Here is a 126,163-nt window from a genome sequence, read left to right as displayed (position 1 = left end):
TCTTACACACATGTAGTACTACTTACACACATGTAGTACTCTTACACACATGTAGTACTAATTACACACATGTAGTACTACTTACACACATGTAGTACTCTTACACACATGTAGTACTCTTACACAGATGTAGTATTACTTACACACATGTAGTACTACTTAGACACATGTAGTACTCTTACACACATGTTGTACTCTTACACACATGTAGTACTCTTACACACATGTAGTACTCTTACACACATGTAGTACTCTTACACACATGTTGTACTCTTACACACATGTAGTACTCTTACACACATGTAGTACTACTCACACACATGTAGTACTACTTACACACATGTAGTACTACTTACACACATGTTGTACTCTTACACACATGTAGTACTCTTACACACATGTAGTACTACTCACACACATGTAGTACTACTTACACACATGTAGTACTACTTACACACATGTAGTACTCTTACACACATGTAGTACTACTTACACACATGTAGTACTCTTACACACATGTAGTACTACTTACACACATGTAGTACTCTTACACACATGTAGTACTCTTACACAGATGTAGTATTACTTACACACATGTAGTACTCTTACACACATGTTGTACACTTACACACATGTAGTACTCTTACACACATGTAGTACTCTTACACACATGTAGTACTCTTACACACATGTTGTACTCTTACACACATGTAGTACTCTTACACACATGTAGTACTACTCACACACATGTAGTACTACTTACACACATGTAGTACTACTTACACACATGTTGTACTCTTACACACATGTAGTACTCTTACACACATGTAGTACTACTCACACACATGTAGTACTACTTACACACATGTAGTACTACTTACACACATGTAGTACTCTTACACACATGTAGTACTACTTACACACATGTAGTACTCTTACACACATGTAGTACTACTTACACACATGTAGTACTCTTACACACATGTAGTACTACTTACACACATGTAGTACTCTTACACACATGTAGTACTCTTACACACATGTAGTACTACTTACACACATGTAGTACTACTTACACACATGTAGTACTCTTACACACATGTTGTACTCTTACACACATGTAGTACTCTTACACACATATAGTACTACTTACACACATGTAGTACTCTTACACACATGTAGTACTACTTACACACATGTAGTACTCTTACACACATGTAGTACTCTTACACACATGTTGTACTCTTACACACATGTAGTACTACTTACACACATGTAGAACTCTTACACACATGTAGTACTACCTACACACATGTAGTACTCTTACACACATGTAGTACTCTTACACACATGTAGTACTACTTACACACATGTAGTACTACTTACACACATGTAGTACTCTTACACACATGTAGTAATCTTACACACATGTAGTACTCTTACACACATGTAGTACTCTTACACACATGTAGTACTCTTACACACATGTTGTACTCTTACACACATGTAGTACTCTTACACACATGTAGTACTCTTACACACATGTAGTACTACTTACACACATGTAGTACTCATACACACATGTAGTACTCTTACACACATGTAGTACTCTTACACACATGTAGTACTCTTACACACATGTAGTACTACTTACACACATGTAGTACTCTTACACACATGTAGTACTCTTACACACATGTAGTACTACTTACACACATGTAGTACTCTTACACACATGTAGTACTACTTACACACATGTAGTACTCTTACACACATGTAGTACTCTTACACACATGTAGTACTACTTACACACATGTAGTACTCTTACACACATGTAGTACTCTTACACACATGTAGTACTACTTACACACATGTAGTACTACTTACACACATGTAGTACTCTTACACACATGTTGTACTCTTACACACATGTAGTACTCTTACACACATATAGTACTACTTACACACATGTAGTACTCTTACACACATGTTGTACTCTTACACACATGTAGTACTCTTACACACATGTAGTACTACTCACACACATGTAGTACTACTTACACACATGTAGTACTCTTACACACATGTAGTACTCTTACACACATGTTGTACTCTTACACACATGTAGTACTCTTACACACATGTAGTACTACTCACACACATGTAGTACTACTTACACACATGTAGTACTACTTACACACATGTTGTACTCTTACACACATGTAGTACTACTTACACACATGTAGTACTCTTACACACATGTAGTACTCTTACACACATGTAGTACTACTTACACACATGTAGTACTACTTACACACATGTAGTACTCTTACACACATGTTGTACTCTTACACACATGTAGTACTCTTACACACATGTAGTACTACTTACACACATGTAGTACTCTTACACACATGTAGTACTACTTACACACATGTAGTACTCTTACACAAATGTAGTACTACTTACACACATGTAGTACTCTTACACACATGTAGTACTAATTACACACATGTAGTACTACTTACACACATGTAGTACTCTTACACACATGTTGTACTCTTACACACATGTAGTACTCTTACACACATGTAGTACTACTTACACACATGTAGTACTCTTACACACATGTAGTACTCTTACACACATGTTGTACTCTTACACACATGTAGTACTCTTACACACATGTAGTACTACTCACACACATGTAGTACTACTTACACACATGTAGTACTCTTACACACATGTAGTACTCTTACACACATGTTGTACTCTTACACACATGTAGTACTCTTACACACATGTAGTACTACTCACACACATGTAGTACTACTTACATACATGTAGTACTACTTACACACATGTTGTACTCTTACACACATGTAGTACTCTTACACACATGTAGTACTACTCACACACATGTAGTACTACTTACACACATGTAGTACTACTTACACACATGTAGTACTCTTACACACATGTAGTACTACTTACACACATGTAGTACTCTTACACACATGTAGTACTCTTACACACATGTAGTACTACTTACACACATGTAGTACTACTTACACACATGTAGTACTCTTACACACATGTTGTACTCTTACACACATGTAGTACTCTTACACACATGTAGTACTACTTACACACATGTAGTACTACTTACACACATGTAGTACTCTTACACACATGTAGTACTCTTACACACATGTTGTACTCTTACACACATGTAGTACTACTTACACACATGTAGTACTCTTACACACATGTAGTACTACTTACACACATGTAGTACTCTTACACACATGTAGTACTCTTACACACATGTAGTACTCTTACACACATGTTGTACTCTTACACACATGTAGTACTCTTACACACATGTAGTACTACTCACACACATGTAGTACTACTTACACACATGTAGTACTACTTACACACATGTTGTACTCTTACACACATGTAGTACTCTTACACACATGTAGTACTACTCACACACATGTAGTACTACTTACACACATGTAGTACTACTTACACACATGTAGTACTCTTACACACATGTAGTACTACTTACACACATGTAGTACTCTTACACACATGTAGTACTACTTACACACATGTAGTACTCTTACACACATGTAGTACTACTTACACACATGTAGTACTCTTACACACATGTAGTACTCTTACACACATGTAGTACTACTTACACACATGTAGTACTACTTACACACATGTAGTACTCTTACACACATGTTGTACTCTTACACACATGTAGTACTCTTACACACATATAGTACTACTTACACACATGTAGTACTCTTACACACATGTAGTACTACTTACACACATGTAGTACTCTTACACACATGTAGTACTCTTACACACATGTTGTACTCTTACACACATGTAGTACTACTTACACACATGTAGAACTCTTACACACATGTAGTACTACCTACACACATGTAGTACTCTTACACACATGTAGTACTCTTACACACATGTAGTACTACTTACACACATGTAGTACTACTTACACACATGTAGTACTCTTACACACATGTAGTAATCTTACACACATGTAGTACTCTTACACACATGTAGTACTCTTACACACATGTAGTACTCTTACACACATGTTGTACTCTTACACACATGTAGTACTCTTACACACATGTAGTACTCTTACACACATGTAGTACTACTTACACACATGTAGTACTCATACACACATGTAGTACTCTTACACACATGTAGTACTCTTACACACATGTAGTACTCTTACACACATGTAGTACTACTTACACACATGTAGTACTCTTACACACATGTAGTACTCTTACACACATGTAGTACTACTTACACACATGTAGTACTCTTACACACATGTAGTACTACTTACACACATGTAGTACTCTTACACACATGTAGTACTCTTACACACATGTAGTACTACTTACACACATGTAGTACTCTTACACACATGTAGTACTCTTACACACATGTAGTACTACTTACACACATGTAGTACTACTTACACACATGTAGTACTCTTACACACATGTTGTACTCTTACACACATGTAGTACTCTTACACACATATAGTACTACTTACACACATGTAGTACTCTTACACACATGTTGTACTCTTACACACATGTAGTACTCTTACACACATGTAGTACTACTCACACACATGTAGTACTACTTACACACATGTAGTACTCTTACACACATGTAGTACTCTTACACACATGTTGTACTCTTACACACATGTAGTACTCTTACACACATGTAGTACTACTCACACACATGTAGTACTACTTACACACATGTAGTACTACTTACACACATGTTGTACTCTTACACACATGTAGTACTACTTACACACATGTAGTACTCTTACACACATGTAGTACTCTTACACACATGTAGTACTACTTACACACATGTAGTACTACTTACACACATGTAGTACTCTTACACACATGTTGTACTCTTACACACATGTAGTACTCTTACACACATGTAGTACTACTTACACACATGTAGTACTCTTACACACATGTAGTACTACTTACACACATGTAGTACTCTTACACAAATGTAGTACTACTTACACACATGTAGTACTCTTACACACATGTAGTACTAATTACACACATGTAGTACTACTTACACACATGTAGTACTCTTACACACATGTTGTACTCTTACACACATGTAGTACTCTTACACACATGTAGTACTACTTACACACATGTAGTACTCTTACACACATGTAGTACTCTTACACACATGTTGTACTCTTACACACATGTAGTACTCTTACACACATGTAGTACTACTCACACACATGTAGTACTACTTACACACATGTAGTACTCTTACACACATGTAGTACTCTTACACACATGTTGTACTCTTACACACATGTAGTACTCTTACACACATGTAGTACTACTCACACACATGTAGTACTACTTACACACATGTAGTACTACTTACACACATGTTGTACTCTTACACACATGTAGTACTCTTACACACATGTAGTACTACTCACACACATGTAGTACTACTTACACACATGTAGTACTACTTACACACATGTAGTACTCTTACACACATGTAGTACTACTTACACACATGTAGTACTCTTACACACATGTAGTACTCTTACACACATGTAGTACTACTTACACACATGTAGTACTACTTACACACATGTAGTACTCTTACACACATGTTGTACTCTTACACACATGTAGTACTCTTACACACATGTAGTACTACTTACACACATGTAGTACTACTTACACACATGTAGTACTCTTACACACATGTAGTACTCTTACACACATGTTGTACTCTTACACACATGTAGTACTACTTACACACATGTAGTACTCTTACACACATGTAGTACTACTTACACACATGTAGTACTCTTACACACATGTAGTACTCTTACACACATGTAGTACTCTTACACACATGTAGTACTACTTACACACATGTAGTACTACTTACACACATGTAGTACTCTTACACACATGTAGTACTCTTACACACATGTAGTACTACTTACACACATGTAGTACTCTTACATAAATGTTGTACTCTTACACACATGTAGTACTACTTACACACATGTAGTACTCTTACACACATGTAGTACTCTTACACACATGTAGTACTACTTACACACATGTAGTACTACTTACACACATGTAGTACTCTTACACACATGTTGTACTCTTACACACATGTAGTACTACTTACACACATGTAGTACTCTTACACACATGTAGTACTACTTACACACATGTAGTACTCTTACACACATGTAGTACTCTTACACACATGTAGTACTCTTACACACATGTAGTACTACTTACACACATGCAGTACTACTTACACACATGTAGTACTCTTACACACATGTAGTACTCTTACACACATGTAGTACTCTTACACACATGTAGTACTACTTACACATATGTAGTACTCTTACATAAATGTTGTACTCTTACACACATGTAGTACTACTTACACACATGTAGTACTCTTACACACATGTAGTACTCTTACACACATGTAGTACTACTTACACACATGTAGTACTACTTACACACATGTAGTACTACTTACACACATGTAGTACTACTTACACACATGTAGTACTCTTACACACATGTAGTACTCTTACACACATGTAGTACTACTTACACACATGTAGTACTACTTACACACATGTAGTACTCTTACACACATGTAGTACTACTTACACACATGTAGTACTCTTACACACATGTAGTACTACTTACACACATGTAGTACTAATTACACACATGTAGTACTACTTACACACATGTAGTACTACTTACACACATGTAGTACTCTTACACACATGTTGTACTCTTACACACATGTAGTACTACTTACACACATGTAGTACTCTTACACACATGTAGTACTACTTACACACATGTAGTACTACTTACACACATGTAGTACTCTTACACACATGTAGTACTACTTACACACATGTAGTACTACTTACACACATGTAGTACTACTTACACACATGTAGTACTCTTACACACATGTAGTACTCTTACAAACATGTAGTACTACTTACACACATGTAGTACTACTTACACACATGTAGTACTACTTACACACATGTAGTACTACTTACACACATGTAGTACTCTTACACACATGTTGTACTCTTACACACATGTAGTACTCTTACAAACATGTAGTACTACTTACACACATGTAGTACTACTTACACACATGTAGTACTCTTACACACATGTAGTACTCTTACACACGTTGTACTCTTACACACATGTAGTACTACTTACACACATGTAGTACTCTTACACACATGTAGTACTACTTACACACATGTAGTACTCTTACACACATGTAGTACTCTTACACACATGTAGTACTCTTACACACATGTAGTACTACTTACTTACATGTAGTACTCTTACACACATGTAGTACTACTTACACACATGTAGTACTCTTACACACATGTAGTACTCTTACACACATGTAGTACTCTTACACACATGTAGTACTACTTACACACATGTAGTACTCTTACACACATGTAGTACTCTTACACACATGTTGTACTCTTACACACATGTAGTACTCTTACACACATGTAGTACTACTTACACACATGTAGTACTCATACACACATGTAGTACTCTTACACACATGTTGTACTCTTACACATGTAGTACTCTTACACACATGTAGTACTACTTACACACATGTAGTACTCTTACACACATGTAGTACTCTTTCACACATGTTTTACTCTTACACACATGTAGTACTCTTACACACATGTAGTACTACTTACACACATGTAGTACTCTTACACACATGTAGTACTACTTACACACATGTAGTACTCTTACACACATGTAGTACTACTTACACACATGTAGTACTCTTACACACATGTAGTACTAATTACACACATGTAGTACTACTTACACACATGTAGTACTCTTACACACATGTAGTACTCTTACACAGATATAGTATTACTTACACACATGTAGTACTACTTAGACACATGTAGTACTCTTACACACATGTTGTACTCTTACACACATGTAGTACTCTTACACACATGTAGTACTCTTACACACATGTAGTACTCTTACACACATGTTGTACTCTTACACACATGTAGTACTCTTACACACATGTAGTACTACTCACACACATGTAGTACTACTTACACACATGTAGTACTACTTACACACATGTTGTACTCTTACACACATGTAGTACTCTTACACACATGTAGTACTACTCACACACATGTAGTACTACTTACACACATGTAGTACTACTTACACACATGTAGTACTCTTACACACATGTAGTACTACTTACACACATGTAGTACTCTTACACACATGTAGTACTACTTACACACATGTAGTACTCTTACACACATGTAGTACTCTTACACAGATGTAGTATTACTTACACACATGTAGTACTCTTACACACATGTTGTACTCTTACACACATGTAGTACTCTTACACACATGTAGTACTCTTACACACATGTAGTACTCTTACACACATGTTGTACTCTTACACACATGTAGTACTCTTACACACATGTAGTACTACTCACACACATGTAGTACTACTTACACACATGTAGTACTACTTACACACATGTTGTACTCTTACACACATGTAGTACTCTTACACACATGTAGTACTACTCACACACATGTAGTACTACTTACACACATGTAGTACTACTTACACACATGTAGTACTCTTACACACATGTAGTACTACTTACACACATGTAGTACTCTTACACACATGTAGTACTACTTACACACATGTAGTACTCTTACACACATGTAGTACTACTTACACACATGTAGTACTCTTACACACATGTAGTACTCTTACACACATGTAGTACTACTTACACACATGTAGTACTACTTACACACATGTAGTACTCTTACACACATGTTGTACTCTTACACACATGTAGTACTCTTACACACATATAGTACTACTTACACACATGTAGTACTCTTACACACATGTAGTACTACTTACACACATGTAGTACTCTTACACACATGTAGTACTCTTACACACATGTTGTACTCTTACACACATGTAGTACTACTTACACACATGTAGAACTCTTACACACATGTAGTACTACCTACACACATGTAGTACTCTTACACACATGTAGTACTCTTACACACATGTAGTACTACTTACACACATGTAGTACTACTTACACACATGTAGTACTCTTACACACATGTAGTAATCTTACACACATGTAGTACTCTTACACACATGTAGTACTCTTACACACATGTAGTACTCTTACACACATGTTGTACTCTTACACACATGTAGTACTCTTACACACATGTAGTACTCTTACACACATGTAGTACTACTTACACACATGTAGTACTCATACACACATGTAGTACTCTTACACACATGTAGTACTCTTACACACATGTAGTACTCTTACACACATGTAGTACTACTTACACACATGTAGTACTCTTACACACATGTAGTACTATTACACACATGTAGTACTACTTACACACATGTAGTACTCTTACACACATGTAGTACTACTTACACACATGTAGTACTCTTACACACATGTAGTACTCTTACGCACATGTAGTACTCTTACACACATGTAGTACTACTTACACACATGTAGTACTCTTACACACATGTAGTACTCTTACACACATGTAGTACTACTTACACACATGTAGTACTCTTACACACATGTAGTACTACTTACACACATGTAGTACTCTTACACACATGTAGTACTCTTACACACATGTAGTACTCTTACACAAGAACAGTGGCTTCAGCCATTGCATATCATCTAGTTATTATTGGCCTTTAAACACGCTCCTGAGTACTTTTGCCTTGGCATCTCATGTTATAGAGCTAAGTATCTACAGAAGCACACATCACTTTATATCGAGGAGGCTTGGCCCAATCAGGAATTGTGCTAGAGCAACAGCTAGTGTTCCTCTGATATGCTACTCAAAGCTAGATTGGGAGATCAAATCTGAACTTGACTGGCCCCCAACGGCGTTCGCTGCGATCTGTCGGTTGCGTAATAGAAAATAACAAACAATGATTGAAAACAAAAAAAACACAAGGTTTAAACTTCCAGTTGATTTTATAAATAAGTATTAAAATGTAACAGGGGGACTGGCAGCCAGGGGAGGTGGTCCCTCTGTTCAATCCCTAAAAGCATGGAAAAGTTGCCTGCTGTCCTATAAGCAGGCTCTGCGTAAGGCCCAAACCAGATATTATTCAAATCTAATAGAAGTCAACAAAAGTAACACTAAATTCCTTTTCAGCACTGTAGCTAGGCTAACAAACTGTCACAGTGCAGTAGAGCCCTCAATCCCAGCTACACTTAGCTCTGATGATTTCCTCCTATTTTTTAATAATAAAATAAAAACAATCAGAGATAAATTAGATGAAATTACCCCCGCTATTAGCCCTGAACTAGCCCAAGCTGTAAATCTAACGTCCCATATAAATCCACCTGTAAACCTAGAAAGGTTCACAGCTGTTGATCAAGCAGAGATAACTTCAGCCATCATGTCCTCTAAAAGCTCAACTTGTGTCCTAGACCCCATTCCAAGCTCCTCAAAGACATTCTCCCCCTAATTATAGACCCTATTCTTAATATAATAAATACTTCACTCGAAAGTGGCTATGTTCCACAGTCCTTCAAACATGCAGTCATTAAACCTCTTCTGAAAAAGCCTAATCTAGATCCCGACCTATTGGTAAACTACAGACCTATTTCAAATCTTCCCTTCGTCTCTAAAATCCTTGAAAAAGTTGTAGTAAAACAGCTTTGTCGCCACCTGCAGGACAATAACTTATTTGAAGTTTTCCAGTCAGGGTTCAGAGCCCACCACAGCACTGAAACTGCACTAGTTAAAGTCACAAATGATTTGTTATTAGCCGCTGACGATGGACTGGTCTCAATCCTGGTTCTGTTGGACCTCAGCGCAGCGTTTGACACCATCGACCACAACATTCTACTGCAGAGGTTAGAATGTGATGTAGGTGTTGGAGGAACAGCCCTCAGCTGGTTTAAATCCTATCTATCTGATAGGTTCCAATTTGTTAATGTAAACCAGAGCTCCTCACCAAGCTCTAAAGTAATTTACGGTGTGCCACAGGGTTCGGTACTCGGTCCAATTCTGTTTACTCTTTATATGCTACCATTAGGCAACATTATCAGGTCACATGGCATTAACTTCCACTGCTATGCAGATGACACTCAGCTGTATTTATCAATGAAACCTGATCAGAGCGATCAAGTAGACAGACTTAGTACTTGTGTGAAGGAGATAAAAACCTGGATGACACTAAACTACCTGCTTCTTAACCCTGAAAAAACCGAGGTCATTGTGCTTGGCCCTAAGCATCTACGAGACGCTCTATCTGAGCAGATAGTCACACTGGACAATGTCAGTGTAGCCTCCAGTTCTACTGTAAGAAACCTTGGAGTCTTATTTGACCAGGAGCTCTCATTTAAAGCTCATATAAATCAAGCTTGTAAAACAGCCTATTTCCATTTGCGCAACATCGCCAAAATCAGAAGAATCCTGCCTAAAAGTGATGCCGAAAAACTTATCCATGCATTTGTAACGACTAGATTAGACTACTGTAACTCCCTGCTTGCAGCGTGTCCTAAAAGCTCCATAAAAAGCTTTCAACTGGTTCAAAATGCAGCAGCAAGATTACTAACAGGAACAAAAAGAAGAGAGCACATTACGCCGGTGCTGAAGTCTCTTCACTGGCTCCCCGTCGAGTCTAGAATCAAATTCAAAATTCTACTCTTGACCTACAAAGCCATAAATGACATGGCCCCATCCTACCTCAAAGATGCTATAGAACCATATCATCCAAACAGAGCTCTTCGCTCTCAGAATGCCGGCCTTCTGGTGGTCCCAAGAGTCTCTAAAAGTACTGTAGGAGGTAGAGCGTTTAGCTACCAAGCTCCTGTGTTATGGAATCAGCTCCCGACCCATGTTAAATATGCTGACACAGTCTCTTCATTTAAGTCCAGGCTTAAAACGTTCCTCTTCGAAATCGCTTATGGTCAGACTAGTTAGGAACAGAAAGATAAACCCACAGCTTCAGCTACGCTGCCCTAGGAGTAACTGTGCTGGGGGAAGTATGACAGCTTGAGCACTATCCTCTTCTTCTGACTACTTATGCTATCAAACAATATTTATTTTTTGATTCCACTTGCAAACTGTTCACCGCCTTCTTTTCTTTCTCTCACTCCTGAGGACCTGTGGACCCAGATGCCCCTCCCCTGGTGAAGTGGTCCCTGCCCTGTGTGGACGGTCCCTCATCTGCCTGAAGAGTGGCTCCAGTTCGCCTCAGTCGGTCCCTCATCTGCCTGAAGAGTGGGTCCAGCTCGACTCAGACGGTCCCTCTTCTGCCTGAAGAGTGGGTCCAGCTCGACTCAGACGGTCCCTCTTCTGCCTGAAGAGTGGGTCCGGCTCGACTCAGACGGTCCCTCTTCTGCCTGAAGAGTGGGTCCAGCTCCAGTCTCCTTGTGTCCGTCTGTCCGTCTGTGAGAGTCGGATCTCTCCTTCACTGGAACTCCTCCAGGTTTCTACGCTTTTTTCCCAAAGAGGTTTTTTTGTAGTTTTTCCTGGCCGAGAAGGAGAGTCTAAGGACAGAGGACCCTGGGACATCGTCCCTCGCCACCACAGACATTGTCTGACTTCATCGCCACCACAGACATTGTTGATTCATTTCTCCCTGTGGCCCTCAGAGGCAACTGTTGTTGTGAATTGAATGAAATTGATTTGATTTGATGAAGAAGAGGGATGTGAGGGTGTGTTTCAACTACAGAGGGATCACACTCCTCAGCCTCCCATAAGGTCTAGTCCAAGGTCCTGGAGGAGAATCCGACCGATAGTGGAACCTCGGATTCAGGAGGACAGAGCGGTTTAGGTCCTGATCGTAGAACACTGGACCAGCTCTAGACCCTCCATCGGGTGCTCCAGGGTTCATGGGAGTTTGCCCATCCAGTCCACATGTGCTTTGTGGATCTGGAGAAAGCTTTCGACCGTGTCCCTCAGGGTGTCCTTTGGGATCCGGGGCCCTTTGCTCAGGGCTGTCCGGTCCCTGTAAGACCGGAGCAGGAGGCAGTAAGTCAGACCTTTTCATAGGTCATCTGTTCCGATGGGAACCCCTCGGGACCCCCTCCAAGAAGCTGGTGGAAGTGTCTGAGGTGAGGGAACTTATCATATAAAACTCCCGCTCCTGATGACCAGTCCAGGCCTTGTGCTGATGTAAGCACGCTGCTGTAATGAACGTGGTTTGAGGCAGAAATGCTCAGATCCAGTCTGATGAGGATTTATGGATTATGGGTTTTTCAACCTGGAAAGTCTGGGAAATTTGAGGGAAAAAACGTTTTTTGTGAGGCTCAGATGGACAGGATTTACCAAAGATTAAGACTGAAGAGTGAATGGGAGTTAACGAAGCAAATATTTAAAACATGGTTTAAAGCTGGAAAAAAGTATCATGTGTGAATGTTCGAAGGCTTCATTACACTGCTCCTACTTCCTACACGGCTTTGTGGCTGAGTCATGATTCTTTAGTTTGCTTTTGGTAACAGTCCTCCAGTTTAACTCTGTTCTCATGCCCTGTACAGACGTGAACTCCATCCCAAACGTGCACGTGCACCGCATCCGCCCTGCAGACCGCCAATCACAGGTAACAGGACTTCATTCAAAGAAACCTCACCCTTTCAATCTGTGATTGCCTTACATGACACATCATTATCATTCATTCATTCATTTGTGATAATAATGGCATTTAATGGACATTTTCATGTCATGGCATTTTCATATACAGAAGGAGATCTGTGTGTTCTCAATATACAGCATAAAGACAAATGACATAAACACGACCCTCTGTGTCCTTACACAAGGTAAACGTGTTCAAATCAAATATCATTTAGCTTTTACAAATAACAATTGTACTGCTACTGTTTTTAATGTCGGACAAGTTGTTGATAATGTCATTGGGTGTTTTGGTTGGATCTGAAGAGTTATCCAATCAGAAAGCAGAATGAGCCTCACATCATTTGTGTTGAGCGTTTAAACAGAGCTGCAAACTCAGAGTGTAACTAACCAGACATTTCCCAACGCGTAATCCAATGTGCTCAACATTCTGAGAATATTATTGCCATTGTACATTTCTAATACTATTTTTGGCCTGTAAGTATAATGTTCCCTCTAATTCTTTGTGTCTGAGCAAACACACAAACTCCCCGAGCGGGTGTGGAGGCTGGATCGATGCTCGCTTGGGGCCTCGGGTGTAGCCAAAGGATTCAAGCTGACAAAGCTCTGCAACTTTTCAAGTTAGTTTATTACAGAGAAGGCAGTGTCAAATACAGGACAGCAGAAAACAGCGCCCGGATCCGCTGATGATCAGGAAGACGAACCCCGTCTCTGGGCGTACCTCGCCTTATATACTGAAACCGCACAAAGACCCATAAATAATCACTTTTGACAGCTATGAGCTCACACATGTACATTTTAACCAATAAGAGATCAGATGTAAAGAATATCCATATTTGGGTAGGATGAGGGGAGAAGTTACAGAAATGAGATCATACGTTTACACAGATGTATATGGAGCAAGGCCTCGCAGCCGATGGAGACATCTCCCATTCGGTAGTTAATCAGATGTGGGCCCCTTACATTCCGTGGAATAGACATTTTGGTAGAAACACACATATTCCTAAAAGCCAGCCTCAGAATGAGGCCTAACCTTGCATGGACCTTGTTTTAATACACTTCACGGGCCCTTGGACCCCTGTGCCCACATCAGACGTGTGCACTGTGGCCACGCCCACATCACATCCAAGTTTCACGCTTTGTTAAAAGAATCAAATTACAGCAGTAATTTCTGCTCCATTATTTTGAATGAAGTGATTTAATCCACTTACAATGGAAAAAGACAAAACTCTTGTTCTTGACCTGTGTAGAATGTCAATGCCATTGGAAGTATAAATATTTATTTTAATAATTGGCACCCATCGTAACTCTTTTAAGTATTATATCAGTTATTAGTGAGATTAGCTCCATGGTAACGCTCAAAGGCTTGAAACATTGAAAAAGTCACTTTCCTTAGAGCGACCCCATGAGCACTAACAGTATCCTCCGGCCCGTGCCTCAGTGCGCTGCCGTCCTTTCTCAGGGGCCCCCAGGTCAGCGTCAGCACTGTTTGGGGGGCTCAGTCAGTGGTGGACCCCCGCTGTAGAGCAAGCGTGCAGTGACCAGGAGCAGTCTGGGGGCTTTACACCCGCCCCTGCACTGCTATTGATTATAAATTCATTATTTCAAGCACAAAATGGCAAAACTCTGCCTAAAGGTGACAAGTTTGAGCCCTGTTAAACCTCTGCGTCCTCGCAAATTTATTCAATTGGAAGGAACAGATATAAAATAAATGTATTTAAATGATGTGAAATACATTTGAGTAAAACTATGTTTTGTCTTTTTCAGCCTGGATCTGTTAACAACATGGAACCAGCCTATGCCAGCTTAAGTTTAGAAACCAGAGACAGCAACTACGACGCACTTGACCCAGCAACTGTTTAGACACCAAAAGACTTTATTTACATGTTTATTGACCAAAAATATATATATTAGCATTGATTGACAGGATCAAAACATTTCCATTGATACACTGATAAATTAAAGTTCTATATAATAATATCATGTTTTCACATTTTTTGAAGATTGGATGTAACAAGAACAAAAATAATTGGGAGCTCTTCTGACCAGTGCTGTGTGGTCAGACTGGAGATTGTATTAGACAGTTGTAGATGTCGGGACACCAGTGTGTGTTCTGAACGGACATCATATCATAACGATCAGATATCCAGATCAAATTCAAATATTCAACTTCTCCGTCCTTGTCTGCTGTGTCACCAGTATTAATATGTTGTTGTCTTTTGGACAAAACGACAACATTTGAACTATTTTGTACCGGTCTGACCGAGACATCTAGAGTCAATGTTCAGGGGTTTCACCTCATTCATGTGTCCCACTGTCCACAGAGTCGATTTAAAGGAATAAAAGGGGATTTTTGGCAACCAATCTGAGTCTCATTTCCTCATGGCGTGGACAGCTGAGTAGTTCTCCCACATGTCAATCATTTCCTGCATCCTACTGCACACCTGCATCCTCGTTCCCAGCATCGCAGCACGTTTCCCTGGCTGCGCATGCGTGGTTGATATGCCAGTGTGTGTTTAGAGAAGCTAGCAGTGAGTTCCTTCACTGTACGGAACAAAAACAGAGAAAGACTGTGTTCGAGCTCAGAAGAGAAGGAAATCTGCGGAGACGAGAGCTGCGATGCGATCTGTCGCTCTGATGTGCAGCAGCCGTGGGGGGTCAGAGTGCGTGTGCACATTTGTATAAAAGGGTCTAACTGTCGCTTGAGTTCTCAAATCGGTGAAAAATCCTCTATTATTCCTTCAAAGTACTATCATATTTCCTCGTGTTGTGGATAAATCATTTGTCCTGCCACGTGTCAATCATAAAACGCACCTACCGCTCACCTGCAGCCGCGTCAGGCTCGTCCCCACGTTTCCGCGTGCCTAAGCGCATGGATCTATCATAATATAGTTCCCTCAGTGTACGGGGCAAAATGAAAACGGAGAAAGACAGTTCGAGCTGACGCAGAAGTGGACAGAAATCTACAGGAGACGAGAGATGCGATGCGCTCCGTTGTGCTAATAAACAAACGCACGTGTGTGTTGTATCAGTCCACACGGGGGAGTGGCATGTGCACGGGGGAGTGGCCTGTGCACTTCCACCTGCGTTCTCAAATCGCAGAAAAATCGTCCATACCGCCTTTAAAACGTCCACACATAGAATTATGGCTGAGTTGTAGTTTACACACAAAGAACGTGACATATGCATCACAATTTATATTTTATTATTCTAATGAGTTGTTTTATGTTGCACCCGACAGAAGCAAATTCATAGTTTCTGATTGGTTGCTAAAAACAGACACGCCCACACCGCAGACGTGCTCGTCGTACACTGGTCGTACCACTAGGGGCGCTGTAACCACAGACTCGCTGGGGCCGAGAGAGAGAGAACATTGATTTTGAACCCGATAATATCATAGATAGATGGGTGCACGGTGGCAAAGGCGGTTAGCGCTCTTGCCTCCAAAGAAGGAGATCATGGGATTCCCAGACCAGACCAACATCACATGATCTCTCTGGGTGGAGTCTGCATGTTCTCCCCGTGTTACCGTGGGTTCTCTCCGGGTTCTCCGGCTACTCCCTCCGTCCAATCACATGCAAGTGTGTTTAGGTAAAATTGACTCTAAATTGGCCCTAGTGAATGAATGTGAGCGTGAACTGTCTGTAATGTCTATGTCTCTGTGTTGACCCTGCGACGAGTTGGCCACTGTCCAGGGTGAACCCCGCCTAAGGCCCGAAGTCACTGGGATAGGCTCCAGTCACCCGCGACCCCGAAAGGGAACAAGCGGTAGAAAATGGATGGATGGATGAATATAATAAATCCATGTTTTGAACCCACAATCGAACGAAGTTCTGCCTCATTTCCGGTCTCACTGTCTCTTTAAGACCGAGGAAATCAAAACAGGAAGTGCAAGAATGACGGGGGTCTCCTTCCGCGCCTCTTCACGCACAACACACTTGCGGCTCCGCGCGTGATGGACGCGTCCGCCCGCTGAGGCGCACCGCGGCTCCCCCGGGCCTCCTCGGACCATGCTGCAGCTGAACGACACCGCGGAGCCCCTGAGTCCCGGCGCCGCGGTGCTCCACCCCGCGGACCCGTACGAGGGGGTGGAGGTGGCCTTCACGCCGCCCCCCGAGGCCCGCGCCGCCGCCTCCGTGGCCTGCTGCCCGCCGCTGCAGACGCTCAAGCCCTTCCACATCCACAACCCCACCATGCAGGCCAAAGTCAAGGACTACTTTGTGTTCAGGGTGAGTAACGCGGGGAGTAACGCGGGGAGTAACGCGGGCGTCTGCTGTGTCACTGTGTTTGCGTGCACGACTGTCACGATGATTAGTTTAATCCATAATCGTGGGTAATCGGGTCATAATTCAATCTTAAAAAATGATAAATGTGACAGTTTTAGAAGCAGAATTAAAGGAGACGTGTCGTCCTTTTGAACTTGAACTATAACATGCATAACTATAACAAGTAGAACATTATTTTACATTGTTCAGTGTAAACAGCAATATTGATCCAAAACGGATCAGTAGTAGAAACAGATCCATTGACTTCCTGTTCAGATTGACAAGCCCCGCCTCTTCATATTCATGTTTTACCGTAACAAACAGCAGACTGTTATTTACATGTTTGAAAAGTGCCTACGTGACAATTTAGAGCTCTACATTTGTCACTCGGTGTCTTAATTTTGCATCACAACTAAGTGCAGGGATGTGGGCGGGGCAAGGGGGTAGGTGAAAACAGACATTTTCTGAGCACTTTATCCTTTTTGCAGGACAAACCAGATTAACTCAAACATATAGAATCTATCAAAATACAACTTTGAGTAGATTCATCTTGAGGCAAAGTGAAAAGCTCAGTCAAGTTGATTTTTGATACGTCCCCTTTAAAGTGCCTATGCCAGTTTTTACGATTATATTGTTTTGACTTAATTTGGTGTATTTATACCTATTGTACATATAAATTATAGTTTTACACCAATGGAGCAGGCATTTGTGCAGGAAATGTAGAAAAATCTGTAGAAAATGACAGGAAGTGACATCACACCAGGGACACTCATTCCAAAGTTAATGCAGAATTTACACAAAGAAACAACTTTTCTGACTCGCTAAACATGAATTCAACAAAATAAAATCGCTCTCATATTTTTTTATTAGTGTAAAAAAAAAAAAACATTGGATGAGGGAAGTGAAATGACAAAACTAAAAAAATGTGCTATTCTTTAATAACATTTTATATTTTTTAGCCACATTCAAAACATATTTATCTTAACTGCATAGGGTTAGGGTTAATGATTGGTCCGACCTGTAGGGGGCACTTCAAGTCTTTAATACTCAAAAATTAGACCGAAATGTAAATGCGTTTATATCTGTCTGATGTCATTAAACTGTCACAAAATTGAGAAATCGTTTTTTTTTCTCACAATAATCGTAACACAATCATTTGACATCTCTATTTTCATATCGATAATGCACTTTATTAGTAATTATCCCGTATCTAAATGCCTTCAGTCGCCGTATTCAACGCTGCATTCAAATATTCAGCTCTGGTCACATCTGATGCGAGTACCGTATTTCCCGGACTATAAGTCGCACCTTTTTTCATAGTTTTGGCCGGGGTGCGACTTGTATTTATATAATAATACTCCAGAGCGACTTATATGTGATATTATTTGTTATTTTCACACTTCATTTCATTCCCCAGTGCAACTTATATATGTTTTTTCTTCTCTATTATGCATTTTTTGGCTGGTGCGACTTATAGTCCGGAAATACAGTATCTAGATTTCTTTCTTTTCTCTCCGCTCGGTGGCGCTCTGTGACAGGGCCGGGGGCTTGACGACTTGTTGCTCTCTCAGCCAGGAACCATCGAGCAGGCGGTGAGCGACATCCGGACGGTGGCGCTGCCCTCGGAGGACGGGGAGGTGCTGAGCGTGTGGCTGCTGGCCGAGTGAGTCCGCCCAACAAACGCGCTCTTGACTCAAAGTGACGCACGGGAGCGCTTCACCGCCGCCGAGCGATGGAGGACATAAAAGCGATGGATGAAAGACGCTCGCACAGTTCTCGCTTCTGTCAGGTCCAGGGTTGGTTATCGGAGCGCAAATGGCTCTTGAAAACGTTCCCGGCTGATCCAACATGTGGCAGACGGAGCTTATTAGGCCCGAGCGCCACAAGCTGGCGAGAGGCCTATTAGTCCCGTAAGGCCGTGCAAAGCACGGCTGCGAAAGTGCGCACATAGTGCACACGAAATTGTGCGCGAAGCGCTCGCCCACTTCCAAACACTCACTAACGCACTCCTTCACTCACGCACGCCCCATGCATACTAATTAGTAGTAGGAAAATGGAACATTACCATTGTAAACGGGCGAAGCCCGTGCAAAAGTGCGCACTAAACGAGCACTTTACATTGAGATGACGACCACTTCGCGGTCGTCATCCCCATATAAAGCACTCATTTACGCTAAGTAGCTCACGAATACGTTCCTCATCTCTTGCATGTTCCGTGCATATAAGCATGTAATGCAAGAATCATGAAATTTGGCGCAGAGGTAGATGGTGACAAGAGAAGTAAAAAATGTTATTGCGGCAACGCCGTCCACCCAACCAAATGTCGGCCATATTGCTTCAAAAATGGCTAAACATGACTTCGGAGTTTTTCCAAACGTCGTACTTTTACGAACTCCTCCCAGGGCGTTGGCCCTAAAAAGCTGAAATTTGGTGAAAATGCTACTGAGGAGTGGGACATCAAAAGCTATCCAAATTACATTGACCCTCTCACGGTCTCTGTGCGGCGAAGCCGCAAACTGTATCTAGAATTTCAGAAATCTCCCAAATTTAACATTTCTGCCGTTTGTGCAGATAAAGTCTGAATTGCGTCAAATTAGAATCAGTTGTTAAACTCTTTGCCCTAAACCTACTTGAAGTGAAATTAATTAATTTGGCGCCACAGCGCCCCCTACAGATTTTATATGGAGGTTAAATGTTTAGTTTTGCGAAATTATATGAAATTTGACACAAAACAAAATTTTGGCCCCATCAAAAAAGTCAATGAGACTCATGTCATAATTGTTATGGCGTTGCCGTAACGATGACCGAAACCTTTCATGTTATTCCAATGGGGAAATCGCCAGAACATGTTTACACTTTAGACTTTCACAAACTCCTCCCAGGGCGTTAGACATATTAACCTGAAATTTGGAGAGACTCATCTTCAGGACCATCAAAAGTTATCCACATTTTTATTCAAAGAGTCACGGTGTCTGTGCGGCAAAGCCGCACATTTTGCCAAGAATTCAAAATAAAATAGCTTTTTGATGTAAAACAAAGGGGAGAAGATGTGACAGCGTCACAGATTCAGCAGTAGGCGTAATAAAAGGACAATTGGGGCGCGTTAGCGCCCCCTCCTCTTGCGGCGTGGAGGCGGTGTGGCGAGGGCCGATCATTGCCGCTTGCGGCTATATTTTGCTTTTATTACTATTGGGCACCAAAAAGAAGGGAGCACAGGCCAAATGCGGCCCTCAGACCGATTGTTTGTGGGCCCTCGTGCTTCCTGCTAAGTTGGCCCAAACAACAAAAGTAGTAGTTTATTGTAACATAGGAAAAAATCAAGCATTTTGAAGTTTTACCAAGCTAATATTAATGTTCCAAGTCTTATTAAAGGTGTGGAGGCATCGCAACTATGTCAAAAGGAACATTTCAATTGGTTCACTTCATTGTCGGGTTGTCTGTGGCTCCATGTAAGTTTCAAAATAGTGCCCTCGGTGAAAAGAAGTTTGGGACACCGCTGAACAAAGCCATTGATAACCTTGCCCCCCATTCAAGGTCAACATGCAGACTGTGGGGGTCCCGGAGGTGATCATGGAAATCACAGTGTTTGTCTCGAAAGGCGACAGTGAAAAACAGATTGGACAATGTACAAAAGAATTAACCCTCCTGTCCTTAGACCCTCCTGTCCTCAGACCCTCCTGTCCTCAGACCCTCCTGTCCTCAGACCCTCCTGTCCTCAGACCCTCCTGTCCTCAGACCCTCCTGTCCTCAGACCCTCCTTCTCGGCCAGGAAAAACTACAAAAAGTATAAACCTGGAGGAGTTCCACAGTGAAGGAGAGATCTGACTCCCTCAGACGGACGCGAGATAGACAGTGGAGCTGGAGCCACTCAGGAGGAGAACCAGTTCCTCAGGAGGAGAACCAGTTCCTCAGGAGGAGAACCAGTTCCTCAGGAGGAGAACCAGTTCTTCAGGAGGAGAACCAGTTCTTCAGGAGGAGAACCAGTTCCTCAGGAGGAGAACCAGTTCCTCAGGAGGAGAACCAGTTCCTCAGGAGGAGAACCAGTTCTTCAGGAGGAGAACCAGTTCCTCAGGAGGAGAACCAGTTCCTCAGGAGGAGAACCAGTTCCTCAGGAGGAGAACCAGTTCTTCAGGAGGAGAACCAGTTCCTCAGGAGGAGAACCAGTTCCTCAGGAGGAGAACCAGTTCCTCAGGAGGAGAACCAGTTCTTCAGGAGGAGAACCAGTTCCTCAGGAGGAGAACCAGTTCCTCAGGAGGAGAACCAGTTCTTCTAGACCAGTCCATAAAACCATATAATCTAAACTGAACTTGTTATTACTGTGTTATTACTGTAGATATCGAGATGCTTCAAATGCATCAAATATTCAACATATCTAAATAAATACTGATTGATACGGCGACTATAGAGTTAGAGTTATAGAGTTAGAGTTATAGAGTTATAGAGTTACAGAGAGCGCCCTGTGTGTCCGGGCGGGGTCATTCTCCCTCAGGTTAATCCTTGAAACACAAAATGCGCTCTGTCACTGGGATAATCCTCCAGTGAGAAACCTCTGAACTGGAGAGGCCCAGGCTGAAGGGTCGGACGCTCCGGGTGGTCAAACCTCCTCGTCGATGCCCGTCCCGGTCTGCACTGCTGGGTCTAGTTAGAACTCTGATTAGAGACACTGCCCCATCTAGTATTCCCAGCTGTGACTCCAAAGCGGGGTCCACAAACATGACCCCCACACAATCTAATTCCTCTGAGGTTCGGATGCCAACCGCGCAGACGTTCCCGCCGTGATCGTGTCCGTTCTTGATCCGCAGGGTCGACCACTGGAACAACGACAAAGAGAGACTGGTTCTCATCACCGACCGGTAATGAATGGCACTTCTGAAACACTTCTTCTGTGCGTTTATTTTGGTAATTAATAACTTGTTTTCTGGTATTGCCAGGTCTCTTCTGGTCTGCAAATACGACTTCATCAACCTGTTGTGTCAGCAGGTCATCCGCATCTCCCTGAACGCAGTGGACACCGTCTCCGTCGGGGACTTTGAATTCCCACCCAAATCTCTGAGCAAGTACGTCATTTCACCTTTTGGGGGTTTAGGGTTGGTTTCCGTGGAGATGCTGTCGCTTTCCTTTCCCCGGAACGGTCGACAGTCCATCTCGCTTTTACAAGACGATGAGGGCAAAGTTACATAGTGCACCCTTTATTTATTAGAATGCTTTTATTTTTGGTCCTTTTTTAGATTTTTTGATTGCAAATGTAAAACGGGGAACAATTAATAGTAATAAATCATAATAAAGGTTCTTGGTCTTGGATTTTATCAAATAACACGTATACTCCGGAGCAACTTATAGTCCAAAAAATACGGTATTTAAAAGTTGATATTTTACTCATACTTTTAGTCTATTTACGTAATACAAAGTGATTTAAAGAGCGATAAAACCCACTTCTATTAGAATTCATTAACAGTAAGTGTCTGTGGAGCTGTTTCGTTAAACCTCGACTCGTGGAAAGTCGTCTCTAAACTGCGATATGGAACAATTGGACGCCGCGGTGTTCCGGGCGTCGCCCCGTCCCCAACGCTAACACGGGGTTTGTCGCCGGCAGGAGGGACGGGTACGGCGTGCGCGTGCAGTGGGACATGCGACCTCGGGCCTCCTTCTTAAACCGCTGGAACCCCTGGTCCACGGACGTGCCGTACGCCACCTTCACGGAGCACCCCATGGCCCGCGCCGACGAGAAGGTGTCCTCGCTCTGTCAGGTAAGAACCGCTTCCTTCAGATGTTCAGACGATACAGGAAGCGAGAAGGTCCAGTGGTCCAGAGTTATAGACCCTGTTGTAAAGCTCTGTCCTCAGAATGCTGCAGATTCCTGGACGGGAGGCAAAATCGTAACCGGCGACGTCATCATTCGGTTAATCGTGCTTATTATATCGCAATGTAACCAAAAGAATCAATAAGTAATAATGTTGCAATATAACTAAATGAATCGGTAAATAATAATGATGTGATTGCTTGTGAAAAATGCTACTTTACAATATAATAAATGCGAATAATATCTCTTTATTTCACTTTCATTTAAAGCGTTCTTGGTATAACTGTCTGTGTCGGGCCAAATGTGTATTATTTTCCACAAATGCTGTAATTTAAAATACAAAGCTGTTTAGTCACATATTTACACTAAAAATTTGATTAAAATCTCTGGCAAAACAGAATAAAGTGTGAGTCTGTCTCTCATAAGAATGTTCCAATAAGAATGTACTACTGTATATGAAAGAGCTTCTATACGTAGTACTGTGTAGAGTGTTACTACAACTACTACAACTACTACCACTAACTAACTGTTCTTATTCCACTGTTTGATTCAAAGTGCGGGAAACGTTTGGTGACTCATAAAAAGAAACAATAAGATAAACATGTATGATATATTGTTGCAATCTGGCCTCTTGCCACTAGATGTCAGCGTAACACAAATATACAGTGTTTACGCTTGGGATGATTTGATCAAACTCTGTCAAACTCTTTCCATGTCTTTGTGCGAGTGGAACATAATATCAGTGGGATTCGGTAGGACTTATGAGGACTATTTATTTATACATATTTTAAAATGTTTTCTTTATTTTTTGTTCACGACCAGGTAAAGCAGACGACTATTTCTTTTGTACATTTAGAGTTTTTACCAAAATAAAGGTGGAAATATGACGCTCAAATCCTTGACCTGGTGTGACTTTCTCTTTATTTTTTAAATCTATTTGTCCTAAAACCATAACTTTAAATATACATTTCCTCTTGCCACGTCCAGTCTATACTTTTGTTTTGTCTTTGTTTTATTTTTATGTATGTATCATTCTTGATTTTTTTTTATGTTCTGTGTTTTTCTTTAATAGAATAAATAAATATGGCGACTGAAGGCTGTTCGAGCAAATAAATGTATTATTATTATTTAACAAAAGTGTATTATTGATGAAAATCTGAGTAGTAATAATGCGTCTGTTTATGTTATCAATGGTCTTTAGTCACGTGACGTCCAGATTATGATGAACTAAATACAATTATCATTATATTTCTGTTGATTATGATCATTTAGCCCTAATATGCACCGTGTTTAATATTGACATAAATTATATTATTATTATTTCAACATGTAATATAAAAGTCACATTCTACATTATTTATCAGAGACAATAAACTTAATCTACCAAATGAAGAACTTTAGAATTTATTTTCATTTGATTATAGATATATAATTATAGATTAGACGGGCTGCACTTCACTTTTTCATGTCTTAAAGAGGAATGAGTTTTCCTCCAGGTTCAGCGCCGATAAACTGCAAAAACCATCAGCTCTTAGTGTGAAAATGAGACCTCAGTGTGCTGTCTGCTTTTGATTATAGAGCCTTTTACTCTTCGTGAAGCAGGAAGCGCGACGTTAGGGTGCTAATACAGGAAGAGCACCGTTAGCGTGCTAATACAGGAAGAGCACCGTTAGCGTGCTAATACAGGAAGCGCACCGTTAGCGTGCTAATATGTGTCCGCTTCTCTGAAAGGTTAGGAGTTTTGGTTTGGTAAATGTTGACACAATTTTGGTCAATTTTTCCTCATTTTTAAGATGTAAAAATCCGGTTCAGCCCCTTTAAAAACACATGACTGTTTTTGAAAAAGAGATGATTTCTGGAGGGCTCACTCACACATGATGATTATTATTATTATGATCATTATGATGATTTATTATGAACATTATGATTATTATGAATATTGTTATATGATGATTATTATTGTTTGATGATGATGATTTTGATTTCTTTCTCAGTTGGATAATTTCCGCGGGCAGCTGATCCAGGCGGTGAAGCGGGCGCACAAGGAGAACCCGATCCCCGGCCGGGCCAACGGGGTCCTGATCCTGGAGCGCCCGCTGCTCATCGAGACCTACGTGGGCCTTGTGTCCTTCATCAACAACGAGGCCAAGCTGGGCTACTCCATGACCCGCGGCAAGATCGGCTTCTAGACACGGTTACCACGGTTACTCGACTGGTAACCTGAACGTAACCCGATTCAGAGGTTCTGTTCGGGTCAAGTTCTTGTGACAATTCTAAACTAATAGCTACGTTATTTAACTCAATTTAAGGTGTTCATTTTCAGATTGCATTGACTAAAATCTCTGCTCTACAATGTTTATTATCATATCGTGCAGATGGGCCGTGGTAGAGATAAGTCAGAAGTCAGTGGCACGTCAAAGTCAACGTCAACAGTTTATTAAAATAGCTCATGTACTTTTAATATTACAGTATGTATAATGACACCCCAAAGCCTAATGTTAAATTGAAAAGATGAAAACAAAGGGAAGGAACTTAATTCACGTTCTATTTCACTCCTGCTGACCTCTGGCAGACGTCCGTGATTCATAGAACCAGGGTTACATGTGTAACTGTTGTTTGGCAGAATCGTTACCGTCTCCATGACTCCCCTCGACATCTTAGAAACGATACAGTTCAATATTGACACCTTTTTGAGACCCATTGTGTCGAGATCCAGATGAATGTGAAGTTTTGGCACAACTTTTAAAGAAAATGCCACAAATAAAACACATAATTTAGCATATAATAAATATGTAAAACACAAAAATCATTAATTCAATAAAACTAGAATTATGTACGAGTTTCAAGATGAGATGTTTCGGAAATGCCATGTTATTTTTAAATTATTAGTTATTTTTATTATGTATTTATTGTTTTTAAGTGCCAACAACGCAATCGCCAATAATTTGGAAAATTGGTAATTAAAAAAAAGCTTTTGTAGTTGACTACTTATAAGGCGTTAATAAGCACTAGTTCTTTGTTTATAGGCCATTAAAAAGCATTAACCAGCATTTATCACTTGGTTATTAAAAATAGTTTAATACGCCGTTTGTTTATGCTATATTGTTGTCTCTTTTACAAATATTTGTTGTACTTGGATTATTAACACATTTTTGTTCATGGTTTATTAACATTTACAAGCCATGTTAGTAAATGCTTTATAAGTGCATACACACATAACTAGTGCTTATTAATGCCTTATAAATACCTTATTTTAGAACGTTCACAAATAAAAGGTGAGATGTGCTCAGTCTCTTCCATAACATTAAATCCATCTGATATTTGATTGTGTGTAAAATGTTTCTCACATATTTGTAGACATTACTGCTACTTGGCTGTCGTAGTACTTTGTGTGTATCGTGCTCCGGCTTGACTGACTGACTATATTGATATATATATTAATTTTATGCAACCAAAGGATTTTTCACGCGTTTGATGCTGATTCTGTAGCGTCTGCTGTGATGACTTGTTTTGAAGTCTGCATGGTGCGACTGCATGAGCGCTGTGGGAAAGGATGTGCACTTTGTAGGTCGTGTTCAAGAGCTATGGATTTTATTTATGGATTTGCCACTTTTTGTTGTCAGTATGTGAATGTGTGAGTCTTTGTTAATAAATGCTGACGTTCCTGGGTCTAGTTTTTAAAATGTATTTTATTTAAACTACATGACTTTTCTCTTAACCCAAAAATAAGAAAACTTATGTGTTTAATATAATTTTAAATATTTAGATTTTTAATTTGATTATATAGGTGGCAATAAATTAGAAAAAAATAGTATTTCACAATGTTCAAGTGTTCTATGTTTTGTGTTTTTTTTTTAAGAAAAAAAAATAAATAAGAATAGACAAGAGAAAAAACTAATTGTATATAATTGAATTTTTTAGGGGAAAATTAAGGCATCATAAAAGGCACAGAAGGTCAGAGGAATGAGTATGTTTGGATATTAAAAAAATAAAAATTAAAGAAAAACACAGTAAATCCAGACAAAATTGGACCAGAGAAAATAAACAAGTTGTTTGCTGAAAAAAATAAGGCATCCAAATAAGAATAAAGGTGTTGAGGCAATGAGCATGTTCGGCATTGGTATTTGAACGTAACAATTTTATAAAGACACAAAAAATACAAAAGCAACATACTGTAGTTAAATGCATTTTATTAAATCAATTCACAGAAATAAATACAAAAAAATTATAATATATAGCAATAGAAACAAAACTATCATGTCACAGTATCAAAATTGAACATTTTTCAAAACGTTATTAGAAGCTGTAAAAGTAGAAAGCCCCTCGTTGCCTGCACAGGGGGGTTTGGTCAGAGAGACTGCAGGGTCATGTTCACATTGTTCATACATGATGGGTGGGCTGGTGCTGGTCTGGATGGGTGGGCTCCATGTAGCACAGGCAGAGCTGGTCCTTCCCCAGGAGGAGGAGAGCGTCTCCACTGCGGTGCCAGCTCAGGGACTGCACCTGGAAACCACCTGGAATCACCGAGAGGAAAACCACATAAAAGAGGTGAAATGTAACTATAACCTATGGAATTCATATTTTTTTTATTATTTTCCATTTTGGGCTGAAAAAAAGATATACATTTTTTTGGACCATATTAAAATTACAATACATTTAAAAAGGTGGGATTGTTATTGGAAAATTTACCGTAATGTATGTTAAAAATCTTTTTCTAGGCTTAGGATTTTATGTATGCTTTAATTTGGGCTAAAAATTGTAAAACTTTTTTTTAATTTTATTTAAACCATATATTGTTTTTCTATTTTAAATATTTTTTTTCACAATAAAAAAAACTTACACAGAACAAACAAAAACAGACGGGGCAGAGAAAAATGTAAAATTGATACATTTCATTGTGACATGTTGAAGCTGTGTAGACCAGCCCGTGTCAAGAGGGTTTTATTACTTTGTCAAAAACATTACGCAATAAGGCATTAAACGCTTTGGAGATAAGCGGGCGACACCATCAGGCCAAGTTACAGCTCAGACCTGTGGAGAGGCGACTCAGCTCACAGTAATGATGCTTATTTTCACAGGCGTTTTAGTACTAAACAATGCCAGATATAGACCTTTAATGCCGTAGTGTGGAACATGGGATTTTGCATCACATTTTTGAATTCTTTTGCTCGTTTCTGTTGTTTTCAACTCGAGTACTGTGATATTACACCACATCTGCGTCTAGTGAAAGAAAAGATGTCAGATGCGTAACCTTCAGCCGGCACTTGCACCGCCGCGCAGCCCGTCGCCGACCACAGGTAGAGCTTGGCGTTGCCGGTGCACAGGGCGAGGCGCGGCTGTCGGGGGTCCCACTGGAAACAGCGCACAGGGGCCGTGTGCTCCAGGACCGCCGCCGCGCTCATCGTCTGCATGTCCCACACCCACACGGCGCTGGGCATGCAGTCTGTGAACGGGAGGGCAAAACACAAGCAACAACTGTCAAGTTTCAATTTACCCTATTTCCCGGACTATACGTTGCATCTTTTTTCATAGTTTTGGCCGGGGTGCGACTTATACTCCGGAGCGACTTATATCTGATGTTATTAACTCAACCACAAGAGGGCGCTCTAGGCTCTAAGCGACGCAGAAGAAGAATCTGCACTTCCTCTTCCTCTGGAGTTTGTGGAGTTGTTTAGAAGTGACACAGAGGAAGAAGAATTCAGTGGATTTAGTGATTTGGGGTAAAACTGATGCTTTGCTAAACTTGTTAGCATGTTCTTTATGCTATAGTTCTCTGAATAACTGTTCATATGTTACGTTAACATACCAGACACTTACCACAGTTCTGTCTGTGCCTCATGTAGCTGAAGGTGTTAGCGTTAGCATACGTCATGTAGCTGAAGGTGTTAGCGTTAGCATACGTCATGTAGCTGAAGGTGTTAGCGTTAGCATACATCATGTAGCTCAAGGTGTTAGCGTTAGCATACGTCATGTAGCTGAAGGTGTTAGCGTTAGCATACGTCATGTAGCTGAAGGTGTTAGCGTTAGCATACGTCATGTAGCTGAAGGTGTTAGCGTTAGCATACGTCATGTAGCTGAAGGTGTTAGCGTTAGCATACGTCATGTAGCTGAAGGTGTTAGCGTTAGCATACGTACACCTATTCACCATGTTCTCTATGTTATTATTTTAAACTGCATTTCAAGAGGAAATGTCTGATCTTGATCTTGGATTTTATCAAACCAAAAAATGCGACTTAACGACTAAATACTGCCACTTTAAACACAGTACTTTTACTCTTGTATTTGGCTTTCCACCACTTCTGGGTGATATGGCAAACCATTTTACATCACAATTAGGCACAATTCTAATCAGCCTACATCGAGCTCTGAGTGACACCGAGCCGTCCACAGTGCAACCCGACAGCGTTTACCGTTTTTAGTGGCCAAGTAGCGACTGTCGGCGCTGAAAGCCAGGCTGGAGATGCCGATCTTGGGATTGGCTCGCTCTGGGTCTGGTTTGACCACAGGAAGATGGACCGGCGGAGGAGAGATCTCATCTGCAGAACGCAACAGTGACAGTGGCTTAAAGGACACACATACTGCACTTTTCTACCGTTATTGGCCTTTAAACGTGCTTCTACTCTGACTTTATACATGTTTAGAACTTAAAATCATTTAACTACTGATAGCAAACTACATTACTTGATATTTTTGAGGTGTTCCTTCAGGATTTGTGTTTGAATTCCATCTACCGGGAGCAGAGAGAATTACAAAGGAGCTAAACAAATGCTAGCTTGCCAACGACATGCTAATGCAAGCACGCGGTTGTAATGAACGTCTTGGCGGTTGTCGGCAGAAATGTCAGGTGATGATTTATAGACTTAAAGTAGAACTAAGTAGAATTTTCACCTTATTAAAGGTCTTTGGAAATCCCTGTGACGGTCAAAAAATTATTTTCGGGGTGTTTAAAGTGTCCGTCATCGCCCCCTGCTGTCTCGGAGCGGAAAACCAGCCTTGAGACATTTCCCAATCCAAGAAAACTCACCTGAGAAACCCTGGCTCTTTTTTATTATTTCTTTATTTTTGGCCACGTTAAATGATTTTGTATGCGATTATACTTCCTTACGTCAATAAAAACAGAGATAGAACGTCTATTTTGCGTCTGTTCTTCGCATATTTTCACGAGTGAGCTGCAGGGGGAGGAGCTCCACGGCTAAAGCTCTTTAGTTCAGCTTTAATTAGAACCTGAGAAGTGTTTTTGTGAGGCTCAGAGGGGAGAGGACATGAATGAAGCTAAATACAACTGTAGGTATGTTTTTGATGAGGGGACAATGATTCAAAGCTAAAAAAAAGGCAAAATATGTGCCCTGTAAGTACATAAATAAATAAATCCACGATACAAGTACATTTGCTGTGCGTGCCGAAGAGAGCGGAACCCATGGCGACGTCGTGGATGGACAGGTCGTCGCTCACAGCCGGGCGTCGCTCCACCTCCTTGTACACCACCTTCACACAAACACAAAAGAAACTATAACTTAAATCGTCGCAGCGAACATGAACTCTCTTTACGTCCATGCTCAAAGTTCTTACAGCTTTAGTGTTGTTGATGGTCGAAGGGTGCTCGAACTGCGCAATTTTCTTCCACGTGATGTGATTGAGGATTCGCACCTGAGGCAAGGAAACAACATCAAACATAACACACAACTGTGGCCTTCTTTTTTTTTATCATTTTACGTTCCAGCAAGACAACTGTAGAACTGTAGACGTGAACCAACAACAATGTCGACGTTCGTTTGGACAAATCAAGTGCCATTGTTTGTATTTAAGTGCATTATTACAAGCCACATCTTTTTTCATAGTTTTGGCCGGGGTGCGACTTATACTCGATACTACGCGATTTATGTTAATTATGTGATATTATTTGTTATTTTCACACTGGCAACCACAAGAGGGCGCTCTAGGCTCTAAGCGACGCAGAAGAAGAATCTGCACTTCCTCTTCCTCCTGTTTAGAAGTGACACAGAGGAAGAAGAATTCAGTGGATTTAGCGATTTGGGGTAAAACTGATGCTTTGCTAAACTTGTTAGCATGTTCTTTATGCTATAGTTCTCTGAATAACTGTTCATATGTTACGTTAACATACCAGACACTTACCACAGTTCTGTCTGTGCCTCATGTAGCTGAAGGTGTTAGCGTTAGCATACGTCATGTAGTTGAAGGTGTTAGCGTTAGCATACGTCATGTAGCTGAAGGTGTTAGCGTTAGCATACGTCATGTAGCTGAAGGTGTTAGCGTTAGCATACGTCATGTAGCTGAAGGTGTTAGCGTTAGCATACGTCATGTAGCTGAAGGTGTTAGCGTTAGCATACGTCATGTGGCTGAAGGTGTTAGCGTTAGCATACGTCATGTAGCTGAAGGCGTTAGCGTTAGCATATGTCATGTAGCTGAAGGTGTTAGCGTTAGCATACGTCATGTAGCTGAAGGCGTTAGCATACGTACACCTATTCACCATGTTCTCTATGTTATTATTTTAAACTGCATTTCAAGATGAAATGTCTTGTTCTTGGTCTTGGATTTTATCAAATAAATTAACCAAAACGACTTATACGCCAGTGCGACTTATAGTCCGGAAAATATGGTAATATAGGCCCTTAATCGTTTGGTCTCACCTTCTCATCGTAGCTGCCGATGGCCAGGAATTGGCTGCTGGGGCTCCAGGACAACGACTTGACGCCCAGGGACCACTCGTAGGCGCTGTAGGTCGACAGGAGGCGCCCGTCCAGAGAGTACAGCAGCACCTTATACTGACGGGAGGAGTGCGCGCTCAGTAATGCCATCAATAAATATGGAATACCCTCTTACTGCTCTTTTAAGTTAATTTGAGGTGGAATATAAAGTGCTGCTCGTCTCATCTTCATGACCGTTCCTTGTTTTTGACTACAAATCGAACACATTATCGGCTTCCATTTGAAAATATCATTCGGTTTTGCCCAAAAATGTCACTTGCAGCCTTTGCGTTCCCCATCGCTATGACCGTTCATTGACCGACGTGAACACAAACCTCTAAACAGCTCTCCCACACCGCCAGCACACAGCCGTTGGGGGACCACTCCACTCCAGCCAAGTCTTGAGTTTCTGTCTCAAAGTGCTGGGGGAAAGAGACGCAACCGTTACAACACAGTTCTACTCGTGTCCCGTCCCATCAACGAGAGTATCTATTAAGAGATGTATCGTTGGAGATATCATGGATGGGATGGTGGTTCAGTTAACAGTGCAAACTAATCCTGTCACACTTGATAGCAAACACAAATAGGAACAACTGCTTCAGCCTTGATACTGTCGGGTTGTTGTCCCGTGTGAGGATAGCGTACCCTCAGTAAATGCCAGTCGTCGCACACAAAGACGCTGACGTAGTCCTTGCAGTCTCGACGTTCGGCCAGGGCCATGTAAGCGCCGTCTCTGCTGAAGTCCAGAGCTGGAACGGAGACGAGAGGAGGATCGATCAGGGACGGTGAGCTACACGACACCCACGATTCAGCCAGAGAGACCGCGGTGCAAGAGACAGTGGAGTGTTTAACGGGTTTAGGGGTCCCAAGAATGTTTTGACTCAAAGCTGACAGAAAGGTGACATTGTGCACCTTTAAAGTGGACATTTGATTTGTCTGATTTTCCCCCACCGCCGTCAAAAACACAAAGCACTACAACAGAATGAACGCCTGTAGAGCTAAAAATAGTCAAAAGAGTCACATTTTCTCAGTTGTGGTTGGAATATAAAGGCAGTGGCGTCTGGCTTAAAGGTTTAAGACTAATTCACGAGCTTTGTGTCAGTGGAAGACAAGCAGAATGTCAATCATAAATAGTAGATAACATTCAAAACAGACTTCATTTCTTTGCGTACCAGTTCGTAATTATGTAAGTCACAGTAAAATCATCGTTTACCTTTAGAATACCAATAAAAACCCAACTTTAATGTAAAAAGCTTTCATATCTGGCAGTTTATGCAAATCAACTTTTAATATTCAGAAAGTTTGAATTATAATCTATTAAGACAATTGAATAAGAGAAAATTATTAAATGATTTGACTGTTTTATGGTGTCAACAATCGTGAATAATTGTTCTATCCACCAGTCACAAAGCACACCAGGGGCCAGACTATTTACAAGACTTTGCTGGCCCTGAACATCTCATAAAAGCAATTATTTATACAAAGCAATTTAGTAGTATGTTGAAGGATAAACAACAGACAAATAAATGCTATTTTTAGACTCTAAAGTGGCATCAGTTGATACTTGTGTTTAAAATCCAGCTTAAATGTAAAAAAAGGGACAGAGTGCATAAGGTTTATCTTCCTTTTTCTTAATTTCCTCAAAAAACATCACACTACCGTATTTTCCGGACTATAAGTCGCACCTTTTTTCATAGGTTTTGCCGGGGTGCGACTTATACTTATATACTTATACTCCGGAGCCACTTGTGATATTATTTGTTATTTTCACACTTGCAACCACATTTCATACTCCAGTGCCACTTATATATATTCTTTCTTCTCTATTATGCTTTTTGGCTGGTGCGACTTATACTCCGGTGCAACTTATAGTCCGGGAAATACAGTAACTATTGTGCTGGATGAAAGTGTCATGAGCGAATAAAGAAATACTTAAAGCCAAAGTAATTAAACCAGTATCGAATCTGAAAAAGTTGTAATCGGTGAATCCCCATTAATATTCCAGTTGTGTGTATAAATATATCCCCAAACCCTCCCGTGATTGACTGTGGGAGAACCCGTCGGTGTCAGTGAGTCCAGCGGCTCCGTGCATCACAAACAGATCGGATTGGAGCTTCCATTATTTGCGGAGGCCTCCGCGTGTAATCAAATACCTCCACATAACGGCATAACCGCCCCGCCACAACGATCCGCCCGGTGCGAGGGTGCTATGCCGCCATCGGGGCCGCCTTATTCACATGGGCATTCTTGTCTCGCCGCGTCGCATGAGGGGAAACGGGGGAGAGAGTGGCGGACAATCATTTTTCCTGCGCTCGCTGACAGCTCCGTTATGAGGGGCACGTCCCGTTTACTGAGGAGAGGTGCAGCTGTCAGCGAGGGAGCCGTGGTTACAGCACATTCTCGGGCCCCCGGCCACAAGGTACGGGTGTGATCCGGGCCGCGGCGGTGTCCTCAGGTGCTCCTCCGAGTAAAGTGAGGAGAACGCCGCATTACAGGGGAGGTGTTTTAGGTCTCTAAATCATAGGTGTCCAAGAGCTTGCGAACAGAACAGAAGACTCCAAGGCGTTGTTTTTTAGCTCGCTTAAAAGCGGTTTGCAGTGGTCCAAATGTATTTTACATTCCGTCCCGTCTTCCTGTATTTTGGACGGGATATTTTAAAATGTGGACGGGCATTTGAGTGCATATTATCATTAAATCGGGCCGGGAAGCATTTAACAATAGTCCACCATTACAGTTTACTATTTACAAGTGAAAATTTGCATGCTGCACGCTGATTTGTCGACGACATTTGTGTGCTTGGCTCTGATTGGCTGCTGAGCCGTGGTCCGGAGAATGCCGAAGCTACTTGTTTTTTCGCCGAGGACAAAAATATTTGGACGGGGTGTTTTCAAATCCTATCTAAAAACCTGATTCCGACTTCTGATCATCTTAATTATTCACCCCGACAAGTTTATAAGTGCGACATGCTTTTCACGACTTCCAGAGGCCAGAGCAGAGTTTGCCATCACGGAAAAGCTAACATACTATAGCATGCTAACGACGCACTTCCTGCTTTCACAATATATCCATCCATCCATTTTCTGCCGCTTTATCCGGGGCCGGGTCGCGGGGGCAGCAGTCTGAACAGGGACTCCCAGACTTCCTTCTCCCCAGACACTTCCTCTAACTCCTCCCGAGGCGTTCCCAGGCCAGCCGAGAGACATAGTCCCTCCAGCGTGTCCTGGGTCTTCCCCGGGGCCTCTTCCCGGTGGGACATGCATGTCCAGGATGCCTCCTGCCCGAGCCACCTCAGCTGGCGGAGCAGCAGCTCTACTCCGAGCTCCCCCCGTGAGCTCCTCACCTTATCTCTAAGGGAGCGCCCAGCCACACGGCGGAGGAAACTCATTTCGACCGCTTGTATCCGCGATCTTGTTCTTTCGGTCACTACCCAAAGCTCATGACCATAGGTGAGGTCAGAACGTAGACCGACCGGTAAATAGAGAGCTTTGCCTTTCGGCTCAGCTCCCTCTTCACCACAACAGTCCGATGCAGCGACTGCATCACTGCAGCCGCCGATCCGCCTGTCGATCTCACGCTCCATCCTTCCCTCACTCGTGAACAAGACCTCGAGATACTTGAACTCCTCCACTTGGGACAAGGACACCCCACCCACCTGGAGAGGGCAAGCCACCTTTTTCCGGTCGAGAACCATGGCCTCGGCTGCAACCCGTCCCAGTGCAGCTGCAGGTCCGGGTTTGATGGAGCCATCAGGACAACATGGTCTGCAAACAGCAGAGATGAGATCCTGTGGTCCCCAAACCGGACACCCTCCGACCCCTGACCACACCCTCTGACCCCTGACTGCGCCTAGGAATTCTGTCCATAAAAACAATGAACAGAACCGGTGACAAAGCACAGCCCTGAGGAGCCCCTCATGCACTAGGAACAGGTCTGACTTACTGCAGGCAATGCGAACACAACTCCTGCTCCGGTCATACAGGGACCGGACAGCCCTGAGCAAAGGGCCCCGGACCCCGTACTCCCGGAGCACCCCCAAAGGACACCCCGAGGGACACGGTCGAAAGCCTTCTCCAGATCCACAAATTTCACAATATATTTTAACACAATATACTCTTTTAGCGAAAAAAAACAACAACTCACAATTATGGGTATATATCAGTCCAGTATCAATATCGGCCAATATTCATGTAATAGCGTGATATCGATTTCAGCCAAAACCACCGATATCAGTCCACGATGTTACGCTGTCGTCCCTTCAGAAACAGGAAGGAGACAGAGGCTATATTCTAACAGAACCCACTGTAAACTTTACTCTAGTCTTTATTCTGAGGCAAAAGACCCAGAAATGACCAGGATACAGACTTTTAAATGCTCTAGAAAAGTCACTCTTCGCATTCTTTAGTTTTCCTCGATCAGGTTAGCCATGTTTACTCCAAATGACTTTAGTGTGAGCGGCTTAAAAAAGGAGACAAATGTCTGAGCACGTGAACTGAGGAGGAGAAAGTGTGGCTGCTGCTGTTGGAGGACGAGGCGACACAGACACGAGGACGACACTCTGACTCTCCTGTATCCAAACATTGAACCACACATGCCTCAAACCAAAAGAAGGGCATTATGGGTTCTAACTGCTTATACACATTTTAAAATAGATTAAAATGTTTAGCTAATATATTTCTTTGATAAAAACATATGTATTAAAAAATAGAAAGAAAAGTGTTAAAATAACGAAACAACATTTAGAAAATATTGGCCTAATGTCGATATTTGTCCATTATTTCCACACCAAACTGTAATACTAATGGAAGTATTACGGCTCCGAAAATTTGCTGAATGTCCGTACCTCTCTCATTCCGATTTTACGCTACACTGTCCAAAAAAACAACAAAAAATATATAAATTCTTCATGAAATAAAGAATAGGTAAAGTTCAAAGCTTAAAGCAGGACTCGTCAGGTGGGGTCAGCAGAGTAGTAACAGCCCTCAGGACAAAAGAGCCCCTCCTCTGTGTCCTGCTGCTCAGAGCGTCACAGGTGGGGCCCAGAGGGGGGGGCAGGTGGACTCTGGGGACACGACAGGAAAACCTTTCCTCGAATCGTACTCTCGCTGTGCTCCGTTCGATTCAGATACTGGACAGGACGACTGTGAGACGGATACAATACTGTGGAACATTCCAGACAAAGCAGAGGCGTCTTCACGGAGACAAGCAGGACCAGAAATACACGTACGACTTCCTTGGTGCGATGCTATTTCACACACGAAAAAGCAAACATGCAACGACTTAAGACTTTTAAATTGTACTTACGTTTTTGACATGATTTGGGATATTTGATGTAAGACACAGCTTTGGTGCACAGGGACCACACCGTGATTCTGAGCTGTGGAAAGAAGGGAAAAGGAAGAATCGATAAGAATTAATTATGTAAGATATACAATAGACACTTCAAAATACAAATTTCCAAACATTTAAAATATATGATATCCTAAATAAAACGCAAAACTTCCAATATCGAGATATAAATCTAACTAATCTAAATGTTGTTGTTGTTTATAATGGCGGCTGGCGGTCTACTGCAAAGGCGCATTCCTCCTCCTCCTCTTCCTCCTCCTCCTCCTCCTCCTCCTCCTCTTCCCCCTCTTCTTCCCCTCCCCAAAACACCATCTCAAGAACACCATCTCAAGAACACCATCTCAAGAACACCATCCGTTGGAAACAAAAGGCAAAACTGTGAGGAGACCTTGCTCAACACCCGGTCTGGAGAGGCGGGAGATGGCGGAGGAGAGTGGATCGGTGGTCGAAGACGTTCTGGACGGCGTGGAGGAGCAGCCTTTTCTGCCTGCACGTGCCCGGAAACGTAAAAAGTCCCTTAGCTCGTCCGAGGGTTCTGGGAATGAGCAGCAGGATGAGGCTGAAGCTATTGATGTCCGGGGTGAGAGCAGAGACTGTAAGGTGATCATAAAGCTTGCACAGGATAGTGCATCCTTTAAGGAGTGGAATTCAGTGGCATTGTCAAAGAGCCTAACTGTAGCTGTGGGAGTGATCAAGAGTGTGAGTGTCCTTAGAGATGGCTCGCTGCTGGTCGTGTGCAAGGACGCGGCTCAGCAACGGAAGGCGATTGGAACTAAACGTCTGGGTGGAAAGGACATTCTTGTGTCTAATGCTGAAAGAAACACGGTCAGAGGAGTTATCGTAGGTGTCCCTACGGTGACGTCTGTGGATGAAGTTAAGGAGAATTTGACGGGAGTTACGGTGGTGGACGCTAGGCGTTTGAAGGTGACCCGGTTTGGGGTAAGATGTGACAGCTTGTCGGTAATGGTAACACTTGAAGGGAGGTGCCTGCCTAGTAAGGTGTTCATTGGGTACATGTGCTATAGCGTCAGGCCATATGTTCCGCCGCCCCTGCGTTGCTTTAAGTGCCAGCGCTTTGGGCATATTGCAGCGGTCTGTAGAGGGAAGCAAAGATGTGGTAAATGTGCAGGAGACCACGAGTATGGGAAGTGTGACGTGGGAGCAAAACTGAAGTGCTGTAACTGTGGGGAAGAACATAGCTCTGCCTTCGGGGGATGCAGGTTTAGCAAAAGAGCTGCTGAGGTGCAGAAAATAAAGGTCTCTCAAGGTATATCCTATGCAGATGCAGTCAAGAAAGTTTCAAGTAACGAGTTTAGAGTAAATACAGAGAGGGGAGCCAGCGCTGCTCCCAGCCAGGGCGAAATGAGAAAGGCCAGCGTGGCTCCCAAGAAGTGTGAAGGTTTCAAGAGTGGAGGTCCCAAGTGTGCAGGTTCCAGAATTAATGAGAATACCCTGGTTGTGGATAGAGAGGATTTTGTACTCTTTATGGTGGATGTTGTAAACTGTGCTGCTCAGACTCAAAGCAGAACTGAAAGGATCAGGATCATTGCTAAAGCTGCAGGGAGATTCCTTGGAACAAAGGAGCTTGATTGGGCAGATATAGAAAACAGGCTAAAGGCGCTAAATGGGAGTCGGAGTGATGGGGGTCTGCTTTTGGGGAGTCAGAGTGATCAGAGTGACGAGATGGGGGTGGGGGTGGTCTCCTGTCCTCGTCCAGTCTCGTAGACGCACGGCTACCAAGCGGCGACATCAGTGGAAATATTAAAGCCTATAGAATGAAGCCTGAAGAATAAAGCTGTACGATGGAAGCACCGAACGTCAAAGAAGGAGAGGAAGATGAAGAAGAGTCTCCCTGGAATAAAGCCGGTTGGTCTCTGAAACAACAACAACTATTCTAGTCACAAAGACATATCATGACCTCATGGGCTTTGTAACACCAAAGCAATGGAAGGAGTACTTTTACGGACTACGACAGTCTGAGGACTACGAAAAGTCTGAGGAATAAAGTCTGGAGGTAATGCAACACTCGGATGCCAACCGCCATAAAACAACAACAACAACAACATCTTCCCCCTCTTCTTCCTCCGCCCCCTCTTCTTCCCCCTCTTCTTCCCCCTCTTCTTCCCCCTCTTCTTCCTCCTCTTCTTCCTCCTCTTCTTCCTCCTCCTCTTCCTCCTCCTCTTCCTCCTCCTCTTCCTCCTCCTCTTCTTCTTCCGTGTTTTATGGCGGTTGGAATAAAGTCTGGCGGTAATGCAACACTTGGATGCCAACCGCCATAAAACAACAACAACAACAACAAGTGTTACATAACCGCCACCTACTGTAGTTGCACGTCTTTATTCTTTAGACTTTAATCTTAAGACTTTTGACTTGTGTTGTTGTTGTTTTTAATATTTATGCAGTTAATCACACGTCTGTTGCACTTTGATGCACCATTACCAGTGTGTCTACTTTGTGGTTAATGAGGCCTAAGATAAGCCTTCATAGCTCCGTAGACTTAGCGCGTGACCGTGTATATAAGAGCTATTTGTATTGGTCGTACGGTGTCTGGGTGCCAACAACAGACATTTAATTAGACCTTTACTCAGCCAGGCCTTGCACCCACACAGAGGCCTGCAGTGTTCCTGGGGGGGCTCCCGCATTTGTCTCTCATCCGCAGCTTAACACTCAGAACAGCCACTTATCATCGCGCGGGGTAAGCTAGGAGAGACAAATGAACGTGTTTCAGACGGCACAATGCTAACACAAACGGCACGCAGACGTTGCACTTACTCAAGCAGTATTTCACCCCGATTCAGATCATTTAATCCAGATAAAATATAAAGTCTTGGTCCAGATATTTCTTTCTCTGTACGCTTCGGGAATGTATGCACCCTAAAAGTGGCTAACGTGCATTAGCATTAGCTCCGATGCATGTTCAAAGGGAGATCAGAGTATTGTTGGAAAAACGTATGTACAACCAACTGTGTAGCATTGTTTTTTCAAAGATGATTCACTTTGAATTAAAAAACACCAGATATGTAATAAGAAAATTCATAAATCGAATGTTGTACTGGAAAATAATTGACCAAAAATAGCGGGTGACGGCTTTTTGACAATAAAAGGCTTTTTTTAGCATCTAGAACATGAGCCAAATTCTTTACTCCATCAAATTAATCTCACAATTTTGGAGACAAACCAATCACATGTAGGCGAATAGGTGACATTAAAGATCATGGTATTTTGTTCCAATGAGGAATAAAAGGCGTTATTTTGAGCCAATAAACGCGTTTTATAGTCTATAGACAACAGAATGTTTTTTTCAACATAAAATATGCCTTATATTATCCAGCCTATTGTAGTTTAGATATACAGTAGATCAAAACTGTTCAGGAGAAGCCCATTTCTGCGTTGTTTGTTTGCTGTTGTTTTTTAAATTATATTTCCTCAAATGAGTATCTAGTTTTGATACTAGTTAATGTATATTTTTGACAGCTTTAGATGGAGCTTTAAGCCTCTAAATGCAGCCTCTGTAATGCAGTCTTCTACGACAGGAACAGTTTATAGTCTGAAAAGGTCTATAACCCGGCCAAAGGAAGTAAGGGAAGAGTAAATGTAGTTTCAATGTGAACATTTCAGTAATTCGCAAATGAGAAGAGAAGCTTAAATCTGGTTACTTTTGGAATCGGTTACAACCACAGGCTCCATATACTATACTATACGTGGCCATATGTGTGCCATGGCATTTTGAATATAGGAATGCGCCGCTATAAATCTTGGCGGTGACAAAGCTTTCATCGAGCAGCCGGGCGGGACACCTGAGCTGGGCCTGTGTCTGCCCTGAAGTGTGGCCCCTGGATCGGACCCCGCACCTCCAACTGTGCACCCCTTCTGGAACCACCTCACTGCACGCTTCCTCCAACACGTCTCCGCGGCAACAGGCCACGACACAAACACACTTCTGAGATGCCTTGAAGCCTGCTCATAGGGGAAGCACCGAGAGGCCGGCGCAAAAGGCAGCGTAACTTAAGACCGTGCCAAGAAAGAGGGGGGGCAGTTGAGGAAAATAGGTGGGAAATGCTTTTCCACATGCGGCACTGTGCAGTGAGAAGTTTGGGCGGTAAAGCGACACGTACGATGGGGTTTCTGTGATGAAGGTGAGGTGTAGCTCTGGTGATGGGCCATAGGCGTCGAAGCGGGTGTGAGAATTCAAGACCCTCTCGTCTAAACAGCTGCTGTTTATCTATCCGAGATGGAAGAAATGATGCCTTTACAGAACCACTGCTTCCACTTCTGTGAGGTGCTGTATGAGCACAGTTCAATAGATTTAAGGTATAAATGCATGCTGTGAGGCTGACACTCTAACCACTGGGCCACTGAGCTGCCCATGTGCAAAGATGATCTCAACTGTGTACAAAAAACACGTAAAAGAAACTAAGAGCAAAGAGTGACACAAGTGAAAAACAGCAGTTGTTCTAGTAGGACACATGCACATGTGCAGTGCATAAGCTTCCTGTGGCACATCCTGGAAAAAGAAATATCTCTATTACAACTGTACAATTCTATTAAACTACAACTATGATTATTGCTCTAATCCAGGGGCATCAAACAAGAGGCCGACTCTGCCCCCGTCTTATCTGGTCCGCCTGACACTTAGTGCATCCCAGGACCATTTTTCCTTTATTTTTTCAATTTGTCGACTATTTCATAAAAGGGAACTCTCAAGCTGCTTAATATGCTGTCTATAAAAATAAAGCTGTAAAACACGTATTTCCAGTCAAATCAATCATTCTGGGAAGCATCAGGGTCAGTTTGTTCTCATGTTCCTGCTGCTGATGCATGAATATGGACTCAGTCTTTCACCTGCTGCAGATTCGTGCAACAGTGTCCACATAGAACAATTACTAGGCTATATAAAGCAGTTTATTCAGTTTTTATAGTTTTTTTTTTTTACGTTATGTTCAGCCCAAAACCCTAAGTGTTAAGATTCGGCCCGCGGCCGACAAATGAGTTCGACACCCCGGCTCCAATCCATTCGAAAAATGTTGTTTTTTCACGTAGATCCGTCACCAACTTAAATTGTGTCCATTCTCTTCATTTCAGGGGCGCGGATGCACCACCTGTCTAAAACCAGATAATAATTCAAATAGTCATAATTTCAAGGGGACTTCCTGAGGTGGATTTTCTCCAGGATATTCAAGGAGAACTTCCTCTCCAGGAAGTCCCTGATGTTCACGAAGAAGTTCCTGGAGGACTCGTGACATCACTTTGTGGAACAGAACGTTTCAAGCTCTTGATAAGACGACGACATGCTGAAAATGTAGAAAGATTCAAACATAACGAATGTAACTAAATAACTCCAGGTGAAAGCACACAGCCGTTAAAAATGTACGTCTCAAGTTAATGAAATGGCAGAACTTAATTAGTTATTTCATAATTCCTGTTGATTGCAATTAGCAATGAAATTCTTCATTCTTCAAGCCCCAACACCAAAATGACTGTGATGCAACTACTATTAATGTATTTAATAAAGTGACAAACACATATTTATAAAACAAGCATGTGTGAAATCTTGCAATCAGAGCTGACCACATGCAACAAGAGTTTTGTTACTGAAAAGCCCCGGCGAGCAGTCATCCTCGCAGCTCTGCCCGAGTGCGTCCAATGCCATATAGACCAATCTGTCAGCGCGGGATTACACCGTGGGCATTCTCCATACAAAGCCACGTCCAACCAATATAGCTTTATTCTCCCGTTACACCCTGCCATTCTGCCTTGGGAGCAGATGCCTGGACGCGGGTGCACACCGGCCGTATACCATTGTCCCGTCAGTGTCAGTCACGAGTATTGGAAGGCCACTGCCAACAATGCTACATGTTAGCGGGGCTCCGATAGCAACGGGCAGGAATGTTATTGCTAATCCGATGCCCCCTGTGGTAAAAGAAAACCATTAGAGCGGCAGTGGGAGCTCAGCGTTGTCCTTGGCGCAGGTTTTTCCGCCCGCAGTTTGTCGCCCGTCGGCTGGTAAACGTGGATTAGCGTGGATGTGCGAGTGGCGTTTTGCGAGGTCCGAAGATAAACGAGAGGAATTCAGACCCGCGGGGGGGAGCGACGGTGACAAGTGCTCGACGAACACGAAAACGTCTCATGTGACGCGCCATTAAACCTCTGACATGGAAGCATCTGGAATGATTGACAGCTGCTCCATAATGACATTCGGTTGACGATATGATGTCACATATCAGGGAAAGGTCCATCGAGTTAAAGGAGCACTGTGTAACTTTTCTGGTGGGGGGGGGCTGTCACTTGTCTCCATGTTATTGCTTTGCCTGAAATGTTCCACAGTATAGCATTAAAGCAATCTGACTAGCAATGATCAATTTACCGTATTTTCCAGACTATAAGTCGCACTTTGTTGTCCGGAGCGAATTATGTGATATTATTTGTTATTTTCACAATGGCAACTGTATGTCACATGTTAATTATGTTCACACTGACAGCCACAAGAGGGCGCTCTAGGCTCTAAGCGACGCAGAAGAAGAATCTGCACTTCCTCTTCCTCTGGAGTTTGTGGAGTTGTTTAGAAGTGACACAGAGGAAGAAGAATTCAGTGGATTTAGTGATTTGGGGTAAAACTGATGCTTTGGTAAACTTGTTAACTTGTTAGCATGTTAGCATGTTAGCATGTTCTTTATGCTATAGTTCTCTGAATAACTGTTCATATGTTACGTTAACATACCAGACACTTACCACAGTTTTGTCTATGCCTCATGTAGCTGAAGGTGTTAGCGTTAGCATACGTCATGTAGCTGAAGGTGTTAGCGTTAGCATACGTCATGTAGCTGAAGGTGTTAGCGTTAGCATACATCATGTAGCTGAAGGTGTTAGCGTTAGCATACGTCATGTAGCTGAAGGTGTTAGCATTAGCATACATCATGTAGCTGAAGGTGTTAGCGTTAGCATACGTCATGTAGCTGAAGGTGTTAGTGTTAGCATACGTCATGTAGCTGAAGGTGTTAGCGTTAGCATACGTCATGTAGCTGAAGGTGTTAGCGTTAGCATACATCATGTAGCTGAAGGTGTTAGCGTTAGCATACGTCATGTAGCTGAAGGTGTTAGCATTAGCATACATACACCTATTCACCATGTTCTCTAATCTGTTATTATTTTAAATTACATTTCAAGATGAAATATCTGTTCTTGATCTAGGATTTTATCAAATTTCCCCAAAAATTGCGACTTATCCTCCAGTGCGACTTATATATGTTTTTTTCTTCTCTATTATGCATTTTTTGGCTGGTGCGACTTATAGTCCGGAAAATACGGTAAAAGTTGTTATGGCATACAACGTTCACTTTTAACCACTGCCACTCCTGTTTTGAAATTGACATAATATTGCTTTTAAAATGTATACATGTTAAATTCCATTGCAACTAGGGCCGTCACCATGTAAACTTTTAGTGTTCCGATTTGACGATTATTCAGAGTTATTGGCCAAACGACAGTGAAATCTTTCATTTTATGTCATTCCCATTGTCGTAAACACAAACTATTCCACAAGTTTGTGACCAGCTTTAAGAAACTGAACTTAAAACAAAATAGAGTTAAAAGTGACAAAAACAGCCCCATAAAGAAACGTAATTTACATTTAAGTCTATTTTTTGGACTACAGACTGAATTGTGACCTGGTTAATCACAATTATGGATAAACCTAACAATCTTGACATTCCTATTACCAACATGCGTCAAAAAAAACATCTTCATTAACTGGAATCAACACGATCAACAGGTCAACCCACTTCGCCGTTCACATATTACTTCCCAATTACACGTGGTCGTCTTGGGCTGCCGCAAACGCTTGTTATCGCCAATAAAACTATTTTCTTTTCCTACCATCCCAATAAAACTTGTGAACTTAAAAGTATGCGCGTCCCCCGTGCATCCGAAACGCGGGGCCAGTGACGCGCGGGCTAAGCTAAGCAGATTCACTGACACATATGCAGACGAACAGAGCGGAGCGGGCACGACGCGGCCGGCACAGCTGTCCACAACAAGTTAATATAGCGGGACAGTTTATGAGCGGGGATGAAATTCAAGCCCAACACCTACACCCGTCTGCCACCGTCTTAATGAAATCTTGGAGCGGGGTGACGGCAAGTTCAGCGGGAACCACTCGCCGAGGTGTTAGGCCGCTTATACAGCGCCGATTACGCTGCGTCGTCGACCGCAATTACAAATCGGGGGGCGAGAGCCGGTGTCGAGCGGCGGTAAAGACGCGCGACGCAAAGATGGTAACGGACATGTCACGGAGATCACGGGTGCTCAAACTGTGCCGCGGGTGCTGCAGTTTGAGCACCCATTTGATTTTCCAGATAAATTTGTTCGTGTTTTGGTCTCGTTTCAGGTTAATTCGTATTTAGAGCTATAATATCTGCAATTTAGTCATATTTTAGACCTGGTTCAGAGCTAATTTAGAACCGATATATCAGTAACCCAGGTTTGTAGCTGGTAAAATATCATCTCTGCACTTTTAGATCATTAGGAAATACTCAATACTGCCATTTAATTGCATTTGGTAATTCACATATGACCATTTTAATTTAATTTTGTCATGTTTGAGCAAGATTGATGAATTATTATTATTATTAAAATAAAATATAGGAGGAAAGTAAAAAAGAAATCTTTCCCATTTTCTATGCATAAACACACTAATGTTGCCAGCAGGTCCTTGGCGAGGGTTAGTGCACTTGCTGTGTTTTAAATCAGGCTAAAAACAATAGCAGTTAGCTTTTTTATTATAGTTTTACTCCAATCAAGTAAGTATTTGTGGAGAAAACTTTGAAAAACCTGTAGAAAATGACAGGAAGTGACATCACACTAGGGACACTCGTCAAAGTTTATGCAGAATTTACACAAAAGAAACATATTTTTTGACTCTCTACACAATCATTCAGCAAAATAACGTTCCTATCAAAAGTTACTATTTTTTTGTCAAAAAAATGTGACATTAGATGAGATTTTGCTGTGCTTGCTGGGTAATTTCCTAGGGTGATGTCATCAATTGCAAACAGGAAGTGAAATTATAAACCTAAAACGTTTGCAATTATGTGATAAAATTTGTATAATTTTTTAGCTAAATTCAAAATATATCTTTTATCTTAACCACATTTGAGTTCAATGGTCCGACCAGAGCTCAATCAAGATGCTGGATTGAAAACCTCATTCAAATATGTGCTCTTTTAGGGAAATATCCTATTTATTTATTTTTCAATATCTATAACTTTTCAAAAACTGTTTGTCTTGATGGCTCTGCCCCAAATCATCCTTCTGGCAGGATTTTAGATCGACCACACGACCGTTAAAGTGCCTATGACAGGTTTTTACGGTTTTCTAATTTGTAAGATATTGAAAAATCTGTAGAGAATGACAGGAAGTGACGTCACACTAAGTTTACTCGTTCCAGCCATGCAAGTTAATGCATCATTTACACAAAGAAACTACTTTTTTGACATTCTTGTTTTGTCTTGTTTCAAATCATTAAAAAATATAATAATATAATTCAACAACAACAACAAAATTGCTCATATAGTTGTATAGGTCGAATAAAATAATTGTGACATTATTAGTTTTCCTAGTGTGATACAGAAAGTGAAATTATAAACCTAAAAAAATGAGCTATTCTTGGACATTTAAAAAAAGAAATTGTAGCAAAATTCTAAATATATTTATCTTAACTGCATTTTAGTTCAACGATTGGTCCAACCTGTCATCTGAACTTCAAGCAAAACGGGTCTAAAACAGCCCGAATGCCACGTTCTGCTTGTACAAACACTGTGGGGCCTGACATTGAGGCCGGGGCCACGTGCGCGGCGTCTCTTTGGGAACCGGAGCCTCCATTCAGTTGCGTTTTCCTTTTTATTTTGGAAGTTGCAGACAGACACAAAGCAGACATGCCGCAGACACTTGAACTCCTTGCATCCCTCTCTCCGGAGCAGACGGGTGCGAGTCGGACAGCGCGGCACCTGTCGAGCGGGTCCCGGGTCAGGTTCGGCTTCACGGAAAAAAAAAAAAAAAAGTCCACGAGCAGCGGCGCGTCGTGGTTAGTCAAAGCGCGGGACATGGCTTTTTTCAGATATTTGTCAAGCTAATGTATGTTAATATATGTGGAGAAGGAAAACAGGCTTAAACTGGATGTGTGAGTACTAATGACGGTGTCTCATTTTCCCTGACCGAGTGCCACTTCTCTCTCTTCTAAGGTAGAGGTCCAGATCCTGTCCGTGAATCATCCGCGGACACGTTCTGAGCATTTCTGCGGTCAAATCACGTGCATTACAACTGCGCGCTTACATTAGCACGTCGAGGGCACGCTAGCTTTTATTTAAATGTCCCCGTGGTAATGCCCTCTGCTGCCAGTAGCTGCAGTGCTCACACGCGGGGGGACGTCTAATGAGTATTCTCAGCCACTGCCAAAGTAAAAGTACTGTATTTTACGGGGTATAAGTCGCACCTGCCAAAAAAAAAACATATATAAGTCGCAATGGAGTATAAGTCGCATTTTTTGGGAAATGTGATAAAATCCAAGACCAAGAACAGACATTTCATCTTGAAATGTAATTTAAAATAATAACATAGAGAACATGGTGAATAGGTGTACGTATGCTAACGCTAACACCTTCAGCTACATGACGTATGCTAACGCTAACACCTTCAGTTACATGACGTATGCTAACGCTAACACCTTCAGTTACATGACGTATGCTAACGCTAACACCTTCAGCTACATGACGTATGCTAACGCTAACACCTTCAGTTACATGACGTATGCTAACGCTAACACCTTCAGCTACATGACGTATGCTAACGCTAACACCTTCAGCTACATGACGTATGCTAACGCTAACACCTTCAGCTACATGACGTATGCTAACGCTAACACCTTCAGCTACATGACGTATGCTAACGCTAACACCTTCAGCTACATGACGTATGCTAACGCTAACACCTTCAGCTACATGAAGTATGCTAACGCTAACACCTTCAGCTACATGACGTATGCTAACGCTAACACCTTCAGCTACATGACGTATGCTAACGCTAACACCTTCAGTTACATGACGTATGCTAACGCTAACACCTTCAGCTACATGACGTATGCTAACGCTAACACCTTCAGCTACATGAAGTATGCTAACGCTAACACCTTCAGCTACATGACGTATGCTAACGCTAACACCTTCAGCTACATGACGTATGCTAACGCTAACACCTTCAGCTACATGACGTATGCTAACGCTAACACCTTCAGCTACATGACGTATGCTAACGCTAACACCTTGAGCTACATGATGTATGCTAACGCTAACACCTTCAGCTACATGACGTATGCTAACGCTAACACCTTCAGCTACATGAGGCACAGACAGAATTGTGGTAAGTGTCTGGTATGTTAACGTAACATATGAACAGTTATTCAGAGAACTATAGCATAAAGAACATGCTAACAAGTTTAGCAAAGCATCAGTTTTACCCCAAATCACTAAATCCATTGAATTCTTCTTCCTCTGCGTCACTTCTAAACAACTCCACAAACTCCAGAGGAAGAGGAAGAGCAGATTCTTCTTCTGCGTCGCTTAGAGCCTAGAGCGCCCTCTTGTGGTTGTCAGTGTGAAAATAACTAATAATATCACATATAGGTCGCTCTGGAGTATAAGTCGCACCCCGGCCAAAACTATGTGCAGCTTATAGGCGAGTCGTGGTTCACGCAGGCGGTAACGACGCCCGGCGGAGACAATCAGAGGTGCTCAAAGTTCAAGTAGCCGCGGTGTGTGACCTAGCGAAGTCGATGTCGGACACTGTAATATTTTCTGGTCCCCTGCCCAATCGGATCAATGCTGAATTGTACAGCCGTCTCTCAGCATTCAACAACTGGTTATCCAGATGGTGCCCTCAAAACAACGTTGTCTTTATTGATAACTGGAGTGCGTTTTGGGGAAAGCCCGGGCTCATACGCAGGGATGGCATCCATCCGACTTCGGAGGGTACATCCCTATTAGTTCGGAATTTGACCGATAGTCTTAGTCGTGTTAAGTGACCATCTAGGGATGAGCCCCAGGTGCAGAGCAGCAGTTTAAGACGCTCCTCTGTCGCTGAACTCTCACCCGTTCTGTTACATGTGAAGTGTTCAGATTCAAGACAGATAGAGACTGTGTGTGTCCCTCGTGTCCCTCGTACAAATAATGCCAAAAAGTCACATCTCAGAAAAAATATTTCAGGCGTCAGACCAAATAACTTAAGGAAAATAACAATCACAAATGACACAAATACACAAATGAATAAACACGTAAAATGTGGACTGCTAAACATTAGAGCAATTTCCTCCAAATCGCTCTTAGTTAATGAATTAATTAGTGACTATAACATAGATCTTCTAGCTCTAACTGAAACGTGGCTTCAACAAGACGACTACGTCAGACTAAATGAGTCCACCCCACCCAGCCATGTTAACTTTCAGACTGCCAGGAGCACAGGCCGAGGTGGTGGTGTGGCAGTGATCTCACACTCAAGCCTACTCATGAGCCCTAAAACTAACAATGCATTTCACTCATTTGAAAGCCTTATGCTGTCAATCACATGTCCAAATATGAAAAACCTAAAAGGAGTTTTGTTCATAGTTATCTACCGACCTCCTGGTCCCTATTCAGAGTTTTTAACAGAGTTTTCTGACTTTATATCAAACTTTGTGTTAGCCTGGGATAAAATAGTTATAGTTGGAGACTTTAATATCCACGTGAACATGAGTGATGACGCTCTCAGTAATGCCTTCAGCGCCTTGTTAGACAGCATTGGTTTCACTCAGAATGTAAATAAACCGACTCACACTCACAAGAACACTCTGGATCTTGTCCTAACGTATGGAACAGAGATTAGTGACCTCATTGTCCTCCCTCAAAACCCTATATTGTCAGATCATTTCCTAATTACCTTTCAGTTTATTCTTAAAGATCATCCAGTCCCACAAAATAAAGTTATAATGAAAAGGACAATATCTGAAAAATCTATCTCAAAATTCAAAGAAATAGAGCCAATATTCAGTGACATGTCATGTGATCATGTCATGTGATCATGTCATGTGATCATGTCATGTGATCCTGCTGAGAACAGCTTTAGTCCCAGTTTAAGTGATCAATGTGTCGACTTGACCATGAATTCTCTGAAGTCTGCTCTTGACGTTGTCGCGCCGTTAAAACAGAAGGTCATTAGGCCAAAGCGCGCCTCCCCATGGTACAACCAAGAACTGCGTTCACATAAACAAAAAGTTAGAAAGTTAGAGGGATTATTTCGTCGCTCTCACACCGAAGAATCCCTAAAAGCATGGAAAAGTTGCCTGCTGTCCTATAAGCAGGCTCTGCGTAAGGCCCAAACCAGATATTATTCAAATCTAATAGAAGTCAACAAAAGTAACACTAAATTCCTTTTCAGCACTGTAGCTAGGCTAACAAACTGTCACAGTGCAGTAGAGCCCTCAATCCCAGCTACACTTAGCTCTGATGATTTCCTCCTATTTTTTAATAATAAAATAAAAACAATCAGAGATAAATTAGATGAAATTACCCCCGCTATTAGCCCTGAACTAGCCCAAGCTGTAAATCTAACGTCCCATATAAATCCACCTGTAAACCTAGAAAGGTTCACAGCTGTTGATCAAGCAGAGATAACTTCAGCCATCATGTCCTCTAAAAGCTCAACTTGTGTCCTAGACCCCATTCCAAGCTCCTCAAAGACATTCTCCCCCTAATTATAGACCCTATTCTTAATATAATAAATACTTCACTCGAAAGTGGCTATGTTCCACAGTCCTTCAAACATGCAGTCATTAAACCTCTTCTGAAAAAGCCTAATCTAGATCCCGACCTATTGGTAAACTACAGACCTATTTCAAATCTTCCCTTCGTCTCTAAAATCCTTGAAAAAGTTGTAGTAAAACAGCTTTGTCGCCACCTGCAGGACAATAACTTATTTGAAGTTTTCCAGTCAGGGTTCAGAGCCCACCACAGCACTGAAACTGCACTGGTTAAAGTCACAAATGATTTGTTATTAGCCGCTGACGATGGACTGGTCTCAATCCTGGTTCTGTTGGACCTCAGCGCAGCGTTTGACACCATCGACCACAACATTCTACTGCAGAGGTTAGAATGTGATGTAGGTGTTGGAGGAACAGCCCTCAGCTGGTTTAAATCCTATCTATCTGATAGGTTCCAATTTGTTAATGTAAACCAGAGCTCCTCACCAAGCTCTAAAGTAATTTACGGTGTGCCACAGGGTTCGGTACTCGGTCCAATTCTGTTTACTCTTTATATGCTGCCATTAGGCAACATTATCAGAAAGCATGGCATTAACTTCCACTGCTATGCAGATGACACTCAGCTGTATTTATCAATGAAATCTGATCAGAGCGATCAAGTAGACAGACTTCGTGCTTGTGTGAAGGAGATAAAAACCTGGATGACACTAAACTACCTGCTTCTTAACCCTGAAAAAACCGAGGTCATTGTGCTTGGCCCTAAGCATCTACGAGACGCTCTATCTGAGCAGATAGTCACACTGGACAATGTCAGTGTAGCCTCCAGTTCTACTGTAAGAAACCTTGGAGTCTTATTTGACCAGGAGCTCTCATTTAAAGCTCATATAAATCAAGCTTGTAAAACAGCCTATTTCCATTTGCGCAACATCGCCAAAATCAGAAGAATCCTGCCTAAAAGTGAAGCTGAAAAACTTATCCATGCATTTGTAACGACTAGATTAGACTACTGTAACTCCCTGCTTGCAGCGTGTCCTAAAAGCTCCATAAAAAGCTTTCAACTGGTTCAAAATGCAGCAGCAAGATTACTAACAGGAACAAAAAGAAGAGAGCACATTACGCCAGTGCTGAAGTCTCTTCACTGGCTCCCCGTCGAGTCTAGAATCAAATTCAAAATTCTACTCTTGACCTACAGAGCCATAAATGACATGGCCCCATCCTACCTCAAAGATGCTATAGAACCATATCATCCAAACAGAGCTCTTCGCTCTCAGAATGCTGGCCTTCTGGTGGTGCCAAGAGTCTCTAAAAGTACTGTAGGAGGTAGAGCGTTTAGCTACCAAGCTCCTGTGTTATGGAATCAGCTCCCGACCCATGTTAAATATGCTGACACAGTCTCTTCATTTAAGTCCAGGCTTAAAACGTTCCTCTTCGAAATCGCTTATGGTCAGAGTAGTTAGGAACAGAAACATAAACCCACAGCTTCAGCTACGCTGCCCTAGGAGTAACTATGCTGGGGGAAGTATGACAGCTTGAGCACTATCCTCTTCTTCTGACTACTTATGCTATCAAACAATATTTATTTTTTGATTCCACTTGCAAACTGTTCACCGCCTTCTTTTCTTTCTCTCACTCCTGAGGACCTGTGGACCCAGATGCCCCTCCCCTGGTGAAGTGGTCCCTGCCCTGTGTGGACGGTCCCTCATCTGCCTGAAGAGTGGCTCCAGTTCGCCTCAGTCGGTCCCTCTTCTGCCTGAAGAGTGGGTCCAGCTCGACTCAGACGGTCCCTCTTCTGCCTGAAGAGTGGGTCCAGCTCGACTCAGACGGTCCCTCTTCTGCCTGAAGAGTGGGTCCAGCTCGACTCAGACGGTCCCTCATCTGCCTGAAGAGTGGGTCCAGCTCCAGTCTCCTTGTGTCCGTCTGTCCGTCTGTGAGAGTCGGATCTCTCCTTCACTGGAACTCCTCCAGGTTTCTACGCTTTTTTCCCAAAGAGGTTTTTTTGTAGTTTTTCCTGGCCGAGAAGGAGAGTCTAAGGACAGAGGACCCTGGGACATCGTCCCTCGCCACCACAGACATTGTCTGACTTCATCGCCACCACAGACATTGTTGATTCATTTCTCCCTGTGGCCCTCAGAGGCAACTGTTGTTGTGATTTTGGGCCTTACAAAAATAAATTGATTTGATTTGATAGTCCGGAAAATACGGTACTCAAGAGCATGTTTAAATAATGCATGGTTCTTTCAGTGCTGATGTCAGTTAGACGTTCTGGTACTAAATACGAAGCTTGTGGCTGCAGTTTGCTTGTGAAGATGATCAGAACTTCACTTCAAGACACTTCAGGCCAACACTGCCTCGTATGAAAGCACGCGGGCCAATGGTTGGTGCTTGTGCTGGTGCAGAGGGGCCGATGGCGCAGATTGGGAGCCTCTGGGCAGTTGTGGCTACACATGAAGCCAGTGAGTAAATAGTACAAGTGTGTTCCATGTTGTTTAGTGCGTTTAGCATCCTAATCTTTTCATTCCCGCTCTCGGGTCTAATGAGCGCTGCTGCCTGAGGGAATAGCATTCGTCCACTGGGGGGCACATGCACATTGTGGACGTGTTCGGGGGGCACTTGAGAGTGTGGCGTGTGACAGGACGCTAACAGGGACTGAGCAGTGAAATCAGGCTGAATACATGCAGCAGGTGGGGGCAGGGGGGCCGGCGGTGCAGTCGTGAAAAGGGCTCTGGTGTCTGGCTATTTTCAGTGCCCCCCCCCCCCCTTCCGCACGGACCCAGCAACAGTTCCCCAGCGTGCGGCGTATGCATAGAGTTGGCGAACACGCGCACACCCCTCGCACTTACGCTGAAGTCGGTGGTGTTGAGAATGTGACGTCCGTCCGGGCTCCAGCGCGAGGAGACCAGTCCGATAGAGCCCTCGTCGATCTTACAGTGCCAGTCGGGCTGCTCCAGAGACCACACCTGAGGACGAGCGAGGCGAGGGGAGGCAGAGAGAGAGCGAGAGGAGAGAGAGGAGGGAGAGACATCAATGACAGCCCTCGCACGGCCCAAACAATTCACCACAAAAACGGTTCGACATGAAAGACTGGCGTTGGATCCCTCTTCAAAGGTGAGCGGCAGAACACTTGGAGAACACTTTTCAAACTTGGAAGCGGCGCACACAGTCACAGATGTGATGAGAAGGGATTTAACATACGAAATATTGTGTTTGTCGTAACTGGTTTATTTGTTAAATAGTTTGTTGATTTGGTTTATGCTTAATATCTCTGAATATACTGGGCCTGTTCACATGAAACAAAAACTGTCAAGTCAAATAGTAGAAAAAGCTTCAGTTGTAGTCATCTGGACTCAGTTTGAAACTGAGTCCAGATGACTACAACTGAAGCTTTTTCTACTATGGAACACTCCTGGACGAATGAGGGATTACACCGACATGTCAAGTCAAATGATGTTTTTCACAATAGCTTCAGAAAGTGGTGTCATTATTGCACCCCAAAGACTGAAGAAGTCAGTGAAAGCACCTGGTACTCATTGCACTGTTCACTTCTATTGCACTACTTGACTTTATATTTTACTTAGAATGTACATATCATGCCGTTTTTGTATTAAGTGTTCAGGACAAGTTCCTTGAATTTTTGCTCATCGACAAATGGCAATAAACCCCTTTCTGATTCTGATTCTGATTCTGAAAGGATTTTAAGACATAGGATTAATATAGCACCTGCAAAGTAAATGTTGTCATGGGGTTTAAAAGTGTATAAAACCATAAAATAAATCAGCTTATCTTGTCGTTTGATGGAGCAGCTCGTCCTTTACATCCAGTCGTTTAAAGAATTGTTTTTTTGTTTTTTCCTTTTGGGTTTTAAAGCCTTTAATTGCCTTGTCCTTTTTGGAGGTGATGGAGCTTTCACACAACATGGCCACCCATCACAGACACAGAATTGATCCAGCCAGAAAACTTATATTTATTCAGACTTAACACTCAGTAATGTTGTGACAATACAACTATTTAGCATTATGTACATATTATGCCGTTGGTTTGTACTTTGGACCCCTCTAGTGATGTAAAGGGCTCTAAAAATAAAGGGTTGTTTATTGCAAAGCGACACAGGATTAATAATGGCCAATAGAGAGCTGTATTCCACTTCCTGTCCATGTCGGTGGTTTTTAAGAGCACTAATAGTTATAACATGCTAGTTTGAAGACGCAGCTTACGATTAAAGAGTGAATTACTAATGGACTATTGTAGCGTATTCAATATCTCTGTAGGTTAAGGTGGTAGCAGAGGTGGAAAGTAATTATTTAGATACAACTTGTGGTAAGGGAGTACTACCCAATCAACCCAATCCATGGCTGTCTCTCTGCTCCTGTTTGAAAACAACAAAGAAACAAAAGAGCACTGCGTCTGATTAGCTCGAGCTCAGAGAAAATGTGGATTGTGGTTTAAAACGACTTAATTCTGCTTTAATCTGTTTAATTTACCCAATTTTGTGCAAAAGGTTGAGCCGAAATGAAGGTAGAACCATGTTAACTGCACCCAGGACATTGCATTTGCAGTAACTGACGATTATTTAGCGGTCTAGTCAGCATTTTGTTTAATAATAGTTTTTATTGTTATTTGACTAGTGAAACAATTGCACATTTGAGGCTTTTTAAATACATTTCAACCAAATAAATGTTGAAATATTGTGACGGAAGCCTTGTACGCAGAGAATATTTACAACTAAACGGTATTATTGGGGAAAATTTGAAATAGTTCACTCTTTTTTTGACATTTTGATTGAATAATCCCACCGTTTTGTTATAAAAAAGGTATTTTGTATGTGTTTTAGAGCCTGTATAGTCCAGATAACTACTGCAAAAACTTTTAACCAGATTATTAAGTAAGACGAAGTAGCAGCTGGAGGATTCGCCCGTGGTTCGCCGTGCACGTTTGCTGAGAGTAGCAGAGTTATTATCATTATCACGGAGCAGAAGAGCCCGTCCACACCAGGTTAGACGGACTTCTGCCTATGCCGGACCCCCACCTGCACCAGGCCCCTCTTGTACATGGCGCAGAGGACGAACTGCGAGTCCGACGACCACTCCGCGTGAGAGATCTGGTCCAGGCAGGTGTAGAGCTGGAGGATCTGCAGCGTGGCCACGTCGCGCACCACCAGCCTGTACTGCACGCACGTCGCCTGGAAGTGAAGGGGGAAAACGTAACACAAGATGAACGACTCGAGATCTGCAGGAGACGGATTGTTATTTTCGACAACACGTGGTTATTGTCGACAAGGGAATGTTGAAATAGCTGTTTTGATGGCACGTGAAACTTAGGAAATCAGGTTTGTTTGTATAATCATGCGTTTAAATTTGATGTTATGGGTGCCTTTTTGAGGACTTTTGACACTTATAGATACTTACAGATGGATTTAATTTAGTTTTTAGGGGATGTATAGTAGGAAATGTGACTTTTTTAAGCTTTTGACCATGTTATAACGCTTTATTCTCATCAATAGAATACCTGGAGTTGTGTTTAGCCTCATTGTTTAGTTGAAAACACTTGGCTTCAATGTTTTTTATGGAGTTTCGTATCCTGCGCTGTCTGGAAATCATCAGCAGACAAGTTCTTCTTATTCCTACTTCCCAATCACAACTGTGTCTTCACATTAGCATGTCAGGGCAAGCTAGTTTTTGTTTAATCCCCCATGGTAATTCCCTCTGCTGCCAGCAGATGGGAGTGCTAGCATCAAATCCTGACGAGGTAAACCTGACGTGGAGATGTGTGGTTTTCAGTAGATACATTATTTTAAGCTTCACAACATGAGATGAGAGTAAATGTACTCAAGAGCATGTTTAAAAGGACAACAACAATACAAATAATGCAGAATATTTGTCCTTTAATATCTATAACACAATAAATAAAGTGTAATCCTTAAAAAAAGGGGTATATAAAGTTAAACGTCTGCAAGTTTTACTATTTTGTGATTCATTTTACAATCCATTCCCAATAGTGCACGTCTTGGAGTTCAACAACAACATTCACAGACACTGCAGAAGTAGGATTCGATATCGTTTGAGGGAGAGATATTGATAATAATTGTTGTAGCGGGAAATGTACCAAATATTGTCCATCTGGAGACACTTTGCACAGTTGGTTGGATTGCTTGAAAACCTCGGAGAAGTTCATGTTGTCACCTCATCTGTAAAGAGAGCAAGGAAAGGAAACGTGTCAGAATAAAAGGAGTAAGAGACAGTATTTCAGTGTCAACTTTAATATTTTAAGGTTTTCATAAGAAATATCAACAAGGAAAATCCACAAATATCAATACTAATCACCGGGCACAATCACATGACCGGAATAATGACCAAATAATACGTTTTTTTGTGGGTTTAGAGAGAGAGAAATAGCTAAATCTGATCATCGAAAACAACTTGTGACATGCTGTGGATTTTCAGAGTAACCGTTATTGTTATATTGGGAAGTACACTGGATTTTGGTGTGAACAATCAGACAGAAAATAGCTTACTGCCATTTCAAATCACCTGACAACTCCAGAAATCTGATAAAAGTCATATTTTTGGGGTGCATGTAAACACAAACTAAACATGAATACAGCCTCTTAAAACGATGTCACAGTCAAACCACTAGATGGAGTGAAGGGAGCAAATGAAATGCAACAAATTATTTCAATATTGAACTCAACATTTAAAACAGTTTGACTAAAATAACAATAGTAAACTAACTTTGTGTCGCGGACGGCAAAAGCGAACGCATTTCTAATTTATTCCGAAATATGTGTCAAATTACCAGGTTAATGGTAAATACTTTACATGTAAGCAGCACAGGTGGCAATAACGCTCTCTTAAACGTTATCTTACAGTGTACAAACTTACAAAATAACACAGAACGTATGACTTTTTTCGGTTGAAGTGAATGAAAAGTGTTGAATGGCCGCGTAAACTGTGTAAAAACTGGCAATGAACCAACGCTGCAGCTTAGCTAACTGTGGCTAACGTTAGCTGCTGTCACTCATTCTGCAGAGCTTTTGTTTCAGTCGCATCAAAATACGTCCGACTGTATTAAAATCACCCGCACAAACTGTTGACACGTACCTGGGTGGTTGAAAAGTGCAAACAAAAGCCGGGAAATGCGTGAGAAAGTGGAGTTTGTAGATAAATAAGTAGCACGGGACGGGACAGCTTCGCAACAGTTTGTTTGGGTGAGCGGCTGACGTCAGAGCAGTGACAGCCAATCAGCGCCGGATATTGAAGCGCTAGACATCTGGGAAATGTAGTTTTATTACAGTGTCTTGTGCTCATTAAAAGTGACAGGTTTGAACTAAAATAAGATAAATATATTTTGAAATGTGCTTAAAAGTATAAACATTTAATCACAGAATGGCAATTTGGGTTCATGTTGGCCGTTCAATTTTAAATCACGGATATGTTTTAGATAAGCTTGTATTGTTATTACTATTTATTAATAAAATGATGATGTCACCAGTAGGACGATAGGCGATTGATCAAATTTGAATCGCGATACAGTCATGTCTTTAATTGTCAATGATAAATACGTTTGTTTGTTTGTTTGTTTGTTTGTTTTCTTCTTTTTGTGTTGTTTTTGATTGATTTTTGCGATTGAAAGCCATTGTATTTAGTGTTTGAAAAGAAAAACTGAATCGAAAATCAAGATTAACTAACTGTAATCACCATGCAGTCGCCCCTTCTGCCAATGATTGCCTTTTCGTATTTCGTATGTATTAAAATACTAAAACTATTGCTGTTACAGTAACGTGCATATTGTCCACAAACGTTCAACGATCGCACTGCACAAAATCTGCAAAGGCCTATTTTTTCTATCATTATTATTATCATTATTTGTTTGTCTTTATCACTCGATCTCACACTGAACATTGTGTGACGTCAAACCCTGCAAATTAGGCCCAGTCATAGTTTGTTAACTTTAATGTTAAGGACGTTTTCCCATTCAGAATACATACTATTGTGTGTCAGTCTATCGCTATGACAACAGCAGGTCTAAATTCTCATCACCCTGAAACCCACAAATAAGTAACTGACGTCATACTCCAAAATGGGGGCCCCGCTTTCAGATCATTTCCACTATGGACCTTAATTTTGCATTTTAATGACATTCATTTTTGCTGAATCTATATTTAACAGGCCTATTTTTAGACTAAAATCTTGTGACGTCATCTGAAACCCGGCAATACCAACGTCATAATCAACATCCCAGCTAATTTCGTCTCCAATTAGGTAAAACAATTGCTTTAGAAATCAAACAAAAAGCCATAAGAACATGAATGACGTGTCAAAGCTCAGCAGTCGGAGCGTGGAGATCCTCGAGCCGCAGCTGCCGCGACACTTTTGCCGCTTAAACGTGTCCAAAGCGCGCTCCACCGCCTCCGCCTTCCCTTCTGCGCCTCCTCGGGCTCCCTCCGCCTCACACCGCGCACAACCACCCAGCATGCAAATCACCTTTCCTCCCGATCGGAGCTGCTGAACGTGTTTTTGGCGGAAACGAAAAAAAAACAAAAAAAGATAACGACGACAACAACAACAACAAAATCCATAGTTTGAGAGTTTATCTTACGCAAACAGTTCGCGTAGTGATGTCTGAGGTCTGCTGCTCCGTGTTTTGCGCAATAATCTGAAAGTGTGTGTGGGGGAAGAAGGACGTGGTTCCAGCGTCTCTCCATTGGATTTGGGATTTGACAAACAGGTACGTGCTTTCATGTCTGAGCCCGATGTTTGTTTGTTTGTTTGTTTGTTTGTTCCGCTTGTTTCACACCGTTTTGACGCATTTACGCAATTTGTATACAATACTGGGTATACTGAGTATACTGGGTATACTATACAACTGAAACGTAAAACAACGAGGCCTCAAATATGATCTACACTTAATGGTTGAAAGTAAATTATAAGACACACAGACGCAAAAATAAAAAAACATATATATGCTTGTTGTTGTTGTCTTTTGTTGTTTTATTTCTGATGCGTTAAAGCGGCTTGATAACGCAATGTAGAGACTCCTTTTTTCTTAAACCTGACTCTAACTAACTATACTACAACATGTTATTAATATGCATAAATTACCAGTGTTAATATATGAAATAAACCAGGCCTTATCAACAGTGCGTGTTTGTTTTGTTGTTTCTTTTGTTTGTTGTTTTGTGCTAAATATCAAAAAGGCCTCGCGCGTTCGTCGTCATTTCATCTTAGAATGATTGCACTAAAACGCGTTGATGTTTAAGGGACGGGTTGTGCTGTGCGTCGTGCGTTGTCATGGATGCACGTAACCTGGCACAGCGGACACAGGTGAAGGCGCAGGTGAAAGAGCGCAAACAACAGGACAGAGCAGGACGTGAGGGGCCCGCGAGTGTAGGCCAGCCACAGGACATTATCTACAATTATTAATGGAGGAATGATCATTTAAGTATTCATTTCATATTGGTATTGATGACAACTGCGTGCTGGTGGACGCTGTGAGACTGTTGCAGGGCTAAAAGGACAGTTCTCCTGCTGTTGTCCTCCTCCTGCTTTCAACAAAAGAAGAAAAAGAAAACGTGTCGTAGTTTTTCTGGCCTTTACTCATTCATTTCAGGGCGTTTTTAGCATTTTTTAGCATTTATCTTTTTAATGTAGGCTACAATAGGCCTATTCAATGAAAACAACGGTTTATTTGGCAGTTTTACGCACACAATGTTGTAGGCTTTTTGTACACAAGTTTACATGATAATTTGTGTTTATTAGGCCTATCTTTACATTCATGTTTTTGCTACTGAAATTCATACATTTTAAGTTGGCTAAGATGAAACATTTTACATCTTGTTTCTTTTCTTCTTCACCCTGTAGCATTTTCCATAGTTTAGTTTCTTTGCTAAATGGTGGGCGCGCATTGCTCACGTTTAGGCCTATACTTATAACCTGTTTATTGAATATAGGTACGTTCCCAGAGCAGCCCCGCGGTGCTGATAAGTGAAAGAAAAAAAAATGTGTCCAGGAGGAATCCCAATTAGGGGCAAAGCTGTAGAGTCCCTGGGACCGAAAGAGCGCGAAGCGACGCGGCAGAGCCAGAGAAGGCCACGAGCCCGTCATGATGCAGCAGCCCGGCCCACGACGGGACTGCAGTGTAATTTGTCAATATAAAAGAGAAAGAAAGGAGTAAACCAGATCAAATTTACCTCCAAGATTCAGGCAGGATTTAATGTAAGACTACAATCCAAAAAAAAATAAAAAATCAGATTTTTTCATCCGATTTTTAGATATAAATTCTATTCCCTAACGGGTGCCATTTATTTGGGCTGCAACAGTTAATCGACTAGGCCTACTTGTCACTATAGGTGATTACAAAAATAGTCGTTTTCGTATTCGATTATCATAATGGTTTTCTGGATACAGACTCGTTATTGACGTTATTAAATCAAAAAGTCAAAAAAAGAAAAACAATATCAGATTTTCATCAATATTACACTATATATGCACACATTCTCACCAAATTTCAACCTTTATTTGGTTGAAAATGTATTTTAAAGGTCTCATTGTACAATAGAAATGATCATTTCACTTGTCCACTATTAAAGAAAACCACAGTGTTTGCTGCAGCCCTATAAAAGCATCAGCCAATAGGTTCTATTCTTTAGCCTATATTTGTGGCTCATCAATAGGTCAAGGTGTATCTTTAGTTACTTTTGCGAGATGTGAAGTGTTGCCAATATTGTGTATTTCATAGAGATATTGAGCAATACTTGTTAGTCAATTTCCATTTCACTCCTAACTTTTTTATTAAAAGGAACATTTAGTAAATTCAACTTTATTGAGATTTTAACCTTGTTACGACAGTGTTTCCTCATCACGATTTACTCAGTTGTATTTTGACAGATTCCTTCATGTTTCAATTAATCCATGGTTTGTCCTGTAACTGAGGCTCGCGTGCTCTCAGAAAAATCCTGTTTTCACCTACCCCCTATCCCTACCCACATCTCCGTACTTACACGTGACTATCCGGGAAAAATCAAGATTCTGAGTGACACATTTAGGTTCTAATATGTCACATAGCCACTCAAAAAAACACTGTTGTTACAGTGAAACGTCACTGTGAAGAGGCGGGGCTTATCACTTCAAGTCAATGGACCTGTTTCTATTATCAAGCTGTTTTAGATCAATTCTGCAGTTTACAATGAACAAAATGTAAAAAGACGATTTATTTATTCTATGGATCAATACTAAGTATGTGGAAAAAGCACAATATGTCTCCTTTAAGTTAAACGCAACGACTAAAACCCCTCATTTATTTTTATGTTATCCCTTTGGAACTCATGCACAAAAATCCATTTATTTTACTCTAGGCCGACAACACACACACTGCACTGTCTGAGCTTTTAATCAACCAGAAGCTGCCTTTGTATTTTTTTATTTTCACATAATAAACACAGAAGTGAACATACATTAGTGTGGGGGGGTGTGGCAGGAACCCGGATAAAGCCAAACACCTACAATTAATTATTTAGCAAGCTCAAATTGACAGAAAAAGATACTAAAATGTTCCGTACGACTGCTCGGCACAAAGCCACAGCCAAAAAGAAAAACACTATGACGTGACATCTTGACATATCTCTATCCTAAATTGATTGGGAGCAAAGTTTGCTGATAAGTTACAGTAGTTTGGGTCACGGTCGTCAGAATCGGGCGCGTGCAAAGCTCGTATAGTGGATTAAAACCAGCTGTTCTGTGAGATGTACAACTATGAACAGCTGAAGGGACTGACGATAAAGCCTCACTAACTCTTAACTGACTGACTAACTCTGTTTCGTGCCAGCCGTTTGTGTTTGGCGGTGTTGCCGGGGCGACGTGGTGCTGGCACGCGCTGCACTTTGCAGGTCAAACAGTGACGAGGAAAAAGTTTCAAGTGTAGTTTATTTGCCATTTGCAGTTAAAAAACAGTGGAAAGACGTGTGCAAAGACAAGGCCAAAGTGCACGACAAGACAACAACAACAACAACAACAACAACAACAACAACACAAACAGACAAACAATGGACATGAGTTAGCTAAAAAGTTGATATGATTTTAAGAAGAAGAAGAATAGTGAAATCAATAAAGCGCTATAGATGCTAACAGTTAAAGTGTGTGGTTCAGGCAGAAGCGTTTATTCATATTCTTTAAAAGTCTAAAAACTTTTCTTTTTTTTTGCATTGTTTAAAGCTTTTCTCTCTTTGGATGTGATGTTACCGAAGCGATACAGCCGACAAGAAGACTGTGGACGGATTAATTTTTGTTTAATTTTGTCAAAAATGTAGAGTTTCTTTGTGGATTATCTAAGTTTGCGCCAAAAGAAAAAGACCCTGATGAACCTCTAACTCTAGATTAGACGGAAGCTTTTGAGGGAAACGTTTTCAGTTCTTGGTAATCTTAAAAAAAAAGAATAGTAATCCAGTTGCCATTTGAGGCACGTTTCCACTGGGAGCGAGGGATCTCACTTTGGGAATTCTTTTATAGTGAATACTTTGGGGAGTCGGACCAGGAAACACGGCTTCTGTTCGGAAACATTATAGAGAAACCATATTAGATAGAAATACACTTATAAATGCAGTTCAAATGATCTTTTATTTATCTTTACCTTCTTTTTTGGGGGGAATGTGATGTAAACACTCAGCGAACTCGTTTCCAGCCGTTGTCCCGCATGCTCTCGCTTCCGGTGTTACGTGAACACCGGAGGCGAGGCGGGTGAAGTGTCTTGCCCGAAAGCACAGCAGCGGTACGCACTTCAGCCGCTGCCACATCACCGCGCCGCCCGGTATTCCCAACAATCTCCTGTCCCAGTGCGAACCACGGCCAATGCTGCTTCTGGTCTGTAGTTTTTGTAGAGTGTAATGTGAGCGTGAGCCACACGGGGGACTGGGTGTTGATGATACTGATAATACTGATGCTTTGCTAAACTTGTTAGCATGTTAGCATGTTCTTTATGCTATAGTTCTCTGAATAACTGTTCATATGTTACGTTAACATACCAGACACTTACCACAGTTCTGTCTGTGCCTCATGTAGCTGAAGGTGTTAGCGTTAGCATACGTCATGTAGCTGAAGGTGTTAGCGTTAGCATACGTCATGTAGCTGAAGGTGTTAGCGTTAGCATACGTCATGTAGCTGAAGGTGTTAGCGTTAGCATACGCCATGTAGCTGAAGGTGTTAGCGTTAGCATACATCATGTAGCTGAAGGTGTTAGCGTTAGCATACGTCATGTAGCTGAAGGTGTTAGCGTTAGCATACGTCATGTAGCTGAAGGTGTTAGCGTTAGCATACGCCATGTAGCTGAAGGTGTTAGCGTTAGCATACGTCATGTAGCTGAAGGTGTTAGCGTTAGCATACGTCATGTAGCTGAAGGTGTTAGCGTTAGCATACGTCATGTAGCTGAAGGTGTGTTAGCGTTAGCATACGTCATGTAGCTGAAGGTGTTAGCGTTAGCATACGTCATGTAGCTGAAGGTGTTAGCGTTAGCATACGTCATGTAGCTGAAGGTGTTAGCGTTAGCATACGTCATGTAGCTGAAGGTGTTAGCGTTAGCATACGCCATGTAGCTGAAGGTGTTAGCGTTACATCATGTAGCTGAAGGTGTTAGCGTTAGCATACGTCATGTAGCTGAAGGTGTTAGCGTTAGCATACGTCATGTAGCTGAAGGTGTTAGCGTTAGCATACGTCATGTAGCTGAAGGTGTTAGCGTTAGCATACGTCATGTAGCTGAAGGTGTTAGCGTTAGCATACGTCATGTAGCTGAAGGTGTTAGCGTTAGCATACGTCATGTAGCTGAAGGTGTTAGCGTTAGCATACGTCATGTAGCTGAAGGTGTTAGCGTTAGCATACGTCATGTAGCTGAAGGTGTTAGCGTTAGCATACGTCATGTAGCTGAAGGTGTTAGCGTTAGCATACGTCATGTAGCTGAAGGTGTTAGCGTTAGCATACGTCATGTAGCTGAAGGTGTTAGCGTTAGCATACGTACACCTATTCACCATGTTCTCTATGTTATTATTTTAAACTGCATTTCAAGATGAAATGTCTGATCTTGGTCCTGGATTTGACCAAATAAACTTCCCACAAAATTGCGACTTTTATATGTCTTTTTTTTCTCTTTTATTGCATTCTTTGGCTGGTGCGACTTATAATCCCAAAAATACGGTCTGAATCTGGCATTGAATTTTTACTTCAAACATTTCAAATTGCCTTACGTGAGGCTGAGCGTGGGTACTGGGCGTGGGTACTGGGCGTGGGTACTGGGCGTGGGTACTGGGCGTACTGGGCGTACTGCGCGTGGGTACTGGGCGTGGGTACTGGGCGTACTGGGCGTACTGCGCGTGGGTACTGGGCGTGGGTACTGGGCGTGGGTACTGGGCGTGGGTACTGGGCGTACTGGGCGTACTGCGCGTGGGTACTGGGCGTGGGTACTGGGCGTACTGCGCGTGGATATTGCAGGGCTCGCTTGTGATGGTGGCGTTTTGTTGGCGTTTTGTTGGAGCTGTGCAGAGGAGATGATGTAGCGCCGGGTGAGGCGGGCAAGTCTGCACACGCCTCTGTGGCCCCCAGACGCAGGGCCCTCTCTCGGGGGCCACATTGGTGCAATCACACATGGAGGAGAGTGTGCTCCTTTATCTCCAGAAGTAAATTACACAAAATGATCGAATGCGCTCTGCACTTTGGGCGAAAACATGGACTGTCTGAGTTCTCATTTGTACTCAATGAATTTAAGTGATTATGACAATGAATTATGATTATTGCTCTAATCAAATACAAAAATGTAATAATTGACATTAGGAACATTAACTCTATGTTTCTTAAGGGGAGAAGTTGCTTGTAGGTTTTGCATTTTCTCTTTATAGAGTTTGTTTATGATTTAAATTATGTTTAAAATATGCCAGATTATTATTTGTTCCATAATTTATCACTAAAAAAAACGACACTTAATTAGGAACCACATTTCATTTACTGCATTGTATGAATAAGTTATATTATGTACAAGGGATAAAAGTACAACAATAGGTTAATAAGTCAGTAAATGACATGATTATGAAACAGTGAGATTTTGAACTACACTGTTTTAACATATATATTAGTTTTTACAGTTTTGTCATAAGCTTAATTTTACATCGTATGGGCCAATATATTTATCATTTTTATTTTTTTTATTTTGACTCTTTATAGCATTTTTTAAAACTGTTTCAGCATATTTTCTTTACATAATTTTCTTTACATTATTATTATTATTTTATTGTTTTACTCATTCCTTTTTTCTTCTGTACTTTTTGTGAGTTTAGATTCTATCAATCAGCAAAAATAGATGAATAAAATGGTCAGTCTGGGGCCTCCTGGGCTCCATCTGCAGATCTTGAGCCTCTCGGTCAGAAGTGAACCGGTCACCATGTGGTTCACGGGGGAAACTGGAGCTGCTGACCTACTCAACTGAAACTCTTCTGCTTATGATGTACTATTCTGTTCTGTTTGTGTGTGGTGCAGAGGGAGGAGCCCGTCTCCGGACTTTCCCTCCTCAAAGATGTCCCAGGCCACTGCCGGCGAAGAGGGCGGGACCTTTGAGCATCTGTGGAGCTCGCTGTAAGTCAACAACACCAGGCCCGGCCCACGGCGCATTGAGAATGATGATCGTATCGATAATGCTTGTGTTTGTGGTACATATGATGCAAAAACACACCTAAAACAACAGGTTCTCATGTTTTTCTGATTATGACGTTGTTCAGTGAGATGAGAGTAAATTATGATCAGTTTTTCATCAGTCAAGTCGCTGTTTGTGAATTTGACACTTAAAAGTTGAATTAACAGGAAGTAGAGCTGAGTTCTACGACAGAAGACTTGCACCTCTGTGATGTCATCAAAAAGCGCCTTTCTATCAAAAAATGCAGGGGCGATTTGCGCGCAACTCAAACCATTTTATAACAGTTTAAACAATAATTTAACAAAATAAAGGTGTTGTCAGGTGTAATTATTTGAAAATAATTGGGTACATGCCCTTATATGTGGTGTTTGTGCCAAAGTGTGCAAAAAGGTACAAAAGACACGCAAGAGACAGTTAAGCATTTTAAAACGTCGCTTATCCCTCAAAGACAAAACACAATGTTAGTTTTTCTCTCAATCTTCAGTGAGCCTGACAGCACGTACTTCGAGCTGCCGTCAGGAGGGCAAGGCCAGGCCGGGGACCGGGCACTGGGCCCGGGCAGCGGCACCAGTGGCTCATCAGGACCACACCGCTCCTCTGCAGACGTCTCCATGGAGGTCTACCACATGAGGGACATCAACGACAACGTCATGGTAACTACTACGTTTATTATGACCTTTGGGGTTTTAGTGGGTATGATTTAGGATTGATTTAGGAGGTTTTTTATGGATCTCTTCAAGTATACGACGAGGGTTTTACTAATTTAAACCTGTCTTGACTCAACCTAGTGGCCAGTCCATTGGAACTGCAGAAAGAGCCACATTTTAAATGTATAGTTAAAATATTTGAATATTGTTATCGAGTTTTGGGGGGAAAATATATACATACACATATATATATATATATATATATATATATATATATATATATATATATATATATATATATATATATATATATATATATATATATATATCGACATTTCTGACAATATCGACCACCCCTACCTTTTAGGAACATTTGCTGAGAAAATCATTAACTTAACTTTTCGAATCACAGCTCCAGCTTTCTGTTTAATGCAGCATTTTGCGACTTTTTCCCGTTCAAAAGATATAATATTTAATTTTAATTTTCAATCACTATGGCAACGGTCCTGAATTCCGTAATTTAGACAGTTTTTGGTTTACAAACTTAAGCCTTCAGCCTCGATAAAAAGTGAATTCTTCCAATCTGCACCGTTCACACTGAAAAGTGTCTTGCCCACGGACACAACGGCCGTTCAAACCGTCCAAACATATCTTCATCTCTGAAACGGTCTCTCGATGTGGAATATTGCGAGATTGTAGTGTTTACGGGACAAGTCTGGGCCTGCCTGTCCCGCTAATGAAGAGACATGGCACAAAATGGAGGAGGAAGACGAGGACGAAGACGAGGAGGAGGAGGAGGAGGTCGTTAGATAGTGTCTGTGTGACGCGAATGCAGCGTAGAAGAGGAGAAGGTCGGAGACAGGAGAGAGGACATCATCATGTCCCCGGATCAGGCCCCAAACACATGAGGTTTTAGAGATGCTCTGCAGCGGGGTAAGTCACCATCATGTGCTGCTTTTGTTTATTACTGTCATCCACGTTTATGTCATTAACAGACGGTTTGAAATTAGCATTCGAATTTCATCTCTTTCTTCACTTAGACGTAGATTTAGAACGTTCTACAAATATGTGTCGAATTCTGTTATTATCCGTGAACTTCACCTTTTTGTTTCGTGCAACATTTGAGGTCTTTTCACGAGTCGACAGATGTAATATCTTGTTTTCAATTGTTAATCGCCACGGCAACGGTCCCTAGTCGTCATCATTCTGAGAACCATGGATTAGAGCGCGGGGGTTCCCAAACTTTTCAAGTTGAAAAAGCTGCCCAAAGCGCTGTACAGAGGCAATATAAAAGACAAGAAAACATACAAGACATGTAAAAAAATAGGTCAAATGATGCTATAAAATGTTAGGAGCCTGTGTAAAATATAAGGGTTTGAGGAAAATTTAATCTGAGGTTTAATTTTGGGTTTAGACTCAGAAACATCTTATTTAAGGAGACAAACATAGTGAGTCTGTATCTGTGATGAATGTGATAAATGTGAAAGTGTTTGTCTGGTTTTCTACAACTGTTTACTTGTTTTTCTTTATTTACATGTCAAGTAAAGACTAAAAATTCAGCAAAAATCGTTGTTGTTACTGTCATAATGATTTGGATCAATGTTGTTTTTAACGTGCTGAAGTGTCAAAAGGATTTAAAACTGTGATACTTATTAAATGTCTCCTTTTAGTTTAATATGCCTAAATTTGCCATGTTGCTTTTTGAATAGACTTTTATGCACTTTTGGCCAGCAGAGGGCAGCATTTAGACACATTTTTAGCACCCTCATCATTCAAAGAGTCTAACACACCAAAAGTAACAATGACACTACTTTAAATGAATGTTACTCAATTAAAAAAATATACTAGATACTAAAATATACACACATATATATATGTATATATATATATATATATATATATATATATATATATATATATATATATATACATATACATATATATTTATATACACACACACCGGTGTTTGTGTTTTAATTATTTTCTGTGGAAATACATATCTTTAGTAATCAAACATATTAATGTGCTATGAATAATTTTGGTATTTTCAACACACATGTATGAAAATATAAATCAATACTAAAATGATGTCAATAGTTTTCATCATGGTAGGATTTTTATGAAACATATGTGCAAAAAGCAAAACATTCCATCAAATCCACTCTCATTACTGGTACAAAGTGTCAACGACTTTTTTTTCTAGTTATGTTTCATGTTCATGTTCATTTGTCATTGCATGAAACATAAATCAGAGTAAATGTATTATTACTCAGATATTGTAAATCCTCTTGACTGAACTTGACCCAGTCTTTATGTTTCACTCACTCCGACGGCTGAGGGCGGTGTTGAGACCTTCGGGGTGTTGAGGCCTTCGGGGTGTTGAGGCCTTTGGGGCGTTGAGGCCTTCGGGGTGTTGAGGCCTTCGGGGCGTTGAGGCCTTTGGGGCGTTGAGGCCTTCGGGGTGTTGAGGCCTTCGGGGCGTTGAGGCCTTTGGGGCGTTGAAGCCTTTGGGGTGTTGAGGCCTTCGGGGCGTTGAGGCCTTCGGGGCGTTGAGGCCTTTGGGGTGTTGAGGCGTTGAGGCCTTTGGGGTGTTGAGGCCTTCGGGGTGTTGAGGCGTTGAGGCCTTCGGGGCGTTGAGGCCTTCGGGGTGTTGAGGCCTTCGGGGTGTTGAGGCCTTTGGGGCGTTGAGGCCTTCGGGGTGTTGAGGCCTTCGGGGCGTTGAGGCCTTTGGGGCGTTGAAGCCTTTGGGGTGTTGAGGCCTTCGGGGCGTTGAGGCCTTCGGGGCGTTGAGGCCTTTGGGGTGTTGAGGCGTTGAGGCCTTTGGGGTGTTGAGGCCTTCGGGGTGTTGAGGCGTTGAGGCCTTCGGGGCGTTGAGGCCTTCGGGGTGTTGAGGCCTTCGGGGTGTTGAGGCGTTGAGGCCTTTGGGGTGTTGAGGCCTTCGGGGCGTTGAGACCTTTGGGGTGTTGAGGCGTTGATGCCTTTGGGGTGTTGAGGCCTTCGGGCCGTTGAGGCCTTCGGGGTGTTGAGGCGTTGAGGCCTTTGGGGTGTTGAGGCCTTCGGGGTGTTGAGACCTTCGGGGTGTTGAGGCGTTGATGCCTTTGGGGTGTTGAGGCCTTCGGGCCGTTGAGGCCTTCGGGCCGTTGAGGCCTTCGGGGTGTTGAGGCGTTGAGGCCTTTGGGGTGTTGAGGCCTTCGGGGTGTTGAGGCCTTCGGGTGTTGAGGCGTTGAGGCCTTTGGGGTGTTGAGGCCTTCGGGGTGTTGAGGCCTTCGGGTGTTGAGGCGTTGAGGCCTTTGGGGTGTTGAGGCCTTCGGGGTGTTGAGGCCTTCGGGGTGTTGAGGCGTTGAGGCCTTTGGGGTGTTGAGGCCTTCGTGGCGTTGAGGCCTTCGGGGTGTTGAGGCGTTGAGGCCTTTGGGGTGTTGAGGCCTTCGGGGCGTTGAGGCCTTCGGAGTGTTGAGGCGTTGAGGCCTTTGGGGTATTGAGGCCTTCGGGGTGTTGAGGCCTTCGGGGCGTTGAGGCCTTCGGGGCGTTGAGGCCTTCGGGGTGTTGAGGCCTTCGGGGCGTTGAGGCCTTCGGGGCGTTGAGGCCTTCGTGGCGTTGAGACCTTCGGGGTGTTGAGGCGTTGAGGCCTTCGGGGTGTTGAGGCGTTGAGGCCTTTGGGGTGTTGAGGCCTTCGGGGCGTTGAGACCTTTGGGGTGTTGAGGCGTTGATGCCTTTGGGGTGTTGAGGCCTTCGGGCCGTTGAGGCCTTCGGGGTGTTGAGGCGTTGAGGCCTTTGGGGTGTTGAGGCCTTCGGGGTGTTGAGACCTTCGGGGTGTTGAGGCGTTGAGGCCTTTGGGGTGTTGAGGCCTTCTGGCCGTTGAGGCCTTCGGGCCGTTGAGGCCTTCGGGGTGTTGAGGCGTTGAGGCCTTTGGGGTGTTGAGGCCTTCGGGGTGTTGAGGCCTTCGGGTGTTGAGGCGTTGAGGCCTTTGGGGTGTTGAGGCCTTCGGGGTGTTGAGGCCTTCGGGTGTTGAGGCGTTGAGGCCTTTGGGGTGTTGAGGCCTTCGGGGTGTTGAGGCCTTCGGGGTGTTGAGGCGTTGAGGCCTTTGGGGTGTTGAGGCCTTCGTGGCGTTGAGGCCTTCGGGGTGTTGAGGCGTTGAGGCCTTTGGGGTGTTGAGGCCTTCGGGGCGTTGAGACCTTTGGGGTGTTGAGGCGTTGATGCCTTTGGGGTGTTGAGGCCTTCGGGCCGTTGAGGCCTTCGGGGTGTTGAGGCGTTGAGGCCTTTGGGGTGTTGAGGCCTTCGGGGTGTTGAGACCTTCGGGGTGTTGAGGCGTTGATGCCTTTGGGGTGTTGAGGCCTTCGGGCCGTTGAGGCCTTCGGGCCGTTGAGGCCTTCGGGGTGTTGAGGCGTTGAGGCCTTTGGGGTGTTGAGGCCTTCGGGGTGTTGAGGCCTTCGGGTGTTGAGGCGTTGAGGCCTTTGGGGTGTTGAGGCCTTCGGGGTGTTGAGGCCTTCGGGTGTTGAGGCGTTGAGGCCTTTGGGGTGTTGAGGCCTTCGGGGTGTTGAGGCCTTCGGGGTGTTGAGGCGTTGAGGCCTTTGGGGTGTTGAGGCCTTCGTGGCGTTGAGGCCTTCGGGGTGTTGAGGCGTTGAGGCCTTTGGGGTGTTGAGGCCTTCGGGGCGTTGAGGCCTTCGGAGTGTTGAGGCGTTGAGGCCTTTGGGGTATTGAGGCCTTCGGGGTGTTGAGGCCTTCGGGGCGTTGAGGCCTTCGGGGCGTTGAGGCCTTCGGGGTGTTGAGGCCTTCGGGGCGTTGAGGCCTTCGGGGCGTTGAGGCCTTCGTGGCGTTGAGACCTTCGGGGTGTTGAGGCGTTGAGGCCTTTGGGGTGTTGAGGCCTTCGGGGCGTTGAGACCTTTGGGGTGTTGAGGCGTTGATGCCTTTGGGGTGTTGAGGCCTTCGGGCCGTTGAGGCCTTCGGGGTGTTGAGGCGTTGAGGCCTTTGGGGTGTTGAGGCCTTCGGGGTGTTGAGACCTTCGGGGTGTTGAGGCGTTGAGGCCTTTGGGGTGTTGAGGCCTTCTGGCCGTTGAGGCCTTCGGGCCGTTGAGGCCTTCGGGGTGTTGAGGCGTTGAGGCCTTTGGGGTGTTGAGGCCTTCGGGGTGTTGAGGCCTTCGGGTGTTGAGGCGTTGAGGCCTTTGGGGTGTTGAGGCCTTCGGGGTGTTGAGGCCTTCGGGTGTTGAGGCGTTGAGGCCTTTGGGGTGTTGAGGCCTTCGGGGTGTTGAGGCCTTCGGGGTGTTGAGGCGTTGAGGCCTTTGGGGTGTTGAGGCCTTCGTGGCGTTGAGGCCTTCGGGGTGTTGAGGCGTTGAGGCCTTTGGGGTGTTGAGGCCTTCGGGGCGTTGAGGCCTTCGGAGTGTTGAGGCGTTGAGGCCTTTGGGGTATTGAGGCCTTCGGGGTGTTGAGGCCTTCGGGGCGTTGAGGCCTTCGGGGCGTTGAGGCCTTCGGGGTGTTGAGGCCTTCGGGGTGTTGAGGCCTTCGGGGCGTTGAGGCCTTCGGGGCGTTGAGGCCTTCGTGGCGTTGAGACCTTCGGGGTGTTGAGGCGTTGAGGCCTTTGGGGTATTGAGGCCTTCGGGGTGTTGAGGCCTTCGGGGTGTTGAGGCCTTCGGGGCGTTGAGGCCTTCGTGGCGTTGAGACCTTCGGGGTGTTGAGGCGTTGAGGCCTTTGGGGTATTGAGGCCTTCGGGGTGTTGAGGCCTTCGGGGTGTTGAGGCCTTCGGGGCGTTGAGGCCTTCGGGGCGTTGAGGCCTTCGGGGTGTTGAGGCCTTCGGGGTGTTGAGGCCTTCTTACCTGTTGTTGTGAGAGAACAAGACTTGTGAAATTACCCATAATGCACCATGATCATTTTATAAGAAACATTTAAGAGTCTGTCTTGCTTTTGAATCAACTTAAGTTAAAATAAAATTTTATATGTGATTAAGTCCCCCTCCCCAGAAAGCCCCCTTCCGTCACATTATGTGACCCCTGTACATAAATGAACCCCTGCACGTATGTGACCCCTGTACATATGTGACAAGCAAGATGGCGCCGCTGAAAGCTGCCTCGGAGTTTCGGTTCTCTTTGTTTTGTCTCTGCTGCACCTCCAGCCATGACTCCGTGAAACTGATCAAGTTTGTGGTCAGCACCCCCCTCATCGGGCTCATCTCGGACGTGGATGAGTCCGTCTACAGGAGGGAGGAGGACTGGCTGGTGTCCTGGGGCAGTGGTTACAACCTGGAGTTCAACGCCCAGAAGACAGTGGAGATGACCTCACCATGAGAGACTCCCCCATCACCACCGTGGATTCCTTCTGCGATCACCTCCTCCATCACCGTGTGGTACGCTGGAGCCACAGCCAGGGACAAACAGAGACTACAACGCATTGTGTGATCTGCTGAGAAGGTGATCGGCTGCAGACTTCCATCTCTGCAGGACCTGTACGTCTCCAGGACTCTGGGACGAGCAGGTCGGATCACCTGGACACAGACTATTTGAGCCACTCCCCTCAGGCAGGAGGCCACTCCCCTCAGGCAGGAGGCCACTCCCCTCAGGCAGGAGGCCACTCCCCTCAGGCAGTAGGCCACTCCCCTCGGGCAGGAGGCTATGGTCCATCTGGACTAGAACCTCCCGCCATAAGAACAGTTTCTTTCCTTCTGCAGTTGGACTCATGAACACTTCTTAAACACTGTCACTTTAACTATAATTGAATCACTCACTGTTCACTTATGCACTATATATATAAACTCTGTAAAATATGTGTACATATTAAGCCTATTTTTTGTTTTTATTCTTATTTTTTTATCTAATGGCTTATTGTTATTTTTAACCTATAGGAGATTTAAATTGTTTCTCTTTTGACTTATTCCTTGTTTTATGTTGCACCGAATCACCAAGACAAGTTCCTATGTTTGTGAATTCTGTTCATTGACAATGGCAATAAACCCCTGTACATATGTGACCCCTGTACATATGTGACCCTGTACATATGTGACCCCTGTACATATGTGACCCCTGTACATATGTGACCCTGTACATATGTGACCGTTGTACATATGTGACCCCTGTACATATGTGACCCCTGTACATATGTGACCCCTGTACATATGTGACCCCTGTACATATGTGACCCCTGTACATATGTGACCCCTGTACATATGTGACCCTGTACATATGTGACCCCTGTACATATGTGACCCTGTACATATGTGACCCCTGTACATATGTGACCCCTGTACATATGTGACCCCTGTACATATGTGACCCCTGTACATATGTGACCCCTGTACATGTGTAACCCTGTACATATGTGACCCCTGTACATATGTGACCCCTGTACATATGTGACCCCTGTACATGTGTAACCCTGTACATATGTGACCCCTGTACATATGTGACCCCTGTACATATGTGACCCCAGGGGACCCCTTCAACATGAGCCTGAAGCTGAGGGTGGTACCACAGGTCTGGAAGACCTCCTGTCTGGTACCTGTGCCCAAGACACCGCGCCCCAAAGACCTCAACAGCTTCAGGCCGGTGGTTCTCACGTCCCACCTGATGAAGACACTGGAGCGGCTGGTCCTGGACCACCTCCGCTCCACCGTGAGCTCAGCCATGGACCAGCTGCAGTTTGCATATCGGTCTGGCATCGGAGTGGAGGACGCCGTCATCTCCCTGCTGCACCGCTCTCTCTCTCACCTGGAAAAGCCTGGCAGCTCTGTGAGGATCCTGTTCTTCGATCTTTCCAGCGCCTTCAACACCATCCAGCCGCTGCTCCTGAGGGACAAGCTGGAGACGGCTGGTGTGGAGTATGACCTGCAGAGTGGATCCTGGACTACCTCACAGACCGACCCCAGTTTGTGAGAGCCCGGAACTGTGTGTCTGACACTCGGACCTGCAGTGTGGGGGCGCCCCAGGGCACTGTCCTCGCGCCCTTTCTCTTCACCCTTTACACTGCAGACTTCAGACATGACACGGACAGCTGTGTCCTGCAGAAGTTCTCTGACCACTCTGCCATCATCGGACTCATCACGGACGACGATGACGCGGAATACAGAGGACTGGAGCAGGACTTTGTGGACTGGTGTCAGCGGAACCACCTCCTCATCAACGCGGGGAAGACCAGGGAGATGGTGGTGGATTTCCGCAGACGCCACCCCACTGCCCCCTCACCAGTGAACATCCAGGGACGGGACATTGAGAGAGTGGACTCATACAAGTACCTGGGTGTTCATCTGAACCACAAACTGGACTGGACTCATAACACAGACTGTACAGGAAGAGCCAGAGTCGGCTCTACCTCCTGAGGAGACTCAGGTCTTTTGGAGTGACAGGGCCACTCCTGAAGACCTTCTACGACTCTGTGGTGGCATCGGCCCTCCTGCATGGTGTGGCCTGCTGGAGCAGCAGCATCACAGAGAGGGAGAGGAAGAGGCTGGACAGAGTCATCAAGAAGTCCAGCTCCGTCCTGGGCTGTGCTCTGGACTCGGTGCAGGAGGTGGGGGACAGGAGGGTCCTGGCTAGATTCACATCTATGCTGGACCATGAGTGTCACCCCCTGCAGGACACTCTGTCCGCTCTGGAGAGCAGCTTCAGTGAGAGACTGATCCACCCTCGATGTGTGAAGGAAAGGTTCCGTAGGTCTTTCCTTCTGCTGCTGTCAGACTTTATAACAAAAACTGTTAGTACTGAACACTCGCAATACTGACCTAACCTAATACTGATGTGCAATTCTGTCATATGTGCAATTGCTGTTGGAATTCATGTGCAATTCATGTGCAATCTATGTGCTGTCGTGACACATATTCATGTGCAATTACTGTCGTGATCACATGCAATGGTATTTATGTATTTATGTATTTATTTATTTATTTGTCTATGGGAGTTTTTATTTATTTATAGGAGATCTTCTACTGAAAGTGTTTTTCAGACTTCCTATAAGTGATCTGTTCTTCTGGATCTACCTCTGTATCTACCTGCGTTGCACCAATGAAATTTCCCCATGTGGGACAATAAAGGAATATCTTATCTTATCTTATCTTATCTGTACATATGTGACCCCTGTACATATGTGACCCCTGTACATATGTGACCCCTGTACATATGTGACCCCTGTACATATGTGACCCTGTACATATGTGACCCCTGTACATATGTGACCCCTGTACATATGTGACCCCTGTACATATGTGACCACTGTACATATGTGACCCCTGTACATACAGCATGTATGTACCCCCAGGATGTACACATCAGCCTAACCAGTGGTGGAAGTAGGAGCAGCAGAGAAAGACCTGCTGGCAATTTTGTTTACAGCCAAGTTAAACTTTATTGTCCCTTAAAGGGGAATTTGTCTTGGGCAAGTAGCGCAGAGACACAATGAAATACTATATACAATACAATAACACAAATCAGTACAATACAAGCAACATAACCATGCAAACGGTGCAAATAGAGAAAAAACAGTCAAGTGACATGTGCTCCAGTCCAAAGCTAAGGCTCTTAAAACTTTAAGCTCATGTGGCTTTTTAATCATTACCATTACACACACAAAATCTGAACTCTGAACCGCATGCTTTTATAGACATTATACTTACAATAACTGCATCAAAAAACCATTGATTTGATTTGATTGATTTGACAGAAGTGAATGTCGACCTCATTACCCCGCACGAGCTCCGACCAGCCTCAAAGTGCCTCAGACGCTCCCATTGGACGTGTCTCCACGGTTGGGACAGTCCGTCCTGATCCCCGGCTGCTGCAGGTCGGAGTGCACACGGGGAGCGGGCCTGACTCTGAGTCGTGCCTGGACTTGTCCCGGGGCAGGTATTACAGCTCCACACCTGGGAGCCTATGTGTCGCCCCGTGGGAGACCCAGACACCAGCCCGCAGGGGGGCGGAGGCAGCATTCACATACAGCAGTGTCTTTGGAAAAAGCTTCACTGGACAGGGCAGTGCAGTGTGAAACGGGGATGAGAGAGGGAGGGACATGCAGCACATCGTGGGGAGCCTGATTCGAACTCAAGATGCTGCGCCATCCACCGGACCACCGAGCGGCACCGCGGGGGGGAGAAAGTTATTACCCTATACTCAGGCAACACTCCCGTAACCCAAACGTGTACTTACATTATTAGTCAAGTAGAAGTGCAAAGTAGTGGTTCAAGAAACTACTCAAGAGTAGAAACCTTGGAATGCACAAACCACAAGACAGATTTGTATTTAAAACTTCCTAAACATGATCGTCCCGTGTCCTGGATACGAGTTAAACAAGTTCAAATCAAACACAGCTTTTACCGATAACAACTGCGCAGCTGATTTATTCTTAATCACAAAAACGTTCGATGCGATTGACCAAGTCGGCTGTTATAATTTGGTGTTTTGGGTTTCAAGTCAAGTCTCCGTGAGCCTCGCGGGAGTCTCCCGTTTGGGCGGCCAGTTTCAAAATCGTTGGAACAGAAATCCAGCGTGTTCGAAACCTGCGCGTCGTCTCTCTGACCTGAGCGAATTCGAGCTGGTTCGGCCTCTGCAGCTCAGTGAGTCTGGAGGAGACGGAGCTGAACACGAGCCACGTCCTGAACACAAACTGCGAAGGAGAAACACTTGGATGTGTCTCTCTCTCTGGCGACAGTTGTACGCCGCCAGTCTACGCACGGCTCCTCAAAAAGACGCAGAAGAAACGTAATCTTAAGGAAGAGCGCGAGAAACACGGACGATCGAATCGTTTCACCATCGTCGACGTAAAGCTTTTTGTCACTTTTGGGAAGAGGAACCGCACGTTTTACTGAAGTTACACTGAACTCTATTACTCTAGCGTTTCACTGTTCTTCCTCCAGTACTTTCATTATTACACGACTACATATTACATATAGACAGTTACTATTATGACTCTTACTTGACTCATTTTTTAACCACTACCGTATTTTCCGGACTATAAGTCGCACCAGCCAAAAAATACATAATAGAGAAGAAAAAACATATATAAGTCGCACTGGAGAATGAAATGCGGTTGCAAGTGTGAACATAACAAATAATATCACATATGAGTCGCTCCTGAGTATAAAAGTATATATATAAGTATAAATCGTACCCTGGCCAAAACTATGAAATACGGTACCTTTGAACTCTTACTTAAGTATTTACATTTGAACGTGCACGATGCCCTGGCATGAGTTCATGTTATGCTCCACATGCACGTTGTCTCGTTTGAGTCCACGTATAGACCCATCCTCGGGCCCCGGCCTGCAGACTCGTGTAACCCAGACACGGTGCACACAGTCGGGGCCGTTGACTTTCTCCTGTCCCTTCCACTGCGGGACAAAAACACCGGCGATTAGGTTTGAGGACAGTTGACATGGGAACAGCAGAGGACAGATGTGCTACGCCTGAGGGGCAGTACTTTTTAAAATGGTCTTTTTCTATTCTGTCTTTAGTTTTTATATTTGTTTTTCTTCAGAGGCCCCATTTTTGCCTCATTTTCACTAGGTGTTTTGTCGTAAACTTAAAGGTGCACTATGTAACTTTTCGGCTTCTTTTCACGGTTATTTCTTTGCCCGGAATGTTCCACAGTATTAAAACGTTTTGCCTTGATTCAATTATAGGATAATCTGGCCAACAAGATTAAAAAACTCTCGAGAATCCATCTTGTTGTGTTCAATCGTGATTGGGCCTGGACTGGACCAATCACAGGGCAGAAGCCACAAACAAACATGGCGGCGTACTTCAGCTTATTTTAGCACAAATACGGACTGGTTTGTTTGAAGTACTAAAAAACTAAGTCACGCTGCAGCCCTCCCGTGAAAATACATTTAGACGTTTTTTTTAAATGTTGTTGTTTTCCACTTTTTAATTCTTTATTTCTTTACCATAATAAGACAGTACAATCGCATACAAACACGCTTGACATTATATATAAATGCATTTTTAAAACGATCCAGGGTTTCTCAGGAGAGTTGACTTCGGGTCGACGGCTGCTTTTCCGCCCCGAGGCAACAGGGGGCGACGGCGGTCACTTCAAACGCCCCGAGGCGACAGCAAACGTCACACTTGTTTTGCTGTTGTGACTCTTCACCCAATCAGCATGAAGCATTTGAAACATCCCGGCGGCTGAAGACGACCTTTGAACCCCAATTCCCCCCTTCCTCATGCATCCACCATCACTCCTTCTCCTTTATGACCTTTCTATTCTCTCTCTCTCTCTTCCCCTCCTCCTCTTCACCACTCTCTTCCCTCTTCCTCACTGTTTATTGCCCGACTCTTCCTCTATCTCTCTCTCCCTATCACCCCTTCTCTCTCTCCTCTCTCCCCCCTCACTCTCTCCCTCGCACGACCTCTTCTCCTCCCTCTTCCCTCCCCCCTTTGTCCCACCAGTCGCAGACAGCAGTGTTTACTCAGCGCAGGCCTCCACAAGGTGTTTGGGAGCGTGTTTGTACTCGTGCCCCAGAGTTGCCTGTCTGTGTCCGGGCACGCCATAATTAGAACGCTCTATACCATTTTTTGGGTTCCCATACCTCTTCCATCCTCCTCTCTCTCTCTCTCTCTCTCTCTCTCTCTCTCTCTCTCTCTCTCTCTCTCTCTCTCTCTCTCTCTCTCTCTCTCTCTCTCCACACCTTGGTCCCTGTGAGTGGTTGGGTCATGCTCACTGTTGCCCGGTCGCCGATTTAAAACTACTACGAGTACTTTGAGCGATGCACTGCCCGGCTTTGGGGCTGTTTGGTTTCGGACGATTCTGAGTGTAGCGCGCGAGAGGCGAGCGGTAGAGGATGTACTACGTGAAAAAGAAGGTAAAACACATGATGATTTTGTAGTTTTAGGAATGTTTGTGGAGTTTTGAATGGAAAAGTCCGATTTTTTTTTGCAGGTATTTTAATTTAATTTACATTTATTTTTATGTGTGTTTACATTTTCTTCCATATTCATTGGTAGTATTTTTTCTTTTTGACTAAATAACTGTTTTAACATATTTTTCGCTAACTGTAAATGAATGTATAAATACTTACTATACTTATTATTAGAAATGAATTTTAAGGGAGTCCATTTTTTGTGGATAAATGGTGCTTAAGTGCACAATGAATCAATCCAATCAAGCCAACAAGAAGCAAACATAATACAAAATAGATGTTCAAAAATAACCTTATGAAATTGTTTGCTATTACTTTTGCCTGTTTGCTAGCTTTAGCTCTCCAGTTGAACTCGGCTGTGTTTGCGAGCCACAGTTTGCGTCCATGCGTGTCGTCACATGCCACTAGAGCCACGTTGTCCTAGAAACAACATCTGGGTTTTACAGATTTTGTCAGAAAATCAAAAAAATAATATCTTAGTGGAATTATTGAAATTTTCCAGCAGACTCACGTCCACTGACAGAAATGACATAAATCTATATATTCTTAGCCCCAGGGTTAACTGTGGCTTGAATATTTGTCAGCAGTAGATCGCTTATCAAGTTGTGAAGTGCAATTCAACACCCCTATTATTATGCTGTGATTATTATGCTGTGATTATTATGCTGTGATTATTATGCTGTGATTATTATGCTGCGATTATTATGCTGTGATTATTATGCTGTGATTATTATGCTGTGATTATTATGCTGTGATTATCATGCTGTGATTATTATGATGATAATATTTGGCGCACAGCCACTGATGGAGATAAATATGCCGTCTATCCTCGTGTTGTGACTCTATTTGAAGTTCAAAGTACTTTGCTTGCATACTTCTACTTATCAGTGACATTTTGAGGCTACTGCACATTTCCTTCTGTTCAGAGGGATGTTAATGTGGCTAATCATAGGGAAATAAAAGGTGTAATATGTAACTTTTCTGGTACTTTTGGTTTTGTTTTTTTGTCTGGAATGTTCTACAATGAGGCATAAAATCTATTGCTTATCAAGTACTGCTCAAAAGTGTGTGTTGCGTCTTACCTACTGTCCGTTTATAATTGATGCCTTGTTAGCACATTTTAGTACATAGTTTTATGTTAGTAAATGTACGCTTTCTGCTCCAAAAGTTGTGTGGTCTCGAGCCGCATAAGAGTCAAACCAAAAAATAACAAAAATAATTTAAAAAAGACCCAAAAAGAAAAAAAATCTTAAATTCAGCAAAAGAGCTTCCCCTTGTGACAACACGTGGTCAGAAAATGTACGTTTTTCAGTTTTCTTCTCCCCCAAATTGTTTTCTTTCATTCTTTTTTCATATTAGACAGTTTAATAAAGGATTATCTTATCTTATCTTAATCACATACAAAAACATTTTACTTTGCCAATATAAAAAAGAGCCAGGGTTTCTCAAGAGAGTTTACGAGTTGACGTAGGTAAATGTTGCAAGGTCTAGAGACAGCAGGGGGCGACGGCGGGCACTTCAAACGCCCCGAAAATGCATATTCAACCGTCACACGGACCTACAAAGACGTTCAATAAAGTTCTGCTTTAACTCCCATTGAAACTCCGATGACTTTGACATATTGTAAATGTTTTGACAGTATTTCCATGTAACGTAAAAGACTTAGAGCTGCACATGTCAGTCAGTGGCTCCTGGCTTTGCCTCATGGATGGTTAACTTTGGCAGGTGCGACAGGAGGTAGATCCCCCTCACCTGGAGCTCAAAAACACCACAGAAACAGACAGGGTTAAGGGGGAGAGAAGGGCAATTAGGCACAGCACGATTAGCTCAGTGTTTTACATCTTGTACTGCCCCAAGGAGCTTCTGTTAGCTCCATTGTGCGCCTGGCTGGCTGAGCAGGGGCCCGAGAACACGACGGCACAATCCAAAGTGCCTATACTGCAATATTGGCTTGTGTAATGATCAATGTTGCAACAAATAAAATATGTCGCAACAGTATCAAGATAAAATCTGGTAAAAAAAACGTTTTTAATTATATAATTTTATTGTAATTATGAATTCACATTTTTTAAAAGAATAAACACAAAATGCAAGACCAAAGAGTGTAATTTTAAATAGATACAAATAGAATACAATACAACAACTAAACAGCAAAAGAAACACAATCATGGCATATTTAACTTAAAATGATAGTAAAATAAATACAAATAGATCAACTAAACAGCAAACTTTTTTTGTTGTTGACAAAAACAGTAAAAAAGACAATTTTTTCTCATTCATTCTCTGTTAAGTTTTGTTTTTGACAGAGTTTGACCGATACATTATGGCATGTATATATATTATCTTTTCTAAACTGAAATGATTGTGTCAGAAAGTATATTCAAACATGGCAATATCGATATCGCAGAACGTAACAACCATATCACGCAATCATTTCTAATAATGTCCGGGTTAAACTTTGGTCCAGATTCCAGCATCATTTCTATTTTCTATGTTTCTTGATCCAAAAGATTTCTTAGACTTTTCCAGGACCAGGGACACAGGCACCAAATAACAAATAACTAGCAAATAACTCCCCATTCAGCTGTTGCGTTCAAACTGTAAATGTAAAAAGTATTGATTTAAATATGTGGCTTATTGACAGGACCAAACAAAGTCTTCTTCTGGACTAAACTGGACTCATTTTAGGAGGTGTAATTATACATTTTACTGTTTCTTTAAAATAAAATGACAGTAAGAGTGCGGCGTCCTCAAAAGAGATGGGCGTATTGAAGCCAAATATCGATATATCGGTTCTGACAGAGGTATCGAAAAGTATTGAATCGTGTGTCGCTCAGGTCGAGTAGATAGATGAAAATTTGCTGCATGTCCTTCCGCAGTCTCATCTCCATTACCCGCTGCACTGTCCTGTCCTTTAAAGAAGAAGAAGAAAAGTCAAGTTTTGATTCGCATGCAAAGTATATTTTAGTTTAATACATTTCATATTTAGATCAGATCAAGTTGAGGTGGTGCAGAATAAACGTTTTTTGAGGTTATTTATGCTTAAATCACTGGTACTGCAAGATGAATCGCAATCGAATCGAGACTGCGATCTGAACGGGACGGAGTGAGCAAAGCGCAAAGGCTGCAATCTTTGAAGGGTTAAATTCCCGGTCTTATTCTGCATAAAAGCGGCGAACACTGTAGTTTAAATCCGTGCAAACACGTTCTGAAGCGCATTCTTATTCTTATTCCTCTGTCAGTTCATAGACCCTTTTCTCATGAACGAGTTTACAGTGTCAACGTTGAACAGAATCGTCCAGAAAATCACTTCGCAAATCCTTATATTGTAAAGTTACCGTATTTTCCGGACTATAAGCTGCACCGGAGTATAAGTCGCACCAGTCAAAAAATGCATAATAGGGAAGAAAAAAACATATATAAGTCGCACTGGAGTATGAAATGCAAGTGTGAAAATAGCAAATAATATCACATATAAGTCGCTCCAGTGTATAAGTATATAGTATAAATATAAGTATAAGTATAAGTCGCACCAGCCAAAAAATGCATAATAGAGAAGAAAAAAACATATAAGTCGCACTGGAGAATGAAATGCGGATGCAAGTGTGAAAATAACAAATAATATCACATATAAGTCGCTCCAGAGTATAAGTATATAGTATAAATATAAGTATAAGTATAAGTCGCACTACGGCCAAAACTATGACTTACTCAAGTAAACGTAACTCAGCAGCTTTACTCATTTTGCCACGACACCCATTTCACCATATTCCACAAAGCCTGCCTTCGCCCATTCAGCCCTTTGAGCGTGTAATCCGAGCTGCCTTTAAAAGCCTTCTTAAAGCCCCTCTCTTTACCTGTGTCCTCCCCCTCTGCCCCTCGCTCCCTCTCTCACAGTCCCAGTACAACCTCCTGAGCAGCAGCATGGAGAGCCTGGGGAGCCGCGGGGCCCCGGCCAGCCCGTACAGCTCGGAGCAGGCCTCGTCGTCGGCGGTGCCCACCCCCTCGCCGTACTCGCAGCCCAACTCCACCTTCGAGGGCCTGTCCCCGGCTCCGGCCATCCCGTCCAACACCGACTACCCGGGGCCCCACGCCTTCCAAGTGTCCTTCCAGCAGTCCAGCACGGCCAAGTCGGCAACGTGGACGGTAAGGTTCTGGCGTTCGTTTTTTGGGGGGGAGATTGTTTGTGTACATTCACCTGATGGTACGATAAATAATGTGGTATTTTGTTTTATTTAATATGCAAGACCCTGAGAGCCACGTTAAATGGAGTAAAGCATTAATATGTAACTTAACAAATGCTTTAATTGAAAGTGTTTTTAAGAGACAATTTAAAACATGACATTTGGTTCCATTAACAAAAATAACATTTAGTAAACAATTTAATAATCACTTTTAGTATCAGATTTATTAAAAGTAGTTTTAGTAAAATATTTAATAAGGCTTGTGTATTTACAAATTATTTTCAGAAAACCCTTTACAATCTTCTCTGATTAGCTTCTAATAATAATAATAATAATAATAACTTTTATTTATATAGCGCTTTTCAGTGACCCAAAGACGCTGAACATAATAAAAAAGGGGGGGGTATTTACAGACAGGGGGGACAACACGTACAATACACATTAATATACAGATAAAATGAACAAGACAGAAGAAGTAGAGAGAAAAAGATGGGGATGTAACAGGGGGTAGAAGAGTAGGCAATGGGGTAGAGGAGGCTAGGGGTAGGGGAGGTCATAGGCTTGGGTGAAGAGGTATGTTTTTAGGCAGGATTTGAATGTTGTGAGTGAGGGAGAGTGGCGGACAGGTTGGGGGAGGGAGTTCCAGAGTCGGGGTGCTGTTCGGGAGAATGCTCTGTCGCCAAAAGTTTTGAGTCGGGATGTTGGTGCAGTCAGGGTGAGAGAGGAGGAGGATCGGAGAGCTCGGGTGGGGCGGTGGGGGATGAGGAGGTCAGACAGGTAGGGGGGGGCAAGGTGGTGAAGAGCTTTGAAGGTGAGGAGGAGTATTTTAAAGTTTATGCGCTGCTTGATGGGGAGAGAGTGGAGAGAGCGGAGAACGGGAGTGATGTGATCACGGGACCGGGTGTGGGTGAGGAGGCGGGTGTGGGTGAGGAGGCGGGTGTGGGTGAGGAGGAGGGTGTGGGTGAGGAGGCAGGTGTGGATGAGGAGGGTGTGGGTGAGGAGGCGGGTGTGGGTGAGGAGGCGGGTGTGGGTGAGGAGGCGGGTGTGGGTGAGGAGGCGGGTGTGGGTGAGGAGGCGGGTGTGGGTGAGGAGGCGGGCAGCGGAGTTTTGGACCATTTGGAGTCTGTGGAGGGAATGGGAGGAGATGCCAGTGAGGAGGGAGGTGCAGTAGTCGAGGCGGGAGGAGATGATGGCCTGGATGAGGGATTCAGCAGCGGGGAGGGTGAGGCAGTGTCTGATTTTGGCGATGCGGCGGAGGTGGAAGTATGAGGTCTTGACGATGTGGCTGACATGGGGAGTGAAGGAGAGGGTGGGGTCCATGATGACACCGAGATTGCGTACCAGGGTAGAGGGGGTGATGGTCGAGGTGTCGATGCTGAGTGAAAAGGGACCAGTTTTATTGAGAGTGGATTTGGTGCCAATGAGGAGGAGCTCTGTTTTGTCACTGTTCAGTTTGAGGAAGTTGAGAGTGAGCCATGATTTTATTGTAGAGATGCAGGTTTGGGTGTGGCTGAGGGGAGGGTTTTGGGTGGATTTGGTGGTGAGGTATATCTGGGTGTCGTCAGCGTAGCAGTGAAAGTCCAGGTTGAGTTGGCGGAGGATGTGACCAAGGGGGAAGATGTAGCAGATGAAGAGGAGGGGGCCGAGGACTGAGCCCTGGGGGACCCCCTGCGTTACTGGGGAGAGGGTGGATGAGTGACCGGAGAGGGAAATGAACTCTTGCCTGTTGGTGAGGTAGGATGTGAGCCTTCTTGTTTAGCTTTTCGGTGGCGCTCCTGATTTTACAATCTAATGTAAAATAAATAATAAACTTGGCCTAGAAAGATTGGTTTGATTGGTTTACAAGTTGCTCTAACCAATCAGAGCGCTCCTTAATAGTTTACCTTTATTATTTCTAAACATTAGACAAGAGGAGCAGGTGAGCCTCAGAAAATATAATTTGAAAAGCTAACCAGAGATGCTAACCAGAGAAGCTAATTAAAGAAGCTAACCTGATAAGGTAATCAGAGAAGCTAATATTGTCTGCAAATGATTTTCCTAATTTTTTTTGTAAATGCATTTGGTCGACCTAAATCTTCCAAAAATATATTTACTAAAAGTATTTGATAAATAATGTATATTGTGTTCTTTTATGTATTTGTTTATGTCTCATCTTTTAATGACTCTAAAGCATTACTTTGTTTAACGTGGATCCTCATGTTCATGTTCATTCGTCGTCGTAGCAATAGCGCATTTTAATTCTAAATATTATATGTTTGAACGTGGAAAGATCCTCCCAAAATCTTTCAAATCAGAACGGAAACATTTGCCTGAAACACGTGAATAGTAAAAGTTATGCACACAACTTTCATTAATTTGAATTTTGGTATATTTATTTTGTATTTTGTTCACATTTTGAATAAGTATCATTTTCAGTCTATATCAGGCATCAAAATGGCCCTGATTATGATATTTCAAGGTGTAATTTGTGTTGAAGCCTTTAGAACACGGATGTACAAAGACTGGAAGGGTCTATCATAGTATCGTAGCAAGTACTTCATTGTTAAAGTATATAATAAGTATATAATCTAACAATAACTGAAAGGTTGTGATATTGTATCCTCAGAAGTAGGGCTGAACGACACGTGAAAAATGTTTAAATTTAGATTAGATTAGATTTGGCATTTATGTTTCAAAAATAGGATTCTGTTCAAATTCACATTAAGGCCTGTGAACTGAAACTACTGTTTTCTTGTTTGTGGAAGAAGTTATCGCGCTTCAACCATCGATTCGCCAATTGCGTTCGCTCGACTTGCGGTTTCGGTTCGATTAATGCGATCAATCTCGCGGCCCTAATCAGAAGTCTCACATCAATATTTGTATCACAGGCTTGTCACGGCATTTCGAAGGATTATAATTATAACACACCTACAATTGCGCTCACGCCTTCAAAACGTCGCAATAAATACCGTACCGAGAGATTTGGCTCCACAGTACATCAAGAAATACAGGAATACAAGCTCTGGTATGAGTAATACTCCACAAATATGTATGAAAATGATTATGTACAATTGCAAAATAGTCGAGCGCTTGTTGCTCTGTCGAAAGTCTACGACCATGTTTATCCAGCTTTACGTTTGCTGCGGTGGATGATTTATCTCAATAGTGTGGAGCATAACAGGAGAAGCAATAGGATCCTTCACCATAAAAGTCAGGTAGTAGACGTTATCAAGGCGTTATTAGTTTGTCCTAAAAGGCCTGACTCAAACTAAAGCTGCTCCTGAACACTTTGGAGACAAATGGACTCTTTATGAAGCTGAGGCTGTAGTTTTGGAAAAAAGCTGCTGTGGAAACAATTGCTTTTTCAGAACTTGGTTTGTAACTGATTTCCTATAAATGGCATTTATTTGGCACATTTAAAAATTGTTTTGAGTTGAGTTTAGTTTAGTTATTTATTTATTTATTAAAATGTTATTTATTTAAATGTTATTTCTTTATTTATTGAACAGGGACAGTGCAATCATAGATAGTTACAAAACAAACACTTGTAGCCGAGGCGACGCCCACAACGTTTATAGCCAGAGCTAATGTTCCACTCCCGTCCCTGGTTGGGCTTTTCTACACTTTTTACAGAAAGAATAAAAGACATTCAAACACATTTTCATTTTCATAAATAAATCAGTGGTGAATGTTCACATCTGCACAGCTCACACACTCATGCACTTTCACTTTCACACGTGCAACTCCATGTGAACCAACCACAGCATTGCGACAATATGCTGCATGTCCCTCCACAGTCTCATCCCCATTTCACAATATACTATCCTGTTTTTTGTTTTGTTTTGTGGGTTTGAAGTACAAGCTGATCGGATTCTCTCTCACAATTGCAGACGATAATATCACGATTTACAATACGTGTGCTAATGGATATATTTAACATGGTATGTCACTATTTTGAAAACCAAACGCATTATAATATAGTATTTTCTTTGTTGAACCTCTGCCTGTACAATCTTAATATGAAATACATCAATTTTAATAATCAAAACTGTAAATCCGGTTTACAGCAACAAGTTTCCTTTCTCTAAAGAATTATCTGTCACAAAATAATTGAGTAAATAATGCCAAAAAATACAAAAATGCTGATTTGATACAGCATCCCACGATATTGATACTGTATGACCACATTTAGTATCACGATGTATTGATATTTTTGCATACCTCTAACGGTAATCTCTGCTCTGGCCTCTGAAAGTTGAACAAAGTGCTTCTAAACTCACTGTGATGAATAATTAGGATGCTCAGAATTGGGAAGGACATTAGGTAAGAGAGACCTTTGGAATGCTGCAAAATGTTTTAAAATGTACGCGACTATCGTCTTTTAAGAAGGTAAAAATCAAGTAATAAACATATTTGTGAAACTGTGTCACGACAAAAACTAAAAGACTTTTTGGTAAAACCTTATTATAAATCCACTTATATCTACTTTAACAAACATGAATTGTGTATTAAGAATGATTCAGGCTTTGTAACTATTTAACTAATACTCTAACCCTAAAGTGATACTAATACTCTAAACCTAACCTCAATAAAGTAGTTACTAAGCCTGAATCATGCTTAATAAACTATTTGTTCATTATGAATTACTTCTTTGTTCATGGTTTGTTAAGGCTAATTAACATGTAGTTACCATGAAGTGATACCAACTTTTTTTTTCTTTCTTTTTTTTATCTACAATACACAACCTGAGATGCGTTTACATTTTCAGACATGTCCCACCGTGTTTGGCGTGACACGACAGGACTAAAAAATCACTCTCTTACATATCAATTTAAGGAAGAAAAACCCCCATCCATAATCCTCCATCAAAAGCAGAACCTCAGCTTTCTGTCGATATGTAAATTGCATTAACGAACATCCCAATTTTCCCATTGTGCAGCCGGCGGCGCACATGAGCGGACACGCAGCGTCTTCACACACATTCAGACGCACACGGCTCAGGTCTGCACAAGCACGGGCCCGTCCCGGACCCCGGGGGGAAAGTGCCTCGTCACAGGAGCATTACGGGAGCGTCAGGGGTCCGCCACCGGCCCCTCAACACAATCGCAACGCTCGCTTTTGATGCTTAAATACACAATGTTATTTATGACGAGCTCTGAAATAACGGCGTGTCGTTGTGTGTGCTGACAGTGCGATGAATGGAAGAGAAGCAGGTGAAGAGGGAAGAAAGAAAAGAACACGTTTACATGTCAATTATATGAAAATATATTATCCCATTGTTTTTTTAAAGGACACATGTTATATTAAATTGACTTTTAACCCATGTTGAACCATGTTATATCATGTTTTTATATCATTGTTTCCTCTGAGTCCTCTCCCTCTGAGCCTCAGAAAACACTCACCTTTCAAATTTCCCACTTTTGTGATGTCATAGGTAGAGCTTCGAGATCTCCAGTGCCGTTTTTAAGTTTATAAATCATCATTATTGGATGGATCATTTCTTTACACACGACGTGAGCAAGAAAAAAAGTAATTAAAAAACGGGCATATGCATTATTATTCCATAGGACATAGTTTCAATAAACTTCTGCAATATCTAAGATTTATTTACATCCAGTGTTGCAGTATTTGTCACACAGATCTTGTATTGATGATGTGAGAGAGTGACCGCTGCACAAAGAGAGTGACCGCTGCACAAAGAGAGTGACCGCTGCACAAAGAGAGTGACCGCTGCACAAAGAGAGTGACCGCTGCACACAGAGAGTGACCACTGCACAGAGAGAGTGACCACTGCACAGAGAGAGTGACCGCTGCACAGAGAGAGTGACCGCTGCACAGAGAGAGTGACCACTGCACAGAGAGAGTGACCGCTGCACACAGAGAGTGACCGCTGCACACAGAGAGTGACCACTGCACAGAGAGAGTGACCGCTGCACACAGAGAGTGACCGCTGCACACAGAGAGTGACCACTGCACAGAGAGAGTGACCACTGCACAAAGAGAGTGACCGCTGCACACAGAGAGTGACCGCTGCACACAGAGAGTGACCACTGCACAGAGAGAGTGACCGCTGCACACAGAGAGTGACCGCTGCACACAGAGAGTGACCACTGCACAGAGAGAGTGACCGCTGCACAGAGAGAGAGAGTGACCACTGCACAGAGAGAGTGACCGCTGCACAACGAGAGTGACCACTGCACAAAGAGAGTGACCACTGCACAGAGAGAGTGACCGCTGCACAGAGAGAGAGAGTGACCACTGCACAGAGAGAGTGACCGCTGCACAACGAGAGTGACCACTGCACAAAGAGAGTGACCACTGCACAGAGAGAGTGACCGCTGCACAGAGAGAGAGAGTGACCGCTGCACAACGAGAGTGACCGCTGCACAACGAGAGTGACCACTGCACAAAGAGAGTGACCACTGCACAGAGAGAGTGACCGCTGCACAGAGAGAGAGAGTGACCACTGCACAGCTCGTCTCAAACACTCTCACTGGGGTCAGATCTGTAGTTTCTGCTTCTTAGATGTTTCCTCTGCTCGATGCCGCTGATCTGACCTTCTCAAACACACTGACATCTTCTCCATGACCACGGGATTCGTCTTTCCCACACGGTTGGTTCAGAAATGAGAATCCGCTCACCGCATCTGTCGGGTTTAAGTACTGAAAGACTCCAAAAGAAGGAGAAGGATTTGCTTAGTTTTTGGCTGTGTATTTTGGACATGGTAAACCACAAAACGGATCTGAAACAACTTCATGAAAGAGAAAAGTTTGCACACTTTTTGAGTTTTGAGTGGACACAAATATAAAGTCTAGTTTGTTTTATCCGTCTCTTTTAAAGAGCCTGAACACAAGTTTTTCTGGCATCTGGTTGAGCAGTCATTGCTTTCCTCCCCTGCAGGTGTATCCCAGAGTGCATTCTGCATCTAATGATAGAGCATTTGATTTGCTGAAAACCAGGAAGTGTTAGCGTGCTGGTTGTTTTCGTTAGCTTCACAGCAAACCTCCGCTTCGGCCTCTTACAGCTGTGAAAAGCACTTATAAACTGAATTAAGAGGCTTTGCACGTGAGAAAAGGGAGGAACACTTTTGGACCGCCACAAGGAACTAGTTCTGCTTTTACCGTCTTAAAATCAGGTACAGCGTCTTCAAGTGCTTGGGAGGAACACGTTGACGATGACAGTCAGAGTGGTGAAACGCGATATGCCGGTCGGGCGCTCTGACCCCCGTTCCGGCATGCGAAGGAAGGTGTTACCCTCGGGTGTCACACAGCTGACCTCTCCGAAACAAGAGGCCCATCGGACCTCCTTCACTCAGGACATTTATCAGCGCGTTCCAATGAGACGCGGGGCCGTTTGAGAGGCCCGAGGAGTAACCGAGCGCGACCGCAGTCTCTAGCCAGGTAAGGAGATCCGCCTCCTGGACGTTAGAGGGGTGTGACCTTTCACCTGTGCCTTTTGTTTTTGGTGTTGTTGTGAGCCAGGGCTTAAAAATGCACCCCTGGGTGTCACCCCTGGGTGTCACCCCTGGCGCCATCAGCCCTCTCGGCTCATCCTCAGGTGCCTCTGAAGCACATAAGCGTCCACATGATACATTCCCTTCCCAAAGTGCAGTCTTTTTGAGCACGACGTGTTGCATTGGGAACTGAAAACAGGATTAGTACTTTGATGTTTTATTTTTAAGCAATGGAAAGTAGCAAAGTACATTTTACTCCACTGCATTTTTACAGTGCGAATGTTTTACTATTACTTTACTACAAGTTGAGAGCAAGTGTCTGTACTTGATACTTCCGAGCAAACCAAATTATGCAAATAATAAAGCTTGAAAAAGTGGGAAATGGAGTTCAAAAGTCAGATTTTTTTCCTTTTTGACACTTTTTTTAGTTGGTATTTAAACTTTTAATTAAGTAGATTTTTTCATATCATACTTTTACTTGAGTGCATTTAACAGTGTTGCTTCTGCTGTCTCATCCGCACCAAAGTCTTCTTCTTTAAATTCACAGCGAAAGTGATCTCCTCAATCAATCAATCAATCAATCAACCTTTATTTATATAGAGCCCTTTACAAAGCTCAAAGTGACCAAAGTGCATCACAATAAAAGTCAAGACTCATGTCCGGGGCAGTTTGTTCCAGAGTCTGGGACCAGCGACAGAGAAGACTCGACCCCTCCAGGGTTTGAGTCTGGCTGGTCCAGTAGAATCCCTAAGACGACCTTAGAGCCCTTAGAGATCTTAGAGCCCTGCTTGGGTTTCGAGCAGACAGAAGCTTGACCAGGTAAGGAGGAGCCAGGCTATTTGGAGCTTTACATTTATTTATTCTTATTTCAAAATCAATTGTAAAAGACAGGGGAATGTCCATAAGTATCCAGTTCAGCCCTCAACACTTTGTCCATCCTTCGTCATCCAATTTTTACTTGCGGTCGTTTTTGCGTGTGCTGCAAACAAAAGTAGATTCCAGAGATATTTTTATTGTTTCCATTGTAGGAACACTTATTTCATATTTCTAAATAAAACCATTTGTTTACCAAGGAATCAGAGAATCCGCAATAAGTCGATAAAGGGTGAAAAATGAAAGAAAGCAGTATTTCAAAAAGGACTACTACTACTTATCAGATTTGTTTCTTTTTTCTATGTTTACATGCACACCAAAGTTGGATTATTACCACATTTCTGGACCGTCAAGATTATTTAAATGACGTGCAAACCGGAAAATCGAATGCGCGTAATCAGAGGGACCATGATCAGAAAGTAATCAGTTTACTCGCATCAGATTTTGAGGTTTGCATGTCATTTTGTAATTGTATAACCTGAAAAATGAGAAACAGATTCAAAGTGTTCGTATAAAACAGAGAAGTTTATTAGTCAACAATCATTTAGAGCAAAATCAAACTTCTCTCACCTCAGATCGACAGGGTTTTATACTTATACTTAATATGTTTTTCAGTTCCGTTTTCATATGGTCGGACCTTGCATCTCTCTGATTGGCTCATTTCCCTGTCTATCTGAACTTGGGAAATGAACATTTTGACTAGACTCAGATCTAGACTCAGATCGCAGTAAAGTGTTGGAGAAATGAGTCTTCTGCATCCCAGGAAATAGCATTTGACCCATTGTTCCATAACCTTCGACCACCCAAGAACCCGTCCCAGACCTTGAGCTCGGCTGGAGGATTTGATCTTTTGTGCTGGATTTATGGGGAAAACAGAAACCCACCCAGACATAAGGAGAAACTTTCAAACTCTGCACAGAAAAAGCCTCACGCATCCTGCTAGTGGAACATGCAACCTTCTCGTTGTGAGGTGAGAGTGCTAGAACCATTGAGCCTCTGTGCCTCTATATGTATTTTTGGAAGCTTCCTATAAAATTGGAGCAGGGTTAAGTCTGAACATGCTCTGGAGCAGGTAAACCAGCATGAGTCACGTTGGTCCTTTGTTTGGACGGAACCAATTGACATGCTTCCAGGAAGGTTTCTTGTAGCCGGAGGAAACGACACCATAGGGGCATAGTCACTCATAATATTCAATATCATCTGTCATCTCCACACCGCAGCTCTATTTTATGTATATCATTTGAAATTTGGCTCAATTCAGCCATCCCAATGGGGCTAGGGATGTAAGGATTGTATTGTTGTTCGATCATGGCATCACTGATGATTCTTCTTCTCACAGTGATCATAATAACACAACAGTTTGATATCGTGACACACGTGAATCAGGGTAATGTTGAGGTTATGATTAGGTTTAGGAAAAGGTTTGCTAAACGGGCCTTGGTAGAACTGTGTTAAGGGGGAAAAATCACCCAATTATTCTGTTTTACGTAGCTGGATGCAGTGAATGCAGTTTGACAAGCGAGGTGATCAGAAGGTCAGGTGGTTTAGACCTCGTGTTTGAGTCTTACTTTGGTCCAAGTTCAGAATTGAAGTCCCGGTTTTGATACAGTCAAGCGCCTTTCGTATAATGCCAATTTTCTTTCAGTACTTGTTTTTTCTTCCAGTCCCATCATTTACTGATATCGAGCTAGACACTTCACTAATCCACTTTATTTCACCACCGTAAGTCTTCCAAGTCTTTTGTAAGCCAGTCTGATCATCAATCATCCCCCATCGCTCCTCTCCGTCTGTTCCACCAAGCTGAACGCTCTTTCAAGCACAACGTGTAGCTCGAAAAAAATTGACATAGGATCAATCCATAACTCGGAATTTGTATTTTTTCCGAGGTACAGTAGGTGTGAGTGTATATAGGCGGGCAGGCCGGAGCTTGCATCCAATCCCAGACTTGTCAGAAGTTGCTTTTCCCAGCTATTAGCCGGGCTCCGTTAGAACACAGGCCCCGACACGCCCGCAACACGTCCTCTTTGTCTCCTGCGTCGCTCATGCATCATCCACGGCATCGGCACTCGGCAGGCGGTCCGTTGACTTGAGAGCTTTTGGCTTTGAGGGAAGAATGCTGACCAATTTGCAGGGCAGTAGAGCTAGGTGACAAAGAAAGGTATCACTGTTTTTTCCCTCCTATTGATTGTCTATTTGTGTGTGGCCCGTAGGCTTTATTGACAGCACAGAGTGAAACGGGGATGAGAGAGAAGGGAGGACATGCAGTAAATTGTCGGAGTCAGTAATCGAACTCACGACACTGCGGCCGGCTGCACTTGGAGCCCGGCATATTTATTTATCTTGAACTTATTGGGGTCTAAAGCAAATCAAATGGCTTTCGATATTTGTACTTTTACGACAGAGGATTGGCTGTATCTCTGGATTACAAAGCTGATCATTCCAAACTGTCAAACCGTATTTGTACAGTAAATGACAAGTAACTGTACGATCATCATCAATCAATCGCTCATCCAAGAGTGATCCGTTGTGGAAAAAAGTTTCAAAGGTCGTCATCCGGGCGATGTTTTGAAACTCAAGTCCAAATAACTGCCAGTGAAACTCTCTGATGGTACTTTACTACTACTACTACTACTACTACTTTACAACCACAATAACCAACGGAAAATCTTCAGAAATTACTGCTGGAGAATTACAAGTACGTCGAGTCTTGAAGTCGGATATCAAAAATGTTCAAATAAAGTAAAACTAAAACACCAATTTGATGGAGAACGAAAGATTTTATTCAATCCAATCCCTGCAATCTCCCCAATGAGGAACAGCTAAAAGTGATCTTAATGCTTTACGTCACTTTGCTTACTGCTATAAGAAAACACAACATAGTATAGTACACACAACCAATCACAACCAAGAGAGCCGGTGATGGCACAAAGTTCTACATTGTTCTGCACCTGATAAGTTCATGTGTTTTTAAGAAGTCTATACGTGATATATCGTCAGAATGCGTTAGAAGAGCGTGGATTGAACTATTGATCCTCAGGTTAATAGTCGAAGGCCTCAGTGGGTTTCCATTGGGTTTTTCCAACTAGTTTCGATCTGTTTGAGGTCAACTTGAGATGCCGGAGAACCTTGAAACTCCGACACTGGCGCAAGAAGGTCTGGAGTTCAAATCTTCGCCTCAGTAGCATCGGGAGTTTGCATGTTCTACCCGCGTCCAAATGGGTATCGTCGAGGCCCCAATTAAGGTGCAATCAGCAAATCTGGCTGCAATTTCTATAGTATCGCAATTCCCTCCGCAAAGGACGAAATAGTATCTGAAATCCTATTCTGCATACAAACGGCTCACCGTGTAGTTTAGATCTGTGCAAACATGTTCTGAAATACATGGATCGTCAGTTCATATTTCAGTCTTTTTGTCACGTCTACTGGAAGGATATGAAATGTGCACTTTGAACAGAATCCAACACATGTCGTGAATCTAAACGCAATTGCATGTTTTTCCCATCAAATCATTCAGCTCTGTCCTCTTGGATCCACACAAAGCATGCACAGTAGCTGTTGGACTCAATATCACTGAGAAAACAAGACAGGACGTGGTCGTATGAAGAAGAATTATGTCCCTAAGAATTACAGACTAATACAAATATTGTTCAGCGTAATCTATCCTTCGCACACGACGTTCCACCAGGCGCTCTGCTTGGAACGCTTTCCCTCACGCTCTTCAGACAAATAAGTGAATAGACCTGAGGGTTGAATCTCTTGGACCAGCCTCTCAGTACTTTACCACAGAAGTCTTCTTTTTCAGTCCGGTTCCTAATGTCTTGTTGTGTTCAGAAACCCCAAAACCGGTGGAGAAAAGAGTAGAGAAAGAAACAAGAGTGTATACAATATTTGCAGTGTGCGTGTGAAGCCAACTTTACAATATTAAAGGTTTATTAATGCATTACAATCGTGAAAGTTTATTAATGACAACGTAGGGAAAGACTCCAGCTAGCTACTCCTGACCAAGATCGTGGCGCTGGAGCAAAAAAAAGCTCCTGACCACAAAGCCAATGGTTCAAGGGTGGTACACATACAGAGAATACGTTACTCTGTTGGTGCAATCCCTCATTCATCCAGAAATGATCCACCATTTTTTTCCTTCAGTCCCTCAGATTCAAAATGACTTTCAGATGGACAAAAAAGTCAACCATTTTAAAATTGTCCAGATGATGACCTTTGAAATCTTTTCTTCAATACTCAATCCACGGTGACAATAAAGTCGACAGTGAAACGAGTCCAACGGTAAAACCATTATTGAAACGCAAAATAAAACGGGAACGCCGTGACATTCGACATTTTACGCTAGACTGCTTCCTCTCTCAGTCTCACGCGTGTCCACAGACGATCCGTCAGACGATGAGAATCCTCTCAAATCTCCCCGATTTCACCCGCAAACAGTCATTACCTTCACTTCAAAGACCTCTCCACGGATTTCAGGGCAAGGCGATTACAGCCCGCCGCAGACTCACTTGGCTTGGTACATCTCGCTGCGTACGTGATCGGATGAATACGTGGGTAAAGCTCGTCAGTATTTTGTCCAGTTTGGCACTTTTGCGGCGGGCGTGTCGCTGCGTGTCGATAGATGTCGGGACGCCAATTATCGCAGTTTTCAGCGGCCTGTCCGAACACGCCCGCACCGGTCCACTGTCGAAGAATGGGCATTATACCACGGCTGAATGCAACTGTCGTGCATTTATGCAGTAGTGTTGAAGTGGTGAGGTTTTATATCATCATTTTGAAAGGAAACGTGTTATTCCAAATGCACTTAAATGCGCTTTTAGTCATATTATTTTCCACAGAGTTGCATTTTGTGTGCTACATTTATGTTTAGAAAATAAATGTCTTTTCCGCCTATCCCTGCGTGAAGCTCCTTTTAACTTTGATTATTTTTGGGGACATTTTCAGATGCAGTTTAAAATGTTGCATAGCCCTTTGTTAAAAAGACATAACATTTTACATCAAATTCAACTGCTTGTTACGAAATGCAGTGAAAAAGCAGAGAATTAGATCTGCGGTTTTGATTTTGATTGGACAGTCAGAGGACCAGCTTTTAGGATCAAGTGGTTTTAGATTGACATTAAAGATCACAAAGATAGGTTACTAAATACCAGAAGGAGAAAAAAATAATAAACTCCTATTTTATGCATTATTCATTCAGAATTGGAATTATAATATAATAAATATAAACTTCAAAAACACCTTTATATTATTTAGTGCTCAAAATGTTTTCACAATTTTATCAAAAATAACTCAATAAGTATTAATATCAGTAAACATCATATGTACAGGGCTTTATAATAAAGTGTATTTCTCACAAACATCTCCAGAGACACTTTTTGAATCCGATTTAGCAGATTTAGGGTGCAATAAACTCTAATCTAAACACTTTGACAGAACACTTGGACCTGGCGAGGGTTGATAATGTTTAATATGATTTGTTTTTAAAAATGTATTGTTATGCATTCATTTTCATCCTATAGCAGATTTAATTGTTTTTCTTTTTGATTTTATATAGGTTGTTTTTATCATTGTTGATTGTTCTATGTTGCACTGTATCACCAAAGCAAGTTCCTATGTTTGTGAATTCTGTTAGCAATGGCAATAAACCTTTTATGATTCAGATATTTTTAATCTAAAGACAAAGAAAACATTCAAAGCAAAATGTCAGGCTTGTTGCAGTTCATTACCACAGTTTCTTCCCTGCTGTGATGGCGTCCTCTACACATTTAGTCACATGGTGCAGGAGCTCTATTCGATTATAGACAGATAAAACAGACTTGCATTTTCCTGTCTGAAATCATCATTTTTAAGCAAATAATTCGTTATCAAGCCGGAAAATATATTAAAAATGTTTGTTAGCTTAGGTTCAGACGCAGGACCACACCCCTTTCACGCCTCTTCCTGCAGCTACACTATTTAAGCATCCAAGTCACACACATCAGCGTTCGTGACTTCGTGCCTCTCCCTCCCTCCCACCCTCTTCTAACTACCATTCTAATTTGTCTCCTAAATGGGGGTATCGAGCCCCAAAACGGCATCCATTGCTGTACATTTGTGTTCTTCATGTTTCTCGTATGTCGTAATAAACACTTTGCATCGTTGCATGGCCCTGGCAGGTGAAAGTGTAGTATTTTGCTTTATATCCTCTTACAATACGCTTGTTTTCTTAAAGACTTTTCCGCCCGGCTGACTTGAGTAAACAGAGCTTGTGGTTTATCGCTCGGGTGCAGACAGTAGTTTATCGTTGTTTCACTTCAAACTCGGGTTGTACTGCAGTTAGGCATGTCGTGCGGTACGGATGTGGATGTATCGGCGCGGCGCGAGCCTGTCGATACGGCATCTCTGGCATCGCCACCTTGAAGAAAAAAGCATAATTTACCAGTACTTTGTGCATTGGGGAAAAGTCTGACTTCTAAATCCACAAATCTTCAGTTTGAGGGGTAAAGTGTTCTTGGGCTGTAAAGCTCTGAAATTCATGTCGTTTTTCTGGCCGTGTTATGCTCACTTACGACTGAAAATATTCCCCCGCCCAAAATAACTCATGGCATTTGCGACCCTCAAATACATAGAAAGTAGGAAAACCTCTCCATGGTTGATTTTATTCTGAAGATATAAACATAGATCAATGACTTTGATTCCCTAACAACTGATAATGTACATTTACAGCTGCATTTAAAGGGTGTCATGCCTTGTTTAACTATATCAAAATGTTCCCCTCAAATATCATCCGGAGATCAACTGAAATCATTTTTGCGACGAAGTTAAGTACAAATGTGTCCCAAAATAAAACCTCTAAAGTTTGAAAAATATATGTATTTATATCTAATGAACAAGTCTGGTCGTTTGAAATGTTATGTTAATACATCACTAAATATTTACTAAGACAATGTAGTACAAGGCTGTCCAAACTGTGGTCCGGGGCCCAAATGCAGCCCTCAGACTAATTTTGTTGGCCCTTCCTGCTAAGTTGGCCCAAACAACAAGAGTAATTGGAAAAATTCAAACATGTTTTATGTTATACCAACTAAACATGAATGTTCCGAGTCTTATTAAAGGTGTGGAGGTATCAAAACGATGTCAAATGCACTTCATTGTCGGGTTGTATAGGTTTCAAAATGTGCAAAAAAGCTTGGACACTCCTGTTGTAGTATTTTAGTGAAAACAAAATCTAAATTGAGTGTCAAAGTGAACAGAAAAATGTACTGAAACTCAGCAAAAGATCAACAGACACGTATGTCATACCTTTGACCATTTAATTTGTTAATAACAGTAACAGCACAATAATATTATAATACAGTATTACAAACATCGCCCAGAACAGGAATGTTCACTAGTTTCGTCTGTGAGCTCTAAATTTGACTGTTTTTTATTTGAATAAAACATGCTCAGAAGTCCGCTTATCTGTAAACTTGCGCGTTGCATCCGAGTGAAATGATTTAATCGTGGTATGGCCGCGCTGTTGGGACTTGTCAGGCTAAGCAAGGTGGGAAAAGCTAATGTTGTGCAGGTATTTTCATGGGCCTGAAGGGTGTGTGTGTGTTTGACAGAGAGGATAAGGGGCTTAGTAATGGTGTCACAACAGTCAACCCAAACAACGCCTGTGCTTTCCCAGACTCAGGCTTTGGCCACCGATACGCCGGGGATTTAGCCACGTCGGGAATCTTTGTCGAGTCCAACTTAAGTCACACTCGAGTCTCCCGTCGCTTGAGTCCGATTCTTCGTGTGTAACTCCAGAGTCCAAGTCTCTTCCTGGCCAATCCAACCTCCCCGTACGCCCGTCTCTGAGTCAAGGTGACGACTTGTCCCTCCACGTCTTCTAATGTGTTCAATCTCAGATATTCTAGTCAAAGTCTATGTACACGACCAAATTTGATTTCCTGGCCAGCCAAGGATACACACTTTGTACTTTATACGCCAATACTTTACCAAGATGCGAGACTGGTCACCGGTTCCATTTCCCCGAGTTCCGATGACGTGATTGACGGATGGATTAGCCAATAAGGGACATGCACATTTCTTCTGTATCAAAACAAACATGGCTGCTATTAAGGAAAGAAAAGAGGTAAAACATATCACAAGAACTGAAAAACTTTGCAAATTTCTATACAAAGCCCTGAAGTTTGATTTTGTTTTAAATGATAGACGACCAATGAGCTCCTTTGTGGTCGATGTGTCTCATTTAGGCGAAGAAGAGTATTTCAAACACACAAAAACACTTTCAAGTATCCCGGAGTACGTCAAATGTAGAGGTCTTGTGCTGTTTATAAATCCATTACTATTGGCCTTTAATCCAAATAACGACGACTTATTTTCACCGGCATAAATCATAAATTACTGTTGGTGGTATTATTTGGATTAATATGCAGTTCTACCATAACTCCCATGAATAATATTCCGCAAACGATATATTTTTTCAGATTTGGAGTTCAGATCTCATGACACAAGTCCGCACAGGTCGGCTTCTGTTCCTGAAAATCCCACTTTGATTATTCTGCTCTTAGGATTTTTGGGAGAATTCGTAATTGTGTCGGGACAAGTTCAGACAGCTCTTCTTCTCTTGTCCCGCTGTGTTTGAATGCACCTCGGCACCTATTCTCCGCCATGCACGCCGCACACCTGGACATGCCCACTCGACGTGCACCAGCACAATTTCACAAAAAGCACAATATTGAGATACTACAACTGATGTCTTGTTGTTGTTCACGTAACATCACAGCAATCTAGGTTTATGGGCTCTGCGCACAACGGCACAGCGGGCTAGCTCAGTGTTAGCTCAGTGTTAGCGTCAGTACTTCCTGTCTAATTCTATCTCTGTGGTGTTTTCGTTAAGTCAGTTTTTAAATGAATGAATACTATAAAATCTGGCAGGGAACAGCAACACAAGGTAAAATTTGGTAAAATATTTCCAATAAGACAAAATGTGCCTCAATGCTAACGCTAATTGCACTGTCGAGGCCTGAAGAAATTAAAAGAAATACAATTTTAAAATAAACAATAATAATAATAATAATAATAATAATAATAATATAATAATAATACAAATAAAATAATAGTACATGAAAATAATAAAAATTGGACTTGGATTAACAACTCAAAAAATAAATAAATGAATAAGAAAACAAGTCCCGAAAATGTTCCCATGAACCCCATTTGTATAACAGACTTTAGAAAACACAGTATATGTATTTCTTTCATGTAAATAGAGAATGAATTACTGTGAAACATGCTTGAATTCTACTTTTATTTGACTTTTCTAATATCATTGTTTTTTACTGTTTTTTACTGTATTGTTTACCACAATATTGGACTCTTGGGTCTAACTTTCCATCCCTGTTTTCTGCGTCCCTCCAGTACTCTCCTCTGCTGAAGAAGCTCTACTGTCAGATCGCCAAGACCTGTCCCATCCAGATCAAGCTGTCGTCGGCCCCGCCCCCCGGCGGCATCATCCGCGCCATGCCCGTGTACAAGAAGGCGGAGCACGTCACCGAGGTGGTCAAGCGCTGCCCCAACCACGAGCTGGGACGTGACTTCAACGACGGTATTAGCCTCTGCGCCTAAAAGAAAGAAAGATTTACTGTGCACGGATCGACAGACGGGAATATTTTTCATTGTCCCTGTTGCCAAACCATATAGTTATGCACATTTGATAAAGATCTAGTGGTATTGAGCTGTTGATGGTGCTTTTGAGTCTTGGAATGACCTAGTTTGGGCTTGAAAGATGAAATCAAGTTTAGAAGTGTCACAAAGCTGCAAGTGGTAAAAGTTATTGAAGGAGACATATTATGCTTCTTTTCATGTTTCTTTGTATTGAAGTATAATGTATATGTAGATCATCACTGGACATTGTATACCGCAATAAAGAGGTTCATTGACTTCCTGTTCAAAACTGTCAAACTGATAAGCCCCGCCTCTTCATAGTGTCATTTACATATGTTTATTTTTGAAAAAGTGGCAATGTGATGTTTTAGAACACAGGTATCGCCCCTCAGAGTCTTCACAATCAAGTATAGAGATGTGGGCGGGGATAGGGGGTAGGTGAGAACAGGACAATGCAGGATTAACCCAAACATGCAGCGGTTGATCGAAATAAATCAAAGTAAAGGAATGATGAGGAAACACTGTTGAAACGAGGTTAAAGCTGATTTAAGTTTATTTTGTGTAATGTGTCTCCTTTAATGCACTCACACCAACAAAGTCTAGAATAAAGTTAAAGGTTCACTATGTAACTTTCCTGTTTGGGTTCTGCCACCTGCTTGTCTCCAGCGGCGTAGCTTTCCTTGGCATGTTCCACAGTACAGTTGTAAAAAAAATAACACTGCATTTTTTCTATGTTGGCAGTGATAGTTTTATTAAGAGTATAAGAGTTATCTGTTTTTTTATTATTATACTTCTGTGCCTAATCTGTGTTGCAACATTGGAATTTCCCCACTGTGGGACAGATGAAGATTTTCTTAAAGTATCTTAAAACCTTGAAAAATATGCATTCTTGCTGTAAGTGGGTTAGGGTACAGATCTGACCTGTAGCTTGACCTGGAGGCATCACCCGAGTTAAGCCCCACACGTCCCAGGTAAAGCAGTAACATCTCCATGGAGACGAGCAGGTTGCCCAAGTTACACTGTGCAGTTTTAAATCTTCTTTAAATGTGTTTATTTATGTACACATTTACCGTTTGTGGCATTCGACCTGCGCTTAACGCTAAAACACAAGCTCAAATGCACGTTTTTCCCCGTTCCAGGCCAGGCGGCTCCTGCGTCTCACCTGATCCGTGTGGAGGGCAACAACCTGAGCCAGTACATGGACGACCCGGTGACCGGCCGCCAGAGCGTGTGCGTGCCCTACGAGACGCCACAGGTCAGACGGCGACATCCGTCCGCTCCAACTAGGAACGACTCCAGCGTTTGGGGATGCATAATGTCTGCCCCCGTCTCGTGTTTGAAGTATCGTCCCGGGATTTAGACATATGCGGAACGACGATATTATCACGATATGCATTCACAATTACGATTTTTACTGTGATATTTTTAAGAGTCTAACAGAATTCCACTACGTTCCATTTTAATGTGCCTTGTAAGCGCTGTACTGTACAATCCTACAGATCCCAAATGCATGAGGACGTGAGGGGGACAGTATTTAGGTAGCAATAGTGCTCTCTAGTGGTGAAACAACTGTATTATTATTTTTAAAGAAGGAAAAAAAACACCTAAAACATGAAAAAACATAAAAATAAAGACCATCACAACCTCCATTGGTTCTATACTCACTATCAGGCATAAAAAACAACCCCCCCCCCCTTTTCTAAAAACGTATTTCCCCACTTTTTCCTGACTTTCCAAAAAAAATTCCTGATGACAAAACCTTTGAAACCTTTCACATGATCACACTTCTATTTTATCCTTCTATTTTACAGTGCACCGAATGAGCTAGTGCTTACTCGATACTGAATATTTGTCCTCGATTTCCACAGTATGATTAATACAGATGTTGATCCCAGAATGATGCAAAAGAAAATGCTTTTGACTGTCATTTCTAATACAAAAAAGAATACTTTCTTTATGTTTCCATGTGATCTTGTACTGGTTCTGAAAATGCTCAAGATCATTCTAAAACTGTTCAGGAAAGATCACATTTCCCTTTTATAGGATTTTTTCTTAGTAAAGACACTTAAAAAAATGATTAATACTAGTTTTAGTTGTACTTTTGACATTTGTTGTGTGAACTGTGTTTTTTATATTCTCACTGCAGTTTGAAGTCTAAGTACAATATTTTCTTTACATATATTTCGTTACAACAACATGGCAAATGGCTTCCAGTATTAACATCAATAAACATAAACAGGACAGACTTTTTTTTATCAGTGCCATTGAAGACAAAAAACAGTCAAATTGAACGTCTGACAGTTTTTTATGATTTTCTAATTTTGACTTTATTTGGTGTAATTGTACGCATGGTACATATAAATGATAGTTTTCCACCAATCAAGAAGCTATTAGTGGAGAAAAGTTTTTAAAAAATCTGTAGAAAATAACAGGAAGTGACATCACACTAGGGATACTAATGCCATCCAAAGTTTATACATAATTTAGACAAAATAACTTTTTTGACTCTCTAAACAGTATTTCAACAAAAATAAAGGTGCACTCTTTTATTTTTATCTATCAAATTTAAAAAAAGTTTGGGCCCAGTGTTGCCTGGGTAATTTCCGAATGTGATGTCATCAAATACAAACAGGAAGTGAAATTATAGACCTAAAAAAATGCTTTTCTGGGATGAAATTTGTATAATTTTGTATCCAAATTTTAGGTCATTGTGTAGTCCAACCTGTCATAGGCACTTTAAACTGTGCTTCAGGTTATCATTTATTATTATTATTATTATTATTGACAATTTGAAACTATTTAAACTTGATTAACTACTTTTAACTGGCTCCTAACGCATTTCCACGTACGCTCCAGGTGGGGACAGAGTTCACCACGATTCTGTACAACTTCATGTGCAACAGCAGCTGCGTGGGAGGGATGAACCGCAGACCAATCCTCATCATCATCACTTTGGAGAGCAGAGAGTAAGACCACCACTTTTCCTCCGTGTTCAGACTTGACATATGCTTTGTTCTGTCTTTTAATCTCCATTTTTAGTGTTTGATGTGAAGTTTGTTTTGAAATCCATGTAAAAAAAAAAGCTCCTGTCTGACTAAAATGCACTTTTTTAAGTCTAGCAAGTACTAAAGTAAAATTGTGATGTTAAAACTTGAAGTACATATCAAGATGAGGAAATACGTGAAAAAACGCCAAAATAGGACATATTTGGGACATTTAAATATGAAATATGGACAGAGCCAGGTTTAAAATGTCATGGTTCATTTTGTTGACATATTGGATACAAAAAAACTTTACAGAAGGATTTTGGATTTCTTATTTAGTTTTTGAGTAAACGCAATCCGACTGAAAATTGGCATAACATTTGAAAAATGTTTTAAGTACGAGTTTGTGAAGTTTTGTGAGTGTAGGTGATACTTTAATGGCTGAAAAATGCATAAAAAAAAAATACAGTTTCCCAAATAAATCTATGGATGTGAGTGGATTAAATGAAATAATAATAATAAATATAGCCGCAAGCGGCAATGATCGGCCCTCGCCACGCCGCCGCCACACCGCCGCCACGCCGCAAGAGGAGGGGGCGCTAACGCGCCCCAATTGTCCTTTTAGTACGCCTACTGCTGAATCTGTGACGCTGTCACATCTTCTCCCCTTTGTTTTACCATCAAAAAGCTATTTTATTTTGAATTCTTGGCAAAATGTGCGGCTTTGCCGCACAGACACCGTGACTCTTTGAATGAAAATGTGGATAACTTTTGATGGTCCTGAAGATGAGTCTCACCAAATTTCAGGTTAATATGTCTAACGCCCTGGGAGGAATTTGTGAAAGTCTAAAGTGTAAACATGTTCTGGCGATTTCCCCATTGGAATAACATGAAAGGTTTCGGTCATCGTTACGGCAACGCCATAACAATTATGACATGGGTCTCATTGACTTTTTTGATGGGGCCAAAATTGAGTTGTGTGTCAAATTTCATATAATTTCGCAAAACTAAACATTTAACCTCCATATAAAATCTGTAGGGGGCGCTGTGGCGCCAAATGAATTTATTTCACTTCAAGTAGGTTTAGGGCAAAGAGTTTAACAACTGATTCTAATTTGACGCAATTCGGACTTTATCTGCGCAAACGGCAGAAATTTTAAATATGGGAGATTTCTGAAATTCTAGCTACAGTTTGCGGCTTCGCCGCACAGAGACCGTGAGAGGGTCAATGTAATTTGGATAACCTTTGATGTCCCACTCCTCAGTAGCATTTTCACCAAATTTCAGCTTTTTAGGGCCAACGCCCTGGGAGAAGTTCGTAAAAGTACGACGTTTGGAAAAACTCCGAAGTCATGTTTAGCCATTTTTGAAGCAATATGGCCGACATTTGGTTGGGCGGACGGCGTTGCCGTAATAATATTTTTTACTTCTCTTGTCACCATCTACCTCGGCGCCAAATTTCATGATTCTACGATCAGATTTTTTTTGGGTCATTTCCCATCTCTCAATGCATTTTTGGTACATTTGGGGGCGCTGGCGCGCCAATTTTTTTTGTTTTAGAAAAGGGAAATAGCCAGAATGTAGAGAGGCACGATTTTTAGAGGTGTGAACATTTTTGTGACTTTTCGTCAATGTTCACTGGGTGAAAAATAGGGGGGTTGGTCCCGAGAAGAAGAAAGAAGAAGAAAGAATAATATTCCGATGCGAAAACAATGTTTCCCATTTTTCAAATATCATAAACTATACATTTTCGGAAAGCGCTCGCGCTTTCCTACCTCATGGTGTGGGTCCCTGGTCACTGACAGGTACTTTCGTTAATTTTGAGTGGGCTCCGCCCACTTTGTGTTTTTGGCCCTCTATACAGTAATAATGTTCAATTTTTGCATTACATGCTTATATGCACGGAACATGCAAGAGATGGAACGTATTCGTGAGCTACTTAGGGCAAATGAGTGCTTTATATGGGGATGACGACCACATCTCAATGTAAAGTGCTCGTTTAGTGCGCACTTTTGCACGGGCTTCGCCCGTTTACAACGGTAATGTTCCATTTTCCTACTACTAATTAGTATGCACGGGGCGTGCATGAGTGAAGGAGTGCGTTAGTGAGTGTTTGGAAGTGGGCGAGCGCTTCGCGCTCGATTTCGTGCGCACTACGTGCGCACTTTCGCAGCCGTGCTTTGCACGGCCTTACGAGATTAATAGGCCTCTCGCCAGCTTGTGGCGCTCGGGCCTAATAAATACTAATTAAAATGACTTTTGCCTGTAGTGTCACTCCTTAGTACAGATAGAGGGGTCAAAATATTCTCAAGTAAAAGTATAAGTAGCGCTTACAAGAATCTACTAAGTAACAAGTTTTAAAGTGCCAGTTTAAAAATGTATTTCACATTTTTGAGAACGGTGGATTCAATTGTCATATTTGGTGATTTTGATTAAGGTTTTTGCTGATCTTTGGTCAACAGAAGCAATTTTAATTCAAATCCTATTTTGTCTAGTGACTTGTATGTATATATTTTGTTTTCTCAAGGCTTTTCAGCAGAAACATAATCATGCTAAAAGTAACCACTCAAACCATATAAAAAGTACTTTCTACCTATAAGTTCAATTAAAAAATGTAATGGAGAAGAAAGTACAGCTCCTGCTCTCAAATGCAGTGAAGTAAAAGTGAATATCCACAGTAAAGATGACTAAAGTACAGAATAGATACCTAAACATTTTACAGTACTTTCTTTTGCATTGTCCTCTCAATTTTACCCCATTTGATAAGCAGTCATTCACTTTTTACTTCCCAAAATGGCACAGACAAGAGTCATGACTTCACGCCTTCTGTTCGTCCTGTGTGTGTCCGAGCAGTGGTCAGGTTTTGGGCAGGAGGTCGTTCGAGGGTCGGATCTGCGCCTGTCCCGGCCGCGACCGCAAAGCCGACGAGGACCACTACCGAGAGCAGCAGGCCCTCACCGAGAGCGCGGCCAAGAACGGCGGCGCCAACAAACGCAGTCAGTCGCCGAACGGCTACACTCTGTCCACACTGTCCCGCTGAATGTCACTCGTTTTCAGCATAGCGACTTACTGTACGTCTACACTGAATAATCAACTTCATCTTCCCGGTAATGCTAAAGAGAGATGCACTACGGGCTAGCCACGTTTCCACCGGTTCACTTTGGAGTGGAATGGTGGGCTACGGGATGTCTAGCTTCCGAAGAGTTTCAGGAACACTTTAGCAAGAGATGATTGGAGAATGAAATGACTTTTGCCTGTAGTGTCACACCGTAAGTAAAAGTACAGATAGGAGTCAAACTATACTCAAGTAAAAGTAAGTTGCGCTGACAAAAATCGACTAAGTAAAAGGTTTTGAAGTACCCGTTTCGTCCTTTTTTTTGCGTGTGTCCGCGCACACACCTACACAAAAGGTACAATTGAGTTTTTTGTGATATAATCATGTAAAGACTTGCATAGTTCTGCGGCTGTAGCGCATAACATAAAGTATTCGCATGAACGTCGTCCTGATAAACAAGTAATATTGCCTCGTTGTCGATGGCATCAGACTCATCGACCTGGATGGCGTACCACGGTGACTTTTTAACCCTCTCCAACAGTTGCGCCTCAAGGTCCGCTGCTATGTCCATGTATGTGACAAAAGAGGCCCCTGTGCAACCCTTTTGACAGCGGCCTCTCCCTAAAAGTTCACGGCAAATATCCTTGGTGGCAGGATAAGTTCTTCTCCAATCGTGAAAGGTTTCTTTGCATTAGCAATGCGGTTTGCCACTAAGTACGATGCTCTCAGCGCACTCGCGTGTGTTGATGTGGTGGCCCTAAGTATTTGCTTTTGTCCTTCTTGTTCACTTTTTTTCTTTCAAAAAACTGTAAAGACATGAGGCATGAGTGTCACCTGTAGCTACAAACCCGTGTTTTAAGTAGGACTCCTGGTATTGTCTATCAAATTTAGCTTTTTTTTCGTAGGCTCCTCGTTTGTTTGTATATTATACAAACAATATACATATATTATATGTATATTATACAAACAAATATTTGTTCCAAATATTCCCAAAATGATTTGTTTTATCAGCAGATCTGCAACAGTCTAATATAAACTACAGTGTGGGTCGAGCCGCTGTATAGAAAGCAAATGTTATGTCAGTGTGACGCCTGAATGTGTTTTTCTTTCAACAGATTTTAAACAGAGTCCATCGAGTATTCCCAGTCCAAACATAAATATGAGGAAGAGGCGGCATGGTGAAGAGGAGATTTACTATATTCCAGTAAGACTATTTCTACTACTACTATGTTTTCTTATTAAATCAAAACTAGATCATGTACATAACATCCCTCTCTGGATCCCTTTACCAAATACTACCTCAATTCTACTTCAATTCAGTTTATTTTTATGGAGCCCAAAACAGCAGTCACCTCACAGGGCTTTACAAAATGGTTTATTTAACCAACAGGAAGTTGTAAAATCGATAAAAAAGACAAGCAGATGAACCATAATTGACCGGACTTGCCTCATGTGGGACACTTTAGACTGCAGAGATCATGGATTTGGACCTGTGAACTTTTTCCAAGTCACTTCACAACAATCAACTCGAACATATGACTGATGATGACTCAGACTTGACTCGGATTTGAACATCATTTGAATGACTCTGACTTGAACAATCACGACTTGAGTGTGGCTTGAACTAAACATATTGTGACTGGACCTCACCTGTCATACGCAGGCCCTAAGGTGAAGGGTCACTGCTGTCAGTCTCGGTTGAACGCGTTAACCATTGCTTGAATTCTCTAACTGCCATGTCCAGGTGCGTGGACGTGAGAACTTTGAGCTCCTGATGAAGATCAAGGACAGTCTGGAGCTGATGGAGTTGGTGCCTCAGCCCCTGGTAGACTCCTACCGACAGCAGACCCAGCAGCAGCTCATACAGAGGCCGTAAGTACACAACCAAATTATACATTTTTAGTGTCAGTAGTTTTGTCACACAACAGTTTTGGGGAGTCGTTTCTTGCACCTTACCTTCAGATAATGGTCTTGTTGGAATAAACGCATAGTCTAATCATGATAAATAGCAGGAGTTGTGTATTGTTTATGTTTTGTCAACTCCACATTATAAATCATGTGTTGTTTCTTCCCTTTAGGAGCAACATAGCATCCCCTTCATCGTACTCGCCCCTGTCCAATATGAACAAGCTCCATGGAGGCCTAAACAAAGCGTCCTCCGTCAATCAGATGGTAGGACAGTCCCAGCAGAACTCGCATATGGGTGAGTGGAGATGGGAATAGCACCCAAATATTATTATTAGTATAGGGCTCCCCAGGCCCCCACAGATGAGTAGAAATGACTGAATCTCAACATTTATTAAAATTGCTTAATTGCACAGCCGTACTTGTAAGCTAATAATGATCCACCAGTATTACGTCTGATCTGGCTGGAATCAACCCAACAAACTGACTGAAGAGAATATTTTTATGTATTCCTTTTAAGCATCGCCAAGATAAGAAAAAAAAATCTAAGCTGAGAAAAAACTCAATAGCGTAATATTTGTTTGACTTTTTGGAGGGTATTTTTCTGTCTCTAAAGGCCATATCCATCTCCAAGACAAGCTACTGACTGACTAGAAAAATCAATATTACTTCACCTATGGACACAGATAGAAAGATTGTATGCAACATTTAAGATAAATCCCTTTTTGGGACAAAACAGGGTTCCCTTTGAACTGTTAGTCCCATCTACTTAGCCAATGTATTCACTCTAAGTTTGCACCATGATAGAGAAACGGTTAAATGGTTGTCATCTCACAGTATGGAGAATAATAAGTTTCATTGCTTTGTTCTTTGGATAAAAAACAACATTCGCTTACTCTCTGTTGTGGTTTCCCCTCTCGACAGGTGTGGGTATGCTCAACAACCACCACCACATGCAAACCAATGGAGACATGAACGGAGGACACGGCAGTCAGACCATAGTGTCCCACTGCAGCCCGCCCCCCAACTATAACCCTGACCCAAGCCTCGTCAGGTACCTCACCTTGCAATGACACTTCCCCGTAGGCCAACTGCACTCCTTTCGCCTCATGTTCGTAGCTCAGTGACACTCCATTCACCTTAAGAAGTCCAAGGACACTTCACACTCACAAAGGATCCCTTGATATCTAATGACCAGCAATGACCTCTACGATATAGTGCACTCCTTTCATCCCTAGAGACCTAGGATACCCTAGCCACAAAAGTCCAAGGACACTAAATTCACCCTAATAGACGAAGGACACTTCCTTGACCTGATATCCTGATAGATCACTAACATTTTCCTTAAGACCGAGGATATTCCCTTCACCCCCACAAACCTAGTCCATTCCTTTGACAACAAAACTCCAAGGAATTTGCATTCACCCTGAAAGACCTAAGACACTTCATTGACCACTAATGACTAAAGACCAAGTGCACTTTTGTCTCATGTAGGTCAATGAAACTCTTTCACTTTCACCTTACACCTTACACTACCCCTATGATCAAGTGCACTCCCTTCATCCCTACGACACCCTCTTCACCACAAAAGTCCAAGGACACTAAATTCCCCCTAATACACACTGCCTTGACTGTTAACGATGACTCCCTTGACCCCTATGGACCAATGACACTCTATTCACCTTAAAAAGTCCCAAAACACACAGATCGCTAACACTAATAACACTAACCCAAGACCAATGACTCCTTTTATCACAAAAGTCCACGGACACAACATTCACCCAAGGACACATCAATGAATCCTACAAGACCCTCCCAAACTCTGTTCAACCCTGAAGGCCAGATAAAAAATAATACAATGATATTATTCACCCTTGTACTACACCCTGACAGTCAAGGGCATGGCTGCTAGTGACTAACGATTAATGATAACACTTTTACTTTCCATTCACCTGAAGAGTAGCCTACTACAATACTCACCCCTTAGGATCAATAACACTATGTTGTTATTGAAATCTCCCAAATTGCATGAACACATCAGTTTCTGATCGTACTTCAGCGCACTCTGATCAAGCTAAGAGAGGCAGCCATGTAAATATAGTGATTGACACTCACTTCACCCTCCTTTCTCATCATACTATCCCTTCATCAATTCATCCAATTCCCCGTGTACATGACCTCTCAGACTGAACGATTACAGTGGACTTTCCTTCACCCCAACAGACTGACTTTACCACGTCTGGTCCCTCTCTGTATCATGTTCAGAGAAAAGCCATAGAATCCTACGTCAGTCATCCTGCTTTTTACATTTAGAAAGATAAATGGAACTCAAATGATTTTCCAATATTTTGGGCATAAAATATTGGCAAATCTTCATCATAAAACTGTCAGATATCAGAACCTCCGATGACAATAGAAACTGTTGCATGAAAAACAAAACTACAGGACCGACTGTGCCTCATATAGACCCACGTCACTCCCGCCGCCACAAAGACCAGAGCAAATGCACTTCTGATCACTGCTGTTAATGTTGTGTATAGTTTTTGTTTGTGTGTGTAAATAGTTCTTTATGTGTAACTCTTTTTTTGCCATAGCTGCTCAGATTTAAACATTTGAACTGTGGACACTGTATAATGTATTTGTAGCAGCTGAAACATCTCGTAAATTATTTGCTAGTTTAAACATTACATTTTATGTATTGTATTTGACCACTTTATGTGCTATAGAAATTGCTTTCTTACTCTACCCTGTAAAGTGTAACGTTATCCTTCCTTTCAACTGAATGTATTTTGGCAAATGCCAATGACTGTAAGATAAATAAAGTTTTTATCAACACATGTTTTGGCTTATGGATTATGTATAAAAATGCCAAAATCGTAATACAATTATCACTACCATTTAACTCACTATCATCATATGACTAAAAACAGCAGTTTTTACCGACACACATGTGCCATATATACCAAAATAAATGCAAATGTTATTAATTAGCAGTCTAAGAGGCCCTGCTTTTCTCCCACACAGTTTTCTAACCAATCTGGGCTGCCAGAACTTCATTGACTACTTCACTTCACAAGGGTTCCAGTCCGTCTACCATCTCCAGACACTGTCCATGGAGGTAACTGCTTCTCTCTAGATTCAACAGTCAATTTACAGTAAAATATTTACCTATTATGGGACTTTGATTCCACCCCTTCAGGACCTGGGCGCTCTGAAAATCCCAGAGCAGTCGCGTCTGATCATCTGGCGAGGTCTTCAGGACATGAAACAGGCGTCCGTCCCCATGGCTCCCTCCGGCCACCTTCACCATGACTACCACGGCCAACCGCTGCTCCGCTCCAGCAGCAACATGGCCATGGCCACGCTCGGGGCCGGCTGCGGGGAGCTCCAGCGCCAGAGGGTCATGGAGGCCGTGCACTTCCGGGTCCGGCACACCATCACCATCCCCAACCGGGCTGCGGGGGCTGGGGGCGCCGCCACAGCCGCCGACGAGTGGGCGGACTTCGGCTTCGACATGCCAGACTGCAAGATGTCCCGCAACAAGCACTCTATCAAGGAGGAGTTCATGGAGAGTGATGTTCATTGAGGAAAAAGGGTTTAAAACCAGCTCTGTTACTCAGTTAGCGTCATATTGCTCTGTTTCTGACGATCACAACATTCAAGAGCGCTCTGTGTTTTCTAAGATGGTTTTTATGTTGGTTGCATAAGTTAAAGGTGCAACCTTTCCCAGAAAAACTATCCGTGGAGATGTTAATGCTTTGCCCGGAATGTTCCACCGTATGGCACGAAACCGAATCAGAAAGTTTTATCGCCAATGTCAGTGGAAAAATAATAAAAGAAAAGTAAACAAAGAACAAACTTAAGAATAAAGTGTGAAAATAGGCTGAATATAACTGCAAATTCACCCAAAAAGGTCTCCTCCCTTGAAGACACGCAAGTGATGCCACCGAGACAAGTCACAGGTCAGATCTGTGGAGAGGTGACCCCAGCAAGACAAAATGACTGTCATCGAATAAACACAAGAAAGATACATTTTAGTGCAATTCTGGGGAACATTCCAAGCAAAACAGTTGCATGTTCACGTAGGTTGCAGACCCATCACAAGAAAGATGATATAGTACATGATATAGTACACACATCGACGAGCATTCTTGAGTTTGAAAATATTGTACGCCACTGTTCTACATTCAACAACGTCAGGCCGAACACGCAAAGTCTACGTGGCTGATCCGTCTAGTGGAGACACGCTAAACTGCTCGAAAACATTTGAACTAGCGATGCACCGATATCAATGCCGATACTGACAAATTGAATGGATAAAGTATCAATTTCCGATCTCCTTAGCCATTTTGAGAACACAAACAAATTTTTTCCCATCTCCAACTTTGTAAATATTGACGAGTGATACCTCCTTTTAAAGCTGTTGTAAAGTAATGGGTGTACACATATGATAGTAAAAACTCTACAGGTTTTAAGGAGGTTTTGTTGAAGCTGTATTAAGATGTTGGAGGTAGTAACCTGGTTGCTACTGGCAATCGGCAGATACTCAAAGCCCAAGCGATCAATATCCAAACTGTCCAAACTGAAAAGGCTTGATCAGTGCATCCCTAATTCAAACTACAAGAAGCAAAAGTTTAATACTTCTGGTGCAATAATATATCGTACTCTTGATATTACGTCCATTTCATGTCATCGATAGTTCTCATCTAACAGGTTTCCAATTAGTCTCCACTCTAAACTGCTCTCGATTGATTGATTAATTGATTTATTTATTTCAATATTTGTACAAATGTAAATAGAGTGTCTTGTAAGTGTTTTGTATTAGATATGGTTTCAATGGGTCTGCACTGTAAAAAATGTCTTTGTACGAAGAGTCTCTTGCATTTGTGTTCATTTCAAATTGAGATGATTTTTCATGGTAGAAGTGAATGTTTTATATGCAGACATCTGACTGGGTTGGGTTGACGTGACTTTGCAACTTTCTAAGCTGCTCGTGGTTTGAAATTGAGCTGGAAACGGGTGTAAATTTGACGGTAGAATTGGCGTTTTAATTGTAATTCAAGTTGTAATCGTCATGAAAGAAGAACTGACAGAAAAGTTAAATTTTTCTTCTTCTTTGTCAGCACAAACACACTTAGGTGAAACTAACTTCAAAATGTGGTAGATTGCGTTCACGAACATTCACAAAAATCTACAAATCGAATCTGTTTAGGATTGGCTGCCCAAAATTGGCTCCACAAATATACATTTTCCATATAAACTGCGAACAATTACGTCCTGGGGGATGAATAATGGCACCATCATTAATTTGTGCTGGCAGTGAAGCATTGAAATTAGTGCCAGTTTTTGTTTCATATGAATAGGCCCGATAATCACACAGGTATGAAATCTAAAATTAAAGAAACTAAAGACGATATACAAATTGTTCTAATGATTTGAGGTTAGTCAGAAATACAAGCAGTAATTTAACAGAGTGATAATTGATGTAATGGATTTGTTGGTGAAGTGATCTGATCCATTCAGCACCTATAACAGGGACGGGAGTTTAGCTCGGTAGGATTTGCCCTTCACGCGAGAGGCTGGTGCACAACGCCCCTCCAAACCCCCTTTTTTCACCCAAGTCTGCTTGAGCACTCATGAAAGTCACTGCACGCTATTGGGGAGATGTCACATGGATGCATTCTATTAACATAGATCAGCAGCCACATTTCATACTGATATTTTGAAATAATCCTGTTCAAGAACATGAACCCAACGTATTTTGACTTCAAATGACTTTCTTCACATGCATTTTTTCTTCTTTCCTTGTTTTTCTTCTTCATGTCTGTTGCCACAGAAATCGACATGTCTCTTTGTGTGTTGTAATTTACAATACATAATATCAATGACTTGTTTTTTTTTGTTTAGATGCCGTTCCTGACATTTTTATTATTGTGCGGTTAATATTTTCTATGTTGTGGGCTATTTTTCATTGTCACAGAAAAGATAGCGTAAAACTTAATCATGCAAATCAGTATTATAATCATAGAAATTTTAGGTAGCATTTGAGTCTTTTGGTGTATTGTGAAAACGCCTTGCAGGTACTTGGCACATTCGTCATGGCACTTGAAGATTTTAAATATGGACATTCCTTGTTTTTCTCTCTTTAAATATTAGTAGCATATATATATGTGGAGATAACATCCGTTTGGTGTGAACAATAATCAAATCTAATTTTGTCCACACTTTCACCAAGCATTGGTCGGAGCACTTTACCACTTATGTAAAAAACACGTCAGGATTCACTGTGCTAATTGATGATCAGTATTACTATGTGTAAATGTAAAAATGTGACTTGGTATATGCATTTTGTTATATTCATGGGTAGTTTGTATCAGTTTTGTGAAGACTATGATGGGATGTACCAGTAACTTTGAAATGTTCATTTTTGATGTTGTACAATTCAGTGTTTTGCTATAAATCATGGACTCTGATCTTGTGTTTTGGTTTATTGTATGATGAAAAAGTATGAGGGAAAAGGTTCACGATGTTAAATCCACCACTTTATCCGACCACTGTTTAAGCTGTAGGTCCCTGTCAGCCTGTCCCTGTCAGCCTGTCCCTGTCAGCCGAACATGAGCAATTTGTCTTTGTTTTGCTCGCTATGGGAAAAACTCTTTCTGGGTGAGGCTTTTTTTTTTTTTTTTTTGCTGCAGTTCCAATGGCCTAGCCAACTCACCACAGGTTTAAGCGCCTAAGCACAACTCTATCCAGTTATTCTAATAGATCCATGCTGGGAACTCGGACAGATGGTGTCTCAGTTTTTTTGTTCCAGCGGTCGAATTGGGGAAAAAAACCTCAAATCGAACAATAAAACCCCAAAAGGTCCCCGAATCAACAAAAGTATTAAGTTCACTTAGTAGTAGAAGAATGTTTCAATGTTTTATTGAGGCAGATAAATCTAGTAAACAGAGCATTGCGCCATTTCCAACTGATATTCACGGATAGACCACATCCTCTTATATAGTTATATCGTAGATCATCAGTCTGTGGCCAATAGTCATGCACTGCGATGTATGAGATGTATAAATATGGCTAATCAGTCACCCAGCATCACCACTCTTCCTTTCGACAAGCCTCACTACACATCGCTCTTGAAGACTGTCATTGATGATATTGAAATATCACTCAAGAAAGATCCAAATAATCAGCAATGGTTTGGGAACATCGTTAGAGGCCAGTTCAGATGGGCTCAATTCTTCTACAGAAAGGGATAACCATAGCCACGCCCCATTTGAAAACAGGCTGGTAACATTGCTCGGGGTTTAGCCAGAGCAACGTTTATTAGATTCCCTAACAATAAAAAAACAGCACGGAAAGGGTTTGGTGGTCTTCACAAAAAGTGGTGTTAAAGGACCATCTGTAGTGCTCGAGCAATCACAAAGACACTGTCTAAAAACACAGCCAAAAGAGGAGGCTCAACTAGAAAGAGCTCATTTTCAACATGGCTCTACTACATAATGTAAGAAAACGTCACAAAGGCCGGTGCAACGCTCCGCTCTTTTTTCACACTTATTGTGCTTTATCTTTTGTATTTTGTAAAAACATTTCACCCTGGAGAGACAAAGAGACCACGAGAATGGACTGTTGAGCAAGCTTTATTCGTGAGTTATTTGGCGCTCAGACCCCGGCGGAAGACGTTGCGATCATGGGCACTCCATGATCTATTTGTATTAGATGTCTCCCCCCGGAGCCTGGAGACTGGTGGTGGTAGATGTGAAGAGAAGGTAGAGGATGAGGGGAATGCAGAGGAGGAGCTGGGGAGGTGGTGGGTCGCAGTACTGTTTGAGCGGCCGAGCCATCTGCCTGAGGCTTAAATGTGACCGCCTGGTGCTGATTGGGAGCGGGGAGGAGTCACTGGGAGCGTTGATTGGGGATGAGGAGCAGGTGCGAGGGCCATGGTGCAGACGCCCCCTGACCTTTCACCCTCCTTCTTTGGCCAGGAAAAACTGCATAACCTCTTTGGGATAAGCGCAGAAACCTGGGAGAGTCCATGGTGAAGTGAGGGATCCGACTCTCACAGACGGACAGGCCACGCCCGCTTGAGTGCGATGATGGCGCTGGATTATTGAGTGTTTTTTGTCGTGTCGTCGTGATGTGCGCTAGCTCCGAGCTAGTCCCCCCGGCCACCGGCGCCGTTCCGCGTTTATACAAAGGAGGAACTTATGAAACTGAGGGGGAAACCATGGTCTTACCCGGAGATCGTCACGTTATCCCGGTGGACAACCTCATTTTTCCCCTCCATCCCTTGTTGGGAAATGGGAGGTTTTGTCTATAGGAGTTTTTGTTTATAAGAGGTCTTCTATTAAGAGTGTTTTTTAAACTTCCTATAATCTGTTATCTGTCCTTTTCCCTGGCACCAGCAGGAGGCCGGTCCATGTTTAGTCCTGACTCTGGCACCAGCAGGAGGCCGGTCCATGTTTAGTCCTGACTCTGGCACCAGCAGGAGGCCACTCCATGTTTAGTCCTGACTCTGGCACCAGCAGGAGGCCGGTCCATGTTTAGTCCTGACTCTGGCACCAGCAGGAGGCCGGTCCATGTTTAGTCCTGACTCTGGCACCAGCAGGAGGCCGCTCCATGTTTAGTCCTGACTCTGGCACCAGCAGGAGGCCACTCCATGTTTAGTCCTGACTCTGGCACCAGCAGGAGGCCGGTCCATGTTTAGTCCTGACTCTGGCACCAGCAGGAGGCCGGTCCATGTTTAGTCCTGACTCTGGCACCAGCAGGAGGCCGGTCCATGTTTAGTCCTGACTCTGGCACCAGCAGGAGGCCGGTCCATGTTTAGTCCTGACTCTGGCACCAGCAGGAGGCCGGTCCATGTTTAGTCCTGACTCTGGCACCAGCAGGAGGCCGGTTCAGGTTTAGTCCTGACTCTGGCACCAGCAGGAGGCCGCTCCATGTTTAGTCCTGACTCTGGCACCAGCAGGAGGCCGGTCCATGTTTAGTCCTGACTCTGGCACCAGCAGGAGGCCGGTCCATGTTTAGTCCTGACTCTGGCACCAGCAGGAGGCCGGTCCATGTTTAGTCCTGACTCTGGCACCAGCAGGAGGCCGCTCCATGTTTAGTCCTGACTCTGGCACCAGCAGGAGGCCGGTCCATGTTTAGTCCTGACTCTGGCACCAGCAGGAGGCCGGTCCATGTTTAGTCCTGACTCTGGCACCAGCAGGAGGCCGGTCCATGTTTAGTCCTGACTCTGGCACCAGCAGGAGGCCGGTCCATGTTTAGTCCTGACTCTGGCACCAGCAGGAGGCCGGTTCAGGTTTAGTCCTGACTCTGGCACCAGCAGGAGGCCGGTCCATGTTTAGTCCTGACTCTGGCACCAGCAGGAGGCCGGTCCATGTTTAGTCCTGACTCTGGCACCAGCAGGAGGCCGCTCCATGTTTAGTCCTGACTCTGGCACCAGCAGGAGGCCGCTCCATGTTTAGTCCTGACTCTGGCACCAGCAGGAGGCCGGTCCATGTTTAGTCCTGACTCTGGCACCAGCAGGAGGCCGGTTCATGTTTAGTCCTGACTCTGGCACCAGCAGGAGGCCGGTTCATGTTTAGTCCTGACTCTGCACCAGCAGGAGGCCGGTCCATGTTTAGTCCTGACTCTGGCACCAGCAGGAGGCCGGTCCATGTTTAGTCCTGACTCTGGTACCAGCAGGAGGCCGGTTCATGTTTAGTCCTGACTCTGGCACCAGCAGGAGGCCGGTTCATGTTTAGTCCTGACTCTGGCACCAGCAGGAGGCCGCTCCATGTTTAGTCCTGACTCTGGCACCAGCAGGAGGCCGGTCCATGTTTAGTCCTGACTCTGGCACCAGCAGGAGGCTGGTCCATGTTTAGTCCTGACTCTGGCACCAGCAGGAGGCCGGTTCATGTTTAGTCCTGACTCTGGCAACAGCAGGAGGCCGGTCCATGTTTAGTCCTGACTCTGGCACCAGCAGGAGGCCGGTCCATGTTTAGTCCTGACTCTGGCACCAGCAGGAGGCCGGTCCATGTTTAGTCCTGACTCTGGCACCAGCAGGAGGCCGGTCCATGTTTAGTCCTGACTCTGGCACCAGCAGGAGGCCGCTCCATGTTTAGTCCTGACTCTGGCACCAGCAGGAGGCCGCTCCATGTTTAGTCCTGACTCTGGCACCAGCAGGAGGCCGGTCCATGTTTAGTCCTGACTCTGGCACCAGCAGGAGGCCGGTCCATGTTTAGTCCTGACTCTGGCACCAGCAGGAGGCCGGTCCATGTTTAGTCCTGACTCTGGCACCAGCAGGAGGCTGGTCCATGTTTAGTCCTGACTCTGGCACCAGCAGGAGGCCGGCCCCTGAGGTCCTCAGAGTGTGAGATGGTTCATATGGCACTAACATGTCTGATATGTACTTTGGTGCTAGGCCATGGAGAGACTTGTACACAAACAGAAGTCTCTTCTAGAGAAAATAAATATATATATATAAAATAACAAGACAAAAATAATAATAAGTGTCAAAAGTAAACACTCTTTTTTACAGCAGTTATATGCACATGAATGACATTATTGCGTATGGGCATGTCAGTATTGCGCATGGGCATGTCAGTATTGCGCATGGGCATGACAGTATTGCGCATGGGCATGACAGTATTGCGCATGGGCATGACAGTATTGCGCATGGGCATGACAGTATTGCACATGGGCATGACAGTATTGCACATGGGCATGACAGTATTGCACATGGGCATGATAGTATTGCACATGGGCATGACAGTATTGCACATGGGCATGACAGTATTGCACATGGGCATGATAGTATTGCACACGGGCATGACAGTATTGCACACGGGCATGACAGTATTGCACACGGGCGTGACAGTATTGCACATGGGCATGATAGTATTGCACACGGGCATGACAGTATTGCACACGGGCATGACAGTATTGCACACGGGCGTGACAGTATTGCACATGGGCATGACAGTATTGCACATGGGCATGACAGTATTGCACATGGGCATGACAGTATACACGTGTTCCTTTAAAATACAGAAGCTAGCGTCGATGAGTTCTTCCACCAAACCACCTCGGCCAATGCCTTGAGCCAGCACTATGGCCGATGGAGTAATCGCTGCTCTCTAAAGGAAGACTTAACCAGCTGTCCCCGGATTCTCGGTCCGTCTGTGTCACTTTTGTCTTGGTCACTTCAAACAGCCTTCTGGACTGCGGCTTGGTTCGAACTGATCTAGTTCTGTTTTGGACCCGACGGTATTTGTTCCTCTGGTCAAGCTCTTCCTCTTCTTCAGATTCCGTCGTCTGAGGAGGAGGTCTCCTTGAGAGTAACACAAAGAGTATTGTTCAAAATGATTCATGTCTGAAAAGTTTATACTTTCTACTACTCCATGAAAAAAGAATCATAATCAACTTTAGGGACTGTACATGGAGGAGTATATCAACCTTGTCCTGTTCTTGGGTGTGAATTTCTTTAGTTGCGGCATGAGCTTGGTACTTGGGGAGGGCTGAGGGGTTTTGATCAGCCTCTCTAAAGATACCGACATCAGTGTTGATGGTCTACGGGGCAAGCCATAAGAACAAGAGGCCACCTGCAACTCTACACAAATACATGCTCATTAAACATGAGCGAAGGACAAATCATGGTACACAGACCAGACGTGGTCGCACGGGGATTTTTGTACCTTGCATCGGTTGCTTGTTTCTGTTTGATCTTGTTTGATCGCGCCTCTTTTTCAGTTCTTTCAGCTTGTCTTCTAAATCATCATCAAGTTTCTGGCGATAAGACCAGTACTCGGGCACCATTTGTGAAATCCTCTGCCGCTTCACATTCACCCTGACAAGTTTAGACTCCAGCTTCTTCGTCGTAATTTCACTGCAATTCTGAGAAGAGAAATGAAATGTTAAACCGAAACAATGTCCATTAAAGTGTTTCCAGAATCCCACAAGTGATTTTTCAAAAAAGAGCATGTTCTCCAGCAGATGGCAGTATGCACACTTACAATACTGAAGTTCATTATGTGCTTACTACAGAATAACTGACATTTGTCAAATAAATATGTAATGTACTGTGGTGACTTGAGTGATGTTCCCATGGGGTGGTGTGTGGCAAGAAGGAGTCGCGGACACGGACTCTGTACCTTCAAAGTTAGTTTATTACAGAAATCGCAGTGTCAGATACAGGACAGAAAAACAGCCCCGGGTCATCCAGAAGAATCAGAAGACAACCCCGTTTTAGCCTTTGGGGTGGATTTTTATACCTCCACACACAAAGACCTCTATTTCATACATGACAGGCATGAGCTCATCCATGTACCAACGGTTTAGCCAATAAGAGAACAATATGTAAAGAATATCCATATTTGGGTAGAATGAGGACCGAAAAGCCCTCCTCTGTAAAACTGTCTGAGATGTCTCCCATTTCGGTAGTTAATCAGATGTGGGCCCCTTACATTCCATGGAATAGACATTTTGGTAGAAACAAAACACATTCCTAAAAGCCAGCCTCAGAATGGGGGCCTAACCTTGCATTGGCCTAGTTTTAATACACTTCAGTACTCACATGCATGAAGCCATGGCTCTTCAACTCGCGCATGAGAGACTTCTCAATCTCTTGCCTCATCTTTGTCCGGAGGCTGTCTATTCTTTGTGCACTCATATCTGTGCACTCTTTAGTTTGTAGTGCTGGCTCTAGTTTTCTCTTCACTGGGTTTGTCTCAGAAACACTTCTGGTCACTGGAAGGTAAAAGGGTGCAGTCAGTAGGTTTACGGTATTGTACTGAAATATAATGCTGCATGCCCTGACAAATGCAGAGATCTAAATGCAAAGATGATTTCATATGGTTTAAGACTCAACTTTAGATTAAATCATCTTTAAGGACAGACTGATGCAGCCAGGCAGTCGAGCCGCTCTGCTGTATGTATTTTACCTCTGTCCTCTTCTGGCAGCTCCTGTATAGTATCCAGCATAGGCGCCGAGGAGGGCTTCTCTTTGTGGACAGTAGAGGTCCGAGGTTCTATAGCAGATATGATGTATGTGACTGTCAGTATGCTAGACCTATGGTAATGCCATAATTATACATATACAAAGATCAATGACTTACTCTTTTGCTTAGGGTCTAGAAATACTGATACGTGAACGAAAAAACAAAAATATGATTTGATTTCTTTTTTGTGCAATTCGGAAAATCAATAAAACAATTTTTAAAAAATAAACGTCTGTACCTTGCATTTCAACAATTTTGGCTTGTGGGCTGGAAGACATCTTTTTTATCTGTAAGACAAATGATATATTCAGCTAAATGTGATTACAGTGTATCACCTCTGTCAAATATACAGTATGGGGACATTAAACAGTATGGATGTATAATATACAGTATGGGGACATTAAACAGTATGGATGTATAATATACAGTATGGGGACATTAAACAGTAAGGATGTATAATATACAGTATGGGGACTTTAAACAGTATGGATGTATAATATACAGTATGGGGACTTAAACAGTATGGATGTATAATATACAGTATGGGGACATTAAACAGTATGGATGTATAATATACAGTATGGGGACATTAAACAGTATGGATGTATAATATACAGTATGGGGACATTAAACAGTATGGATGTATAATATACAGTATGGGGACATTAAACAGTATGGATGTATAATATACAGTATGGGGACTTTAAACAGTATGGATGTATAATATACAGTATGGGGACATTAAACAGTATGGATGTATAATATACAGTATGGGGACATTAAACAGTAAGGATGTATAATATACAGTATGGGGACTTTAAACAGTATGGATGTATAATATACAGTATGGGGACTTTAAACAGTATGGATGTATAATATACAGTATGGGGACTTTAAACAGTATGGATGTATAATATACAGTATGGGGACTTTAAACAGTATGGATGTATAATATACAGTATGGGGACTTTAAACAGTATGGGTGTATAATATACAGTATGGGGACTTTAAACAGTATGGATGTATAATATACAGTATGGGGACTTAAACAGTATGGATGTATAATATACAGTATGGGGACTTTAAACAGTATGGATGTATAATATACAGTATGGGGACTTAAAACAGTATGGATGTATAATATACAGTATGGGGACTTTAAACAGTATGGATGTATAATATACAGTATGGGGACTTTAAACAGTATGGATGTATAATATACAGTATGGGGACATTAAACAGTATGGATGTATAATATACAGTATGGGGACTTTAAACAGTATGGATGTATAATATACAGTATGGGGACTTAAACAGTATGGATGTATAATATACAGTATGGGGACTTAAAACAGTATGGATGTATAATATACAGTATGGGGACTTTAAACAGTATGGAGCTGAACCAGGCCTGACCCCGCTGCACGTTTATTGTCGGCATTAACTGCTTTGTGATAACGTGAATGACTGACCTGCTCCTCCTGGCTCTTGATGGTTTGTTCTTGCTCCTGCAGCTTTTGGTCCAACTCCTGCCCGAGTTTCTGAGTTTGTGCTAGTTGCTCTGACACAATGTTGTGCATTCTGTTGAGCTCATTCAGCAACTGACCCATAGAGAAAGACAGATTATGTAGTGAGATAGGACTTGGAAATAACACTCAAACAAAAGCAAAAACATACCTGATTTTTCTCTGTTTCATGCTGTTCCTTTATATCCTGCAATCGAGTCTCCCACCTTTCGTCCTAAAACACAATATTTTTAAGATTTTTGTAATTTTTTAAACTTCTGGTTGTATACATTTTGTGCAATTTATTGTTAGTCACAGTCACCTGTTTCTTGAGCGTCTCTTCAAGTGTGTGGATTGCTTGTTGCTGGATTTCTTTGTAGTTGTCCAGGTCGTTTTCTGGTTTGATTGGAACAGGACTGGGTATTTTTGACTGCTGCTGATTTGCATCCTAAAGATTGCCAGCATATAAAAAAGCTTAGTACATAATACTACACGCAGTATAAAGGTAAAATCAGATAGCGTACATTTAGCATTCTAATATTCTGAGAGCAAAGCAATTCTAGCTCCCGCCGTATGCCGTCTGTATTTTCCTCCATCCTTCTGTCCATTCGAGCCATCTCCTTTGAAAGATCTATGTGCATGGACTCCTGCTCTCTTTCCTGTTATAAAAAACACACATGATTTAAAAAATAAATAAATAA

General features: G+C 42.5%; 3 protein-coding genes and 1 pseudogene across 4 annotated transcripts; 2 read left to right on the top strand and 2 right to left on the bottom strand.

Annotated features, from left to right (window-relative positions):
• The first annotated feature begins 17,813 nt into the window (after nt 1-17,813).
• Nucleotides 17,814-27,491, top strand: tprg1l (tumor protein p63 regulated 1-like). Its single transcript, XM_072448690.1, has 6 exons — nt 17,814-18,112; nt 19,720-19,811; nt 22,951-23,001; nt 23,080-23,205; nt 23,742-23,895; nt 25,943-27,491. Exons 1-6 carry the CDS (start codon nt 17,894-17,896, stop codon nt 26,135-26,137), a joined length of 837 nt encoding a protein of 278 aa, XP_072304791.1. The 5' UTR covers nt 17,814-17,893; the 3' UTR covers nt 26,138-27,491.
• Nucleotides 27,492-28,313: 822 nt separating this feature from the next.
• Nucleotides 28,314-58,990, bottom strand: wrap73 (WD repeat containing, antisense to TP73). The gene is made up of 13 exons (XM_072448700.1): nt 58,874-58,990; nt 57,879-57,960; nt 56,803-56,955; nt 54,620-54,736; nt 37,955-38,027; nt 33,299-33,402; nt 32,989-33,075; nt 32,597-32,731; nt 31,518-31,595; nt 31,334-31,433; nt 30,359-30,484; nt 29,200-29,391; nt 28,314-28,462 (listed from the first exon to the last, which is right to left on the bottom strand). Exons 2-13 carry the CDS (start codon nt 57,945-57,947, stop codon nt 28,329-28,331), a joined length of 1,368 nt encoding a protein of 455 aa, XP_072304801.1. The 5' UTR covers nt 57,948-57,960; nt 58,874-58,990; the 3' UTR covers nt 28,314-28,328.
• Nucleotides 54,775-117,453, top strand: tp73 (tumor protein p73). 2 transcript variants are annotated; one of them, XM_072448695.1, is made up of 14 exons: nt 54,775-54,884; nt 67,283-67,378; nt 67,921-68,089; nt 84,809-85,057; nt 102,791-102,977; nt 104,176-104,291; nt 105,893-106,002; nt 108,874-109,016; nt 110,191-110,279; nt 110,820-110,947; nt 111,154-111,278; nt 111,905-112,034; nt 114,005-114,098; nt 114,180-117,453. In XM_072448695.1, exons 1-14 carry the CDS (start codon nt 54,853-54,855, stop codon nt 114,564-114,566), a joined length of 2,055 nt encoding a protein of 684 aa, XP_072304796.1. In that variant the 5' UTR covers nt 54,775-54,852; the 3' UTR covers nt 114,567-117,453. The 2 variants fall into 2 exon arrangements, with proteins under 2 accessions (XP_072304796.1, XP_072304797.1); XM_072448696.1 differs by lacking the exons at nt 54,775-54,884; nt 67,283-67,378; nt 67,921-68,089 and adding an exon at nt 80,715-80,854.
• A 4,561-nt stretch (nt 117,454-122,014) lies between these two features.
• The window catches only part of LOC140362544 (cilium assembly protein DZIP1-like), a 12,137-nt pseudogene continuing 7,988 nt past the window's right edge, over nt 122,015-126,163 (bottom strand).

This window comes from Eucyclogobius newberryi, unplaced genomic scaffold, assembly GCF_026437365.1.
Source record: "Eucyclogobius newberryi isolate DKJ021-1_F unplaced genomic scaffold, fEucNew1.0.hap1 SCAF_17, whole genome shotgun sequence".
Taxonomy (NCBI): domain Eukaryota; kingdom Metazoa; phylum Chordata; class Actinopteri; order Gobiiformes; family Gobiidae; genus Eucyclogobius; species Eucyclogobius newberryi.
Note: the sequence above shows the minus strand (reverse complement) of the source record. Positions and strands in the feature narration are given on the sequence as shown.

What these genes read in the sequence shown, in the direction of transcription:
- tp73 (XM_072448695.1), top strand. Translation starts at nt 54,853, where the DNA reads ATGAAAGACTGGCGTTGGATCCCTCTTCAAAG. An exon ending in GAGCATCTGTGGAGCTCGCT is followed by an intron (nt 67,379 to 67,920) that starts GTAAGTCAACAA and finishes CTCAATCTTCAG; the next exon opens with TGAGCCTGACAGCACGTACT. An exon ending in AGGAGATTTACTATATTCCA is followed by an intron (nt 110,280 to 110,819) that starts GTAAGACTATTT and finishes TGCCATGTCCAG; the next exon opens with GTGCGTGGACGTGAGAACTT.
- wrap73 (XM_072448700.1), bottom strand. Translation starts at nt 57,947, where the DNA reads ATGAACTTCTCCGAGGTTTTCAAGCAATCCAACCAACTGTGCAAAGTG. An exon ending in TGTGGGAGAGCTGTTTAGAG is followed by an intron (nt 32,732 to 32,988) that starts GTTTGTGTTCAC and finishes TCCTCCCGTCAG; the next exon opens with TATAAGGTGCTGCTGTACTC. An exon ending in GGTGCAAGTGCCGGCTGAAG is followed by an intron (nt 28,463 to 29,199) that starts GTTACGCATCTG and finishes CGGTGATTCCAG; the next exon opens with GTGGTTTCCAGGTGCAGTCC.
- tprg1l (XM_072448690.1), top strand. Translation starts at nt 17,894, where the DNA reads ATGCTGCAGCTGAACGACACCGCGGAGCCCCTGAGTCCCGGCGCCGCG. An exon ending in AGCGTGTGGCTGCTGGCCGA is followed by an intron (nt 19,812 to 22,950) that starts GTGAGTCCGCCC and finishes CTTGATCCGCAG; the next exon opens with GGTCGACCACTGGAACAACG. An exon ending in CTGGTTCTCATCACCGACCG is followed by an intron (nt 23,002 to 23,079) that starts GTAATGAATGGC and finishes TGGTATTGCCAG; the next exon opens with GTCTCTTCTGGTCTGCAAAT.